The sequence below is a fragment of the Salvelinus fontinalis genome, chromosome 26 (assembly GCF_029448725.1).
Source record: "Salvelinus fontinalis isolate EN_2023a chromosome 26, ASM2944872v1, whole genome shotgun sequence".
In the NCBI taxonomy this organism is placed as follows: Eukaryota; Metazoa; Chordata; class Actinopteri; order Salmoniformes; family Salmonidae; genus Salvelinus; species Salvelinus fontinalis.
In genome coordinates, this window is record NC_074690.1 from 29,223,878 (window position 1) to 29,354,637 (window position 130,760).

A 130,760-nucleotide genomic window follows, 5' to 3' on the forward strand; every position below is an offset into this window, starting at 1 on the left:
ATCCTGATCCTCAAACTATGTTAAGAGTCTTAGGACTCAAATACTCAATCCGTAACATTTTCAAATGAGGACACTCTTTAGTATACTGGTGGTGGTACATAAAAACACATGGGACAAAGGTCAAAGAAAAGAAATGTAAGAATTGAGTGTAAGGATCTCAAGTATTCTAGGTTGGATTGTGCCTATGAAATCAATAGAATGGTTGGAAACCTTTCTCTTATAACATGACACCAGATTTACACAGACATATTTCTTGGTCAATCGAGCTCAAAAACCTACCATGTCTACCTTGAATTAGTCTTTTAGCATGAGGTAAGCCATACTCTTCTCCACTGGCACTCTTAAAAAACAAATGACATCACCCCCAATGTTCAGACAGAATACTACTCTCGATTAAAGACGGATAAATAAATAAAAGGGAGAGGCCAATTTGCAGATTGAATATTTCTTGAGTAAGTGTGTGATTTAAAGGCTGTTTGCTGCAAAACCAGACTTCACCTCAAGTCCCAGGGTGCCTCAGGACACAGTATTCTTTCAACCTACCAATTAAGTTTAGCTTCATATAACAAAACATAATACTACAAACATAAGAAAATACTGTATATAATCCCCATATGTATATTGCTCTAAAGATTGGATTACATTTTCAATGTGACCATGGGCCGGCCTAATGTCTATAGAAAAAAATGTAATATGAAAAACTGATTGGCATACCGTAGGTCTACTACAGTAGGTTTGTCTGTACTGTAGTTGGTTTGTTGGCAGAAGAGACATACAAAGACTCACTTAGATGTGGGCTCTCCATAGCTGGCCTTGTACAAAGCAGCTCCAACTGGGTGAAAATACAATTTAGGAACAGACTACAACCCAAATGGAACTACTATATAATCGTCCAGTCCTGTGAACAGTACACTGCTTGTCCAACAAACCCAGTTGTAGATTTACAAAAGTGACATATCTGTGTATGCAGTGCTCCTTTCCATTGCTGCTGGTCACATGTATCCATCATGGACAAGGATGAAAATGAGCACCTCCAGTTTAACAGAATGAATGCGCACCATGTAGCACCACACACAGAACAATGATGTCCTACAGCCACAACTGTGAAATTCAAAGAATAGGCCTATCCTTGAAATTTCATGGTAATTCATCAGAAATCATCTAATCATGTTTTGAAACTACTTTATGTTTTCTTTTAGTTAATGGTAGAATTCCACAGTGTCCGTAACCCTTATTAGCAGGTCAAAAATGTTAAGCTGTTTCCATGTTGTTTTTTCCTTCACTTACCATAATCCTGTATCCAAATGAAAGTGGAAGTGCTTGAATATCCTCAATAATCTTAATACATTATTCTGCATTAGTAGATTGACACTAGCATCTCCAGCCTCAAACATCTAATCAACCATTTCTCCATAAATAGTTGACTATTGTCTCTAATTTGCACTTAAGTGCTAAATTACCCACAGGGAGACAGAAAGGTTAAGCTGTTGCAAACATGTTGAGTCTTTTTCCTCGGCAATAAAGAGGCTTAGAGTCATTTGTGTCAACTGGAAATCCCATACGTTCTTTTCAATTAGTGGAACATGAGAGAATAGTCTTACGGAGGTCAGTCTACATCTGTTCTGTTCTGGAGGTCCTAAATGGCACCCTATTCCATAGTAGAGCACTATAAAATGAATAAGGTTCAATTTGGGATGCAACCTGGGTCTGATGTGATGTCTGGGGTGGCCCATGGTGTCCATTATTTCACAATCTCATTACTTAGCAGGATAATAATATTGTTCCGAATTAATGGTAACCTCTGAGTGACACACCATTCTGCTTGTTTTTTAGGCATTATTCACTTACAGGTAGGGTCATTTTGGACATTGCTTTGTACGGTGTTATTTGTAAAGAGATCCTTACCACTCATGTCTGAATTTTATTTTATTTAACCTTTATTTAACTAGGCAAGTCAGTAGTCCTTAGGTATTCTGGATGCAGATCAACTGCTTCTATACCCTCTCCAGCTATTCCTTTCTCATTTCATCCTCATATTGTCCTTTTACGAGCAAGTGAATCTTCAGAACCATTTGTCCATTCCAACTGCAGTTAAGAGAAGAGACACAGAGGTACTATTTTCATCAATCAAAACTTGGATCTGTCGTTAGATCGAACAGTCTATTGCTATAGCAACCACTCTTTGCCGGGAAGAAAAGTGGCTGGCAATTCCACAAGGTGAAGGAAAATACCATTGTGAGGTGGACAGGATAGACATAATCAATAAAGCCAAGAATAATGAAGATTAACTGTGAAGATTAACCTTCCTCTGAAAGATGCCTCCCACCTGAACCACAGATACAGCAAAGAGAAAAGTGTATGTTCAGTTGGCCTAAACTAATGTATGAAACGTGTTCAGTGTATGCAAAAACAAATATCAAAAAGTGCATCAGATTTATCACCACTTAGACCTACCTCCACCCCATCCATAAGTATACAAAATCATTGAAAAGGCCCTACTAAGCTTGACAATAACCATAATGATGAGCAACTTATTAACTTATTAAAATGTTGACACAAGTTCCTCAAACTCACACACCCAAAACTCACAACCACAGGATTTTTGCTCAGCTACAGTATATCAAGTATTCCACACCTTATTCCTCTGTTGAGTCTTGTCTCATGTTCTAGAGCAGGAGCCAGAACAGTGTGAAGAAATATAACACTTTCACCAAAGTAAAACAATTTAGACAGAAAAAACCCTTCAGCAAACCATTTCTCCTTTCTGACTGACACCTGTGGTCATGGCCCTTCCATGACGTAATTGTAGATGTATTGTATTAGAAACGTATTGTGCTAGCCGCATGTATGCGGTTCTTTTTAACAAGTGATGTATTATGCTCGGATCCTTGTCTTTTAGGAAGAATAGAAATAGGAGGAAAGTGAAGATTGTTATAATAAATCCTCCACACAAAGCTCATTCATGGGGACATTTTCCTTTCGCTTTACAGTAGATATCTAGTTAAGTCGGACACATTCTCTAGTGCTGAAGGGGAAAAGGTCACCATAGAAAAGGTCACCATAGGTTCCAGATTGTTCTTGACAAGCCTTTTGCAACAGTTACAAGCTAATTAAGGCAATCATTTTGCAACTCCACAACAGGGTTTGTTGGATAAGCAATGTACTTGCATTTGGAAAAATCTTTAACAACTTACTGGTAAATGTGATAACCACATAGCATCTACACTAAATAAGTAATCAATCTAACATTAAGGAAACATCTGAGTTAACTGTTGGAAGTTGGATATCACTAGAAATGTTGTTGAAATTGTGTTTGTGTAGAGTTTTCTAACATGGAGCTAGAGTATAAAATTACTCTAATCCTCTTTCCAATGCAAGCAACTACTAGGCAATGATAAAAAGCCATTTTACAAACATTCAGTGTAACGGTGGTCCTCCTCCTCTTCAACCGAAAAGGAGGAGTAGTGATGGAACCAAGGCGCAGCGGGTTGTGAACACATAATTTATTCCAAGACAAGACGAAAAAACACGAACTTCACTACAGCTAACAAAACAACAAACGGAGTAGACAGACCTGGACGACGAACTTACATTGAACACGAAGAACGCACGAACAGGGAAAATAGACTAAACAAAATGACGATGTACAAAAACAAACCGAACAGTCCCGTATGGTGCGACAAACACTGACACAGGAGACAACCACCCACAACGAACACTGTGAAACAACCTACCTAAATATGACTCTCAATTAGAGGAACGCCAAACACCTGCCTCTAATTAAGAGCCATACCAGGCAACCCTAAACCAACATAGAAACAGAAAACATAGAATGCCCACCCAAACTCACGTCCTGACCAACTAACACATACAACAAACTAACAGAAATAGGTCAGGAACGTGACATTCAGATAAAATATGTTATCCTGTTTCGGTCAAAACCACTTTCTCATCAGTGTGACTTTAGGGCCCTTTAAATGGCCTATTAGAGAGAACAACACGGAGTGTCTGCAACTCTGCACTGAACGACTAACAAAAGAGGATTTTATGGGAAATGTGCACAGGAATTTGTGCTAATTCTTGCCACAAATGAGATTAATTTCTATTTCATAATCTTTTTCCCAGCCACCATTCAATGGATCAGCATATGAACCTCATAATCTTTCACGTTGACATCACCAACCAGTGTTAAAATCGATATGTTCTACCAATAAAGCGTCAGTTGAATCATATTTGTATAGGCAGAGTGTGCAAAGCTGTCATCAAGGCAAAGGGTGGCTACTTTGAAGAATCTCAAATTTAAAACATATTTTGATTTGTTTAACACTTTTTTGTTTGCTACATGATTCCATATGTGTTATGTCAGAGTTTTGATGTCTTCACTATTATTCTACATTGTTGAAAATTGTATTTAAAAAAAAAAAGAAGAAAAACCCTGGAATGAGTAGGTGTGTCCAAACTTTTGACTGGTACTGTATATGTTTTACAAAATGAGCTTTAAAACTGCAAAATGTTCTCTCTGCCGACAAGTGGGGTGTGAACAGTTTGTGTCATGAACAGGACACAAGAAGGATGTTCCCCAATGCTGGAAGGGGGGTCTGAGTGAAACATTTGGGAGCCCCTGTATTACAGTACAGAAAAGTACAGTACAATACAGTAGAGCACAGTATAGTACAGTATAATGTACTGTATTGTACCCTACTTTACTCTAATGTACTCAACTCTACTGAACCAAACTGTACTCTACTGAATTAAACTGTACTGCACTATACTGAATGAAGTTGTACTGTACTTTATTGAATTAAACTCTACTGTACTGTACCCTACTTTGCTGAATAAAACTCTACTGCCCTGTACCATACTGTACTCTACTGAACTGTGCTGTACTGTACTGTGCTCTTCAAGCTTCTGAAACATTGCCTATACGCCTATTATTTGTTCATATTTGGTCAGGTCCGGGAAGACCAAATGTGTACTTGTTTGGGGGTGGAGCTCATTAGAATAATATCCATTTACATTTTGGTCATACAGCAGACGCTCTTGACCAGAGCGACTTACAGTCGGTGCATTCAACTAAGGTAGATGAATAACAACATATCGTCAGTCATAGCAAGGAAAAAATATTTATGTAACCGATACTGAGAATCTGATTGTTGTTGAAGTGCTGTTGGTTTATTCTGCAGGTTGGACTACTTTGAACATCATCACTGACTGTTTTAAAGCTGTAATTTTATTTTATTTATTTTTTGTATTAATAATAACAAAACATAAGTGCATGTGACAGATGGAAGCAATAATACATAATGTTGCAATCTTCGGCTCCTGTCTCCTATATTAAATGGATCGAAAAATAATTTGTTATATGATGTTTACTTGAGAATACACTGAGTGTACAAAACATTCAGAACACCCTCCTTATATTGAGTTGCACCCACCTTTTGCTCACAGAACAGCCTCAATTTGTCGGGATATTGACTCTACAAGGTGTCGCAAGTGTTCCACAGGGATGCTGGCCCATGTTGACTCCAATGCTTCCCACAGTTGTGTCAAGTTGATGTCATTTGGGTGGTGGACCATTCATGATACACACGGGATACTGTTGAGCATAAGCAGAAAATACACAACAGCGTTGCAGTTCTTGACACAAACCATTGCGCCTGTCACCTACTACCATACCCCGTTCAAAGGCACTTAAATATTTTGTCTTGCCCATTCACCATCTGAATGGCACACATACACAATCCATGTCTCAATTGTCTCAAGGTTTAAAAATCCATGCACTGATTAAAGTGGATTTAACAAGTGACATCAAAAATGGATCACATCTTTCACCTGGTCAGTCTGTCATGGAAAGAGCTGGAGTTCATGTTTTCTACATTCAGTGTATACGTTGCATTTGGAAAGTGTTCAGACCCCTTGACATTTTCCCAAATTGTTAGCATTAAAGCCTTACACTAAAATTGATTTAATTTTTTTTTATCTAAACACAATACCCCATAATAACAAAGCAAAAATGTAGTTTTTATTTATTTTATTTTTAAAATGTATTAAGAATAAAAAACATACCTTATTTACATAAGTATTCAGACCCTTTGCTATGTGACTCGAAACTATGCTCAGGTGCATCCTGTTTCAATGATCATCCTTGAGATGTTTCTACAACTTCATTGGAGTCCACCTGTGGTAAATTCAATTGATTGGACATCATTTGGAAAGGCACACACCTGTCTATATAAGGTCCCACAGTTGACAGTGCATGCCAGAGCAAAAATCCAGCCATGAGGTTGATGGAATTGTCCATAGAGCTCCGAAACAGGATTGTGTCGAGGCACAGATCTGGGAAAGGGCACTAAAAAATGTCTCCAGCATTGAAGGTCCCCAAGAACACAGTGGCCTTCATCATTCCTAAATGGAAGAAGTTTGGAACCACCGAAGACTCTTCCTAGAGCTGGCTGCCTGGCCAAACTGAGCAGTTGGGGGAGAAGGAACTTGGTCAGGGAGGTGACCATTAACCCGATGGTCACTCTGAAAGAGCTCCAGAGTTCCTCTGTGGAGATGGGAGAACCTTCCAGAAGGACAACCATCTCTGCAGCACTCCACCAATCAGGACGTTATGGTAGAGTGGCCAGACGAAAGCCACTCCTCAGTAAAAGGTACATGACAGCCTGCTTGGAGTTTGCCAAAAGGCACCCAAAGGACTCTGACCATGAGAAACAAGATTCTCTGGTCTGATGAAACCAAGATTGAACGCTTTGTCCTGAATGCGAAGCATCACGTCTGAAGGAAACCTGGCACCATCCCTACGGTGAAGCACGGTGGTGGCAGCATCATGCTGTTGGGATGTTTTTCAGCGGCAGGGACTGGGATACTAGGCCGGATCGACGGAAAGATGAACGGGGCAAAGTACAGAGAGATCCTTGATGAAAATCTGCTCCAGAACGCTCTCAACCTCAGACTGGGGCGAAGGATAACCTTCCATCAGGACAACAACCCTAAGCACACAGCCAACGCAGGAGTGGCTTTGGGACAAGTCTCAGCCAGAGCCCGGACTGAACCCGACCTGGAAATAGCTGTGCAGCGATGCTCCCCATCCAATCAAACAGAGCTTGAGAGAATATGCAGAGAAGAATGGGAGAAACTCCCGAAATACAGATGTGCCAAGCTTGTTGTGTCATACTCAAGAAGACTTGAGGCTGTAATCGCCAAAGGTGCTTCAACAAAGTACTGAGTAAAGGATCTGAATACTGATGTAAATGTGATTTAATTTTCAATTTTTTTATACATTTGCAAACATTTCAAAAAACCTGTTTTTGCTTTGTCATTATGGGATATTTTGTGTATATTGATGAGGGGAAAAAAGTTAAGGGATCTGAATACTTTCTGAATGCACTGGATATGCAGTTGAAATTTGGCCAAAGAATCAATGACCAAAGATGTATTTTCAACATCTGTAAATTACGTATTTTCAATTTCATTCAGAACCGAAAATGACCCTGATTTCAGCGTCTGTTAAAAAAAAAAAAAAAAAATCAACGTCTGGAAACGTCTTTTCAAAGTCCGGAAAATACATATTTTCTTTCATTCAAAACCAATAATCAATCTAAATACAACGTCTGGAAAATACATATTTTCAACTTACCGAAAATATATATTTTTTATGTCTGGAAAATATGTATTTAAGCATCTGGAAAATACGTATTTTCACCTTTCATTCAGAACCTAAAATTAACCTAACTGGTAGACGTTTTAGATGTATTCCCAGCGTCCTTTTGCCTACTGGGTAGTGAATGAAGTAAAACCAATATATACGTTTTTTTTTAACTAGCCAACCGAGGTGCCTAACTAGCTAGCCCACCAGGCGATATTTAGCTACCTAGCTAGTTAACATTAGCTCATGTAGTCAGACTTTTATAAGTGATGACATGCTAGCTAACCAACTATCCTTGCAATGGTGTTGACCTAACATTAGCTAGCATGTCACCACGTGAAATAGTACGACTACCAAACCGTGCGCTAACGTTAACTAGCTGGCTAATTCAGGTTAACGTTAAAAGTAGACTCAGCAAATGACGTAGATGCAGAAAGTAAACAGCATTGAGTACCACAGTATGAGTCATAATACCCATAAAACCTATTGGTAAAACCCGGAAGTGGTTCCAATCGTTTTTTCCACCATTCTTTGTGTCTGGGATTTTTTAACTACTTCATATAAAGGCTGTGTTTCGTATAGGCTTACCCTGGTGTGACGTTTTGATAGCCTTTACAACTCTCTCTCGGACAAACGTTTATCAGTGTATTCGCCTGTAATCACCCCCCCCCCCCCAAAATAAAATGCAAATTAGCCGCTAATGTGGCTATCATACAAAACTATGCATCCTGTCACAAGCTTTGAGGTTATCCCTCAAGGCACATTTCTCCATGCAGTAACCTAGCAAGTAGATATTGTAGCCTTGTAAGTTTGATATTGTGTGTTTCTCGTGTGTATTCTTGTTTAGCATTTTTAAAATGACCTAGCTAGCTACTTTTGCATTTTTTTATTACTAGAATTACCCTTCGTAGAGAACTAGCTAAACTTAGGTCTGTCCGCCAATCTGAAGCCAGCTGTCAGGATGGTTCTGTGCTATGTACCAGATTATAACCACTACTCTGATAAGCACACGTGCATTTTATCATTTTCCATCCTCTGTAATCGAGAGGTGTCGCTGGAGCCATGTCATAAAGTAATCCCTGTTTGCTAGCTGCTAATAAGCTGTTTTGGTTAGGTCAAAAATCTGTGGTTAGCTAGGTGCTTATGAAAATTTTCTAGATAACCACCGACTGTAGTTAGGTGTACAACACACGATACCTTCCTTACAAGTAAAAAATAAAACAGCATATGCTCGCATAATGACTGTTGTGACCTTTTTATTGACAAGTATTTATTAAGCTAGCCGGCTAGTTAACATTAGCTCACGATTTGTAGGTCATACCTTTTCACGTGGTGACATGCTAGCTAACGTTAGGCCGGCACCATGGCATGGATAGGTGTTTAGCTACCACTTTAAAAAGTCTGACTAGATGAACGGTAAGCTAATGTTAGCTAGCTAGATATCTAAATTTCGCTTGATGGGCTAACTAGTTAGGCTCCTTGGTTGGCTAGTTAATGTTAGCTACATTAGCTAAAGTTGGCTAGCTTGCTCACCAAGGAATTGTGGGCTCAATCCTTTCCCCATACAAAACACAAACTCATCAAACATGATACAATATTGTGAATAACATTGCATTTGTAGATGCAATCGAAATTGACTTCATGTCCCCCTTTCCCCATGATTTAGACATGAGGCGTGACATGCGGAACATCAGGCTCAGCCAACGAGAAGCAGTGCATGATCAATGCCACCCTCAACAAGGAGATTTGCTGAAAGTGATGCACTCTCACTCTTGGGGTAAGACATAATTTAAACATCACTGGGTCTGAACCCCGCCCTGTGCATATGGGTCCTGGACTTCCTGAAGGGCCGCCCCCAGGTGGTGAATACCTCCACTTCACTGATCCTCAATACAGGAGCCCCACAAGGGTACATGCTCAGCCCCCTCCGGTACTTCCTGTTCACTCATGACTGCATAGCCACGCACTCCTCCAACTCAATCATCAAGTTTGCAGACGACACAACAGTAGTTGGCCTGATTACCAACAGTGACGAGACAGCCAAAAGTGAGGAGGTGAGGGCCCTGGGAGAGTGGTGCCAGGAAAACAACCTCTCACTCAACGTCAACAAAACAAAAGAGCTGATCATGGACTTTAGGAAACAGCAGAGGGAGCATGCCCCTATCCACATCGACGGGACCGTAGTGTAGTGAAGAAGGCGCAACAGTGCCTATCCAACCTCAGAAGGCTGAAGAAATTTGTCTTGGCCCCTAAAACCCTCACAAACTTTTACAGATGCTTAATTGAGAGCATCCTGTCGGGCTGTATCACCTCCTGGTACGGCAACTGCACCGCCTGGAACTGCAGGGCTCTCCAGAGCCAACGCATCACAGGGGGAAAAATACCTGCCCTCCAGGACACCTACAGCACCCGATGTCACAGGAAGGCCAAAAAGATCATCAAGGACATCAACCAACCGAGCCATGGCCTGTTCACCCTGCTATCATCCAGAAGGCGAGGTCAGTACAGGTCCATCACAGCTGGGACCGAGAGACTGAAAAACAGCTTCTATCATAATGCCAGGCGACTGTTAAATAGCCATCAATAGCCGGCTTCCACCCAGTTACGCAACCCTCCACCTTAGAAGCTGCTGCCATATATACATAGACTTGGAATCACTGGCCACTTTAATTATGGGACACTAGTCACTTTAATAATGTTTAAATAATGTTTACATACTACTTTACTCATCTCATACAGTGGGGAGAACAAGTATTTGATACACTGCCGATTTTGCAGGTTTTCCTACTTACAAAGCATGTAGAGGTCTAATTTTTTATCATAGGTACACTTCAACTGTGAGAGACGGAATCTAAAACAAAAATCCAGAAAATCACATTATATGATTTTTAAGTAATTAATTAGCATTTTATTGCATGACATAAGTATTTGATACATCAGAAAAGCAGAACTTAATATTTGGTACAGAAACCTTTGTTTGCAATTGCAGAGATCATACGTTTCCTGTAGTTCTTGACCAAGTTTGCACACACTGCAGCAGGGATTTTGGCCCACTCCTCCATACAGACCTTCTCATACAGACTTTCAGCTCCCTCCAAAGATTTTCTATTGGGTTCAGGTCTGGAGACTGGCTAGGCCACTCCAGGACCTTGAGATGCTTCTTACGGAGCCACTCCTTAGTTGCCCTGGCTGTGTGTTTCGGGTCGTTGTCATGCTGGAAGACCCAGCCATGACCCATCTTCAATGCTCTTACTAAGGGAAGGAGGTTGTTGGCCAAGATCTCGCGATACATGGCCCCATCCATCCTCCCCTCAATACGGTGCAGTCGTCCTGTCCCCTTTGCAGAAAAGCATCCCCAAAGAATGATGTTTCCACCTCCATGCTTCACGGTTGGGATGGTGTTCTTGGGGCTGTACTCATCCTTCTTCTTCCTCCAAACACGGCGAGTGGAGTTTAGACCAAAAAGCTCTATTTTTGTCTCATCAGACCACATGACCTTCTCCAATTCCTTCTCTGGATCATCCAGATGGTCATTGGCAAACTTCAGACGGGCCTGGACATGCGCTGGCTTGAGCAGGGGGACCTTGCGTGCGCTGCAGGATTTTAATCCATGACGGCGTAGTGTGTTACTAATGGTTTTCTTTGAGACTGTGGTCCCAGCTCTCTTTAGGTCATTGACCAGGTCCTGCCGTGTAGTTCTGGGCTGATCCCTCGCCTTCCTCATGATCATTGATGCCCCACGAGGTGAGATCTTGCATGGAGCCCCAGACCGAAGGTGATTGACCATCATCTTGAACTTCTTCTATTTTCTAATAATTGTGCCAACAGTTGTTGCCTTCTCACCAAGCTGCTTGCCTATTGTCCTGTAGCCCATCCCAGCCTTGTGCAGGTCTACAATTGTATCCCTGTCCTTACACAGCTCTCTGGTCTTGGCCATTGTGGGGAGGTTGGAGTCTGTTTGATTGAGTGTGTGGACAGGTGTCTTTTATATAGGTAACGAGTTCAAACAGGTGCAGTTAATACAGGTAATGAGAGGAGAACAGGAGGGCTTCTTAAAGAAAAATTAACAGGTCTGTGAGAGCCGGAATTCTTACTGGTTGGTAGGTAGACCTCCCGGGTGGCGCAGTGGTCTAGGGCACTGCATCGCAGTGCTAGCTGCGCCACCAGAGTCTCTGGGTTCGCGCCCAGGCTGGGCTGGGTTCGCGCCCAGGCTCTGTCGCAGCCGGCCGCAACCGGGAGGTCCGTGGGGCGACGCACAATTGGCATAGCGTCGTCCGGGTTAGGGAGGGTTTGGCCGGTAGGGATATCCTTGTCTCAGTATGTAAAATGTATGCACTCTACTGTAAGTCGCTCTGGATAAGAGCGTCTGCTAAATGACTAAAATGTAAATGTAGGTGATCAAATACTTATGTCATGCAATAAAATGCAAATTAATTACTTAAAAATCATACAATGTGATTTTCTGGATTTTTGTTTTAGATTCCGTCTCTCACAGTTGAAGTGTACCTATGATAAAAATTACAGACCTCTACATGCTTTGTAAGTAGTAAAACCTGCAAAATCGGAGGTGTATCAAATACTTGTTCTCCCCACTGTATACTGTATTCTATTCTACTGTATTTTAGTCAATCCTACTCCAACATTGCTCGATCTAATATTTATATATTTCTTAATTCCATTCTTTTACTTTTGTTGTGAATTGTTAGATACTACTGCACTGTTGGAGCTAGGAACGCAAGCATTTCGCTACACCCGCAGTAACATCTGCTAAATATGTGTATGTGACCAATAAGACTTTATTTGAGTAAGGATGGTCTTCATGGAGGTGGTAAGACCCTTCCTCCTCCTGGATATAGAAATCCTTCGACTTCACTGCCTCCTCAATGGTAAGGTCCCTTGCACCATAGAGACACTTGACCTCCACCTATGGTGCCCACCAGACAATCCGGTGAGGCACCCAGGATCCCAGATCCCGTGACCCAAAGCCCAGACTCATGCACATCCATCCCTAAAGCAATTTTGAATGCCTTGATTCCCTCCTCTTTGTTACATGCCCCAATTTACAGAAAACACCACCATCCAACGACTGTGGTCTGAGGTCCTTTTTTAGAGGCATTGGAGTAACGCGATTGGCCCTAACCACTGCTCCAAAATGGCTGGCCGTCAACATCCCTCTCCTCATTGTGTGCCAGTTGGGGTTGGTGTGCTGTCCAACTGTTGCCTGCCATATAGCTTCTGGCTGCTCCACCGACAGCACCATGCCAGCCAATATGCCTGCATGCCCCAGGTTCCCTTGTTTTTTAACCATGTCTGGTTCAGACAGAGATGAAAGTGAGGGTAGTGGTTGTTCTGGCTCAGGTTCAAGGAGCCATGCCATTCCACTGAACCTGCCCCGGAGATGGTTTCTTAGCCACTGAAGAACCTCCTCTGTGGGCTCTAGGAATAGAGGGTTATAGTCTTCGGCCGGGTACAAGTCCTTCACTGACTGCACCTGATTGGGCACAGCTGTCTTCCTCCACTGGCATTCCACATCCGTACAGCGAATATTGTGAACCGCAAAAATAGCCAATGCAGCCGCGTGGCTACACTTATGAACTCCGCGGGAGCAGTTGCATGCGGTAGAGAGAATCCCTTGGTCACCTATAGAGACCTGCCAACAGGAAGGATGTTAAGTGCCACATGCCTTTCAATGCATGACTTTGAACACCTTGAAATGCATTTGTTGTAAGAAATGTGCTATATATATATATATATATATATATATATATATATATATATATATATATATATACAAGTTAGATTTATTTGATTGACATTACAGCTATAGAATATTTAATAAACTAATTTTCACAAGGACAAGTGAAGTTTTTCCATTATCACTTGACATACTGGAGCAGGCTCAAGGGGGTGGGGTTTCCACGTCACCAAGTTCAATAACCAAACACGCACACAAAGCACAACTAGAATACAAATGGGGAATTCATTAGGGAGATTTGCACACTGGGAAAGGGGGGAATTCAGCAACCAGTCCACAATCTGTTCTCGTTGTTTGTTCCGTTCTCCAAGGGTAATCCTAAAACTCAGATCCTAAGCCAAACCGGTTCGGTACACATTGGGGGTAATCAAACAGTCCAGGTCACAATGGGTAATCACACAGATAATTCTCTCTTCTCGCACTCTCCATAACACATGTTTCCCTCTGTCCTCTCCCTATTTGTGCAGCCCGCTTCCTCTTTTATCCCCAAGCACTCAATGGCTTAATGATCCACTGGCTTGCCTCGTTGCGGCAGGAAGTCCATATAAGACTCGGTGGTGGAGCCAGTGGGCTGCAAGATATCTCCCTTGATTCACCACTCCCCTCACCTCTCCCTACCATCTGCCAACCCCTCCTCAGCTCCAACCTGGAGAGAGGGGCGGTCCAGCTCCCTAGGGCATCCCTCCTGGAGAGGGCATCGGTCTTTCCATGGGCTGCACCTGATCTGTGGATCACAGAGAAAGGAAAGGGCTGTAAGGAACCAGCGGGTGACCCAGGCGTTACTGTCCTTATTCCATGACATCCAAACCAGGTGCATGGTGCATGGTCCGTTACAAGGGTGAAGTGCCGTCCCAATAAGTAATATTTCAGCATCTCCAGTGCCCACTTTATCGCTTGACATTCTTTCTCCACAGTGGAATATTTTTGTTCCCGCAGCAACAGCTTCCGGCTAATGTCCACGACTGGGTGTTGCTCACCTTCTTGTAGCTGTGATAGGACGGCAACCACCCCTGTTTCGGATGCATCAGTCTGTACCACCAGTGGTTTGGAGAAGTCCGGGGTCACCAGCACGGGTCCAGTACACAGTGCTCCCTTTAGGTCTTGGAAGGCTTTCTCCGTCTCCTCGGTCCACGTCACCTGGGCGGGCAGATGGCACCTGGTTAGATCTGTCAGTGGGCTGGCTGGGGAGGCAAAGTGGGGAATAAATCTCTGCTAGTAACTAGTCAACCCCACAAAGGTGCGTACCTGCTTTTTGGTGAGGGAGTTGGACCAGTCCCGAATCACCTCCACTTTCTTCATCTGGGGTTTGACACATCCCCTCCTGATCGTGTACCCCAGGTACTCAGCCTCCCGCTGGTCGAGCCGACATTTCCTTGGGTTAACTGTTAGTCGTCCCCCCCCCCCCCCCCCCCCCCCCCCCCGTAAGGCCTGCAATACCGCGTTCACCTGGTTTAGATATGTCTCCCACTCGCTCCCATGGATCACAATATCATCGAGGTAGACCGCCGCGTACTCACGATGGGGACTGAGAATCCGGTCCATCAACCTCTGGAAGGTGGCCGGGGCCTTGTGCAACCCAAAGGGCAGCTTCTTGTAGTGGAACAGCCTGTCAGGGGTGGGAAAAGCAGTTAGTTTTCTCCCGCGCCTCGGGAGCTAAGGGCACCTGCCAATAACCCTTTGTCAGGTCGAGCGTACTGATAAATCGGGCGGTCCCTAACCGTTCGATTAGTTCATAAATTTGGGGCATGGGGTAGGCGTCGAACTGTGAGATTTCATTTACCTTTCTAAAATCATTACAGAAGCGAATGGTGCCGTCTGGTTTCAGCACCACTATGGGGCTGCACCACTCACTATTCGACTCATCGATAATATCAGCTTCCAACATTGTTTTTACCTCGGTCCTGATGGCCTCTCCTTGCTTCCGGTATACGATAGGGTCTCAACTTCACCTTTTTCCTGGGTTCGGTGATGATGCTGTGCTGTACCAGATCGGTGTGTCCTGGTTCACTGGAGAACACATCCTGGTTCTGGCCGACCAACTCCGTCAGCTACTGCTTCTGTGTTTAGCTCAGCTGCTCCCCCAGTGGCTCCTCCGCCGGCTTGATGTTTGTGGTAGCCTTCTTCGTGGAAATAGAGTAGAGTACATCACGTGCATTCCATTTCTTTAACAAATTCACATGGTAAATCTGGGTCAGATGCCTACGTCCCGGCTGTCTGACCCTATAGTTAACTTCACCCACCTTCTCAAGGACTTAGTTTGGCACGTTCCATTGGGCCAAAAACATACATTCTGAGGTAGGGACCAACACCAACACTTTGTCTCCTGGCTGGAAGTCTCTTCGTTGTGCCCCTCTGTTGTACACCCACGCTTTGGTCTCCTGGGCCTCCAGCATGTGTTCCCGTACCAGGGGCCATAGGGTTGCTATCCGGTCTCACATGTCTTCCACGTGTTCCACCATGGTCCAATGGGGCAACGGTTGCTGTTCACAGGCTTCTTTAGCCACGTCCAGCAGTCCTTGGAGTCGTCTTCCGTACAGGAGTTCAAAGGGAGAGAACCCGGTTGAAGCTTGGGGCACTTGTCGGATTGAGAACATCAGATAGGGTAGCAGCTGGTCCCAATTCTTTCTGTCCGCCTTCATCACCTTCTTGAGCATCTGCTTCAGGGTTTGATTTAACCTCTCCACCAACCCATCGGTCTGCGGGTGATACACTGAGGTGCGCAACTGGGTTATTTTCATTAGTTTGCAGAGATCCTTCACGATTCGCGACATGAACGGGGTTCCCTGGTCGGTTAATATCTCATCGGGGATTACTACTTGGGAGAACAGCATGACGTAACTCACGTACGATTCCCTTGGTGGCCATGGTGCGCAGGGGAATGGATTCCGGGTACCTGGTGGCATAATCCATAATCACCAGGATGTATTGGTGCCCTCGGTTGCTCTTGGGTAGAGGTCCAACCAGGTCCATTGCGATCCTGCTGAAAGGGACTGAAATAATAGGTAGGGGAATTTAGAGGCTGCGAAATTGTGGTTTTGGCACCACCTGCTGGGCAACTGCGGCAGTAATCCTCCACTGCTCTCTTCACACCCGGCCAGTAAAATCCTGCCTTGATCCAGTCTAAGGTCTTCTCCACCCCTAGGTGAGCCCCAAGAAGGTGGGAGTGTGCCAACTGCAGGACAGATTGTACAAAGGGACGGGTCACTAACAACAACTCCATACATTCGTAATTCTTCTTCATGACCTGATACAGTAATGTCTTCTTCATAGAAAAATTAGGGTAGGTGATCTGACTTACCCCCTCCATGGGCTTTCCATCCACTACGGTCACCTGCTGGAGCGCACTGGCCAGGTTGGGATTATCCAATTGGGCCGTGCCAAACCGGCCCGCTAGAGAGGCGGGCTCTGGTGCCACGTCATGGTCCATCGGGAACATGTCTTGCAGACTCACCACACCTTCCTCCAGTCTTGCTTCACCCGAGTCACCCACCAAAAGGGGTTCTGTTGATGCCTGGGGGTCCACTTCCTGGAATCCACACATCGACATCCCTCCTTCTGGCGTCCCTCCCACCTATCTGGCTTCCTCCGCCCTTCTGGTTCCTTCAGTTCCCCATGTCTTTGGACATACTGGTCCACAGTTGGCAGAACATCAGGAAATCCCTCCTGATAAGGACCGGCACAGGCAGGGGGATGCTGTAGCATCATACGCCCAATCATGGAATCTTTGTGCCCTGCTATTCAGGGTGTAACCATACCGGCTCAGGATTTACTTTTTCAGCCCCTCATAATGCATCGCCTGGTCAGCCGTCAGATCATGATAGGGCTTCTGTGCCATGCCTGACAGGAAGGTTGCTAGCAGGCTGGCTCATTGCTCATGGCCATTTCTCCCTAACCGCCTTCTTCTCGAAGGCTTGGAGGTAAGCCTCGATGTCGTCAGCCTCTGTCTGCTTCAGTATAAACCTACTGAGTTTGGGACGAGAGACTGCTGCGCCTGCAGCCAAACCGGCCTGGGCGGTTGTTAACTGGCTGAGTTCAGGTCGCAGGAGAGCGGTCTGCTGACGCTGTTCGTCCAGCAGCTCCCGAAGCGTTGCAGGCTATGCAATGTTCGCCTCCACCAACTGTTTCACCAATGCTTAATGGCATAATGATCCACAGGCTTGCCTTGTTGGGGCAGGAAGTCCATTAAAGGCTTGGGGGTGGAGCAAGCGGGCTGCAAGATATCTCCCTTCAATCACCACTCCCCTCACCATCTGCCACAATATCAATCATATAGTGGGAAGGATCATATAAATCAAGACTGTGTGAATGCATGTACCACCCCGAATAAATAAATAAATAAATACTGTTCCTTTGAAGATTTGTCTCTCGTCATGAAACTACAATACAGGTGGGATGTTCTACAAAAGTCAGATTTTTTAGACAACTTACTAGAATTGAGTTATACCACTCATCTAAGTCTGGTATCCGTGCTTGCAGTGCTTGAGGCGTCACTACAGACCCGGGTTCGATCCCAGGCTGTGTCACAGCCGGCCGTGACCGGAAGACCCATGATGTGGCGTACAATTGGCCCAGCGTTGTCCGGGTTAGGGGAGGGTTTGGCCGCATTGCACTCTAGCAACTCCTTGTGGTGGGCCAGGCGCCTGCAAGCTGACTTCGGTCGCCAGCTGGACGGTGTTTCCTCCGACACATTGGTGTGGCTGGCTTCCGGGTTAAGAAAGCAGTGTGTCAAGAAGCAGTGCGGCTTGGCAGGGTGGTGTTTTGGAGGACGCATGGCTCTCAACCTTCGCCTCTCCTGAGTCCGTAGGGGAGTTGCAGCAATGGAACAAGACTAACTACCAATTGGATATCACGAAAAAGGGGTAAAAGTAAGAAAAAACAATTGTATGAAAAAAATAAAGGCAACGGAAAGAGTTAATGGTTTGGACAGGGGTCTCTGATCGTGCTGGTGAACGGTAGCTGGTGCCGCATTCAAAACAACTGGGAACTCGGAACTGGGAACTCTCCGACTTCAGTGCATTCAAAACAACTGGGAACTCTGGAAAAGAGCTCTGACTGGGAAAAAATGTATTTGAACGGTCATCCAACTCAGAATTCCAACTCGGGAACTCGGGCCTCTTTCTAGAGCTCTGACTTTCCGACCTGAAGATCACTGACGTCATGATTTGACCTCGTATATTTCCGAGTTCCCACTTGTTTTGAACACAGCATGACAGTGTCGGCTAGAGATGACGTGCAGGAGCTTCCTGCAGGAATTTGTAGTCTTGCTGAGGACTTCTCTGTTGCTAATTTGCATTTCATATTTTTGAGTAAATTGAGGTGAATATATTGATAAAACTCACCTTGTCCGAGAGAGAATTACATGGCTATCAAAACGTCACACCAGGGTAAGTCTACACGAAACACAGACCTTATATGAAGTAGTTCTAAAATCCCAGATGCAAAAATGAATGGGGGGAAAAAACGATTGGAACGATTACCGGGTTTTACCACTAGGTTTAATGGGTATTATGACACGTCCACTGTGCCGGACTATAGTGGGTCAATTTCCACAACTAAGAGTTGTTGTGTCTTTGGCTATGCCAGATTAATTGCTATGACATGCTATTCTATAAAATAATTTCTCCGTAATTAATATTACCTGATTGAACTAATCATGTAAATGTAATTAACTAGAGAGGGACACCACAAAATAATATTTATAGAGCTGTTATCTTCCGAATAAACTCTTAAAGATTTAGTAATATTTTACATCCATAGCAGTCACATTAATCGTCATTTTATTCAGTCTCATCTGAAAGTTGTAAATCCTTGGTTATCTGCAAGAATCCTGGCTAACAAGTTGAATCAGCAATACAAAATTGGGTTTAATTATTTATTTACTAAATACCTAACTAATCACACAGAATCACACATACACAATTAAATCATAACTTGATTTGAGTTTTCGTAAAGGAAAACGTCCCTAGCGGGCGGAATAGATATGACAGCTTGTTACACAAAGGGAAGGGGCTGAGTTTTAGTGAAAGCGCGGGAGACTGGGACAGAGGCGAAGCTGTACTATCGTAAATACAGTATCTTATGCATTCTAAATTACCGCCCATTTAGAAAAGGAAAATGCAATAAATATTTACTCTGAGCTGCGCTTCAGTAGGTTGGTGGTAGATGCAAGACCGTCTTGCCAAACCGAGTCCTCTGTCCTTTGAAGAATGTCTCTGGTGGTCACTGGATACGTTGGAGTAACGTCGATGTGTAGTAGACGGGATACTCTGACTGTCCTTCCTAACCTGCGTTTGTAGCAGCTGTTGCTAACTCAACAGCTAGGAGGTATCACTTCTGTAGTGAATACGAGTTCAAAGTTCATACCATTTGCAACCAAAGTCCATGCTGATGTTGGCTTAGTTCTGTAGTTATTATCTGAACCATTCTGACATCGGACCGTCATCCTAATGTACCCGGAACAGGAAGTTATATTTTTGTCAATGGCTTTTATAGTGGAGGGAGAGGGGTGTATCTGAAACGTTTATAACCCATGTCTCTTCACAGGGGCTGGCCCCTGGTCGAGCAGAAGCCCAAACTTATGAAAACCCAAATCTCTCATTTGGAAGCTAAAATTACATTTCATCTCTTCACAAATAATTTCATATTCAAACATTTGAATTGAACAACAATTCCATGTGAATCCGATACCTCTGACGTTTAGACTTTCCACAGTAGAGTTTGTCATTCTATCATTGATGAGAATGTGTCAGAGGGAAACCGAACTGACATAATATACCTTAAGTACCACCGCATATGTTCAGTTGGTCGGATTACCAGAATATAGTTCATTTCCCTCCAACTTCTGATGTTCCCCGAATCTCTATGTTAACCAATGGGTTTTCTTATGTCACATCAGTTATAGTAGGGAGAGGGAAAAAGGGGGAAAGAGGTATTTATGACTGTCATAAACCTACCCCCAGGCCAACGTCATGACAGAGTGTTGAAGCGCAAGGCTCAATTTCTCTGCTGTTTTGGTCCCACTGTGAACAGCATAAAGCGAACCCGTGCACATGCACAGATACTGTGTGTGACTGTATGAGACCAGTTTTGCATCTCGCTCATCTCAATATCTACGGTGCTGCTCGTGGCAACGTCATTTCATTGAGTCTAGTTACCTTTAAGATCGATGCCATCATTTTCTATCCATTATAGCAACCAAGACTCCATCAAATGATGTGAGAAACCAACATGTATAGAATATATATTGTTTTTATATGTTCCCTACAGGTTATAGAAAAGAGCAGAACTCTCTCTCTACAGGTTATGGAAAATGTGCTCTTTTAGTATTTCTCAAGTAGGTTTTCTCAAGGAGAAAGTCCCCCACTACTATGTCAAAGATAATCAAATTAAAATACTTTAGTAAATACTACAGTATACAGTATACTATAACCTGTATGGAACACAATATATGGTCTATATCTGGCATGTATGTTTCTCACTTACGGGTCGCACAAATTGGAATTTGGATATGGGGGATGGAAATAGGCAGGGTATATGTAAATGAAATACTGTAGTATTTACTATAGTTAAAAATATATACATCTTAGGAGCCCTTGCTGTCCTTGGCAGACCATAAAGAAGCTACGGCTAGCAATTATTAAAATAAAACTCAGACATCCATCTCTACACAAAACTGGACCAACAAGTCTGCAGGATCTTAGTTTGACCTATACTGTCACAGAAACATAATCCTGTAGCAACAGGATTTGAACGTTTAGTTCATCATGTTGCTTGATTGATGGTTAGGCTATTAGCTGGCCAAAAGTAGGCTACATGAAAAGTGCAATACGGTTAATATAACTTGTGTGTTTTCACTGAATTGATGTAAATCACGAAGCTCATCAGAATTTCCTCCAAATTCTCAGCAACAAAATAATGATCAAATTAGGTTACTACATCTGTACCATGACATTTCTTATTAAAAAGTCAAAACCATTTGGAATCGAGAGCAGCAAGGTCCACCTTAAAGTATGTGTGGGCCTATGTTTGTTCTTGATATTTTTTTATTTTAATTGCAAGAGATAACCATACATAGAACATCTATTTAATCAGTCATAGTACTCTATTACAGACATTGTATTTCCTTTTTAATGGATTGTAATGATTACCCACTGTAAGCAGCTCAGGGACAGCACAACTGATGTGATATATCATTAATTTGAAGTGCCTCATAACGTTGCACATAGTAGACCATCAAACTCACACGCCCGTGTGTCTCTCTGCAATTATCTGGTCTGAGACAGGTGGTCGCTCAAGTCACCTTGCTATAGGACAGGTAACTCAAATGAACTCATAGAAAAAATACCATAGTAGTGTTAAGTGACTATAAATCTGACATGAGCCAGGATGTTCTCAGTGCTGCACACAAGATACTTGTACTAAGTCCACATAAAATGTTAGTGTATTGTGTTGATAGGCTATTTAATTGAGACATGTTGAAAATGCTATAATCCTTCTCTTAGAGCTTTTTTCAGACTGTCAGGTTTTTATGGGTTTCTTGCTTGATTTACTATTGACAAGAAGCTGAGGCGAACTGGCAAACAACAGTGTGTGATGTATGAAAGCATGACAGGGTGGTCGGCACAAAGTCAGAAGAGAATGTAGGCACAAAGTGAGAAGAGAATTAAGGAAGTGTGCAAGTGTGCATATGAAGCCATTGGACTAAATCAAGTAATTGATTCCTATGTACAGAATTAAACAATTGCTTGAGTTTAAATACAGTGATTTTATTCCTTATACTGTACATCAGGAATGAAGTACCTCACATTCTTCAAAGTAAAAAAATTGGTTGCTAATGCAACATTTCGTTAACATGGAGGAAAAAATATGGAAAATCCATTAGAAAATGATACAGTGGCAAAAAAACGTATTTAATTGTAAAATATTGATCTACATTTTATGACAAATTAACCTCCCAGGAATGGGTGTTAATAGATTTTGAAACAACCATTAATAGCACATAAAACATTTATGGTTGTGAGCATATCATGTGCTAAAATAAATAATTGATTTTGTTCATACTGTAGGCTTGGACAAATACAGGAGCTGTTGGCTGCTGTAATGGCAGAAACTATGATTGAATGTTTCAGATACCATGTTCCTAGAAGCTATATTGATTGTTCATTGTCTTGGAGAAGGAACAGGTTCCAGTTTCCATTAGGGAAAGAATTATATAGTGAGAGAAAATGACATTTACATCACTATATTGAGTAAAAACATTGGTAAAACTTCTAGTTGGTATGCCACACGATACACTCTTTTTCATGGTCCTTCAAGCCAGATATGGATAATGATCATGTTAACATGATGCCCCCAGGCAACATCCATGCCTACATTTGATGTAAGATATGTTAGTGTGACTCCGGAGTGGGTTTTGCTATGGTGCTCAAAGGCGGGAAAAGTCTTTGGAAGAGGAAGTGATGTATAACTTTCCCAGCATATTCATGAGCTTGTGAAAGGTTATGGCCAAATGTGAAAAATGTGTTAGTGTAGTTCAGCAGAATGGTTACTCACTTGGACCTCATGCTATTAAAAAAAACAGTCAAGGTCTACAGTAATGGAGTCTTTTGAGAAAGACTCTCATGAAAAGTTTGCATCTATGGGAATTTAGCGCCATTGCATCATTAATTGGCACTGGTTGTTCTCTGAGAGTGAGCCTGCCAGCTACACTGCTGTCTGCCTCCGCTACCAGCCAGTGCCCATGTACACAATGCCAGTTTAATTAATGACATCACTAAAAGGTTTGGCCCACTAAAGTTTGCAACCTGTTTAATATCCTAAGTGCCTCTGCACCTCTCTCAATCTCCCAAAGGTACAATATGAAGAGGGATCAATCAATACTAGCTAGGCCTAAACCTCCATACCACCACCTACAGCATTAGCAGCAGCTCCTCCCCTCTCCCAAATAAGTTGAAAGAAATCACCTGGTTCTTACCCAAAGTCTGAGACATATAGACAATTACAATGACAGCATCAGTGTGAAAGAATGACAATTTGCAACAATTTGGTTCAGGTTACTCATGAAGCCGCTGATACAATGTTGATGCTTAAAGGATCACATGCTTTACAATCCTATATCTGGTATAAAACAACGTACATTGTATGTGCAATGTAATGCAATGCACAGTGCCACAATGTGAAATTCTATTCCTTTAATCTGGAGAGGGTATCGCTTCGACGCCATTTGCTTTCCCCAGTGCAGTCTGTCAGGCTTAATTGGAAGCCCTGTTACAAGACTCTAATCTGACTCTGCTGCTCATTGGAAGTAATTCATTCAAGGCAGTGTCTATAAAAATCCTATAACTCTCACTCCAGTCTTCTCCTTTATGCGCTCTCTCGCTTTCCAAAACACTGAATGAAGAGGGAATTATGAATTGGTTAACACAAACCTTTATTCACAAATTGTTGAATGGGAAAAAAACACTGACAAATCATTTGTATTATAATAAACCCACCATTTTCACTTGGTTTATGTAAGATACAGGCCTAGACAATATTTTAGATGTGTGTTGCTGAGTTATTTACTTATATCTCTTTAAATTCATAGAGGGGTTATTTTCAGTTAAATCTATTTCTAAGGTGTAATCATTGGAAAGGTCATGTAATCAATATACAGTAGGTCTTGGACCCAGTTGCTTGCAGCCCACTATTTTAGCCAACCAAGGTAATCAGGAGTAGTTTTTTTTACAAGAGGTCTAAGCTCTTTTTTTCACACAGCAAATGTAGTCCAATCAGTCCCTCTCCCACTAATGCAGCACCAGGCCTGACTCTATTTATACGACTGTGGGCGACTGAGGATGGCAGAATCGATTATTCAGACTGACTCCGACTCTTCATTCATTCGTATGAGCTGTTATTTAATGACTAGAGATAAAAATAGACATAGAACCTTACTTGAGGAGCTGAGGGAGGGAACGAAGGAGTGGACTTTTTAAGGGTCGGGGGTGATCATCATTTTCTTGGTTCATCTATTATTGATTTTCAAGAAGAAAATGACGCTGAGTGTGAAAAACAAGGAGAGTTACAGTGAGCTACAAAAGTGACACATTTACTGTAAATAATAATGGAATGCTTCTAAACAATTATACATTAATGTGGATGCTATCATGATTACGGAGAGTTCTGAATGAATCGTGTATAATGATGAGTGACAAAATTACATGAGGCATAAATATCATCCCTGCCACAAAATGCTAACTTCCCCTGTTATTGTAATGGTGAGAGGTCAGCATGTCTTGGGTGTATGATATTTGTGCATCTGTAACTTTCTCACTCATCATTATTCACGATTCATTCAGGACTATCTGTAATGGGCACAAAATAATCTGAAACACAACCAGAGCATCCAGTTGGGCTGTATCACCGCCTGGTACGGCAACTGCAGCGCCTGCAACAGCAGGGCTCTCCAGAGGGTGGTGCGGTCTGCCCAACGCATCACCGGGGGCAAACTACCTGCCCTCCAGGACACCTACAGCACCCGATGTCACAGGAAGGCCAAAACGATCAAGGACAACAACTACCTAAGCCACTGCCTGTTCACCCCGCTATCATCCAGAAGGCGAGGCCAGTACAGGTACATCAAAGCTGGTACCGAGAGACTGAAAAACAGCTTCTATCTGAAGGCCATCAGACTGTTAAATAGCCATCACTAGCACCTTAGATGCTGCTACCCTATATACATAGACTTGAAATCACTGGCCACTTTAATAATGGAACACTAGTCACTTTAATAATGTTTACATATTTTGCATTACTAATCTCATATGTAAATACTGTATTCTATTATATTCTATTGTATTTTAGTCTATGCCGCTCCGCATTGCTCGTCCAAATATTTAATTATTCTTTATTCCATTCCTTTACTTTAGATTTGTGTGTATTGTTGTGAGATTGTTAGATATTATTAGGATGTATTTGGGCTAAACAGTGTTTCTAGTGGCAAAATACTCCCCCCCTCCTTTTCACTCTTGTTAATCAAACAAGATAGACAAATAAATGCATGTTTTAAAAAAACAAGGCAAATAAGGTTTCATCCTCTATTATTTCACAGAATTTGCCATGTTTATATCAATGAGGTATAGCTGACAACGTCACGAAAACGATGCATATACTTCAATGGGGCAGAATTCCATGAGTTATTGTGAATTTGGATGGCAATTTGGATGGCCAGATAGCTACCAACAATAACAAAAACTGCCATGTGGGGAATCGTGACTCGTTTCAGCTAGTTTAATCTTGTTCTTGATACCATGTCTTGTTTTGAGCTGTTTTGACTGATTTCATGTCAATTTTAATATGGTTTAAAATTCGCTAGCTAACTAACTAACAACTGTAATGATGTATTTGAGAGACAACAAGTGCTCACTGTTCAAATGTTTTTTATGTCTTCAATAAACATTGGAGACGAAACATAGTTTACATGTTGTCAACAATCTAAGCCAAACCCATCTGTTTTTCCTCCATATTTGTGCACGCGTCGGTTTTGTTAGTAAACAATCAACCCGTCTACAGTATATACTAGTGTACATCGTTGGTTATACCCCTCATATGTGGCGGCGAGGTTGAGCCAACTGATAGTCTGGCGGTCGTCACCAAACACCGAAGAAAGAGCAGTTGTTAACCGGATGTTACGTCAAATCCACAAACAACCCAAGGCTGCTGAAATTTCTCTGGAGCAAAGCAGCATTTTCTGGAATAACCCTAAGTGGAAAACGATTATAAATCAGCACTGGGAATTTATCCGTCTATAAAAGAAAACTGGGACGCTGAAGAGCAAGGTAATTTGACTTCGTCTTTTGTTTTACAAGTGACACATTACTTTGAGTTTGATTGCTGGGTATCACCATCATCACAAACACATTAACGTTAGCTACAGTAGCTTGTTGGCCTGTTAGTTAGCATTACCTATCTAGTCATAATGATCATTTTGACAGCAACGCAAGTTACAGCAACATTTAGATGTTGGCTAGAACACTCCGTATGGTCTTTCGTTTTGGTGTTATTAGTGTTGACTTGCTAGCTAATGTTTCATGCTAGGAGGCACAGTCAGGACGGCGAACAAAACTGGGGGTGTATTCATTACGTCTTGTAACGGAAACCGTTTAAGAACCAAACGGAAACAGAGCAAGCGGAACGAAACGGGATTTGTCCAATAGAAATTCGTCTTCGTTGCAAAATGTTTTCTGTTGTAAAACGTTTTGCAACAGACGAAACGTTTTACAACTATTGGCGTAATGAATATACCCCTGGTTATGCTATCGAGCTAACGTTAGCATAATGAGCAGCACAAATGCATTAGCTAGATATGGTGGAAAGAGAAAAATATGAGACTGTACCAAGTTCTATAACGTTACATTTATTTTTTTGTGAAAAAAATAGCTAACGTTACATAACTAAACAGTAGCTAGCTAGCTGACACATACCTGGCTAGCAGGCGTAGCACAACGCGTCATTTCCCACTAAGTTAGTTACTAGTAAATCTAGTAAATGGTACAGACCTGGAGTTTCATTACACTTACTATTGTAGCTTTTCCCCTGTGGTTGACTCGGGGGGGTTGTCAATCAGGCCTGTTTATTGTGAAGTTGTACCAGGGGTTAAACTCAACACTGCGCCAGAATGTGACCTCTTTGGATGATAAAGCGTTGACCTTATGGCACCGTAACCCTCCAGCTGTCACTCAGACATACGAATTAGTTACTAGACAACTGCCAGTCCAGTCTCAGGAGGATAAAGTAATTGGAGTCTAAGATTAGCCCATATTCAAGGTGCTTCGGTACTTCCATTGTTAGCTTGGATATTTTGTTCCCTGAATCCTGGGGAAATAATTGCCCATTTGCACCGTAGTTTGTATAAGATTAGCCAAGTTTTTCTCAACTCCATGATGTACATCGCATCCAGTAACGGTGCGTGGGTAAATTCACTGAGCAAGCCAAGCCAGTAAAAAGCCATATTACAACCTATGTTTAGATAATTGCATTGTTTGCTTTATAACCCATTAGTTCATACACCACCATGACATACAATAAGGCAGTGACAACAAAAAGACAAGTCACACAGTGGTGGAATAAATTCAACAATTCATACGTTTTTTCATCACAAAACCAGAGAACAACATCTGTCCGGTGAAGTCCACAAAGCAAATATTGCATACAAACAGTTATGTCACCTGCAGCATGGTCAAGCAAGTTAATGTTTTCAACAGTTTACTAAACAACTACTGATTTAGAACCATGGAGTTACTTTAAGTAACTCTTAAGACAACAGGAGCGCTGCCTCTGCTATTCCAGCACCATTTCAACTTAATAATTTAAACATCATCAAATCAACAAGACTATATATGCTTTGTTTTTGGTTTATTAAGCTAACTTAAAGATACCAAAAACAATTGAGTCCAATCAATGATGCTAAATATTGTGTGTGTGCGTGCAATTAAAACAAGAAATGTTGACTCACCCTACTTGTAGACTAGTTGAATGCCAATGCCATCCTTCTCTCTCATGTTGGCAAAATGGTCTATGACTCTGTCATACAGTACACTTGTACTTTTTGTTGTCATAGACTAGCTATCTGAAATGCTAGCCTGACTTCCTTTCATGGGCTAGCTAGTTAGTTAATGTGAGACTGCTAGGCTACATATTGAACTTCAATCGTCTCAGGCCAGTGGCACAGCATACTCATTTATGGATGATTAGAGTACATAGATACATGGGCTACACATACTGAAACAGAGGGGCACTGTTTCCCTAGCTTGGATGATTTCTCCGGTGAGATTCAGCCTCTTGCAAATTGACAGAACATTTTGAAAACAGAGAAATTAAAGATAATTGTGTTATAATTTTAATGTATTTATTGGTGAAATATTTGGGGAAACCTGGCTTTCATTGGCATCCATGAATACACACTGATCACATCAATGGAGTTGAGCGGAGACAACTAGATCGAGTCGCTGTCAGTCATAACTTGTAAAAATAAACATCTTACACCCTTACCGTGTACCTCTGTTTTTCCATCCGAGCTGCGTGCCTTTCTTTGATTTCTGAAATGATTGCTTTTTACTAAAACATTTGTCCCATGCAACCACTGACAGCGACTCAATCTAGTCGGAGGTATGCTCCGCCCACAGTCGTCGCAACCCAACTCCACCGAGATGTATATATCGTGGATTTGAGAAACTCAACTAGTTTAAGATGTGCAGTCCTGCGTCTTATACTTTACTGTTTTCTCTTTACACAGGTTGGAAAAAGTTCTACAAAACCATGGTGGAATATTATCAAATTTTAGGTGTCCAAAGAAATGCATCTCAGGAAGACATTAAAAAAGCGTAAGTATCCTTGTCAAGTGCTGTATACAGTGCCTTCAGACATTTTCACACCCCTTGACTTTTTCCACAGTTTGTTGTGACAGCCTGAATTTAAAATGGATTTAATTGAGATTTTGTATCACTGGTATACACACGTTATCCCATAAAGTCAGTGGAATTATGTGTTTATACATTTGTACAAATTAATTAAATTAAAAGCTAAAATGTCTTGAGTCAATAAGTAGTCAACACCTTTGTTATGGCAAGGCTCAATATGTTCAGGAGTAAAAATGTGCTTAACAAGTCACATAATACGTTGCACGGACTCACTCTGTGTGCAAAACAATGATCTGTAAGGTCCTTCAGTCGAGCAGTGAATTCCAAACACAGATTCAACCACAAAGACCAGGGAGGTTTTCCAATGTCTCGCAAACGGCACCTATTGGTAAAAAAAAGCAGACATTGAATATCCCTTTGAGCATGGTGAAGCTATTAATTACACTTTGGATGGTGTTTCAATACACCCAGTCACTAAAAAGATACAGGTGTCCTTTCTAACTCAGTTGCTGGAGAGGAAGGAAACCGCTCAGGGATTTCACCATGAGGCTAATGGTGACTTCAGAACTAATGGCTGTGATAGGAGAGAACTGAGGATGGATCAACAACATTGAAGTTATTCCACAATACTAACCTAAATGACAGAGTGAAAAGAAGGACACCTGTACAGAATAAAAATATTCCAAAACATGCGTCCTGTTTGCAATAAGGCACCAAAGTAATACTGCAAAGAAATTAACTTTATGTCCTGAATACAAAGCATTGTGTTTGGGGAAAACACAACACAACACATCACTGAGTACCTCTCTTTATATGTTCAAGCATGGTGGTGGCTGCATTGTGTTATGGGTATGCTTGTCATTGGCAATGGCTAGGGAGTATAAAAAAAAAAAAATGGAATAGAGCTAAGCACAGGCGAAATTGTAGAGGAAAACCTGGTTCAGTCTGCTTTCCATCAGACTCTAGGAGACATTCACCTTTCACCAGGACAGTAACCTAAAACACAGGGCCAAATATACACTAGAGTAGCTTACCAAGCAGACGTTAAATGTTCCTGAGTGGCCTAGATTAAATTTGGACTTAAATTGTCTTGGAAATCTATGGCAAGACTTAAATGGATGTCTAGCAATGATCAACTTCAGAGCTTGAAGAATTAAAAAAATATATAATAATGTGCAAATAATGTACAATCCAGGTGTGCAAAGCTCTTAGACTTACCCAGAAAGACTCACAGCAGTAATTGTTGCCAAAGGTGATTCTAACATGTATTCACTTTGGGGTGTGAGCACTTGTATTGAAAATTAGATATTTAATTTTCAATACATTTAGCTAAAATGTCTAAACATGTTTTACCTTTTTCATTATGGGTTATTGTGTGTAGATGGGTGAGAGAATAATTTTTTTTATTCAGGCTGTAACACAGCGAAACGTGGAATACGCCAATGGGTATAAATACTTGCTGAAGGCACTGTATGTATTCCAATAGATCAGGGAGGGTCAATTTTGATCTGAACTCATCATGAGGGGCTGCAGTGGTTTGCGGGTCTGTGTACCCACATCCATACCCACACATGCAGTCAGAGGGGGCCCTAAGGGATATTTTGCCATGACTCATGGTATGTTAATATGATATCTGAGTGCGAGCAACAAAATCAATGGTCCATAATTTGATCATGATTACTACAAGTTTAGATTGATACATTAATCTAAATCATTTTAGCTGACATGGTCTAATTGAGTTGCCTGGCTACGCAAACGCTACGCCAATGTTAGTTTGTTCTCCGCAATGAGTCTGGATCTGAGTGCCTCCCCTACAATTTCTAGAACTCAAACACATTCTAATCATTCTGGTTGGTCCCAGAAACCAATGGGTTGGGCCAGAGCCAGAACACACTTGGGTGAAGGGGCATTTTGAAAATTCATCATTGGTGTTGAGACTGATTGGACAGAGATGATCCAATTGCTGATGACTTTTTTTGTATCACACCCCTCATTTTGACCTCACCACAAACGACTTCAACAATGGCAGTCTGACTGAAGTACAGTTTGTAGTGAACATGGAGCAGTGGAAGAATTCAGTTTGTCGTCAGGTAACTAATTGAGTGACTGACATAAGAGAAACTGTTGATGCACAACCACGTTTGGAAATTGCATTCTGTTATTCTAACTGCTATTCTATTTTTATTTTTCATAAATATTTTGGGAAATTGATCCGCGGGCATACAAAAGGGGGCTGCCAGTTGCCCATCCCTGCAATAGACTGGCACTAGATGTAGATGGCTTTTTCTGATATTTTAAATATGTGATCTATACTGGGATAATGACATTTTGTATGAAACAGGCCCCTTGAGTTGCTGTCTAATGTATTTCTAAACTTTCAGGTACAGAAAATTGGCACTAAAATGGCATCCAGATAAAAACCCAGAAAATAAGGAAGAGGCAGAGAAAAAGTTCAAGGAACTTTCTGAGGCCTATGAAGTTCTGTCAGATGGTAAGTCATCATTTTCCAAGATAATTAATCTACCTGACAGGTGTGGCATATCAAGAAGCTGATTAAACAGCACGATCATTACACAGGTGCACCTTGTGCCGGGGACAATAAAAGGCCACTCTAAAATGTGCAGTTTTGTCATTTAACACAAGGCCACAAATATCTCAAGTTTTAAGGGAGCGTAAAATTGACATTCTGATTGCAGGAATGTTCGCCAGAGCTGTTGCCAGAAAATGTCATGTTAATTTCTCTACCATAATCCGTCTCCAACGGATGTTTTAGAGCATTTGGCAACACATCTAAATCAAATCAAATTGTATTTGTCACATACACATGGTTAGCAGATGTTAATGTGAGTGTAGCGAAATGCTTGTGCTTTTATTTCCGACAATGCAGTAGTAAACAACGAGTAATCTAACCTAACAATTCCACAACTACTACCTTATACACACACGTGTAAAGGGATAAAGAATATGTACATAAAGATATATGAATGAGTGATGGTACAGAACGGCATAGGCAAGATGCAGTAGATGGTATCGAGTACAGTATATACATATGAGATGAGTAATGTAGGGTATGTAAACATAAAAGTGGCATAGTTTAAAGTGGCTAGTGATACATTTTTTTTTTACATCAATTCCCATTATTAAAGTGGCTGGAGTTGTCAGTATGTTGTCAGCAGCCACTCAATGTTAGTGGTGGCTGTTCAACAGTCTGATGGCCTTGAGATAGAAGCTGTTTTTCAGTCTCTCGGTCCCTGCTTTGATGCACCTGTACTGACCTCGCCTTCTGCATGATATCGGGGTGAACAGGCAGTGGCTCGGGTGGTTGTTGTCCTTGATGATCTTTATGGCCTTCCTGTGACATCTGGTGGTGTCGGTGTCCTGGAGGGCAGGTAGTTTGCCCCCGGTGATGCGTTGTGCAGACCTCACTACCCTCTGGAGAGCCTTACGCTTGTGGGCAGAGCAGTTGCCGTACCAGGGTGATACAGCCCGACAGGATGCTCTCGATTGTGCATCTGTAAAAGTTTGTGAGTGCTTTTGGTGACAAGCCAAATTTCTTCAGCCTCCTGAGGTTGAAGAGGCGCTGCTGCGCCTTCTTCACAACGCTGTCTGTGTGGGTGGACCAATTCAGTTTGTCCGTAATGTGTATGCCGAGGAACTTAACTTACTACTACAGCCTTTCAACCGCAGACCACATGTAACCAAGCCAGCATCGTTTGGGCATGCGGTTTGGTGATGTCAATGTTGTAAACAGAGTGCCACATGGTGGCGGTGGGGCTATGCTATGGGCAGGCATAAGCTACGGACAATGAACACTTGCATTTTGTCGATGGCAATTTGAATGCACAGAGATACCGTGACGTGATCCTGAGGCCCATTGTCGTGCCATTCCGCTGTCATCACCTCATGTTTCACCATGATAACGCAGGGCCGCATGTCGCAAGGATCTGTACACAATTCCTGGAAGCTGAAAATGTCCCAGTTCGTCCATGGCCTGCATACTATGTGAAGGAGATGTGTTGCGATGCATGAGGCAGATGGTGGTCACACCAGATAGACTGGTTTTCTGATCACGCTCAAACTTAAATATATATTTTTAAAGGTACGCTGTATATACAAAAGTCTGTGGAGACCCCTTCAAATTAGTGGATTCTGCTATTTCCGCAACACACGTTACTGACAGGTGTATAAAATTGAGGGCAACGCCATGCAATCTCCATAGACAAACATTGGCAGTAGAATAGCCTTACTGAAGAACTCAGTGACTTTCAATGTGGTGCCGTCATATGATGCCATCTTTCCAACAAGTCAGTTTGTCAAATTTCTGCACTGCTAGAGCTGTCCCTGTATACTGTAAGTGCTGTTATTGTGAAGTGGAAACGGCTTGGCGCAACAACAGCTCAGCTGCGAAGTGGTAGGCCACACAAGCTCACATAACAAGACCGCCGAGTGCTGAAGCGCGAAGCGTCTGAAAATTGTCTGTCCTCGGTTGCAACACTCACTACCCAGTTCCAAACTGCTTCTGGAAGCAACGTCAGCACAAGAACTGCTCGTTGGGAGCCTCATGAAATGGGTTTCCATGGCCGAGCAGCCACACACAAACCTAAGATCACCATGCACAATGCCAAGCGTTGGTTGGAGTGGATTAAAGCTCGCCTCCATTGGACTCTGGAGCAGTGGAAATGCGTTCTCTGTAGTGATGAATCACGCTTCTCCATCTGGCAGTCTGATGGACAAATCTGGGTTTGGCGGATGCCAGGAGAACGCTACCTGCCCCAATGCATAATGCCAACTGTAAAGTTTTGTAGAGGAGGAATAATGGTCGGGGGCTGTTTCATGGTTTGGGCTAGGCCTCTTAGTTCCAGTGAAGGGAAATCTTAACGCTACAGTATACAATGACATTCTAGACAATTCTGTGCTTCCAACTTTTTGGCAACCATTTGGGGAAGGCCCTTTCCTTTTTCAGAGAGGTCCATACAGAAATGGTTTGTTGATCGGTGTGGAAGAACTTGACTGGCCTGCACAGGGCTCTGACCTCAACCCCATCAAACACCTTTGGGATGAATTGGAAGGCAGACTGCGAGCCAAGCCTAATCGCCCAATATCAGTGCCCAACATCACTAATGCTCTTGTGGCTGAATGGAAGCAAGTCCCCACAGCAATGTTCCAACATATAGCGGAAGGCCTTCCCAGAAGAGTGGAGGCTGTTATAGCAGCAAAAGGGGGACCAACTCCATATTAATACCCATGATTTTGGAATGAGATGTTGAACGAACAGGTGTCCACATACTTTTGGTAATGTAGTCTATCTGTGACCAACAGATGCATATCTGTATTCCCATTAATGTGAAATCCATAGATTAGGGCCTAATGAACTTATTTCAATTGACTGATTTCCTTATGAACTGTAACTCGGTAAAATCTTTGAAATGTAGCATTTTTTTTAACTTTTGTTCAGTATTTATGAATAATGCACCAGCTAAGCAGGGTTGGTCCTGGTCAGGCCCTGGATGGGAGACCAGATGCTGCTGGAAGTGGTGTTGGAGGGCCAGTAGGAGGCACTCTTTCCTCTGGTCTAAAAAATATCCCAATGCCCCAGGGCAGTGATTGGGGACACTGCCCTGTGTAGGGTGCCGTCTTTCGGATGGGACGTTAAACGGGTGTCCTGACTCTCTGAGGTCATTAAAGATCCCATGGCACTTATCGTAAGAGTAGGGGTGTTAACCCCGGTGTCCTGGCTAAAATTCCCAATCTGGCCCTCAAACCATCATGGTCACCTAATAATCCCCAGTTTACAATTGGCTCATTCATCCCCCTCCTCTCCCCTGTAACTATTCCCCAGGTCGTTGCTGCAAATGAGAACGTGTTCTCAGTCAACTTACCTGGTAAAATAACGGTAAAATAAAAAAATAAATATCGGCATCCGTGACATGTAATGTCCATCTAACCAAAATATATATTTTTTTCTTGCCAAGGAAACGGTTTGTTCACATACCATAGCAGCGCCCACAACAGTTATGCTATTGTTGAACTATGTGTTAATGCAATGTGAGTAGTTGAGGTTGAAAAAGATTGCATTTGATTCCTTTTGAAATTCCTCTTAATAATCCCGTAAGAGATGTACGCTTATCTGCAGGTACTGACCCAGAATGATTTCCACCTGAACGCTTGGCAAGCATAGTGTTTTTCACGTGTTATCTTGCTGTTTGAGTAATTTCACTTTGTTTTGATGGGAGTTTACTTTTTTTTCATATTCTGTTGTAGCCAACAAGAGGAACATGTATGATCGCTATGGTAAAGAAGGTCTAACAACAAACAACAGAGGAGGTGGTGAGTCCTTTCTTTATTAGGCTCTTGGCAGATATCTCAAATGTATGCATTTATTTTGTGGAAGTGTTAATTTTGTAAATCTGTAATAATAAACAATCATAACACTTATTATTATTTCCACTAACCATATTTATCCTTTGTTTTCATTTAGGTGGACATTACCACAATGGTGATCACTTCAACGAAGGGTTCACGTTCCGCAATCCAGAAGACGTCTTCAGGGAGTTCTTTGGGGGTCGAGATCCTTTTGCTGATTTCTTTGGTGAGCATTTCTGAGTATTGTTTTTTGAGTATTGGTAAGACATTGTAAAAATATATATATATTGTCAGAGCCAGCTGCAGACGGAAGTGAGGGACAATCAGTAGGAAATAGGCAAGCAAAGAGAATGAAGGACAGAGATGAAAGAGGCAGCCAGAGAAGGAATGACGGAGAGGAAAAAGGGAGCCAGTCGTCCTTTATGAGGACCATGTTGGGTTGGTTACTATAGACTTAGAAGACTTATTCTATCAACTGATAATATTAATAATTTAGTTCAGAGCATCTACTAAATTTGAGTTTTACGGTTAGTAAATTGCATTACATTCACTTTCAATTATTAGATCTATTTATATAATACAAATAATTTGGTGGGTACTTATTTATGTCCTGCTTACAGTGCCTTCGGAAATTATTCACACCCTTTGACTGTTTCCACCACATTTTGTTGTGTTACAGCCTCAATTTAAAATTGATTAAATTGGGATTTTGTGTCACTGGCCTACACACAATACCCCATAATGTCAAAGTGGAAATATGTTTTTAGAATTTTTTACAAATTAATGAAAAATCAAAAGCTGAAATGTCTGGGGTCAATATGTATTCAACCCCTTTTGTTATGGCAAGTCTAAATAAGTTCAGCAGTATACATGTGCTTAACAAGTTGCGTGGACTCAAACTGTGCAATACTAATGTTTAACATGATGTTTGAACGACTACCATCAAAATTCAAAAGGCACTCGCACATCTGACCTATCTTTTTTACAGGTGCATGGTAACAGTTGAATAAAATGAGAAACAATAAGAAACCCGCACACTGCTCTTGATAGGGGCATAATTCATGTTCACATTTACAACACAACATACATAGGCATTTCATCATTAAGACCTTTAGGAAATAATGTCTGGAGGGTGAAAATCCCAAAACATTCTTTTGCTTAGAGTATTATTTATATCACCTCCCCTGTCTCATATCTTAACTTTCTCTGTCACAAAATCTAAAGGTAGAAATGTCATGTTTTGGGTCATTAAAATGTACTGCGACTGGATAATCCCTGTCGTTTCTCCTAATTTAACTTTTATGTTCACAGATTTTCTGTGAGAACGAGAAGTTTTACCTACATAGCACAGCCCACATGGACATTTAATAATGTAGTTAACATTGGTGGTGGAGCACGTAATAATGCCATTTATTTGGCACTGTTTTCCTGTATGTGGGTGGCAGAAATATTCACACTTCATCATATTGTTGAACTATGCACAACCTCTGCATTTATAGCTACTGTTCGGGAAGAGGGCATAAAAGAGACTGGCTGATTTTTTTTGTTTGTTGTGGCTGGCAGTTGGCATGGACCAATTTATTGCGTAAATTGCGACCTCTCCTATATACAGTAAGTGGTGGATTCTTAAATTCAGCCGACAAAGCTGGGTCCAATGATAAAACATGACAGTGACTACCTTCGAATGCCTCGCAAAGAAGGGCCCCTATTTGTGGATGGGTAAAAAAATAAAAGCAGACATTGAATATCCCTTTGAGTGAAGTTATTAATTACACTTTGGATGGTGTATCAATACACCCAGTCACTGCATAGATACAGGCGTCCTTCCTAACTCAGTTGCTGGAGAGAAGTCCAATAGTGACTTTAAAACAGAGTTTAACCTGTTGGGGATGGGGGCGCTGTTTAGACTATTTATGCTAATGTGGCTAATTTTTTAAACGGCTTCCCACAAAATCCTTGATCGTACAATATGCATATTATTATTATTATTGGATAGAAAACAGTCTATAGTTTCTATAGGAGTTGAAATTTTGTCTCTAAGTGGAACAGAGCCCATTCTACAGCAATTTCCCTGACATGGAGTCAGATTTGAGAAACGTTGGCCACTTTTCTGAAGTCATTTAAACGGGCACTGTCGTTGCTATGACTATACGGACACTTCTTACGTCTTCCCCTGGATGCCTTTACGTGATGACGATTCCAACGGGCTCGATTGCTCGTTCACAGGCCCTACAAATGAAAAAAACCTTTAGCTAGCAAGTCTTTTCTTGCTGCGTAACGCGCGTGGAAGACACCGACCCTCTCCTGTTCCAAGCGTTAGTTTAGCCTGTTATATTTCTCCGGTCATCTTTTCACTCGTTATAGGAGTTACAAACATCACAAAGTAGTTAATTTAAAGCGTTTTATAGCAATTTATATCCGTTTAGTGCGATTTTGGGACATTTATTTTTGCAACGATGTGAAAAGTTGGTCACGCTTTTCAGTTCATCCCGAACGTAGTTGACATTTCCACATGGCAAGAGGACAGCTTTCCACCAAAAGACGATTTCTCCCAAGAAAGGATCCTTTGCCCAAGATACTGATGGAAGAACAGCTCAAGGTAGGACATTTTTATTATGATAAATCGTGTTTCTGTCGAAACATTTTAGTGGCTTAGGACGCCATGTTTTTTGACGTAGCTTCGCTTGGCGCAAACTGTATTGAAAAGTAAGGATAAATTAAAAAATGTAATAACGCAATTGTATTAAGAATTAAATTGTCTATCAATCCCTGTCCACCCTATATTTTTTAGTCACGTTTATGAGTATTTATGTATAAGAGTAGATCACTGTCTAAGTGGCGCAAGGACGTTTTCTTTACCAGCTTGTCTACATTTCACATTGTCTAACCATGATTTTGGTGGCTAAATATAAACATTTTCGATCAAACTGTATATGCATGTTGTAATGTGATGTTACAGGAGTGTCATCGGAAGAATTCTGAGAAGGTTAGTGAAAAAATTAATATCTTTTGGCGATGTTGACTTTTATCGCTCACTTTGGCTAGAATCAATGCTGGGCTGCTAATTGCTATGTGCTAAGCTAATATAACGATTTATTGTGTTTTCGCTGTAAGACACTTAGAAAATCTGAAATATTGTCTGTATTCACAGGATCTGTGTCTTTCGATTCGTGTATGCTGTGTATTTTTACGAAATGTTTGATGATTAGTAGTTAGGTAAACACGTTGCTCATTGTAATTATTCTAGTCCATTTGTGATGGTGGGTGCAATTGTAAACTATGCCATCTACCTGAAATATGCACTTTTTTCTAACAAAACCTATCCCATACCATAAATATGTTATCAGACTGTCATCTAATGAGTTTTTTTGTTGGTTAGAGGCTATAAATATCTTAGTTTAGCCGAATTGGTGATGGCTACTGGTGTTGGTGGACAAATAAAAGATGGTGGAATATGCTAATGTGTTTTTAGGTAATAGATGTACATCTTTACATATTGTGTCTTCCCTGTAAAACATTTTAAAAATCGGAAATGTTGACTGGATTCATAAGATCTGTGTCTTTCATTAGCTGTATTGGACTTTAATGTGTGAAAGTTAAATATTTTAAAAAAATATTTTTTTTGAATTTCGCGGCACTGGTTTTTCAGTGGGGGGGGGGGGGGGAGTGCCGCTAGCGGCACGCTGATCCTAGACAGGTTAATGGCTGTGATAGGAAAAAACTGAGGATGGATCAACAACATTGTAGTTACTTCACAATTCTAACCTAAATGACAGAGTGAAAATAAGGAAGCCTGTACACAATACATATATTCATCAACAGGCATCCTGTTTGCAATAAGGCACTAAACTAAACATGTAAAAAAATGTGGCGAAGAAATTAACTTATGTTTGGGGTGAATACAACACATCACTAAATACCATTCTTCATATTTTCAAGCATGGGGGTGGTTACATCATGTTATGGGTGTGCTTGTCATCGGCAAGGACTAGGGAGTTTTTTGGGATAAAAATAAACAGAATAGAGCTAAGCACGTGTAAAGTCCTAGAGGAAAACCTGGTTCAGTCTGCCTACCAACCGACACTGGGACACAAATTCACCTTTCAGCAGGACAATAACCTTAAACACAAAGCAAAATATACACTGGAGTTGCTTACCAAGAAGACAGTGAATGTTCCCAAGTGGCCGAGTTAAAAATATTGTGCAATTCAGGTGTGCAAAGCTCTTAGAGATTTCTCCAGAAAGACTTGCTGCCAAAGGTGATTCTAACATGTATTGACTAAGTGGTGTGTATACTTGTATAAATCAGATATTTCTATATTTCATTTTCAATACATTTGTAACAAATTCTAAAAAAATGTTTTAATTTTGTCATTATCGGGTATTGTGTATAAAATATAATTTTAATCCATTTTGAGTTCCGGCTGTAACACAACAAAATGTGTAATAAGTCAAGGGGTATGAATACATTCTGAAGGCACTGTATATTTGTCCTGAAATGGAAATGTGTTTTTTGCATATCCCAACTCCCCCTTGGACACCCCCAGAAATTAGGTTCAGGGTCCACCATTAGCAACGTCAACCCTGGCGCAATTAGGGTTAAGTGCCTTGGGCACATCTGCAGTTTTTCACCTTGGCTCAATTATTCGAACTAGCGACCTACCTGCTGACCTATAGCTGAAAGCTTGCAGTCTATTTCTCATTGTTTATAGCTTGAGTTGTCATCTGGAAACTGAAGTCTTTCTTTTCTCTGTTTTTATTTTCTTCTCATGCAGGAGGGGATCCGTTTGGGGATGAGTTTTTTGGTGGAGGGCGGAGGCACCACAGGGGGGTGAGCAGGAGTCGGACGGGGGGTCCCTTCTTCGGGGGATTCGGAGGCTTCCCACCCTTCGGTGCAGGTTTTACAGCATTTGAACCAGGTCAGGAAACACTGGTCCCTCTTTAAAAAATGTATTCCAAAGAAACAAACCTTTTAATTGTTATGTTATTACATGTAACTAATTACCAGTTTACACTGTATTTTCTTGGGAAATACCAGGACATGTCTGTACTGTCAAACTGTGTAGGGGTGAGTCGGGTATGTTAAGCCATTTTCTTTTTTTTTTATTCGGTATCACTACATCAAGAGAAATATTGTATTATTTCTAACAAAGATATCTAGATATATTTCAAGAGTTTTTTTATTTAACTAGGCAAGTCAGTTAAGACAAACCCAACCGAGGAAGGCATTTATATATATTTTCTCCCCAATTTCACCCACTAATCACACGAATGTGACGTGTCTTCAAAATACTGTGCATATTATGCATAAAACTGACCAATCATAATTTTGTATGGAGTATATCGATTAGCCATTGGCTCAACTTGGCCCTGGCCAAATGGAACAATTTACCCCAAAGTAACTATTTTGACTATATTAGCCCACACAGCTACAAGGATGCACTTCATGCTGAGTGTAAAACTGTCTTAAAATGATCTACTTTGGTTTAGATAAAAACATAATGAAACCTATAACACACTACATTTATTTGACTTTTGAAAATCTACTTTTGGACCTAACTTGCTTACCACTTTTCATGTGGTTTCTTCCTTCAGACTGACTCCATGATGACCTTTTCCTAAATATTTGGTCACATGATTCATTTTTCTGTATGATTTCCTAGAAACAAGGGGTGGCTCTACTAATTCTTTGGCACAACTTACCCCTCTCTCCCCTACAGCTATCAATCCATAGCATTTTTTGATTTGTTTGTTATGGATCCATGACTGAATGCCATCTCTGTTCTCCGACAGGCTTTACCTCTTTTGGACACATGGGTCACATGGGTCACATGGGTCAGATGGGTCAGATGGGTCAGATGAGCCACATGGGTCATCTGGGAGGAGGAGGCGGCGGCCACGGCGGCTTCACCGCCTTCTCCACCTCTTTTGGGGGTGGGGGTGGGGGTGGAGGTGGTGGGATGGGCAACTTCCGCTCTGTGTCAACCTCCACCAAATTCATCAACGGCAGGAAAATCACAACAAAAAGGTACTTTAGATTAGTAGTAGCTCTCTAACCACACAGTGAAGTTGATCATTTTTTTTGTCTTTAATTGTGATGGTTTCAAGGGGGAAAAGAACAGTAGATAGCTAGTTGCAATTAGGCTAGATAGCATCTGATGATAAAGTGTATCCTTTATCATTGATTCTTTTAGAAGTGCATTGTTTTAGAAAAGGAACACTAAAATGTATCTTAAATTCCCCCATACTTTAGAATTGTGGAGAATGGACAGGAACGAGTAGAGGTGGAAGAAGACGGACAGTTAAGATCACTAACCATCAATGGTAAGGAACAACTACTGCGACTGGATAACAAGTAATCTCCTGGAACATTACCAGCACAAACTTGAGCTTATAAAACAATGTTATACCATTGTTTGGATGTATGTACTTTTTGTTTTTCCCTTGTTAGCATTTGTCGGTCAAGGTGTCCGTTAGGAAAATAAAATGTTCTATGCATTTTGTTAATGTATTTATGAATTGGAGTTGTCAACAATTTGGCTTAGGATGGTGTGTTTTTACTTGCGTTTGGGTAAGTTAGGACCAGACAACTTTTGTTTGTACTGTCTTTCTGTATGCACTTCTTCGCTCTATTGCAGTCTCCATGGGCTTATTGCCTTTGATAGTGTTTTGGACAAGCAACGCATTGTGCATTTAGATAAAGCATGACTTTGCTTTTTCGTCTGGACATTAATATGAGTGTTGAACTGGAAAACTTAACCCTTGCTTTAAAAACCTGTTTACGACCTGATTGCTTGTCTAACCTTTGTTAGTAACATTTATTTTGTAAAATGCGTGTAGAAAGTGTTAATATGCTATTTTATTTGTTCTAATACGAGTGTATTTAGTTTTTTTTGTTCATTTCAGCATGTATGCCAATAAATGTTTCTCAGTCTTAATGTTATTATTGCATTACCATGCACAAATTAATGATTCATTATATAAATTATAGATGAATATACAACAAATTTTGTGTACTTTGTAAAACAATTTAAAATCAATAAATATGAATTTCATCCTTTTTGGGGATGGGACAAACAGTCTTGGGTGGCGTGGTGTGCGGTTTCTTTTAACAGAACAAGCAATTCATCGTCATGAGTTGCTAAATGCTGCTTTAATTACAGAGGATAGGTCTCTCTGTGTGAGTGCATGCTCCTGTACTAACTGCATGGATGTGCTTTCTATCTTTTAGATATCTTTCTACATGTGTTCTCTCTATAGTCTTTTGCTTGAAATGGCTTAGTCTTGTCATTTACTTATCTTTGTGGTGTGAAGGCCTAATCAGTGGTGGATATTATTGCCATGTGCATGATATCAATGGGTCAGCTGAGTCCATAATAAAGTGGCTTGAGAGCTACTAGGACCATAATCAATTTATTGTAGTTTGGGTAAACTTGACAAAGTTCCATGCATTTATTGTTTAGCCTCATTCTCTGTGAGATGATCAACTCCCCATTTTTACATTTCAGGCCAGGGCCAGCCCTAGGTTTTTGGGGGCCAAAACGAGATTTGGTTTAGGTACCCCCTCCCCACCTTGCGGCTAAAAACATTTTCTTGGTCCCCCTGTTGACGGCGGAGAGAATTATTATTAGTTATTTTTCTAAGTACATTTACTGCAATTCTACATATTTTGCTACGGGGTACAGAGACACTGTTGCAGTTTTAAAGATAATTTTCCCCAAAAAAGATAATTTCTTGAAATTCTACACATTTTGCCATGATTTATGCCATGTTCATATGATATCTTGAGTGAGACTAACAAAATCAATTGGGGCTGCCTGGAGGTCAGGGCCCCTGGGCACATGTCCTGGGTGTGCCTGGTCAGTAATTCGACCATGATTACTACAAGGTGTAGATAGCTGGCTAGACTAATTCACGCAATTTGTTTTCTTTTTTTAAACTGACATCTTAATTGAGTGACTGCCATTACAATACAAGAGAAAAACTGCTGATGCACTACCACATTTAGAAATTACACCTTGTATTCTAACTCTTAGCAGTAAGTTCCTAAAAACCAACGCTTATGCCCAGTGCCTGCACTGAGAAATATTTAGCGTTGTTTCAGATAAAAAAAGATGCAATATAGAACAACAGACTGATCTCTTTCTCTTACACACACGATACAGCATGTTTCTGTCTCCTGTGGTTCCATGCCCCAAAATAATGCAGCTTATTGAATAAGCCACCACTTTCACTACAATACGGCCTGTTCAAGATTTTGCAGCATTTTACAACGTCTCCACCACTGTCCGTTTTTATGCATTTTTCAATTAACTGTCCAGTTCAACATTATCCATCGATTGTTGCACCTGTTTAGGTTCATTTATTTCCATGTCTTTCCTGATCCATGCATGGAAATCCATTGAAGGGTTTCCTATTGAAGACTGTATGTACTGTAGGAGGTAACTGGTACTTACAACACCCCCATTCCTCTCTCCAGGGACAAAGCCTAATGCCGCAGTCCTACAGGAGGAGTGCAGGCAAACTGTTACTGCACACTCCTCTAGTGCACACGCCTCCCGGGCCCCTGTTTCCCGTCCTCCTCATCATCATGTAAAGACTTCCTCCCACAGTCCCAATCCAGACAGAGAGGAGGGAAGGAGCCCTGCTTCAGGTTAGAACCCATTTTAATACATGACCCCCAAACATTACCGTAATAGTACAGTGGGCTATTGTTTTACTTACAAGATTCATTGATTGGAGAACGTGTGTAGGCATTTAATTCTCAAACAAAGTGTAATAATGTGTTATCAATAGTTTTCATACTGTCGTTCTGGGCCTGTGTTCACAAAGCCTTTTGCCTTTTAAATCATGATGAATAAGACAAGGAAAGACCTGATCCTAGATCAGCACATCTACTCTGAGATGCTTTGTGAATACGGGTCCTGGACTCATTGGATTGACACTCAAATAAGCTGTCCTTTTTTAAAATGTATTTCTCTCCAGGACACAGTGAAAACAAGAGGAAGAAACCCATGCCCGAGCCCACAGAGGATGCCAAAAAGAGAAAAACATAATGGATTCAGTATACACATCAGATCCTCTACATAAACAGCTACATCAGCTACATAAACAACATGTCATTAATAATTAATACACCATAACAAGTAATATTGTTTAAAGAACACTTAAATATGGGGTGCTCAAAGCTCTTTATCAAGCATGCACACATACTATAAATGTATAATCCTGACTACTTTTCTAGTATATGTCCTATCTTATGACCATTTGAAAATACCAAGAGCAAACATCCCCATGTGGTTATATTTGACCAAATGATTCAGAAAACCATGCAAATTACAATTGAAATGATTTTAAATTGTGACACTTGTGTTTCCTTACATACTGTAATGTGCATTACTAAAGGAACACTATGTCAATTAGTTTAACTGCATTATTGGATGGGTGATGTGCAGGGGTGAATTTATGATACGTTTTAAGGGTGGTGGTAGTTGCAAGGGGGGTGGTTATGTGTATTAATAATAGTCAAAATCAAGGAGGATGCACCAAGTCTTCTTTTGTTAACAATGGTGATACCATACCCCAACATTCCTTCTTAATCGTACCCCTGGTTTGGTGTACAGTACCTTTAGTAGGATGCTGATGATAATATATGTGTTGTTGTTACTTCCTGGCTGCCAGTGCCCTCAGTAGAGGGTTCCATTTGCTCTGACAGGGGAGGGGCTTGTCCCTGTAGCCCTGGAACAGCTGAGGACCGTCGTGCTCTTCTGCCTCTGAACTGATCTCCATCTTCTGAACGATCAGCTTCAGAAGGTTGTGCTGCTTCTCAATAATATTAGACAGTTCCTTCAACCTGGAGAATGAATAGATGATCTATTTGAATAGTCTCAAAAAGAGTGTAGAATGGAAGCACTTAATAAAACATTTACAGAATGCACTAAATATTCATACATGTTTTAATACTGATAAACTAAATGCAGATAAACATTTGAATGTTAATACTTGTAGTGTAATGCTCTGCTGTTGTTTTTAAATAAGGTCAAACAAACAACTGGTGTGAACTAAGTACTTACCTGTACTTCTGTTTACTGATTTCCTGTTCCATAAGTGTAGGTGGATGGGAGGTGAGGTTGAGAGTGGTTCTCTCATACCCCATACCCAGCATTGAAAATAACATTTCTCTCTGTTAAAGGAGATTCAAACTATTCATGACTATGTCGTTTACCAAGCGCCTCCCATACCAAATACTAACAGTGTCCTATGATGGGCTTGGGAAATCTCCATGTCTCTCCATTAATATTTCCATGTGGAATATTAGTTGATTAAACAATCCTTTAAACTAAGTGATTCAAAAATGTTGTAGATCATCAATATATAAACTAAGGAAAGTCCTTTGAGAAGATCTCAAAATATTTGTTCTGTTCTTTAGTTTGAAAGCCCTTCAATTTTATACAAACATTCAAATGACAGTTAGCAACATATTCTTGAAAAAAATGACCACTTGTAGAAGGGACATACCTTTCCGTCACAGGCTCTGTTAGGGTACTCAGTGAGCGAGATCTGATCAACCCTCTTCATTAACCAGTATGGCATTTTCTCTTCCAGACTAGTGTGAAGCTCAATCTGTTGAATAATGATTTATAATATACAGTCCCGTGAAAAACTATTTGGCCCCTTTCTGGTTCTCTCTATTTTTGTGGCAGGACTAGAAACAAGCAGTTCATGCTTGAAAACCCACAAATGTCACTGAATTAAAGCAGTTCTGCATGCAAGAGTGGGTCAAGATTCCTCTACAGCGATGTGAGAGACTGATCAAAAACTACAGGAAGAATTTGGTTGGAGTCATTGCAGGTGAAGGTGGCACAGCCAGTTATTGAGTGTAAGGGGGCAATTACTTTTTCACACAGGGGAATTTGGTGTTGCATAACTTTGTTAATTAAATACATAAAATAAGTATACTTTTTTGTTGTTATTTGTAAACTCAGCTTCCCTTTGTCTAATATTAGGTTTTGGTTGAAGATAGGATAATATTCAGTATAAAAAAATATTCAAAAATAGAGAAAATCAGAAAGGTGGCAAATATTTTTTTTTGCGCACTGTATGTCTTATTTTAAGATCCTGCCAGTCAATCACTAGTAAAGATTTTGAAAATGCTTTATGATTTTGAAAAAGCACAACAAAGAAGTCAAAACACACCTGCATTCCAATTTGCTTCAGCTCAGCATTCGCCTGTACCTCTGCTATGTCACCAACAGCCAAGCCAATCTGTCACACAATATGTAGTCATGTAGTTGTAATGAAGCATCAGTAGTTTATAAAGGGAGTATAGATAAATGGCTTCATGTAGGATTTTGGGACTTACCATTAGGTTAATGAGGAGAATGGGCACAGCAAAGGTGAACATAACAAAAATGCAGTAGGTCAAATATGGGAAAGGCAGAATCCCTCCCAGAAATGGCTTCAGGACATTTTCTTGGTAGTTGAGTTCTCCAGCCATCATGACAAATGTTTGCATGATTACTAGCGGTATGCTAGCTCTATTTTCAAAAAGTTTCTGGGAACAACAATGTAGGAACAAGTAATTGTAGGAATGCATTATACAAATATAGGTACAAGTCATATCTGCCATTTTAAACAGATTTTCACAGACATTGTTTTTCACAGACACAATACAATGTTCAATCATCATATTTGTATATCTATATGGTCCTGTAAACATACATGATCTAGCATCAGGGCATAGAAGGCCAAGGCAAATGCCAGCAGCAGGAAGAAGAAGAGTACAATGATGCTTATAAGAGTTTTTGCAATCTCTAAAAACATCACCACGTAGATCCCAACGCGTTCAAACCTGTGGACCAAGAGTAAATGTATTTGTTAAAATTGCTTTTGTTGATCAAAACATTTATTTAATACATTTATATGAATGTTACTTCAAAGATGGGTCTCAGTAAACCTACACTATTTTATGGCAAAAATAACTTTCAGTCTCCATACCGTTGGAAATAGAGGAGAAAGTTGATCCAGGATAGAAGAACTGCCACCACACCAGCCTCCCAATGCCATGTGTCCTTCAGGTCCATCAGTAAAGGGATCACAAACAACAGCGTACTGATGGCAGCACCCCAGTCCAATGCATTAGTCACATCAAAGAAGTACTTTGAACCCTTGAATAGAAACAAATTACATTAACTTATTTTTCAATATTGTAGCAAATTCCAGGGGGTAGCACTGACTGGGACTTGAACCCCGGTCCAGCAACTGTCAACCCAACACCTTAGCCGTTAAACAAAGTGATCCAAACCCCTTGACAAGGTTGCCAGGTGTTGGGTTAACGTTACAATATATTTGACATCATGTTGAATCGCACTACCAGATAAATCACATATCATGGCTTAGGGCTACAGTATTTAGAACAGCTTGAGATGTCTATGATTACCTGCTGAACTATCTGCACAAGCTCCTTGCCAACTGCGTACAGACTCATGGCAAGAATCAGGAACATGCATGTGGTGATTATGTAGCATTGCTGTCAAGATGAAGAAGTTATTATTGAACTGGCGTGTGAGACACATACACTTAAAAATAAGTCTAATGTCTTGTTGTGGATGTAATCAGATCTTAAACTGCACCTCGTCAAAGGATGTGGTCACCATGCTGACGGATGATGATGATGGTGACGTGGTATTGGTGACATTGGTGTTGAGGATAGGCTTCAGAGTATGAATGATGTGTGTCAGAGGCCCCAGACCAAGTGAGTAGATGGCCAGATTTAGCAGGTGCACTTTCATACCATAGGCATTCCTAAACAGATCAAATAAACTATATGGTGAGTATTCGCAGGTGACTATGCATTAACATATCTTTTGTATATGACCTGCTATATTCGGTAGCATGGCATACACAACTTTTCATTTGATGGTGCCAATATTTACAGTGTTGGAGACAGTAGTATGATGCTAACGTTCATATATTATATACAGGTATATGCAGTCTAGAATTGTCACTCACCACTTCATTTCCAGATACTTCTTGCAGACAGGATGGGTCAAAAGCTCTATGCGGTTAAATTTCACCATGTACTAGTAAAAAAAACAATACACAGACTTTGACAACACATCAGATAATTATGTTTTCCTTTCATTTATCCAGCAATGTTGTGTTGTGGGAATGACAAATACACCTATGACCTGTTCCTGATACTCTACTCTACTGTTTTGTTTTAAAATGTTAGTTGGGGTAACTTCATTGAAGTTCAGTCTACAGTATTACAGTGGATACTCACATTCAGAGCAGTGAGAGGCTGGAGGTCGAGGCTTTTGTCTGCTTTTGCAAGCTTAATGACATGCATGGGAGCTTGTAGCCATCTGAAAGTGTACTCGATCTGATGTATAAAAAATGATATTACATTACAACACATGTGGTGTTGGAACGTTTTTTAGAATTTGATTAAGCAATAATGAATCTGAGTTTTAAATAAGTAATATCAGATATAGAATAGAGAGAACAGACTTACAGAGTAGTTGATACTATTTATGTCATCATCTGACTCCTTTACACAAGTGTCCAAAAGATGCTGTGGAGAAACACTGCACCATTGCAACATTGACTGGGAAATGGCAGAGATTTGTATCCAATCTCCTTTATGATAGTTTCCTTCATGCATAGTTTGTTGGGTACAACTAACCTTGAATGACTCTGGCAGGAACTCTATCATGTCCATGACAACGCATCGCTTAGTTGACTTCACTTTGAACAATAGCATAGCCTCAGCACATCTGAAACAAGCAGGTTATATTGTACATGTCAATATGTCACTGTCATGCAATTCAACTCAATACCAATCGTCAAACACATCACTGTACTGTCAGAGCATCATAACAGCACATACTGTAAGTAGTTAGGAGAATAAGTATCCACTGTATTTTATAACATTGGACCAACCTCTCATTGTGGATGACAGCGATGGCTGCGTCCTTCCTGCCGCTGAGAACAGCTTCGTGGAGGAAGGAGGCATCACTCTTGTTGAGCGTTATCTGCGCCCCTCTGTCCAGGAGCAGTGTCACTGCAGCCGCATGGCCCTCTCTGGCAGCCAGATGTAACGCTGTGTTCTGCACCAACAGTAAAACATAGCACTTTGAAATTAGAACAGAGGATTGTATGCACCTGCAACTATAACATTTAGATTAACTTTTTTAGAAAGAAGAATGATATCTATATAAGTGGAATACTTCCTCTGTATTTCAACACAGACATCTTACAACCCTTAAGCAAAATAAAAAGGAAAAAGACAAGTATGAGCACACCTCGGGGTAAGGGAATGTAGAAAATGAGAGAAACCAAACCTTGTCTTCATCTGTTTTGTCCAGCAGTTTGATATTTGATGCCAGGAGTATGATAATGGTCTGGGTATATCCCTCTGCTGCAGCGTGATGTAGACATGTCCAACCTTTATAATCACTGCAATGGCATACAGTAAACATTAATTACTACTGCAGCTGATTCAAAATGGGAAAAGTAGTAAAAAGATAAAGACCCTGGTTTTCACTCAACAGACTTTGGTTGGGGACCTCTCCAGGTGCTGATGAGGGTAATAATGGTGTGGGTGTGTGTGTAGCAGGTCTGAAGTACTGTACCTGTGGAACAGCGCTCCTTTCCGCAGCAGCAGGTCCACCACTATAACATGGCCGCCACGGGAAGCCAGGTGGAGGGGAGTCATTCCCCTCTCATCTCCCTCATTCAGCAGTCTGGTGTTGGTCATGCTCTCCAGGAGTCTGTGGCAGGTGTTTATCCTCCCATACCTGGAATAGAAAAGATTGCTCATGAAAATGTTAGCAAAGACAAATATTCTATAATATATATACATCCATTCTTGGACTTACACATTCATGATATGTACCCACTGATTCTTGAAGAATGTAACTTATAAATGCTTCCTTGTAACGGGTGACGCTCTCCTCATCCTCAGAAGAGGTGAGGAGAGAAGGATCCTCAGACCAAAACGCAGGCTTTGGGAAATAAGCCATCTTTATTAACACAACGATAAAGATGGCAACACGAAACTAAACAAACACTTGCAAAACTACAAAATAACAAAACGACGTTGACGAGACCTGAACATAAACTTACATAACTAAACATAAACTTACGTACAGGTAACAGACGACATCGAAACGAAAACGAAACAAACAAACGCTACAGTCCTATGTGGTACGAACATAACATACGGACACAGGAGACAATCACCCACAAACAAACAGTGAGAATGCCCTACCTAAATATGACTCTTAATTAGAGGCAAACGCAAACCACCTGCCTCTAATCAAGAGCCATACCAGGCAAACCAAAACCAACATAGAAACAGATAACATAGAATGCCCACCCAACCTCACGTCCTGACCAATTAACACACAAAAACTAACATAAATAGGTCAGGAACGTGACAGTACCCCCCCCACAAGGTGCGAACTCCGGACGCACCAGCACAAAGTCTAGGGGAGGGTCTGGGTGGGCATCTAACCACGGTGGTGGTTCAGGCTCGGGGCGCGGTTCCCACCCCACCATAATCCATCCTAACTTCCTCCCTCCAAGAATGTCCACCCTCTTTTGACCCCCACAAAATTCCCTTAACAACATATCTAATAGGGAAAACACCGGGACAGAGAGATAAATCAAGAAAGAGGGATAGATAAGAATATAGAGATAGATGAAGATAGAGAGGGAGATTAGGATAGAGAGGCAACTCCGGACTGAAAGGCAGCTCCGGACAGAGAGACAGCTCTGGACTGATGGGCAGTTCTGGGTATCCAGCCTTTTCAGGCTGAAGGGCAGCTCATGGCTGACTGACGAATCTCGATGCTCATGGCTGGCTGACGGCTCTCGACGCTCATGGCAGGCTGACGGCTCTCGACGCTCATGGCAGGCTGACGGCTCTCGACGCTCATGGCAGGCTGACGGCTCTCGACGCTCATGGCAGGCTGACGGCTCTCGACGCTCATGGCGCTCTGACGGCTCTCGACGCTCATGGCGCTCTGACGGCTCTGGCTGCTCATGGCTCTCTGACGGCTCTGGCTGCTCATGGCTCTGACGGCTCTGGCTGCTCATGGCTCTCTGACGGCTCTGGCTGCTCATGGCTCTCTGACGGCTCTGGCTGCTCATGGCTCTCTGACGGCTCTGGCTGCTCATGGCTCTCTGACGGCTCTGGCTGCTCATGGCTCTCTGACGGCTCTGGCAGATCCTGTCTGGTTGGCGGCTCTGGCAGATCCTGTCTGGTTGGCGGCTCTGGCAGATCCTGTCTGGTTGGCGGCTCTGGCAGATCCTGTCTGGTTGGCGGCTCTGGCAGATCCTGTCTGGTTGGCGGCTCTGGCAGATCCTGTCTGGTTGGCGGCTCTGGCAGATCCTGTCTGGTTGGCGGCTCTGGCGGATCCTGTCTGGCTGACGGCTCTAGCGGCTCCTGTCTGGCTGATGGCTCTAGCGGCTCCTGTCTGGCTGACGGCTTTGCAGGCTCATGGCAGACGGGCGGCTTTGCAGGCTCATGGCAGACGGATGGCTCAGACGGCGCTGGGGAGACGGATGGCTCAGATGGCGCTGGGGAGACGGATGGCTCAGATGGCGCTGGGGAGACGGATGGCTCAGATGGCGCTGGGGAGACGGATGGCTCAGATGGCGCTGGTGAGACGGATGGCTCTGGCCGGATACGGCGCACTGTAGACCTGGTGCGTGGTGCCGGAACTGGAGGCACCGTGCTAATGATAAGCACCTTCCTACTAGTGCGGGGAGCAGGGACAGGGCACACTGTATTCTCAAAGCCTACTCTATCCCTGATGCGTGGTACCGGCACTGGTGACACCGGGCTGAGGACAAGCACATCAGGATTAGTAGGGGGAGAAGATACAGTGGGTTCAGGGCTCTGGAGACGCACAGGTAGCTTAGTGCGTGGACCCGGAACTGGAGGCACCGGGCTAGATACACGCACTACAGGGAGAGTGCGTGGAGGAGGAACAGGGCTCAGGATACGCACTGGTAGCCTAGTGCGTAGTGTATACACTGTAGGTACTAGGCTGGGGCGGGGAGGTGGTGCCGGAAATACCGGACCGTGGAGGCGTACTGGCACTCTTGAGCATTGAGCTTGCCCAACCTTACCTGGTTGAATGCTCCCGGTTGCCCGACCAGTGCGGGGAGGTGGAATAACCCGCACCGGCCTATGTAGGCGAACCGGGGAAACCATGCGTAAGGCAGGTGCCATGTATGCCGGCCCGAGGAGACGCACTGGAGACCAGACGCGTTGAGCCGGCCTCATGACACCTGGCTCAATACCCAATCTAGCCCTCCCAGTGCGGGGAGGTGGAATAACCCGCACTGGGCTATGCACTCGTACAGGAGACACCGTGCGCTCTACTGCGTAACACGGCGCCTGCCCGTACTCCCGCTCTCCACGGTAAGCCTGGGAAGTGGGCGCAGGTCTCCTACCTGCCCTTGGCCCACTATCTCCTAGCCCCCCCCCAAGAAATTTTTGGGAATTACTTACGGGCTTTTTCGGCTTCCGTGCCAGACGCGTTCCCTCATAGCTCCGGTTCCTCTCCCAGGTAGCCTCTGCTCTCCTCAATGCCTCCACCTGTTCCCATGGGAGGCGATCCCTCCCAGCCAGGATCTCCTCCCAAGTGTAGCAACCCTTTCCATCCAAAACATCGTCCCATGTCCATTGCTCCTTTCTCTCCTGTCCCTTACTCCGTTTCGTTTTCCTTTGCCGCTTGGTCTTAGCTTGGTGGGTGATTCTGTAACGGGTGACGCTCTCCTCATCCTCAGAAGAGGTGAGGAGAGAAGGATCCTCAGACCAAAACGCAGGCTTTGGGAAATAAGCCATCTTTATTAACACAATGATAAAGATGGCAACACGAAACTAAACAAACACTTGCAAAACTACAAAATAACAAAACGACGTTGACGAGACCTGAACATAAACTTACATAACTAAACATAAACTTACGTACAGGTAACAGACGACATCGAAACGAAAACGAAACATACAAACGCTACAGTCCTATGTGGTACGAACATAACATACGGACACAGGAGACAATCACCCACAAACAAACAGTGAGAATGCCCTACCTAAATATGACTCTTAATTAGAGGCAAACGCAAACCACCTGCCTCTAATCAAGAGCCATACCAGGCAAACCAAAACCAACATAGAAACAGATAACATAGAATGCCCACCCAACCTCACGTCCTGACCAATTAACACACAAAAACTAACATAAATAGGTCAGGAACGTGACATTCCTGACCTTAGCTCAACTGTCGTACCCCATCAGAATGCAAAATATAAGCTTGTTTTACTCCAATGTTTGTAAACAAAGAAAATGTAAACAAACACTATATAGCCCCAAAACATGGTTAAAACTATAATGTTGATATCATAGATGGTCAATCCTTGCATCCATTCCTCTCTCTATGAATTTGAGAGCGATTACATTTCTCCAGCCCTATCCCTCAGCTTTTTACCAAACCAGGGATGGGGAGGCTGCTTTGTTATTGTTTCTACTGCTGATTGCTGCTTTAAAGGTAAGTCAACTGGTCAGTCATGTATTAAAAGTTTAGAGTATTGAATTTATTCAGAAGTAACTCACTCGGCTGCGAAATGCAGTGCAGATTTCTTCTGCTTCGACTTCTGGTCCAGTGAGACGTTCAGTCTGAGCATGTTCTTCACTGACTCTGGAATGCCCAGTCTGCAGGCATAGTGCATGGGAGTACAACCCTCATTGTCCTCTGCATCCAGGAGCTCTCTCACACTGCTGCACTGTGTAGGAACAGATGATATGAGAACTTTGTCACCTCAGGAGTTTAACAAACCAAGTGTAAACTGTCCTCTAGATCGAACAATGATTTGTAAATAGTGACTGTTTGATTCTACATGTTACTAGAAAATACATGGTCTCAATATTTTACCTTCAATACAAAGCCTAACAGTGTTGCGTTTGTTTCAACTTCTCTACAATAGGTGGCAGTGATGCCCTACATCTTCCTACAAGATCCCCACAAGAATCGAAAAATATGAGCTCATCTTTGCAATATTGAGAACTTATGACTATGCCTTAAAAATGAATATGGACCATGTGGTCATTTTGGAGGCTTCATCATTGTTATTAAAAGTTCTGTCAGGTAGATGAATGATAGAATATTACCTTTAAGAATTCCGGAGGAAGGTTTGTCAGACCTTTCGGCTGCAAGATGGCAAGGTGAAGGAAATTGCAGCCATGTTTGTCTTTTATTTTCAAATTAGCCCCTAAAATATAATGAACATGAGTATAACAAACCATACAATAGTGTAAACTTAATGTGGGAGACATACTGTATGCCTTTCTTTGAGAAACTTACCATGTGTAAGAAGAAGGCTCACTGTTTTCCAGGCGCCACAACTTGTGGCCAAAAGCAGTGGGGTATGACCCTTACAGTCAATGGCATTAATGTCTCCGCTCTGTCAAAGAAGAAGATTATGAAACACCGTAAATATTCATTCTGTTCTCTTTCAGGTGGTTCTTTTCATGTTCTGTTTACCTTTGAAATTAGGTATTCAGCCAATTCAACATGGTCAAATATTGTTGTCCTGTTGGTGAAAAACATGATAAAAAAGTAAGAAAGCGGGATATCATTTTTACCCTAAAACATTGTCCAATGAAAATACATACGGTGTACACTACAGTATTTTACTTATGCAGTGGGGTTTGGCAAGCGCCATCTGTGAGATTGATGACATCACCGACTCTATCATGTGCTGATAGCATGAGTTTGACGGCCTCGGTTGCTCCCTGGGTGCAGGCAAAGTGGAGGGCTGTGGATTTGTCACACTGTAAAGAGAAGTACAAAGACATGACAGAGAAGTTGTTCTTAATTGACTCGCCTAGTTAAATAAAGGTTAAATAAAAAATAAATAGATTACAATCAATCAGACCAATTTGAAATGATGTCAGGATATTACAGATTACAGATTAGATTTAGTGGTCATCTTCCAATGTCTCGTGGGAGTAACATGAACTGATAATGTACTAATTATGGGTGGAGGATTATGGATGCATAATAACCTATTGTTACTTACCGTACCACATTGTATGAATCTCAGTTCTAAGAACCTTTCAAATGAATGCTTGTGATATTTACATTGCTTTCTATTGGAAGAAAATGATCATTAAGGTTTCTAATTGGTATTTTTTATTACTCAGAAGCCTTCTAAATATATGTGCTTTTGTCTATGGTTCTGAGGAAGAACCAAAGTTATTTTTGTGTTCGATTTTGAAATCCAGACACAGTATATGATATTTGTAGGTGCAGTTTGAATGATTATTTACATATCAAAAGCTTCTTAACTTCATCATCACCAGTTGAAATACCTGTTGTTGGTCCATTTTAGCTCCGTGTTCTATGCAGAGTTTGATCACCTCCAGGTTGCCTCCACGGACGGCCAGATGAAGAGGAGTACTGAATGATTTGTCCACATAGTTGATGTGCGTTTCAATTGAGAAACCTATTTCCTCACCTTCAGCAGAGAAAATGAGTGAGTAAGAATTATCTGATGAATATTGTTTGATTACCAAAATATAAAACAATATGTACAGTAGGAGGGACATTGGGGCTCGGAGACATATGTTTCTTATTTACCTTTCTGAAGAACCACCTGCATTGATTTTTTGGCCCCTGCAAAGGCTGCTGCGTGAATGGGATAATGCCCCAGCTTGTTCTGTTGACATAGTCTGGCTCCATATTTCAACTGAGAACAGCAGGGGAAATTAGTGCAGTTAGTAGCAGTTGCATTGCAAAAAAACGAATGTAGGACACCAATAATGAACAATTAATCACACACGTCTCCTTGTTCAAACATGCAACAACAAACAATTAGAAAATGATACAGTGGCCATATATTCAATATTCACACACAAGTAGATGGAGAGCTTCATGGTTATCAACACAGCAGGCCAACATTACAGGTGTGTTCCCCAATTCCCCCTCCAAGTTGGCATCCGTGTTGCTGTGAGACAGTAATAGCTGTGGAAAAACACAATTACATATAATATAGTATCATATACATTAGACTTTTCTTCTTACATTTTAGTCATTTAGCAGACACTCTTATCCAGAGTGACTTACAGGAGCAATTAGGGTTAAGTGCCTTGCTCAAGGGTACAATGACCGATTTTTCACCTTGTCGGCCTTGGGATTCGAACCAGCGACCTTTCTGTTACTGGCACAATGCTCTAAAAACTAGGGTAACTGCCACCCCTAATGTCATATAATATATGTTATTAGACTGAATAAATAATAGCATCCTCCATAGAGGTGAGCTAGCTAGAAGTGTAGAAGGTGTAGGTGTATTAAAGAATAGAGGGGTGTTAGAATTGCAGAGTACTAGAGTAGAGGTGAATGGGGGGTCAGGTAGGGGACGGACCTCGATGAGAGTGTTGTGTCCGAGGCTGACAGCCATGTGTAGGGGAGACATGAGGCGGCGGTTGAGGATGTTCGGGTTGGCTCCCAGGTCCAGAAGGCAAGCACAGCTCTCTCTCTGGGTCTTCTGCACAGCCCAGTGTAATGACGTGTTGCCCTCCTCATCACTGGCACTCAGTTCTTCATCAAGGTCACAGATAGAGATTTATTTTCTTCAATACATTAATAATATATGATTGATAAAACTAAAAAAAGAAAGATTTTGGGGATAATGTGGGGACAATAAGGAAGATATTCCCTATGACCCGTGGTACCACTGCATAAATAAAAAATATAAAAAATAGTTTCAAGTTTTATTTATATAATAATTATATTAACATAAATACATAAGTAAATATGTAAGTCTTACCATCTGGACCAGTCAACTGCACAATGAGCTGTATGGTGCTAATGTGCCCGTGTGAGGTGGCATAGTGCAGAGGGCTGGCATTGGCATGGTCACGGACACCCAGGTGGGCTGAGTGCTTTTCCAACGCTGCCGAGTCACCTTGTAGAGCCCACTGTGGCAACATCAGTACAGAACAGTAATCTATTACGATATGGTCTACACTACCACATCTACAAACTGAATTCTTAGTCAGATTATTCATTATTCATAACTTTGAATCTGCTCTAAACCCAGAATAAAATATATGTTTAATCAAAAATGTACAGTACAATACATATTTCTATTTTTTAAATGATAGCCTTCATATTCTATTAAATAAATGATGGTATAAAATGTACATTACCTATAACAGTTTTTTACTTACCTCAAATATTTTGTCAGAAATCTGTGTAGCATCATCTTCGTACATCACAGACTGATAGGTCTTGTCCTGCATCAGGCCTGTCTTTAATGGGCTCGTCAAGCTTTTCTATTCATGTCCACATTTCCACAAGGACTTGAACATTTCATGTGGTTTGGCTTGTGACAGAATTCATAGATTAATAGTATGTTCTACAATGGGTAAGAGCAGAGGATTTAAATTTCAACATACATATTAATATCTACAGTAAATATCTGTCAATGCATAAGCACGGAGTATACATAAAAAACATACAGTATTGCAAAAAAACACATCCAGCAGGCTGCATAACCTGCTGTAAAATATTATAGTATATTTATTAAATGTTATTATACCAATGAGACCAACCAATAAGATATAATACATTATGTTCTTACCTTTATGTTCTCTGGGTGTGAGATGAGCTTTCTAGTGTCTGCTGTTATTAGAGAGGGGGTTTATATAGAGACATTTGGCAAACAGATCGAATGACATTGCCTCTTGGTTGGTCAGACTTTGGACTGACACTGGAGAGGGTTATTATCCTAATGTAAATGCATCTGGTCCATTGCGAGTTAATTGGAAAAACAGTCCTTCCTGAAAAACAACATTAGTTGAAAATGAGGAGTAACTTTGTTATTTAGTGTAAACCTATGACAATCACAGGCTCATTACAGCACTATGGTCCTATGATTTCTCCAGTAGTAAACTCAAATAAATTAAATTATTCTTTCTTTGTTCCTAATTGTGTAATGATCACAATGGAATGGTCCTATTCACTTATGTTTTCACATAATCTTATAATTTCATACCATTACCATAAAGAATGATTAAAACCAAGAAATTGCATCATTTTCTATCAAAGCTGATATTCAATCTACATGGATTTTAGAAATGTGCTAATTTAGCTCTGTGATCCTAGATGTTTCAAAACTTAACATACAGCGTAAAAAAACGTTTTTTTCACAATGCTTGCTGTTACACAAAGTCTGCTGTAACAAAAAATACGACTAATGTATTCACAACTCTTTTGTAATTTACTGACTTTAGCTTTTATGAACTATTTTATTTTATTATATTATAGTTGTGCTGGTTGGTGCGACTATAGTATGCATTGGTTGAAGCTAAGTGTTAAGTTGAAATCTAGCTAGTAGAAGGCTAGCAGCTGTAGCTAGCTAGAAATCACCAGTTGGGTGAGAAGCAAAAGGAAGATAGCTACCTAGCTAACTAGCTAGCTAGGTAAGTATATTTTGCTATGGAAGGTTTTTCATATGGCTGAAGTAATCTGTGTAAACATGGGGTGGCAGGTAGCCTAGGGGTTAAGCGTGTTGGGCCTGTAACCGAAAGGTTGCTGGATCGAATCCCCAAGCTGACAAGGTACAAATCTGTTGTTCTGAGCAAGGCAGTTAACCAGTGGTTTCCCTGGACGCCAAAAATGTGGATGTTATTAAGGCAGCACCTCTCATTCAGAGGGGTCGGTTTAACTGCGGAAGACACATTTCAGTTGTACAACTGACTATGTATCCCCCTTTCCCCCCTGAACTGCAGACCTGGACACTTCTGTGTAATCAGAGCACAAACAAATATGCTAGCGAATGTTCTTGGCTGCTATTATAATCAGTTAGATGCACCAAACTTTGGGAAACCTGCAACACTGCTAATTTATAATGCATGCACAGGGGCTCGCAAGTGGCACAGTGGTCTAAGGTGGTGCTTGAGGCATCACTACAGACAGGTTTGAATCCAGGCTGTATCATAACCAGCTGTGATTGGGAGTCCCATAGCGACACAGTTGGCCCAGCGTCATCTGGGTTTGGCCGGTGTAGGTGGTCATTGTAAATAAGAATTTTTTCTTAACTGACTTGCCTAGTTAAATAAAGCTAAAAAAAAAAGAAAAAGATTATGCGCAGAACAGATGTGTGGCTGTTAGAGATCAGAAGAAAATCCTATCAGTGGCAGTCGGTGCTGTTCAAGATGAGGGTGTAACGGCAGATTTCCTCTTCTCCGTCTGAAGAGGAGGTGTAGGGATCAGACCAAGACGCAGAGTGGAAAGTGTCCATGATTTATTAACAATAAACTGAACACTACACGAAACAAAATCGTATCAAACCGAAAGACAGTCCCGTGTGGCACGAACACTGACACGAAATACAAACACCCACATGAACCCCGGCTGCCTAAGTATGATTCTCAATCAGGGACAACGATTGACAGCTGCCTCTGATTGAGAATCATACCAGGCCGAACGCACAAAACCCCAACATAGAAAACAACACATAGACAACCCACCCAACTCACGCCCTGACCATACTAAATAAATACAAAACAAGAGAAAACAGGTCAGGAACGTGACAGAGGGAGGACTTTTTTTAATGGGCATGGCCTTATTTATATTACAACATATTGGATAACTGTCATTCATATTCCATTCACCCAGCTCAATGTTACATTGGTAGGTTTAAGCTACTACATGATACTTACATTTTCCCTATACCCATCATGAGGTTGCTACAACCTAGCCGACGAATGAAAGTTAGCAACTTAGATGCATAAGTTGAAATTTGAGTAGTCAAGGTGACAGACAGTGACACATTCAATAACACCTTGCACACTTTTGCATGCATCTAGCTGACCTAAGTTGTCATCATTAGTCCAACAGTTGCAAACGAGAGTTTCAAGTGGACAAATTCAGGTATATTTTTCCCTGTTTCATTCCGTTTGCTTCTGTTGAAGAAGTGTTTTTCTACAGAATTGGCTGGAATGAATGTACCGCTGATCACAAGCAAACACAGAACAAGCAGCCATATACAGTATAAACCACATGATCACTTTGCTTGTTGTATATATAAATCCTTCTCGCTTCTACACTCTCTCCTCCTCTCACCTTTTTTCCTTTGCTTGTGGACTTCAGTGCACAATACAACAGCTGCAGGTGACCAGGTGAAAAAAACTTTCCAATCCAGACTTTCATACCATAACAGCTAACCGTTACACACAGCCTACATCGTTGTCAACATATTAACGTCATAGTCAACATAACAACTAGAACTAATGCGGTAGTAAACCTGCTACAATCATGCATTGCAGTGTACAGCAAGCAGTTTAGCAGTTATACCGGCGGACCCTAGTGGCAATAAATGAATGAAACCAAAAGCGTACCTTGACTTGGAAGAGTTTCAGTGTTGGATAGCCATAGCCAGCTAGCTAACATAGCATTTGATCTGTTTGAATTGGGTGTTTGAATAGACTAAACTAGTTAGCTGCATTTGCTAGCTAAGTAAGTGAAAGTAAAAATATGTATACAGTACCAGTCAAATGTTTGGACACACCTACTCATTCCAGGGTTTTTCTGTATTTGTACTATTTTCTACATTGTAGAATAATAGTGAAGACATGAAAACTATGAAATATCACAAATGGAATCATGTAGTAACCACAAAAGTATTAAACAAATCAAAATATATTTTAGATTTGAGATTCTTCAAAGTAGCCACCCTTTGCCTTGATGACGGCTTTGCACACTCTTGGCATTCTCTCAACCAGCTTCACCTGGAATGCTTTTCTAACAGCCTTGAAGGAGTTCCCACATATGTTGAGCACTTGTTGGCTGATTTTCCTTCACTCTGCGGTCCAACTCATCCCAAACCATCTCAATTGGGTTGAGGTCGGGTGATTGTGGAGGCCAGGTCATCTGATGCAGCACTCCATCACTCTCCTTCTTGGTCACTATTTTTATTTTTATGAAATTCACTGAGAAGGATGGTCCTCCCCTTCCTCCTCTGAGGACTCTCCACAGAATTCTATCCCTTGCCTTATGCATTAATTCAGTATGCTCCCTCCTCTGTCAATACAATTTTCGTCTTGTCATTATAATTCAAATTTGCAGTGACTGATCAACACAGAGTCAAGCTCCCAAAAACCGGAAATCAACATCCACAACTAAAAAGTAGCAGGAGTGCGAGTTGCACACAAAGCATCCAGTTAAAACAACAACATCATAATGATCATTGTTTGCTAGCTTGCGCAACCTGTGAGCAGTCAATAGAAAACGCCATGCTTGCTAACTTGATTGGCTATGTGATCAAATTAAACTGTTTTCAACACATCAACTGTTTTAGACCCAAAAGAATGCTTTACAAAGCAAGATAAATAAGCGTTCAATCAGTACTGAGTGAATGAACAAAAACATTTTGGAATTAACGCATGCTATAGTGTCAAGTTGACATACAGTTGAAGTCGGAAGTTTACATACACCTTAGCCAAATACATTTAAACTCAGTTTTTCACAATTCCTGACATTTAATCCTTGTAAAATGTCCCTGTCTTAGGTCAGTTAGGATCACCACTTTATTTAAAGAATGTGAAATGTCAGAATAATAGTAGAGAGAATTATTTCTTTCAGCTTTAATTTCTTTCATCACATTCCCAGTGGGTCAGAAGTTTACTTACACTCAATTCGTATTTGGTAGCATTGCCTTTAAATTGTTTAAGTTGGGTCAAACATTTCGGATAGCCTTCCACAAGCTTCCCACAATAAGTTGGGTGAATTTTGTCCCATTCCTCCTGACAGAGTTGGTGTAACCGAGTCAGGTTTTTAGGCCTGCTTGCTTGCACATGCTTTTTCAGTTCTGCCCACAAATTGTATATATGATTGAGGTCAGGGCTTTGCGATGGCCACTCCAAAACCTTGACTTTGTTGTCCTTAAGCTATTAAGCAACAACTTTGGAAGTATGCTTGGGGTCATTGTCCATTTGGAAGACCCATTTGCGACCAAGCTTTAACTTTCTGACTGATGTCTTGAGATGTTGCTTCAATATATCCACATAATTTTCCATCCTCATTATGCCATCTATTTTGTGAAGTGCACCAGTCTCTTCTGCAGCAAAGCACCCCCACAACATGATGCTGCCACCCCCGTGCTTCACGATTGGGATGGTGTTCTCTGGCTTGCAAGCCTCTCCCTTTTTCCTCCAAACATAACGATGGTCATTATGGTCAAACAGTTCTATTTTTGTTTCATCAGACAAGAGGACATTTCTCCAAAAAGTATGATCTTTGTTCCCATGTGCAGTTGCAAACCGTAGTCTGACTTTTTTATGGCGGTTTTGGAGCAGTGGCTTCTTGTTGAACGGCCTTTCAGGTTATGTCGATATAGGACTCGTTTTTGCTGTGTATAAAGATACTTTTGTACCTGTTTCCTCCAGCATCTTCACAAGGTCCTTTGTGGTTGTTCTGGGATTGATTTGCACCTTTTGCACCAAAGTACGTTCATCTCTAGGAGACAGAACACGTCTCCTTCCTGAGCGGTATGACGGTTGTGTGGTCCCATGGTGTTTATACTTGCATACTATTGTTTGTACAGATGAACATGGTACCTTTGGAAATTGCTCCCAAGGATGAACCAGACTTGTGGAGGTCTACCATTTTTTTCTGATGTCTTGGCAGATTTCTTTTGATTTTCCCATGATGTCAAGCAAAGAGGCACTGAGTTTGAAGGTAGGCCTTGAAATACATCCACAGGTACACCTCCTATTGACTCAAATTATGTCAATTAGCCTATCAGAAGCTTCTAAAGCCATGGCATAATTTTCTGGAATTTTCCAAGCTGTTTAAAAGGCACAGTCAAATTAGTGTATTAAACTTCTGACCCACTGGAATTGTGATACAGTGAATTATATCTGAAATAATCTGTTTGTAAACAATTGTTGGAAAACTTACTTGTGTCATGCACAAAGTAGATGTCCTAACCGACTTGCCAAAACTATAGTTACTTAACAAGACATTTGTGGAGTGGTTCAAAAACAAGTTTTAATGACTCCAACCTAAGTGTATGTAAATTTCCGACTTTAACTGTCAAGACAGGTGCGTGCCTTTCTAAATCATGTCCAAACAACTGAATTGACCACAGGTGGACAACCAATAGTTAGAAACATCTCAAGGATTGTCAATGGAAACAGGATTCATCTGAGCTCAATTTCGAGTCTCATATCAAACGGTCTGAATACTTATATAAATAAGGTATTTCTGTCTTTTTATTTTTTATACATTTGCAAAAATTAAAAAAAAACTGTTTTTGCTATGTCATTATGGCGTATTTCTTTGCAGATTGATGAGGACATTTTTTTAATTAATCAATTTTAGAATAAGGCTGTAATGTAACAAAATGTGGAAAAAGGCAAGGGGTCTGAATACTTTCCAAATGCAATGTATCTGATCCAAAATCTTGTTTAGGAGTCACACCTGTCCCAACCAGAAACTTAACGGGCTGGAGTGCTCCCACAAGAAGAAATGGCTTTTTCGCTCTCAAATTTTTCTGTTTCAACTTAGGACACTGAGTGACAATGCGTCCTTTTTCACGGCAGTAATGACAAACTGGCGGATACTAAAAACCTGCTTTCTGCTTTTCTTTATCTTTGGGCACTTTAGAAATGGACTGAAACCTTGCAGTAAGAGGTGACTTCTCTGTATTGCTTTTCGGGTATAGATAACGACTGAGTGCTTTGTCTGTGAAGGTAGTTTTATGTGTCAACACAAACGGATCTGCAAGAACTGCACCTTTCTCAAGAGTGAGATCCTTGTGCTCATAAATGTAGGTAGCAACCCTTTCGTGAAGGCAATTCTTGAACTGCTCGAGAAGTATGAAAGTCTTTAAATCCTCAATCCTCAAGGTCCTTGACCTTTTGAGAGCCACACCACCGACCAAAAAGACATGCTTGTTCCATTGTGAACTCAACATGACTTTGTGATTCTGTCTTTCGTAATTCACAGAACTGTTGTCTGTATGCTTCTGTGACCAATTCGTATGCCCAAAGGATAGAAGCTTTAACAGTGGCATTGTCACCCCTCGTCGAAATGATCGGACCAAGGTGCAGCGTAGTAAGCGTACATTTTTCTTTATTAGAAATGTCGCCAACAAAACAAGAAACAACAAAAACGAACGTGAAGCTTACTAGGGCTATACAGGCCACTAACAAAGACAACTACCCACAACTAAGGTGGCAAAACAGGCTGCCTAAGTATGATTCCCAATCAGAGACAACGATCGACAGCTGCCTCTGATTGGGAACCACATTCGGCCAAACACAAAGAAATACAACACATAGAATGCCCACCCCACATCACACCCTGACCTAACCAAATGGAGAAATAAAACGTCTCTCTCAGGTCAGGGCGTGACAGTACCCCCCCCCCCCAAAACTGAACCGACAGGGGAGGGTCCGGGTGGGCATCTACCCTTGGCGGCGGCTCCAGTTCGGGGCGTAACCCCCGCTCCACCTCTGGCTCACCCCACTTTGGTGGCGCCTCTGGTGCGGGGACCCTCGTTGCCGACCCCGGACTCACAGTCCAGAGCTTCCGGAGACGTTTCACAGTCCGGAACCTCCAGCGACGGTCCACAGTCCGGGACCTCCAACGACGGTCCACAGTCCGGAACCTCCAATGACGGTCCACAGTCCGGAACCTCCAACGACGGTCCACAGTCCGGAACCTCCTTAAACGACGGTCCACAGTCCGGAACCTCCTGAGACGGTCCACAGTCCGGAACCTCCTGAAACGATCCACAGTCCGGAACCTCCTGAGACGGTCCACAGTCCGGAACCCCCTTGAGACGATCTACAGTCCAGAGTCTCCAGCGACGGTCTGCAGTCCAGAGCCTCCAGCGACGGTCGGCAGTCCAGAGCCTCCAGCGATGGTCTGCAGTCCAGAGCTTCCAGTGACGGTCGGCAGTCCAGAGCCTCCAGCGACAGTCTGCAGTCCAGAGCCTCCTGCGAGGGTCTGCAGTCCTCCTGCGAGGGTCCGGAGTCCCCGGCAACGATCTGCGGTCCGGAGTCCCTGGCGACGATCCGCGGTCCAGAGTTCCCGGCGACGATCCACGGTCCGGAGTCCCCGGCGACGATCCACGGTCCGGAGTCCCCGGCGACGATCCACGGTCCGGAGCATCCGGGGACGATTCACGGTCCGGTTCCTCCGGCGACGAGCCACGGTCCGGTTCCTCCGGCGACGATCCACGGTCCGTATTTTCTACTCCTCAATTGTCCAGTGTTGGTGATCGCGTGCCCACTGGAGCAACTTCTTATTGTTTTTAGCTGATAGGAGTGGAACCCGGTGTGGTCGTCTGCTATAATAGCCCATCTGTGACAAGGATCGACAAGTTGTGCATTCCGAGATGCTGTTCTGCACACCACTGTTACAATGCCCTGTTATTTGCCTGTTTCTGGCCTGCCTGTTAGTTTGCACGATTCTTGCTATTCTTCTTCGACTTCTCATCAACGTGCTGTTTTCGCCCACAGGTCTGCCGCTGATGTTTTTTGTTTTGTTTGTGAATGTGTATTATTGTAGTGTCATCTTTATTGCAAAACTAAATACAATACACAACTTTAAGCTACATAGTCATTTTACAGAGGTAATGAATTGCCCATTTGATAAAACAGGACCATGTTTGAAAAACAAGTGGTTACGGTATGTCAATATTACATAGGTAAGCTACCTGTTACAGAAATCAGGAATGCAGACAGACCCTATAGACCTCTATATCTATATGAGTGACTGTGTCAAACACAGACACGCCTGTTATGTTGGGTACCTGCTGACGAAAAAAGATGTTATGAAAAATGTTTAGCTTTCAATTACATGTATTGTTAAAATAAAGGTTTAAGGAGTTACAGGCAGGGACCACATTACTACAAGACAAAACAGCTCACTCAATCAAGCCTGATGGCGTTGGAAGTATAAAAACAAAGCTTGCTTTCATATAATAATAAGAAAAGCTTGAAAATGGGGTAATGTCTTAGTGTGGGATGGAAAGAATTCAATACATTACCTTGTATGCGGTACAAATCATATTATTGTGGGAGCATATGAATTAGGCTGTTTGAGAAGGTTTGAATCCTAAGGAACCTGCCTACACATGGTTGGAAATACAAATAGACTGACATAGCTACTGTAGTAGGTCAAAGCTGTGTGCTGGAAAACCTTGGTAGGCATGGTTGAAGTACACATTTTGGTTCTCGTGAATGTCCTTTATATTTCGGGCTTCACGGTTGTTTTTTTATTATTTTATATGATGGCTTTCATAAGACGTCCATGTTTTCTCTTGAAACAATTCTATGTGGGAACCTGGGAAATGAAACATTTATATGTTCAAGAATATGTTCAATAAAGATAGGGACCTCTATTATTGAGTCCAATCATAGTCAATATTTGTTTGGTTAGCATGGTCCCTGGCCATCATCTAGTTTATTGTGTTTTTAATTGGAAATGTGTTACTATGTTTGATTGATTGCCAGTATAGTTGAGCTATAAATGTCCCAACACATACACATGTAGGATCTTAATGTGTTTTCTACAGCAGGAAAATAATCCTGCAGCAACAGGGAATGAGAATTATTATGTGGATTATAATTAATGGACATTTCTATGGGTTGATACATTTTTCGTAATGGAAAATAAAGTCTGAAATTTCTAAGTGGAAATTACAAACTTCAGAAGGCTTTTAAACCTCAAATACACTACATGTTCTCCTGCAACAGGGTGATCAAATTAAGAACCTACATCTGTACAGAGTTCTTAGTCATAAATGTCATAAAGCATTGCTTTAAAATGTATGATACTATGAGGTATTTAATGAAATAATAATGTAAGGTATTTAATTTAGTGGAATTTTCTACTATCATTTCATATTAATTTTACTGGGGTAAGACAAGAGTCAATGGAAAATCAGACAGATTTGTTTAGTGGTAATGTAAGTACGCCACGGATTTGAATGTCAAACTTTGTCAATGCGAAATAATGTTCTTACAGAGAGCAGTAGTAGTTATATGCTTATACTCTGTGGAACATATTTTGTTCTCTGAATAAGCAAACTACCCCCTCTTGTGGTCACCTTTGAAACAGCTATTTCTCTTCTCCGTTATGAAGTCATCAATGTCCCTATGGGGGAACAGGATCTTCTTGGCTCCATGAAAATGTTAACTACTTATGTACCTCAATTATACTGAATGGAACATCTTTATGCAAAATTCAACCAAGTAAGGCTCGTTATAAAATAATGGGATCAAAGAATCCGTGCTTGAAAATAACCACAACAGAAGGATTTTTACAGTTTGCACATGACGAATTCCAATGCCCTCAGTTTGTTCCTTAAAACAGTACTTTATGACTTGTTGTCACCTGGGATGAATGATATGATAATGTGTATTTTGGAGTTGCCTGTCCAGGCTCACCAGACCAGTTACATTACCAGGCTGCGGCAGGGACATCCCACATCCTCAACACAATAATAGATTGGGACTCCTAGTCCTTCCTTTGTACCTTGAAATATGTAGTGAATAATACTACAGAAGAAGAAAAAATAAATCATGCCATGGATGACCATTATCAGCCAGGGAACCTAAATATCTCACGTTAGAGGTTTATTCTAGAAGGCTATTTCTGGTGAGCAGACAGATGCAATCTGCCGCTGCCACCTCCATCCAAGGGGAGGGTACCCTTTAGTGATGGGTCGTACGCGCACGAACGGCTCTTTTTGAACCGCTCTTTTTGGTGAAAGTTGGGAACCGAATTACATATGTGAAAGAGCCATTCATTTGGCTCCCTGATTTGCATACTGTACTGTTATTATTTATTTTTGAGATACAGACATGGATAATCTGCAGATAAATGACAAAAACATGATCTGAAGATGGTAATTCCTCATTGCAGAAACAAAATAGTGAGGAGAGAGCCACATTCTGGTCCACACCAAATTAGATTTAGGCATCCAATGTTGGCCTACGCGGCCTCTGTAGCAGGTTGCTGGCAAGATAATAGGGACAGGTCATGCTTCCCTAAGCCAAAGGACAAGTCACGACAGTTTGGACAAGTCACGACAGTTTTTCCAGCACAGGCTACAGTAAGTAGTCTACTGCTAGTATGAAAACAGCATTGTTCCGCACACAATGTTTAAGATCTGCGTTGGTTTGGTTCTTCTCTGGTCTTCTTGCTCCCAGAACGACTTATATATATATATAAAAATGTACTTTACTGATTTATTTGTAATACGTGATGCTTTATTTTTGGCTGGGCAATACTAGCCTATTTCTGACTAATGTAACACTACATAACTATATAGGGAAAGGGAAGTTGTTCTAGTCTATTCCAAAAGTCGAAATGTATAGCCTAACATTTTCATTCAACCGCAACAGTGTTTTTTGTATTTTTTTCTTATCAAAGTCTTCAGAAAAACTTTGAATGCTTGACTAGACACTAGAACATTACAACATGCAACCTCCCTAGTTGACACAGGTCTCGCGCTGAGTATAGTTCGTAGATCTACCCGAGCTCGCTCTCGTTGATCTGGAGCTGTCCTTGGTGATGTACATCTCAATCCAATTAGCTTTCACCTCCGGGCTGTGTTGCAGCCAGCGGGTGGAAAAAAGCTCCCCCCTATTACTCGATCCTGTGCGTCTTGCTATACAGATAGCCCCATGGTGCGCTCATCCGTTTATTTTTACATGTTCGATATCCGAGGACAACCTCTTTTATCATATCCCCATGGAGTGTGCCATTTGCAGTTTTACTACTGGTAGTAGTATTTTCTCACTACAAGGACGATATTTCTCTGTTTATTTCTAAATGTGACAAAGATAAAATGTGGAAGACATCCTCTACTCCAGTTACAGACGGTTTGCGGTACTAGCCGGATGGGAGGGTAGCCTAATCACGGATAACCTGCCTGTTCAATTCTCTTCGAGGGAGAGGAGTTTGGTTTGAAAGATAAGAGTGATACAAAAAGGTAGGCCATCGATTGTTATTAGGCTATATTAGACTCGTTTTTTTTCTGAAATGTTCACTTTTTACTTCTTTTCTGAAATGTTGTTTAAAAATAATATCTTATCTTTTAGCCTATCTACTGCTCTATTATTTAGGTTGTGTAAAACGCAAAGACGTTCATAATATACTAAATGTGAAATAAATTATGTTTGATTACAGAGAAATACAGGATCAGTAAGGATCTGATTACCAGATAAGATGTTCGAAAAGTTCAGGTTACTGAATTGATATGGTATATTGGGTAGGATACCAAATCATATATTGGTTCCATTTGATCTTGAATGAGGTTTTCTGTGTATTACATAAGTAACCTTGGGGTGATAAAGTACAACTATGTGACCTCTATTAGAATTTACCCTAGGCTATACTAAAGTGCCTTATTATCAAGACCTATCAAGACAGGGTTGGGTAAAATTTACCCTCCAAGTGACACCCTCCAAATCTAGTGTAAGTTGGTTAAAACGAGAGCCCTAGAGTTTCCTGTATAAATAGCCTGGAGGCTATTATGAAGTCATGAACAGTAGCCTACACTCTGTGGAAACGGTTCTACATGGAACCCAAAATTGTTATACTTGGAACCAAAAGGTTCTACCTTGAACCAACAAGGGTTTTTCAAAGGGTTCTCCTATGTGGACTGACGAAGAACCCTTTTAAATTCTAGATAGCACATTTTTCTAAGCGTGTAGCTAAGTGTAATAGGCTACTTGCGGTGAGATTTATGGTTAACTTAAGCCAACACAATTAAATCTTAGGCCTATTGCCTTCAATGCATAGAGCACTCTTTATTTTATTTGATGAAGAATAACTTTTCAGTGTGGTTCTGCAATACCGTGAGCTCACATAACATTTATTTAATGGATTGGCTATATTGTTCTTCAATCCTGGTCTTGGGGAACCACAGGGTGTGTAGGATTTTGTTCCAACCATGTAATAACACTAGCCTGGAAATCTAGACTGAGTCACGCTAAGGATAATAATTCAGTCTGGATTTTCATGCTGTTCTAGCAGACCTGATTTAACTAGTCAAGGGCGTGTTGATTAGCTGATTAGTTGAGGCCTACTGGGCCTCGTTGTGCCCAGTAGGCCTCAAATAATCAGCTAATCAACACCCTCTGGGTCCCCATGACCAGGCTTGATGAGTTAGTAAATTATGTCACTGCTTACATGTAGTCATTATAAACTGATGTGGATATTTTAAAATCAGGTATTCAAAAATGATCATGCATTCAGATGCACATTTGTCCTCAACTAATGGTAAAATTAGTGTCCCTGTTATTTCATTTTTTTCTTTCAGTTGAAGCCATGGGGAAACCGGTTTGAAGTTCATCTCACATTCAAAGTTGTTGGGCCCAATCCTAATTGAGGGGTCAGTGGATTTGACCTGACCTAGCATAACACCTGAACTGTGACCATTATGGCGGAGAGAGCTAGCTTTGGTATCCCCAAAAGCAACTCACGTCCTGTAGGCTCACTCCCACCAGAGCCGATCGACATCATCCGTACTAAGGCTCGATCCAGAAGAGTCCGCATCAATGTTGGGGGGCTGGTCCACGAGGTCCTATGGAGGACCCTGGACCGTCTCCCCAGGACCAGGCTGGGTAAACTCAGAGACTGCAATACCCACGAAACCTTAATGGAGATCTGTGACGATTACAGCTTGACTGATAATGAATACTTCTTCGATAGGCACCCAGGAGCGTTCTCCTCCATTCTGAACTTTTACAGAACAGGGAAGCTGCACATGATGGAGGAGATGTGCGCGCTGTCCTTCGGCCAGGAGCTTGACTACTGGGGTATCGACGAGATCTACCTGGAGTCCTGCTGCCAGGCCCGGTACCACCAGAAGAAGGAGCAGATGAACGAAGAGTTGAGGAGGGAGGCCGAGTCTCTCAGAGAAAAGGACGGCGAGGAGCCGGAAGAAGGCTGCTGTCCAGACAAGAGACAGAAGCTGTGGGACCTCCTTGAGAAGCCTAGCTCTTCTCTTGCTGCTAAGGTAAGACCAAAGCGTTGACCTGGGTTGAGTTTAGGCATACTGACTATGGGTCAGTCCAAATCCATCCCATCCCATGTTGTCATAGCTGCTGCAGGAATCTCTCTAATTTCATAATATAGTCTCATAATGTATGATCTTGGTTGCAGTAAAGTAGGGGAGTACTGTAGGGGCTAGACCTGCTCAACCCGTTTTCAACTTCAGCTCAGCTGCTGGCAAAACTCTGTACGAGGTGGATCTCAATATATCAGATATATGGAATTTGATCAATTAGTTTATTAACAGATCTTGTGTCCCACATTGAATTTGTCTTTAGATATCTCTTTACTTCCAACTCAATCAAAACAGTAGAGGAGAATATTGTGCCACCAGCAGCTTAATCCTCTTTTAACCTATGAAGTAATCAGATAAGAAAGAACCCGGAAGATTATGGTTAATGTGTGCTTAGTGCATAGTGCTCTGTGTGTTGTACATTTGAGACGATACATTAAACAAATACAGTATATGAATAATATCACACATACTGTATTTTGATGCACAGTATTTTGCACTCTTAACCAATACATTTATACTAAACAAAAATATAAACGCAACATGCAATAATTTCAAATATTTTACTGAGTTACAGTTCATATAAGGAAATCAGACAATTGAAATGAATTCATTAGGCTCTAATCTATGGATTTCATATGACTGGGAGTAGAGATATGCATCTTTAAAAAAAAAAAGGTAGTGGCATGGATAAAAAAAACTGTCAGTTTCTGGTGTGACAACCGTTTGCTTCATGCAGCGCGACACATCTCCTTCGCATAGGGTTGATCAGGCTGTTGATTGTGGCCTGTGGAATGTTGTCCCACTCCACTTCAATGGCTGTGAGAAGTTTCTGGATATTGGCGGGAACTGGTTGACGCTATCGTACACGTCGACCCAGACCATCCCAAACATGCTCCATGGGTGACATGTCTGGTGAGTATGCTGGGAACTAGGCTATTTTCAGCTTCCAGGAATTGTGTACAGATCCTTCTGACATGAGGCAGTGAATTATCATACGACAATGGATCTCAGGATCTCGTCATGGTATCGCTGTGCATTCAAATGGACATTGATAAAATGCAATTGTGTTTGTTGTCTGTAGCTTATGCGTGCCCATGCCATAACCCCACCGCCACCATGGGGGCACTCTGTTCACAACGTTGTCATAAGGAAACCACTTGGCCACACAACGCCATACACGTGGTCTCCAGTTGTGAGTCCGGTTGGATGTACTGCCAAATTCTCTAAAACAATGTTGGGGGAGGCTTATGGTAGAGAAATTAATATTCAATTATCTGGCAACAGCTCTGGTTTTCATTTCTGCAGTCAGCATGCCAATTGCCCGCTCCCTCTGTGGCATTGTGTTGTGTGTCAAAACTGCACATTTTAGAGTGGCCTTTTATTATCCCCAGCACAAGGTGTACCTGTGTAATGATCATGATGTTTAATCCGCTTCTTGATATGCCACAGCTATCAGGTGGATGGATTGTCTTGGCAAAGGAGAAATGCTAATTAACAGGGATGTAAACAAATGTGTGCACAACATTTGAGAGAAATTAGCTTTTTGTGCATATGGGAAAATTCTGGGATGTTTTATTTCATCTCATGAAACATGGGACCAACACTTTACATGTTGCGTTTATATTTTTGTTTAGTGTAGTTAATTTTAGTATATGCTGATCAGTTGATCATATGAACTCCAGCACCAAATGTCTGTAGTGTAAGGTTAGGTATTATGGTTTGGTATTCATGTTCAAGTTAGTTCTTGGATCTATGTCTCCAGGACTAAGGTCTTATATGAATCTTTCTAATGTGATAAAGTGTTAAATAATATTTTACAGACAGCAGTTTTATTTATTGTCTTGCATTCGCACTCCCAATGGTATACCGTGTGTACTGTGCTTCCCAGAATTCAGTCCAAGAAAAGCAGTCAATTGACCCATTAGTAACGGTTTAATGTGCATGCTTTTATCTCTTTTTTTTACTAGAGTGGGGAAGTGTAATGCATTGTATTCCCACAATTGCACATTTGTCCTCTCTATGGGCAAAATCTAAAGCATCTAATGGTTCAGTCCACTGCCAACCTCAAATGGTATAAACAGGAGGTTTTCTGAAGAACCATGGTGGAGTTTTAGGGAGACTAGATTTAGTTCTGCTAATAAACACAAGTGATACAAGTAAGCGCAGTGTACAAGTTTTTCTTTTCTTTTAATAACATTTAGTCACCTAATTCAAGAGGAGGTGCTTAGTGTCTGTTATGAGTTTTAGCAGTAGGCCTGATAGAAAAAGGTTTTAGGAGGAGGTGCTGGAGGTGACAGATGGTCAGGGGAACCCACTGTTGGCTCACACACGGGTCAGTCCCCATTATCCTGCTTCAGTAAACTGGCAGGACACTCAACAGACTGCAGTGTGTTCTATGAACATTGGTTACACGTGTTATGTAGTGGTTGTCTACGTTCTGCTCATAGGGTTGGCGTCAGTTCCTGATCGCATTCATCAGCGTGACATCACAGGTCGCTCCTTGATTAGGCAAGGCAGTAATTGTACCAGTGGTCACATCATGTGACTTTAATATAGGCCTGCGTGGAGAAACATGGAGGAATGGAGACAAATGCTGAGTTGATTTTGTCAATCAGATGGGCAACTGCCAACTGGGCAATCCTTTTAATTGAATTTTGTCCTTGTGCAATATTTGAGTCACTATGGACATCATGTAATTCAAGCTGACGGGCTCCAAAACCGGAAACATGTTCCACTTCACATACATGCACTGTATTTATTTCAACTGTAACATTGAAACCTGACTACCCAGAGATTGGTGCAGTGCCATCAGACCAAAGGTCTTTGTGAAATGAGCTTGGTGATTTGTAACGATTAAGTGAACAGTGAAGTAAGATAGGGCATTCCTTACCCCCCAAATGACAGACACTAAGCTCCTGTTGGCTTGTGGAAGGAAGCATGGGGGTAGCACTAACTAGCACATGGAGCTTAGGGAGTGCTTAAAGCACAGGGGTAATGCCAGGGTGTGTTGCCTCCTTTGGCCTGAGAAAGGACATGGAAAAGCATAAGGCACAGGGAAGGACACTGGCTGTGTGTGTCGCTAACTCGAGATACCGGAGGAGTGGCCATGGGGTATACCCAGCCTGTCACAACAGAGCAGTATGTTATGGTTGGCTCCCAGTCAGTTATATTTTGTGAGTCAGCACAATGACACAGCATCCACTCAGGGCTCTTGTCATTACACACACAACTGCTGACAGGAACGGAAAGGGCCCTTGCTAGACCAAATCAAATTACTACTCCAGAAGAAGTGTCATTCACAATTTTGTGAGGCTACTGTTCAATACTGTAAAATATTATTTCCAGTTTATTACCTGTAGTACAGTATTTGATTTGGTATACCTATAGAATCGGAATGTTTTATTTTGAAATTATTAGAAACAACTTTCCAACGGGTCTCAAGATAATTTTGTGTGATTTTCCAATGATACAAACAAATGTTGGAAACTTTAGCAAATGTGAATAACTCCTTGACACAGAGCATGTGTAACTTCCATGTGAGTGTCAGCTGCTTATAGCCTGCTGTGTCCTGCCCATACTGTTCACCACCTCCTTAATTCTACACATCAGTCAGTTTTAACATACTTTTATATGCTATGAAAGCCATCAGGTTCTCATACAGGTAGGCCTACTACGTAATAGGGTGTGTCCCTAGTTTTGCTGAGGCCTGGTTGTGCGGCTCAGTACTGTAGGGAGTGATGGAAGTGAGACTTAATCTTCTTTGGGGGTTTGACCCAGGCTGCGTCTGCAAATAGACTGTTGTGAAGGCTGCACACCGTCTGGCTCACAGCGAGCTGGGTTTGCAATATGCCGACCAGCCCGGGCGGGGGTCACGTGTGCGGTAGAGCTGTTAAGCAATTACTGCAGTTGGGTTGGCTGCTGCTATAAGATTAACAAATGACGTAAAAGCAGTCTCCTCTCTTCATGATTAGTTCCTGTTCAGTACTTGTTGAATAGATACAGGTTGAGTGCCCACTGGTTAATTTGAGTTAATGACTGTGAGATAGTGCAGACGGCAGGAGCATGTCTCCTTATCACGCTCAATTTAATCTTGACGAATGATTAAAAAGCTTGAGTGAGATTAATTTGTCCCTTTGGCAGGTTAGACAGAATGCTTGGATAGCATAATCGTTTTTCCCAAATGTGTTGTCTTTTAAATTCGATTCTTTCACCCATTTATGTCAATTGACCTTCAATTGGAGCTGAATATGTCATAGGGTCATAGGGCATTGTTCTCAAATAGAGGTACAGGTTTTTCACCTGTAACTCATGTGGCTCAGTTGTTGCAATCTGGACATGCACTATAGCATTACAGGGTTATTTTAGCCTTGACTAGATAGGAATTTTGTACATGGTGAAACTGTACTCCAAAGTTTTTGCTTGCACATGATTGTTTTGAACAGAAATCTCTCTCCCATTGAGTGCTGTCTACCTCTCAATCTAACATGAGAGGCATCTTTCAATCCACCTCAATTAACACACTGGATAAAAAAGGTCAACAAAATGTACATAGGTACCTGGTCAACTCAGAGCAATACTTCATTATCCATTTTCAAATGGAAATGGATTGATTTGCTGTCACATTACCCAATTTAAGTGCTCTTGATATTTTGGGCATTTACTGTATATATGAGTATATTCACATCAAGGATGTTATCCTGCTATTGATATATTGGATGAGGGATTTTGAGTCTTGGCAAGGAAACTGCACCTCTCAGCATAATCCATTTTGCCTTCAGATCGTGTACCCAAGCATGGCAGTGTGAGGCGCAGGAAAATGCCACAGGCATCTGTGTGGTAATTTGTCACCATTTATATAACTATTTCTCATCCCTCTTCCCCTCTCCTCAATCTGCAACTACCTTGATATTAAAAGCCACAATTAGCTGATTTTCTATCTCCAGGGAAGCAATAGTCCCATCACTTCCTGTACTATGTGTCACTTCATATACAATATACATTGTGGTGTTAAGTCATTTAATTTCAAATGCCCTTCACATTCCACTATAGTAGCCAGTTGTTCAAATTCTAAGCATGAGCCATCCCCTTTCTTTTTAGAAACTGCTGGTTAAACTTTTCAAATAACGACTCACCTTTTTATCCCAGATTTATACCAACTTTGAGAGAAATTCATTCCATTATGGCAGAGGATTCATTCCATCTGGACCTTTTTGGAGCTAATGTTAATCATCAGTTACACTCCTCGGTGAGGTTGTTCAATATTACTCAGATGCCAAACAAAGGCGACTTGATTTGTTGTACAGTAGTTTAATCTACTGTAATGTGATTTTCCTACTTTTTGGAGGGGTGCAGATTGAATGAGTCAGAGATGATCCTCTTTAATAAACACTGGAAAGTCAAGATAATGCGATCGATAAATGTGCTTTAAATGTACAAATGTAGGATCTTAATTTGAAAATGCAAACTTCCCACTGGGCACAAACTGGTTGAATCAACGTTATTTGTCAACGTATTGTGACATGGAATCTACACGGAAAAGACATTGGATTTGAAAAAAAGTTAACCGTTATTTTAAAGGTGAATTTAAACTACAGGATTCTGTCAACATGTCACAAATAAATACAATTGAAGTCGGAGGTTTACATACAACTTAGCCAAATACATTTAAACTCAGTTTTTCACAATTCCTGACATTCAATCCGAGTAAAAATTCCCTGTCTTAGGTCAGTTAGGATCACCACTTTATTTAAAGAATGTGAAATGTCAGAATAATAGTAGAGAGAGGGATTTATTTCAGCTTTAAATTCTTTCATCATATTCCCAGTGGGTCAGAAGTTTACATACACTCAATTAGTATTTGGTAGCATTGCCTTTAAATTGTTTAACTTGGTTCAAACGTTTTGGGTTACTTTCCACAAGCTTCCCACAATAAGTTGGATGAATTTTGACCCATTCCTCCTGACAAAGTTGGTGTAACTGAGTCAGGTTTGTAGGCCTCCTTCCTCGCACACACTTTTTCAGTTCTGCCCACACATTTGCTATAGGATTGAGGTCAGGGCTTTGTGATGGCCACTCCAAAACCTTGACTTTGTTGTCCTTAAGCCATTTTGCCACAACTTTGGAAGTATGCTTGGGGTCATTGTCCATTTGGAAGACAAATTTGCGACCAAGCTTTAACTTCCTGACTGATGTCTTGAGATGTTGCTTCAATATACCCACATAATTTCCCTTCCTCATGATGTCATCTATTTTGTGAAGTGCACCAGTCCCTCCTGCAGCAAAGCACCCCCACAACATGATGCTGCCACCCCCGTGCTTCACGGTTGGGATGGTGTTCTTCGGCTTGCAAGCCTCCCCCTTTTCCTCCAAACATAACGATGGTCATTATGGCCAAAAAGTTCTATTTTTGTTTCATCAGACCAGAGGACATTTTTCCAAAAACTACGATCTTTGTCCCCATGTGCAGTTGAAAACCATAGTCTGGCTTTTTTGTAGCGGTTTTGGAGCAGTGGCTTCTTCCTTGCTGAGCGGCCTTTCAGGTTATGTCGATATAGGACTCATTTTACTGTGGATATAGATACTTTTTTACCTGTTTCCTCCAGCATCTTTACAAGGTCCTTTGCGGTTGTTCTGGGATTGATTTTCACTTTTCGCACCAAAGTACGTTCATCTCTAGGAGACAGAACGCGCCTCCTTACTGAGCGGTATGGCGGCTACGTGGTCCCATGGTGTTTATACTTGCATACTGTTGTTTGTACAGATGAACATGATACCTTCAGGCATTTGGAAATTGCTCCCAGGGATGAACCAAACTTGTGGAGGTCTACAATTTACTTTCTGAGGTCTTGGCTGATTTCTTTTGATTTTCCCATGATGTCAAGCAAAGAGGCACAGAATTTGAAGGTAGGACTTAAAATACATCCACAGATACACCTCCAATTGACTCAAATTATGTAAATTAGCCTATCAGAAGCTTCTAAAGCCATGACATAATTTTCTGGAATTTTCCAAGCTGTTTAAAAGCACAGTATACTTAGTGTGTGTAAACTTCTGACCCACTGGAATTGTGATACAGTGAATTATAAGTTAAATAATCTGTCTGTTAACAATTGTTGGAAAAATGACTTGTGTCATGCACAAAGTAGATGTCCTAACCGACTTGCCAAAACTATAGTTTGTTAACAAGAAATTTGTGGAGTGGTTCAAAAAACGAGTATTAATGACTCCAACCTAAGTGTATGTAAACCTCCGATTTCAACTGTACACTGGAGTTGCTTACCAAGACAACATTGAATGTTCCCGAGTGGCCTAGTTACAGTTAGGGCTGTTGTAAATGGGTTGAAAATCTATGGCAAGACTTGTAATTGGCTGTCTAACAATGATCAACAACCAACTTGACAGAGCTTGGATATTTTTTTTCATAATAACGGTCAAATATTGTACAATCCAGGTCTGCAAAGCTCTTAGAGGCTTACCCAGAGAGACTCACTGCTGTAATCGCTGCCAAAGATGATTCTAACATGTATTCACTCAGAGGTGTGCATACTTATGTAAATGACATATTTCTGCATTTCATTTTCAGTACATTTCCTCAAATTTCTACAAACATGTTTCAAATCAAATGTATTTATATAGCCCTTCTTACATCAGCTGATATATCAAAGTGCTGTACAGAAACCCAGCCTAAAACCCCAAACAGCAAGCAATGCAGGTGTTTCATTATGGGGTATTGTGTGTAGATGGGTGAGAAACAACAATTTTAATCAATTTTGAATTCAGGCTGTAACACAACAACATGTGGAATAAGTCAAGGGGCGTGAATACTTTCTGAAGGCACTGTATAGAGTCGTGGCCAAAAGTTTGGAGAATCACACAAATGTAAATTTTCACAAAGTCTGCTGCCTCAGTTTGTATGATGGCAATGTGTATATACTCCAGAATGTTTTGAAGAGCGATCAGATGAATTGCAAGTCCCTCTTTGCCATGCAAATTAACTTAATCCCCAAAAAACATTTCCACTGCATTTCAGCCCTGCCACAAAAGGACCAGCTGACATCATGTCAGTGATTCTCTCGTTAAAACAGGTGTGAGTGTTGACGAGGACAAGGCTGAAGATCACTCTGTCATGCTGATTGAGTTTGAATAACAGACTGGAAGCTTCAAAAGGAGGGTGGTGCTTGGAATCATTGTTCTTCCTCTGTCAACGATGGTTACCTGCAAGGAAACACATGCCGTCATCATTGCTTTGCACAAAAAGGGGTTCACAGGCAAGGATATTGCAGCCATTAAGATTGCACCGAAATCAACCATTTATCGGATCATCAAGAACTTCAAGGAGAGCGGTTCAATTGTTGTGAAGGGCATCAGGGCGCCCAAGAAAGTCCAGCAAGCGACAGGACCGTCTCCTAAAGTTGATTCAGCTGCGGGCACCACCAGTACAGAGCTTGCTCAGGAATGGCAGCAGGCAGGTGTGAGTGCATCTGCACGCACAGTGAGGCGAAGACTTTTGGATGATGGCCTGGTGTCAAGAAGGGCAGCAAAGAAGCCACTTCTCTCCAGGAAAAACATCAGGGACAGACTGATATTCTGCAAAAGGTACAGGGATTGGACTGCTGAGGACTGGGGTGAAGTCATTTTCCCTGATGAATCCCCTTTCCGATTGTTTGGGGCATCCGGAAAAAAGCTTGTCCGGAGAAGACAAGGTGAGCGCTACCATCTGTCCTGTGTCATGCTAACAGTTAAGCATCCTGAGACCATTCATGTGTGGGGTTGCTTCTCAGCCAAGGGAGTGGGCTCACTCACAATTTTGCCTAAGAACACAGCCATGAATAAAGAATGGTACCAACACATCCTCCGAGAGCAACTTCTCCCAACCATCCAGGAACAGTGTGGTGACGAACAACGCCTTTTCCAGCATGATGGAGCACCTTAATCCCATTCAGAACTTGTGGTCAATCCTCAAGAGGCGGGTGGACAAACAAAAACCCACAAATTCTGACAAACTCCAAGCATTGATTATGCAAGAATGGACTGCCATCAGTCAGGATGTGGCGCAGAAGTTAATTGACAGCATGCCAGGACGGATTGCAGAGGTCTTGAAAAAGAAGGGTCAACACTGCAAATATTGACTCTTTGCATCAACTTCATGTAATTGTCAATAAAAGCCTTTGACACTTATGAAATGCTTATAATTATACTTCAGTATTCCATAGTAACATCTGACAAAAACATCTAAAGACACTGAAGCAGCAAACCTTGTGGAAATTCATATTTGTGTCATTCTCAAAACTTTTGGCCACGACTGTATGGTTGAAAGCATAGTGATAACACACTGAGAATTCAACAAATTTCTGGCTGTCTTTTTGAGTGGATAAATAAAGGTTGAAAGCTCATTGATCAACGTCTCAACCAAAATTTACCCAAATTTCCATGTTGAAATGACTTGGTGTGCCCAGCGGGTTGTAATGTATTTAAGGTTTAAAAAGGCATCTAAAGTTTGTAATATCCACTTAACAATTTTAACCTTGATTTGTCTTAACAAAAATGTTTCAATTTCTACAAAAATGTCCATTAATTATAATCCATACAATTATAATCCATACAATTTTAATCCATTGCTGCAGGATTATTTTCTTGCTGTGAGAATTTGGTCAAACTAACATCCTTTTTCTGTACTTTTTATTTTATTTTAATTGTGTTTATTTGAAAAATCATAGACTCTTTCTTAGGGAAATAAAGGTGCTATCTAGAACCTTAAAGGGTTCTTCGGCTGTCCTCATAGGAGAACCCTTTAAATAACCATTTTTGGCTCGAGGTAGAACCCTTTCGTTTGCTGGTAGAACCCTTTTAATTCCAGGTAGAACCCTTTTCGGTTCCATGTAGAACCCTTCCAAAAGGTTTCTACCTGGAACCATAAAAGGTTCTCCTATGGGGAGAGCTGAACAACCCCTTTTTCTAACAGTGTACAATTGATTGCATGGCTTGAGGGTGGTGAGTGTAATATGATTTATTTCACGGCAGTCGGCAGGCTGTAGGCCTACAGCACATGAGACGAACAGGGTAATCTGTTCCAGACATGCCACCAGGGGTCTTTTCACAGTCCCCAAATCCAGAACAAATTCAAGAAAGCTCACTGTATTATATAGGGCCGTTATTGCATGGAACTCCCTTCCATCTCATATTGGTCAAATGAACAGCAAACCTGGTTTCAATAAACAGATAAAGCAACACCTTACGGCACAACGCCTCTCCCCTATTTGACCTGGATATTGTGTGTATGTCTTGATATGTAGCCTATGTGTGCCATTTTTAAATGTATGTGGTCCTGTTCTTGTCTATTAGTGTTATATATTATGTCATGTTTTGTCTGGACCCCAGGAAGAGTAGCTGCTGCTTTCGCAACAGCTAATGGGGATCCTAATAAAATACCAAAATATTATAGTTGCAAATCTTTGCCCTGAGTTGAGTAGGCCTAGTCTATTTGTGGAGTGGGTAGTAATCAACGAAGTAGTCGTATGCAAATTAGCTCTGCATTAGCAGATGACACAAACATCACATTAAAAAAACATGTGTAAGTATGCTGTGGCAGTCTGTTCTTCTCCATGCAATAGTGTGTGGTGTGCATGTAGCCATTGCAAGATCGAATGTTTGTCCCTAGAACAGAATACCTTGGACATTGGGTTTTGTTTTTTTGGTTAAATATCAGTTCAGTTTACACACTGTGTTTAATTACAGGTTGCCCAATCATCACGTCGTCTGAATCTGTCACATGGTCATGTCACCTTAATTACCAAGCTTGTGGTTGGCCTGTACGTTGTGATGACCAATCAGGCGCATCTATTTGACTAATTACTATAATCATGGCCTTCTCCCTTTTCCCCTCACACAAAGAGAAACCATCCCACCATCAGCAACTCACTGAACACAATCCAGTGGGCTCTGGTCTACATGGATCGCAGTCAGAAACAGTAGCCTGAGCCAACATGGTCTAAATAAAGCCTCTTTTGGGAGGTAATAGCATGGTGTCTGTCACCATAGTAATGAACAGTGAAATCTATGCAAATTGTCTTGATACTGCAAAGTTATATTGATTAAAAAAATGTGTGTCTATATGCAGTTTCACTGTCTATTGATAATTGAAAATTGTGTCATTACGTTTCTAAGGAAGCGTCATATTTTAGGTTTAAATTACAATCCAGTGGTACATCCCTAATTAATAGTGAAAATATACACATACATACACGCAAACACACATAAGGCTTGATATTGGTTTAGTAATGGTGTTTAGAAGGCTATACAACCATTTTCTAGTTGGTATTGCTGTACAATGGCCTGTAAAATTAAATGGCACTCCTCCACTGTGTCCCTTACTCAGCAGAAGCTCCTTGAAAAATGTGGTGGGTTGGTTCCAGCTACATCTCCCATATAAAAACACAGCCAATCCAATATATCCCATGTCACTTTTCCATAAATACCTCCTGATATTGATCAAGACGTTCTTGGGTTTCCCCTCCGAGGACGGCCTGCAGCAGTGATAATGTTTGCCAGAAATAATCTAACCTTCAAGCCTTACATCCTTTGCGTTGAGGTGGTATTTCCTTTTTTTTTCTTGAAAATTTTACAGTGTGTTGTTTGTCTTGTTGCTTTTTTGTCTCGTTGTCTATCAGATCTATAAACTGTGGGCTCTTTGCTGTATGGCCTGTGTACCTCAGAGAAAGTAGGTTCTGTATGTCAGCCATTTTGCTATTGGCTCAGAATAAATCTTTTATATAGGATTCATTTTATTGGCTGTGTACTGGCATACATTTTACAGGCATACTTTCATCTCAATGAATTTGTTTAGTTGATTACATTTAGCCTTTGGCAGTCAGATCACGATATTGCTACTGGACTTGAGGTGAGGTCGGTTTGAGGCGAGTGTGGAACCGTAACACTGTTTGACTGTGGTGTTTCTCTTTTATGTCATAACCATAACATTTGTGATGTTAAGCCACAGTTCTCTGCCTTCCACACGTGTTCATTTCCTCTCAGATGTTGCTGTAAATCCAAACTCCTGTCACAGATTATAGCTGGAACAAATCCCTGTGTTTTGCCTGATTGAACCTACAAACAATCTTCCCTGGATTTTTTTCTGTCCGTTTCCTGGGAGCCTTTGTTTGAAGTTTAGCAGCAAACCAAGAGCTAAACGTAACTGAGTGGGAGGACGGACCTGGCCAGGGCTTAATGAGGGAAATCCAGATCTTTCAATTAATCTGCTTACCTCTCAGTAGCCAGATGTTCCCAAGGACTGCACCATGCTGGTCCAGGTCACACATGCATGGAGCCTGGTTGGGACAGAGAGACACACAGCAGAGGCAGCTCAGCCTGTGTACTAGCCCCATTGTCCCGCAGTCCCACATCTCACCTAATGTATTGGACACCTCCGCCACTCATAAACATAGAGAATCATGCTCAGATTGAGTCATGATCAATCATCATACTCTTGGTTTTGTTTTGAGGGATTTCTGTGTATGAATGAAGGGCTTTAGTGTTGCAGCATATTTTAATGAAAATGTGGATTAGCAGTGTATAATACTCAAAGGTCTTAGACTGGGTCTCCGGAATGGATTCCTTTGTTGGATCTTAAAATATCCAAAGGGTCGTTTCTAAATACAGAACATGGCTACATCTATTTGACCTCAAATGCAAATTACTTTATTGTCCCCTGAGGGAACAACAAAAAAATGTCATCTGTAGTGTTATATGAAAATATATGTTATCTATATGGAACATTGTAAATTGTTATTGCTGTGAAAAAGGTATTTCATGTACAAGACTACGGATGGATATGGTAATACTGTACAATAACTGTTTTAGATACTCATAACCATATCGGATTTGAGAAAGTAATGAAGTACTGTAACATATTCTGTACATGTACTTAATGTATATTGTCTATAATTCACCTTATTATTTCCTTTTTGGAAATTCAATAAAAACACAGCAAATGTGTCTCAATGGTAATTGTTCAACTCCACTGAGAGCTCCAGGGGCAAAGAGGAGACTGTCATTTGCAGTGCTTAATGAGAGATTTGGCAGCAACAGACAGTGCTCTTTTAGTGGGTAAAGATTGTCTGTCAGGACTGTTGGAGGATAAAACCATCCAGGATGTAATGCAGGAGAAGAACAATACAGGTGTTTTATGACTTTTTCACAGCGTATCAACGAACAACCTTACACTCGAGTCACAAAGGTGTCTTGTGGCAGAGTATCTGCTGATCCTTTGGCGTTCGCTCCCTTTTTGCACACGCATGCCCTGCCCTGGAATCTTCTCAAGATGTGGGCTAGCGATTTCTCTGTATCCAGATCACTGTTCACGTAATTACGTTTCTGCAGATCTACAGATCAGGTCAGGAGGAAGCTAATCCTGCTCCTTCCACCCCCACAACCTCACCACTGATGTCTGTCGACCTAGACTATATCTAAATGCACCACACGCACGCAAGGCCCATGAGTGAATTACTCTGTATTAAGTGCTTTGGTAGTATATCACATTGCAATCAATCAATCAAATGTATTTATAAAGCCCTTTTTACATCAGAAAATGTCACACATCACCAACGATCTATCATGGTCCAAACGCCCCAAGACAGTCGTGAAGAGGGCACGACAAAAACTTCCCCCCCTCAGGAGACTGAAAAGATTTTGCATGGATCCCCAGATCCTCAAAAAGTTCTACAGCTGCACCATTGAGAGCATCTTGACCGGTTGCATCACCTCCTGGTATGGCAACTGCTCGGCATCTGACCGTAAGGCGCTACAGAGGGTAGTGCGTACGGCCCAGTACATCACTGGTGCCAAGCATCCTGCAATCCAGGACCTATATAATAGGCGGTGTCAAAGGAAAGCCCATAAAATTGTCAGAACCCCCCCCTTCATTTGTTTTGTATACTGCTGCTACTCACTGTTTATTATCTATGCAAAGTCACTTCATCCCTACCTACATATACAGATGACCTCTAACCTGTACCCCCGCACACTGACTCGGTACCGGTACCCCCTGTATATAGCCTCGTTATTAATATGTTATTGTGTTACTTTTTATTATTTTTTACATTCGTTTATTTGGTAAACATTTTCTTAACTCTTCTTGAACTGCACTGTTGGTTAAGGGCTTGTAAGTAAGGTCTACACTTGTTGTATTCGGCGCATGTGACAAATAAAGTTTGATTTGATTTGAAGCACAGTGGCTAGGAAAAACTCCCTAGAAAGGCAGGAACCCAGTAAGAAACCTAGAGAGGAACCAGGCTCTGAGGGGTGTAACAGTACATGGCCAAGATGTTCAAACTTTCATAGATGACCAGCAGGGTCAAATAATAATAATCACAGTGGTTGTAGAGGGTGCAACAGGTCATCACATCAGGAGTAAATGTCTGTTAGCAAATTTTTTTAAATTTTTTAAATTTTATTTGTGAGGGTATAATTTATAGAGTGTTTGCTGAAGAAGGCAGAGTGTTCTCAATTACATAAATGGCATGTTTTTTCATAGAGAAGACAAAGACACATGGTAGTGGCCCATTAGTGTGGTTTTCACAGAAAAGTCATGTAAGCGTATAATGATGAACGTTGACCTCAGTGTCCTGCCTGTGAAATAGTCAAACTTTTCAGCATAGTCTTTTCCTTTGTGTTGTTTCTTTATGTACAAAGCAACAAGTCACTCAAGGTTATTACTAATTTCTATGTGAAGCAGTATGGATTTAGATTAGGCCAAGGTGCAAAGGTCCTACCATTTGGCAGCTATTATGCCACATTATTTAGTGTTGACAAAATGGACTTTCATATAACTCGATCCCAATTGCTCTTTGACCCACCTGGGTGGGTGATAGTTCAGGTCACAGTTGACCAATGAGACCTCCAGCAGCTCTGCCATCACAGCCAATAGGCATAATGCTGCATGACCATTGACTTGACCTCAGCAGCCATGACTGTGGCCAGACTGGGTGTTCATCCTGACATGCCCGAGACAATCTCTGCATCACGCGATGGCTACAGCCAAGGCTTTTCAGAGGCTTTGTCTTATCCATCCTTCTGCATCACACAATGACAGACTTCCTCTCTAGGTCTCTGTAGTGTAATGTAAGACACCTTTCTTTGAAGCGGTTTCAGTTAAAAGTGTTTAAAATGTTATTACATCTGGTATCTTTCAAATTATTTGGGTTGTTTGGTATTTACTTAGAACTGTAGTAAAATAGTTGTTACATAAATATTTACTTTCCCCCCTTAGGATTCATCAAACCAAGCACAAGTATGATGGATACTATTATTATGATGGATAATATTATTATTATTATTATTATTATATTTATTAAACTTTTATTGCACTTTTCATTACTCACAAAATCTCAAAGCGCTTGTTAAGCAAAATAAACAATAGCAAGTATTTAGACAGAAATATAGGCTACAACAGTAGCTAGATCAGATCGATCAAATCTGTTTGAGTGCTTCTTGAAGCCTCCAGCGGATGGGCAGCTGCGGTCATGAGAGGATCTAAAAGCTCATAGCTAGATGGTCAGCGGAGATGGTGGTCCGGTCAGCATGTCCAAGGGCAGGCAGACAGGCAGGCAGCTCAATGTTATCAGTGCATCTCCGCCGTCTGCAGCTTCTCTGTAGTGGGATTCTGTGATGAAGTCTGAGCTCCCCACAGAGTACAGCCCACTCCTTACTTCAGAAGCATGGCCGTAACTATGAGGACACCGAGGTCCGGACTTCTGTAATTTTTTCAAATAAAAAAAGTATACATATTTTGTACACAATAAAGAAAATGAATTATAGGTCAATATCTAAATGTTGGTCACAGCTTTGATCAAAGCTCAGAACGCTAATCACGCATGTCTCTTTGCGAAATAGTGGAATCATGAACAGTGGATTGTTTGTTATATTCGCCTGCGTCCCCTGGATTTGTCTCCCGGACTTGCCTTTTTAGCAGCACATTCACCACTCTCTCAAACGGCTCACGGCACAGCCCGAGGGCCTGAGACGTGAAACAAACTACCCCAGCCCGGAGACGGCTCACTGGAGAAGTAGGCAACACTAGAGGTGCTGCTGACAGTGTGTTTGTGAGATGCCGGACAAAAGGCAATCTTAAAACTATCCCGTATCTCCTGCCGTGTCTACAGACATCACCCAAACAAACAAAAACCGACTCTCGGAGAATGAGTGCACAACTGGTAGTCGCTTATAGATACAGTACCTTCAGAAAGTATTCACACCCCTTTACTTTTTCCACATTTAGTTGTGTTACAGCCTGAATTTAAAATGGCTTAAATTTACATTTGTTTTGTTACTGGTCTACACACAACACCCCATAATGTCAAAGTGAAATTATGTTTTTCGAAAAAATTATCAAATTAATTACAAATTAAAAGCTTTGTTACAGCAAGCCTTAATAAGTTCAGGAGTAAAAATTTGATTAACAAGTCACATAATAAGTTAAATGGACTCACTCTGTGAGCAATAATAGTGTTTAACATGATTGTTTTATGACTACCCCACACATACAATTTATCTGTAAGGTCCCTCAGTCGAACATTGAATTTCAAACACAAACCACAAAGACCAGGGAGGTTTTCCAATGCCTCGCAAAGAAAAGCACCTATTGAATATCCTTTTGAGCATGGTGAAGTTATTAATTACACTTTGGATGGTGTATCAAAACACAGACAGTGATGTGGTGCTCAGTGGTGAGGCTGAGGCAGGCTACAATGCATGCAGGTGTCACGGCTGTCGTAGGGAGGAGACCAAGGCACAGCGTGGTATGCGTACATTCTCTTTATTATAAGAATGAACACTGAACAAAACTAACAAAACGAACCGTAAAGCTATACAAAGAGTGCTGAACAGGCAACTACACATAGACAAGAACCCACAAAACCAAAAGGGAAAATGGCAACCTAAATATGATCCCCAATCAGAGACAACGATAAACAGCTGCCTCTGATTGGGAACCAATTCAGGCCACCATAGACATACATATGCCTAGACTTACAAACACCCCTAGACATACAAAAACCCTAGACAATACAAAACAAGCATACCCACCCTCTTCACACCCTGACCTAACCGAAATAATAAAGAAAACATAGATAACTAAGGTCAGGGCGTGACAGCCGGAAGCATAGGAGACAGAAAATGAGGAAGCAAGCAGAGAGAGAGGTTAGTACAATGGTTCACAAATTTGGGGACAGGGCCCCATGTGGGGTCCCCTGTTAGGAACTCAAAAAATAAGATATGTTTCAATATGAACATTTCAATATGAACGTTTACACATGGCCTATCTTCCCTATAATCAAAATGCAAACAATAAAGTATGTCAGTGGGAATCATTTATCATATTTCCCCCCCTTTCAGGGGTTTAACATTACAATTGTATAAATAATAGGCTTTTGTAGATTGACTGAGATGAAAGAACCCACAGCAGCCAAGGTGATAATGGCTGGGGTCATTTTTCCTTGTTTTTGCTGTTCTCCAAATAGCATTTTTAAAGTGTTTTAATTGTGTAGAATGCAGTAAATTATCTTCAATTTTAAAAACACCACCCCCTTCTGGACCTCACCAAAACTCAAACCCTGGTTACAGCCCTGTTCAGAAGTATCCTCCTGTGCAATGAAAAACTGTCCCAATGCCAACTCTGCATGCATTAAATATGATTATATATGTACAGAATGTACATTAGCCCTCTGCCTAGGCTGCCACTAGGCGTCATGACAACTATATAACTATCAAAATACCAGGAAGTAGGCCTAACCATTGCTACTAACCACATAATTGCTCAGAAAAATCCGCATTACCAATACTTGTATGGATCACTGTACTTTTATTACTGGAACCAACAGATATGTTTTCCCACCAGTTGTGGCTCATTTTAAGCAACATTTTGATTTTATATTTACAAGCCAAACTACTCTACAGTATATCATGATTATAGAGTGTCCATTTGCCTGATGGATCAGTGCTCAGGTGTGATAGAGTAGATTCTTAGCTAGCCCTTGGCTCGGTCTTGGCAGGAGGCTTTCTCAGAAGTAGCTGGCAACGGATGCAGGCGGTTGTCAGTGACTCACGTGGCATCGACAGGCTGTCACAGCTATGGCCACTCTCCACCGTAAATCACCTTAGGTGCTCTTCTGTACATCTTTCATTCTTTAACATATCTGTGATTTATTCACTTAATATATAGATGCGGGTATAATAAGTCTGTATAAACCCTCCCCTTCTCCAGAGGGCCATAAGTATAGGAGCTTCAGCATGTGCTTGTCTCTGTGAGGAGGACATTTCAGGATAATTGTAATAGGATTTGGTGGCTATCTATAGTAAGGATAGAGAGAGGTTAGAAGTGGTTACTCATTCTTTCCTCAACAGGAAGAATCAACCAATAATCTGATACTTCTCATTCAGTCAACATTGTCATTCTAAACACACCCACTAAAAATGCAAGCCGCAGACAGGATATTGTGCATAGAAAGCTGATTGTGCATAATCATTGATTTAATGCAACGCATTGTGATCCATACAATGTGTATGTATGGCTATAGGCTATGTACAGGAACTTAAAGCTAGCATGTATTAGCCTACAAATATTATATTTATGTTTGAAATTATAAGAGAATCCATGATAGGTTATAAACTCTATATTTGCATTTGCTTCATGGGATGAGGGGAAACCCCTCCAGAAAGGGATTGTTCTGTGTAGCCATCTCTCACAAGGCCAAGAGTCTCATCAATAGCTCTCTAAGCCAGTCATTTGAGCTCCCCCACTTGTCCCTGGCAAGACTGCCCTTCACTTTCATTGCACTCATATTTTAAAGGACTAATGACACTGAAACACTACAGATGCTTGCCAATACAGCCACTATGCCAATATTGAGACTTAAGCTCATACTCTCACATCTTTGTTGCACACATACAGTATTGCTCATTTCACAACATGCAAATTGGGCTTGTTTGCATAAAGCACTTGGAGATGTGGAGAGTGGTCACAGTTATGTCAGTTAGTCGTGTTACGTCCTGCAGCACTGCAGCAAGGTTGTCATGTGAAAATCAACTGTGCTAAATACTACAGTATGGCCCAACCTGTTTGGATATACCTTGTGTAGGCAAAGTAATGATCACATCTTGAAAGTTACCGCTAACTCCTAACTCTATTACCTGCAATGAGGGATCTGTCATTTTATTGAATTAGTTATCTCATTCAAACACCTGTGAATCCTTTAAGACGAGTTGAAATTAAACCGGCAACTTTTTCTTTATCTTTCACTGTCTGTGATTGAATCTCCCACAGATACTGTATTCTCATGTCATAGTTTTTGAGCTCTGTCTGATAATCACAACTGATTGTATTTCTACACAGGAGTTGGAGATGCAGATCTATTATGGTGTCTGAGTCTTTTGTAACCTGGGATTAATTCTCCTCTATAGCCGTGATTAAGAGAGTATTGCAGGGAGGTCAGGCCCGTGCGATGACAGCGTCACAGCCTTGGGGACCCAGGAAGGGAAGGAGGGCGGCTGGACCGACCAGGGATAGCTAAGAGAGATATAATAAGAATTTGATTATTTCCACACCCTTGTCTTGATGAAGAAGTGAACATACACACGCAATCACACACACACACCTCACAGGTTTGACCTACAACAACCTTTAGTATTTGCGCATGTAAGTGCTAATTTAACCTGAGCATAATGGCCGTTGACAAAGACTTCTTACAACCATGACATAGAGGAAATAGCAGACAGAAATCTATATGCTGTTAATTAACTGATGTGATAAGTGGTGATTTGTTTGTTTCCTGTATCAGATATCTCTGATTTGAGTGTTTCTTCGGTTAAGGAAGGAGTGGCCAATGTGCTGCAGAGTTGAGAGGATATCTTCTTTTAACATTGATTATCAATCCATAATAGAGCCTCTGCTGCCGCCCACATTTAGATGGATGTAAGGAAATATTGCCCTCTGCTCTGTCATCTGTGCCTTACACAACCATTTCTGGTATTGCTCACATCATCTTATCAATTGGCTTATACAGCACAGTATATAAACATGTAATGTTGTAGAAACATCTAATCAAAGGATGTTGTGTAATAAATAAGACACATTTGGTGTAAGTGGTGTTGAGTGAATACTGTAACTAAGTATTCTAAGTAAATAAGTATTCTAAGTAACTAAGTAACTTGCCAGCAATATCAAAATTACTTTATGGTTGGATGCGCTAAGAAATCTCTCTTGTGAGGTCAGGGCACCTTATGAGGCTATGATGCCTCTGTCAGACCACCCCACCAGGACGCTTTCAGTTAAGGGGTTGCATGGGGAGAACAACCCTTGGCCTAGGCAATATAGAAAATTAATACAAAAATTACAGTTGAGGTGTAGTACAATTGATTTACTTAAACAACATCACTAGACCTTAAGCACAGTACGCAGTGGACTTACTGCTTGATGATGTTTAGCTGCAAATACAGCACCTGCTCTTAATGATCCTCCTGGCAACGTTAAATGTGAGCCAATATCAATCTCACTTACTATCTGTTCACTTGAAGGCATAATTCATGTTTTCCATGCATCTTAGTAAGGAAGGCTTAGTCCTGAGAAACCAGGTTAACTAGAATAAGTAACCAGTATGCACACACACACACACATACACACACTGATGTTTGTGTGTAATAAGAGTTGTCTCAGCTATCTGATCATGACTCATTTTCAATTTCTTTGTTTCTTTGTCTTTCAGTTCCTGGCCTTTGTCTCCGTCTTCTTCATCGTTCTATCAACAATCTCGTTATCACTCAATACCTTGCCAGAGCTACAAGTCGTTGATGAGTTTGGACAGGTCAATGACAATCCCAGCCTAGCGCATGTTGAAGCTGTGTGCATCGCCTGGTTCACGATGGAGTACCTCCTCCGCTTCCTCTCTTCTCCTGACAAGTGGCAGTTCAGCAAAGGCCCACTGAACGTCATTGATTTACTCGCTATCCTGCCCTACTATGTAACTCTCTTCCTGACCGAATCCAACAAGAGTGTTCTACAGTTCCAGAATGTCAGACGAGTGGTCCAGATATTCCGTATCATGAGAATCTTAAGAATTCTAAAACTGGCCAGACATTCCACTGGACTGCAGTCCCTTGGGTTCACCCTTCGGCGCAGTTACAATGAATTGGGTCTGTTGATATTGTTCTTGGCTATGGGCATCATGATCTTCTCCAGCCTGGTATTCTTTGCTGAAAAAGACGAAGATGCCACCAAATTCACTAGTATTCCTGCTTCATTCTGGTGGGCTACCATTACCATGACAACTGTAGGTTATGGGGACATTTATCCACAAACTCTTCTTGGTAAAATAGTCGGTGGACTCTGCTGTATTGCAGGTGTGTTGGTCATTGCATTGCCCATCCCCATCATTGTGAACAACTTCTCAGAGTTCTACAGGGAGCAGAAGAGACAGGAGAAAGCCATCAAGAGGAGAGAGGCCTTGGAGCGGGCGAAGAGGAATGGCAGTATTGTGTCTATGAATCTGAAGGATGCGTTCGCTCGCAGTATGGAGCTTACGGACGTTATGGTGGAGAAAGGTGATGAGAAACGGCCAATGGATAACCATCTCTCACCTAGTAGGTGGAGCAGTAGGCAAGGCAACTCTGAGGTTAGTCCAAAATCCCAGGCGAGGTATAAAGAGGTTGCTCAACTGGGATCTCCAGAAAGGGTCAATCCTCTAAGAACCAGCCCACAGCACCTGAATGCCAAGATATTGGAGGAGATGTACAACAAGATGACGACCACTGCCAATGTTGGCTCGGGAGCTCCACATGAACAGAAGCTTAAGGAGGAAATGGAAATGAGGGTGGTGTCTTCTGGACTAAAGCCCCCCCTAATTAGGGAACGAGCCAGCGGTGACCTCAGGAGCCCATCCAGCGTGGACAGCTTCGCCAGCTGCACTACAGAGTTCAGTGTGGCAGAAAGCAGTGCCCTCCTCCCTAACGTAGCAGGACGGAAGGCACCTCCTCCCCTCGACCTCAGCCAGATCAGCTCTATGGAACCAAAAACCCAAGAGAATGTTCCGCCGGCTACCATCATCAAGGAGGGTCTTTATGAGTATGTCTCAAGCAATCCAGAAGGGGCGTCACAGGGGGAGGATAATCAAAGCTTTGACATGAGCGTCGAAAACATCCGCAGTTCTCTCAGAGGCAACCCACAGAAGATGAAAGCTCTAAAAGTGAATTTCATTGAATCTCAGGCAGAGATGCCATCAACGCCTCCCTGTGCTACTCTGTCTCCACCAGGATACCAGCCCTCCCCACCCCCAGGCCAGGCCCCGGTGACCAGCCCACGGGCTCCAGGAGAGTCAGGCCAAGGAGAGGATGCAGCCAAGGGCTTAGAGGGCGAAGGTCAGCCTTCCAGCTTAAGCCACAGGGGAAATCACATGGACAGGGCCGCTGTCTTCAGCCCTTTGTCACCTAAATCAACCAACTGCACTACTCAGGAAGTGGTTGTTGCTGGCAACGGTGAAGGAGAGGCAGGCAACAGCCAAAAGGAAAACCACATAGTTCTGGATGGAAGTCTATCTCCATCTTGTGAAACAAGCATGTGACTAGTATAGGTGGAAGGTCAAGGAAAGATTAAACAGACTCTCTGTTGTCTATGAAGAACAAAAAGATGAAGCACACTAATGTATTAAAAAATAAGTTGTCTGCATGGCTTGACAATTATTTTTTCTGATAACATCACTGTTTCTGAAGACCTATGAGAACTGCTGCTTGCTGCAGACATTGAACTTTTAACAGTGAATTTTACTATAAGGCTCCAATGTGAGCAAAAAAACAACCTAGTATGAATGAGGACATTTATGAACAAATTGTACTTTATGGTCCTGGACTTTTTACGCAGCTAGCTGTACATTGCAAGTTTCTTTTTTTAGCTTGCTGAATATTTTTTTCTGAAGTGTGGTGGGACAAGGACATCGACTGAAGAGGGGAATGTGGAAAGACTTTGGGATTTTTATATAAGGCCTCATCATTGGTCGAGCAGTATCAATGTCATATCATATTCTGTTACTTGATATGGCTTGCATTAATTAGCAAAGTTTCGATTCCATCTCATGTTATTGTATCTGTTTAGATTTTGCACCGTTCTCAATCAAGTCAACCGAGAGATATACTGTATATGGAACAAGCAAGGGCCTCCTAGTTCAGGGAAATGAGAAATGAATCTAAGCAAAAATAAAACGAATGTCCAGCATATTATATAACAATTCTTAAACATCTGCCAATATGGAAATAGACCAATAAGAAAAAAACAGTTTTAATAATAGCCTATACATGACTATCTATGATTGCTTTTAAATACTTTATATTCTACTATGTTATATTCTGTTCATGTGAATGAGCTTATGTCCCTCATTTCTATGTTTAGCATTGCTGTGGTGCAACCCTGCATTGATGGAATGGGAAATGGACAAGCCATATAAGTATTGCACGCCACCTCATGTACTGGTATTTACACTATGACAAAATTGATTAGATAATGGCATTATACTTTAAAAAAATATTATCATACAGCAGCACTTCCTTCACTTAGATACGGATCATATCAACTGAATGGTTATTCAGGTTCTTCACTAAAATGGACATGTATTATTGCTGAGTTCCAGATCCATCATGATCAAAGGAGATCTGTGTTGTTACACTCCTCACTCTATTTATGTTGTTGTAATGCTGCCTTTTGCTTAGAGAAGTGCAGAAAAATGTATTGGATATGTACATGTATGTATGCTAGTTGGAACAAATAATGTGTATGTTTGATGTGTCAAGTTTAATTTATATTGTATGGGGATGATTGTGGTCACAGTAGGTCTAATACTGCATGGTTTCCCAAAATCAGTCCAAAGGCTGCCCCTGGGTGCACATTTTAGTTTACGCCCTAGCATTACACAGCTGATTCAAGTAATCAAAGCTTGATGACAAGTTGATTATTTGAATCAGCTGTGTAGTGCTAGAGCAAAAACCAGGGGGGGGCTAGGACTGATTTTGGGAAACCCTGCAATACAGTACAGCACTCAGGGAGAAAGTGTAACACTGCCCTCTAAAGACAGAGGATTTTAAGGCATTTTAATTAATCCAACAATTCATGCATATCTCTAATTGGAATTCCTATTAATATTGAGGAAAGTAACATCTTTATTCAATTCATTGAGCATTTTCAAGTTTTGCATGGCACATCTCAACTGTTGCATCTTTAAAAAACTATACTTATACATCTGAACTGAATCAGGAGGGCCATCTGCAGACAATCCGAATACTACAGTGTATTCACTATATCAATTACTGTGCTTATATTCTATTTAAAGTAGATCATGTTACCATATTATGTTTTGTTTGTTTGCTTGTATGATTGATTCCATTTTTCTAAGATGAAATGGATCAGGACTGTAATATTTCCTGGTAAATTTATGAATTGTGTGCCTTTTCATAAATAGACATTTATGAGAAGGCGAAAACCTACATAATTTGGCTGGTTCATAGAGATCTATAAAGAATGTATTTCTAGTAGGGAGATATATGAGATAATGATATGCAAATAGCTATTGTTCTGAGTTATCAAGTTTTGTATAACTTGAAAGCTTTGTCATATCATGGATTACACCCTACTTTCAAAGTACCATTTGTTTTCAGTAATGTACAGTACAGTAGGCTTATGTTAGTTCATGATTGAGATGTCAGGGCAACTGGAAAAGTTACTGCACTGACACTCCTTGAAATAACACCAGCTCATTCAAGTCACCAAGTCATCTGTAAAACCTCAATGTCCATTTGTATTTTTGTTGTAATTATCTTACATTATTTTGTACAGTTAGCTCTATCCTACTCATATCCTCAAATCAATACTGACAACCACAGCGTAATGTAGGTAACTCTAGGGTCAATTCCTCATCTGCCTGCTTTGTGTGATGTTCCCTCCATACCCAATTTTCTTTGGTTATTTTAAAGGTATGTGACCATAGTCATCTTAATTGTAAGTCAACATAACTTGATAGTGAATGAGTAGTAACTTATTGTTTCCAATAAGTTGATTACCATATGCAAGACAAATAAAATGTGCTCATGTGACCCTGCCTTTGTAATTGTGTGTTTACAGAGTGGTCATCAAGATTCTTATTTTACATGTCATGGACATTTTCAATAATAAGGTGAATAGACCAAACGTACACAGTATGAGAGCAGAGAACAAAAACATGTTTTCTGGGGCAAATGTGCTAAATTCCCTTCTATGGAATGGCACTGTAGTAGCCCTATCTAGGAACCATCCAACCAAGTCCATCGGGGAGCTCTCAATTCAGTGATAATCAGTCAATCCCTGGCTGTTGTCAAATGAACACAACATAATACAAAGCATTAACCCAGGGATGTGTTTAGGGGAAGTACTTTAGTGATCATTGAATGATAATGCAACAGCAATAGATGTACCTTACACTTGGACCTAAGGTTCAGAATTCTCTGTTTACTTCCTGCATGCAGGATTTTAGGAAGAAGGAGGGGCTGATTTGCACACGCTAGTCTTCTAACAATAAGGAAAGGTTTAATCATTACACTTGGATGTCAGAGGAGTGAGGTTGAAGAAAAGTGGAATATGTTTTGAGTGAGGTGGGTTTCTTAGCATTCATAGCCATGGTTGTCAACTGTACTGCAGACATTGAATGTAAGTCACAGAAAATAGAGGTTGTGGTGGCAACTGCAGAGAAGTACATGGGATTACGAGGTTTTACTGTTGAAGATTTGCAGAGGGTGTTGACTGGTAGTGTTCTATCCTCTCAGACCGTTGGCCTGGAGTAAGCTTAGATAGGGTTAAATAGTGAAATGGGCTGGTGTTTAATTTTTTAAAAAATTATAATTATTTTTTGTGAGGGTTATGAGATGGAGTTATGTTGGGATGCCACTGCGCTGCAAGCAAAGTTGGGAGAAGAGGAATATTGGGACAGGGTCACTAAAAGGTGGATTTTTGAGGAGGAATCAAGGGGGAAAAAAGAGGTCAAAGAGAATGAGGAAAGCAGAGGTTGGATTTGAGGAATATGGCAATTAAAAAGGGAGATGGGGTGTTGTAGAAGATTGGTGTCAAGTGCAAACAGAGTGAGCTGTGTTCCAGACCAAGCTCTGGAGGTGAAATGGAAGTGAATGAGCGTGAGTTAAGTAAGGTGGAAGGTGTGGTAAAGCTCTGGCATCAGTGGACATGTTAAAAATCTGGTCTAGTAGGAGTAACATTTTTGGAGAAAGTGGATCCTTGGCTTTTGGCAGAATCATTTGTGGTTTCAGGGTGGGTGAGAAAGGAGTTGGGTGCAGATGAGTCAGTGAAGGTAACCTGTAGTGCACTTGTGATAGTTGTGTGTGGTTACCACAGAAATGGAACGTAAATCACAGAAAATAGATGTTGTGGTGACAGCTGCAGAGAAGTATTTGGGTATACAAGATTTGACTTCAGAAGAGTTATAGTGTGTGTTGAGTGGTGGTATCCCGTCCTCCCAGGCCGTTGGCATGGTGCAGGAGTTGATGGGGCAAAGTGGTGGAATGGGATAGAGTGTTTTTAATGAGTGTAGGGTTTGTTTGTGGTTTATTTTTATTTAAATTGTTATTTTTATTTATTATATATTTATTAATATATATTTATATGTATGTGTGTGTATATATATATATATATATATATATATATATATATATATATATATATATATATATATATACATGTGTGTGTGTGTGTTTGTATGCCAACCGCCGTTAAACTCCAAGAAGAAGAAAATAAGAATCATGCGCAGTGCCTTGTGCAAGTTGACCCTCGTGAACAAGCATTAGTACTCACAACAAAGTAGCAACTAGCAATAATTAGCACAACAGCAGCACAATAGGCTATCAAAGTCAAGTTTGTTGTCTCATCTTTCATCGAAATTGTCACGGTCAGGAAATCTTTCTGAAGGCATATTTATTTTGTTGCTTACGATGAATATCTTTGTTGAATTCTGCTTGGTGTCGTGCAAAGTTCTCTGGACTTTTGTGTTGGCTGGAACGAGATGGCTCGTGCGTCCAAAAGAGAAGAATGTAATGGGTCAGGTTTGTGTGATCACTGGGGCAGGAAGCGGTCTTGGAAGACACTTTGCCAAGGAGTTTGCCCGAAGAGGTGCTACGGTCATCCTTTGGGACATAAATTGGGAAAGTAACGAGGAGACTGCTGAGATGGTGCGACAAATCTACAGCGACATTACCCACAGGAATCCCGAAGGTTGGCAAACTGCTGCTTTATTAAATTATACTACTTTATTGTTAAAGGGGAAATCATGAGTTGCTACATCAATGTTTGGACTTATAAATTAATATGTACACATTGAATAATATAATTTATACATTACATGCTTCATGGGCTTAGTTTAACTGTTGTCATAATCCCAAATGTAAAGTAATACTGTATAGAATCAAAACATGGTTAAAACTATAATGTTGATATCATGGATGGTCCTTGCATTCCTAGCTCAATGAATTTGAGTGATTACATTTATCCAGCCCCATCCCTCAGCTTTTTACTGAAACTGCTAAATTACCCTTTTAAAAGTGCAATCCAGTATTTACAGCGTTGGTCTTTTCAATGTAGACCTCTTGATCAAAAAAGATAAAAGCCTGTGATTCATATTATGATTTACATTACAACCCCAAAACGAGGACATAATCCATTCATGTTATTGTGTTGTCATAGGACACTTAGGTAGGCCTGCACTATTTAGTTTCAAATTATATGATGGTCAAATATGTATCTATTCTAATTCCTTTAACCCTAAAGATTTTTTTATTTTATTTCACCTTTATTTAACCAGGTAGGCTAGTTGAGAACAAGTTCTCATTTGCAACTGCGACCTGGCCAAGATAAACCATAGCAGTGTGAACAGACAACAACACAGAGTTACACATGGAGTAAACAATAAACAAGTCAATAACATGGTAGAAAAAGAGAATCTATATACAATGTGTGCAAAAGGCATGAGGTAGGCAATAAATCGAGTAATTACAATTTAGCAGATTAACACTGGAGTGATAAATCATCATCATCAGAACCCTAAAGATTGAGGGATATCACAAAATAAAGTACTGTTTGTGTTTGCAAATGTTACGGAATGCACCTTGAAATATTGTTCCACTAAACCAGACAGGGACCATCTCCCCTGCTCTACAGGTTCAGTGGATGGTGAGGAGGGAGATGTATCTCAGATTCAGCCCAAGGTCTACACTTATCTGTGTGATGTAAGCAAGAGAGAGGAGGTGTACTTGACTGCAGATAAGGTGCAACGTGAAGTGGGCAACATTGATATCCTGATCAACAATGCTGGGGTGGTCTCAGGACGTCACCTGCTGGAGTGTCCAGATGAACTCCTAGAGCGCACCATGATGGTCAACTGCCATGCTCACTTTTGGGTCAGTTGCACTGTACTCAATCTGATCACTTAGTTTCACACGGACTAGTCCAGTGACAATGAAGTGTATTTCCAAAGGAGATGGGATAGACCTATATGAAAATCTGCTTAGGACACATTTTTACACCATAATATCAATTGTCACTTGCCATGCAATGTTTGTATTCTTACCGTAAGAATTCTTTTGGCATGTTTTTTAATTTCAGACTACCAAGGCTTTTGTTCCCAAGATGCTTGAGCTGAACCATGGGCACATCGTGACGGTAGCCAGCTCCCTGGGTCTGTTCACCACTGCTGGTGTTGAGGTTAGCAGCATATTCTCCACTGATAAAGCTACAGTATACCTTCCTACAGTATACCAGAGTCTTTTATCTGAAAACTCAGGTCAAACCATTATCTATCGCAAATTCTGTCTTTTACCAGGACTACTGTGCCAGCAAGTTTGGTGCTATAGGTTTTCATGAGTCCCTCAGCCACGAGCTGAAAGCAGCTGAGAAAGACGGGATAAAAATGACGCTGGTCTGTCCTTTCTTAGTTGATACTGACATGTTCAAAGGGTGTAAAATCAGGTTGGTAAAGTGTTACATTTAACAAGTGTATTCAAATCTGAACACAATGCAAATTTATTCTTGGCATCATCAAATATGTAATCATGCAAAGACACTACAAACTAATTGATGACTACTTCTGTCCCATCAGGAAAGAGATTGCCCCACTCTTCCCTCCGTTGAAGCCAGAGCAGTGTGTGCAACAGGCAATGAGGGCTATCCTAACAGACCAGCCCATGATCTGTACACCTCGGATTATGTACATGGTTAGTTTCATGAAGACGTAAGTAGTACACGACATGAATATTGAGATACCCAGGTTTTGTCAAACAACTCTATAGGTGAACTTAATGACATCCTTGTATATTCTCTGATTTTCCCCCCTCTTGCAGGGATTGTGTCACCATCAAATGTATATCATGGGAGCTTACGCTTACTGATCATTTATTAATTTCTGTATCCCTGGCTATTTCAGTGTCTTGCCCTTTGACGCCATCGTTTGCATGTACCAGTTTCTTGGAGCAGACAAATGCATGTACCCATTCCTGGCTCACCGGAAGGAGGCTATGAACAACAATGAATCTAAGCTGCCTTCCACCCAGCAGCTGCCACTGGAGAAAACATAATGTTACATATACCCTTTGAAACTCAGATTTATCAGGTGGAGATGTTTACCACATTGTCCCTCTGGAACAAACTACATATGCTGTGTACTTTATTAAGGGTTCACATTGGTTCTTTTGGTTTCTTGAGACCAGTTTTTGTATTTGTTTTAAACATAATAATTGACAGTAAATGTGTAAATGTCATTGTTTTGTAGACACTCACTGTGTATCCCTATCCCGCGCTTTGTTCCATGGTGGCCGGCTTGATCATTCCTCATGCAGTGCCTTATTCTGGTTGCCTTTGAGTCATTAAATAGCTTTTTGTATTTTGCATTGTATAAATGAGTTTTGTGTAGAATGTCTTCATTTAGAAAACAGATTTTTGGGAAAGAGTCCTTTCACTCAGAAGTGCCACATGTTTTTGAATGTGAACACTTCCTAGAATGCTGCCTCTGTGTGCATAACTTGTGTGTTCATTTCTGGGGATTCTTCCAGGCTACGACATAGCTGAAAGCAATTTATCTGTTTGGGATACAAAAGCTAAGCAATTAACAGTGAGATACTCATCTGCAGACATGTGCAGTATGTGACAGCACTGTCACTAACCTAAACAGAATAACTATTTCTATTATTACCTTTTCAAGACTTCATCAGTCCTTGACATAAAACTATAGACAGAGGACTGTGGTTTACAGAGACTAATCTACCATGGCAGTCATTCACCTATTTTTCCAAGTATTTTTATTTTTTCAGAACTGTATTATGTCCTAACTACATGCAAAGTATCATATGCAACAGCTTCTGCACTTGGAACTCCAGTGAGATGAACCACTGCAGTTTTCTTACATCATTTGATTGTCCTAATTAGTCAACAAAAACACAACTTTGACTGAGGTTGTATTCATCAGAAAAAGCCTAAGGACATTTTGCAGCTCTGATTATCAGTAGGGAGATTAAGTAACTGGGAACCAATTTTATGAGTGAGCTGTGCTATTGAATCATAACTTTTCAATATTAAACAATATAGGTAATAAAATATTGCAACTTATAAATAGCTTGCATATTTAATGCTGACGATTGAGGATCAATTATCAAATTTTATTTTTGACATTTGTGAACTTGTACATATATCTAACAAGGAATTTTATTGTGATATTACTGCCTCATGCAGGAAATCCTGTGTGTACCTTGGCACAGAAGGAAGAAGCTATAGAGAGAAATAGTAATGTCATCTTTTTCTAGGCACTAACTTCGCCATGGTTTGTTGGATAAAGCCTATTGAGGAAAATTAATGGTGTTTTTGGATAAATGCTGAAAATAAGGTCTGTGGTAAACACAGAGATAATCTTCATCAGCTAACTTAACTTTTGTGAATTCTAAAGAATTTATGTATTAATAAAAAACAAATCACAGGGCTTCACAATTCATAAAGGTCATGTTTACTGACTGCAATTATCTCATAGAACAAAACGTATAAGATCTCCTAAACCTGTGTTCATCTCAGACCTTATTTTCTGCATTTATTCCAAAACCCTATTTGTTGTCCCTTCCCAGCTACTGTAGCTAGTTTCTGCTTGTGGCTGTAAACTTCAGCAAGAATTTGAAACTTGTTTGCCAAAGTTGGGACTTTTTTTAAATGCAGACGTTAATGTCGTAGTTGTACATTTTCAGTGAAAATCACTAGCCAACAATACATGTGCTGCCGAGGCAGACGCAATGTTGCAGGACTCTTTTGAGAATACTGATTGGAATATGTTAAAAGATTCATCCACCCAATACTCATTCATCAACATTGAGGAATATGCATCGTCAGTCACAGGCTTCATTAGGAAACGTGTTGATTATGTTGTACCCACAATGTTAATCTGGACATACCCCAACCAAAAACCCTGGATGAACAGCGATATCCGTACTATGCTGAGAGCCCATACTGCAGCATTCAATGTTAGCAGAACAAACCCCAATGACTCGGTGGCACGCTGCGTGTTCAAGGCAAGCAGGTACGAGCTCCATTGGGGATGTAAAAAGACAATACAAAATCAAACTTGAATTGATGTTCAACAACTCAGACACGAAATGGATGTGGCACGGACTACAAACTATCACGGACTACAAAGGCAAATCCAGCTGTGTGGTGCCCACTGAAGCCTTCCTCCCAGACGAGCTTAACACATTCTGTGCTCGCTTCGAGGCAGACAATACCGAGCCATCCAGGAAGACGTTCGCTGCTCCGAACGACCAGGTACTTTCGCTCTCCGAGGATGGTGTGAGGAAAACTCTCAAAAGAGTGAATACTCACAAAGATGATGGCCCAAATCAAATTTATTTATATAGCCCTTCTTACATCAGCTGATATCTCAAAGTGCTGTACAGAAACCCAGCCTAAAACCCCAAACAGCAAGCAATGCAGGTGTAGAAGCACGGTGGCTAGGAAAAACTCCCTAGAAAGGCCGAAACCTAGAGAGGAACCAGGCTATGAGGGGTGGCCAGTCCTCTTCTGGCTGTGCCGGGTGGAGATTATAACAGAACATGGCCAAAATGTTCAAATGTTCATAAATGACCAGCATGGTCAAATAATAATAATCACAGTAGTTGTCGAGGGTGCAGCAAGTCAGCACCTCAGGAGTAAATGTCAGTTGGCTTTTCATAGCCGATCATTAAGAGTATCTCTACCGCTCCTGCTGTCTCTAGAGAGTTGAAAACAGCAGGTCTGAGACAGGTGGCACGTCCAGTGAACAGGTCAGGGTTCCATAGCCGCAGGCAGAACAGTTGAAACTGGAGCAGCAGCACGGCCAGGTGGACTGGGGACAGCAAGGCATCCCTGGCCATATCCTCAGTGTGCCCTGACCAGCTGGCTGGTGTCAGCTTTGACATCTTCAACCTGTCCCAGGCTATAGTCAAGGAAACCACCATTGTCCTAGTGTCCAAGAAAAACAAGGTGACTTCCCAAATGACTCACCCGTCATTATGAAAGGTTGGCCATCAAGACCAGCATGCCAGGCACACTGGACCCACTTCAATTTGCCTACTGCTCCAAAAGATCCAAGGAAGATGACATTTACATCGCTATTCACACGGCCGTAACACGTTTGGCCAAGAGGAACACCAATGTGAGAATTCTGTTCATTGACTATAGTTCAGCATTCAGTTCGCACTCTCCCTCTCAAACTGAACAAGACATCAATAGGCCTAGTCCGCATACATAGATATTGCCTTTTTATTTTACAAATAAACTATTATTTTCAGAAGAAACCTTTGACTCTCCTTCTGAAGTGCCACCGTACACAGCACAGCCATTGGTTAGGAAGTACAAAAGGCTTTAGGCCTACATCAGCAAGGGCAGGGCAGGGCAGGGCTCATGATTGGGATTGCCTATCCATTGCAGTGTGTAATACAGTATAGCCTAGTTTTACACCATCCCAGCAGCGCAACAACTCGGGAAGGAAGTACATTTTTTTCTTCTAAATATAACTTTGCCCTGTGCTTATCTGAGCATGGTCTTCGTATAGCCTCTGCCAATTTTTTGTTATTTCTTTTTGTTGTTGCATTGTCGAGAAGGAACCTGTAAGTAAGCATTTTGTTGGACGGTGTATACCATGTGTGTGACTAATAAAACTTAACTTGAAACTTGGCCACATTAGCTACCGCCTGCGACATGTGATAGTCTACAGCTTACCGTATACTTCCCAGTCAAAACATTTTGGGCATATATTATGACTCAACATTCAAAAGGCACTCGCACATCTGAGCTATCTTTGTTGCAGGTGCAAAAAAAAAGCTTTGACGAAGGCCTTGAGGCCGATACGTAAACCTTAATAAAGAGCAGTGATACTACCAAGAGCAGTGTGCGGGTTTCTACTTTTTCCACATATATAATGTCACAATGGCGTGTATAAGTGGCAGAGGAAGTCAGGCGCAGGAGAGTCAAATAGAGTGTAGAATGGAGTACTTTAATTAAAGTCCCAGTAATCTGCTCCATAACACTCACGGAAAAAATTTAAAAACAAATCTGGGTACGAAGACCCGTCGCACACCTATACACAATTAACACAACACTTGACAACGAACAATCTCTGACAAACACATGAAGGGAAACAGAGGGTTAAATACACAACAGGTAATGAATGGGATTGACAACAGGTGTGTGGGAAGACAAGACAAAACCAATGGAAAATGAAAAATGGATCGATGATGGCTAGAAGACCGGTGAAGTCGACCGCCGAACACCGCCCGGACAAGGAGAGGCAACGACTTCGGCAGAAGTCGTGACATATAATGACAACATTTTGTGATGATTTGGTCTTCGGCAGGTTTTTTTTGGGCTGTTTGTGCACACAACATTTCTTTTTGAGGTAAGTCGAAGTTCGGTAGCCAAAGTCTATGCCCCTTCATCTATGATTGGTCTACAGTACTACTCCTAGTAGGAGTGGGAACATGAAGTGTTTGTTATTATTCAAAGAGTGACGACTAGTTTTCATGCGTTTTTTTAAACTTGAGAAATACTGCACCAACATCTTAGTTAGGCGTAAAATTGTGCGACTAAGACCTCTGCAAAAAAATGTCAAAATGAATGACAGATATCTTGATTTATCTTAGAAGTGTTTCTGGCTATGCTGTTGCTAAGGTAGCTCAAGAGGGACAAACAACAGTAATATTGCCTGGGGTTTTTTCTTCATTTTTTAATCAAAGGTCTTTAGGGAGTATGCGAGCAAAGACAATCACTTCGCCTAGCCGCATTCTGCTAGGAGCAAACCGAACCTATGTATGTGGATACCATACAGCTGCCCGGTGAGACGCAACTGCTGCCCAGTGGGATGCAACTCACATCGGCAAAGATACTCGATACAACACTGTTGCTATGGTCGTTCATGCCGGCTTGTTACGTTAGCTAATTGGCCTGTCACGGGGACATCCAGATGGTGACCAATACTACAGGTTAATTCTCCCTCGCCCATCAAAATAAACATGACTTTCATGCTGCAGTGCTGTTGTTTCCAGCTAGCCAGCCCAGCATATAAACTAGCTAGCTAGGAACGGCTGCTCAGGACGACTGCTTGAACTGAATTCATTTGTCTCCACACTCGACTCTCAGCTGCACAACATACAACATCAATTTGGTCACCAGGCGTGTCTGTGGGTTTATAATATATAGTTTACAATTGCACTTTCATATTAGTACATCATTTTTCTTTATTTGAACTAATGATAGCTAGCTACCAAGTGGCTGGACCAGTTTTCACAAAAGTGAATGATGTTTAAAGTCAAGTTCCCTTTCAGTCAGTCAACTTCTGTACAACATACTATCGGAACTTAGGCTGAAAAATCTAAATGCACGCCTGACAAGGCCAATGAAATCCGTGCCTCGCTGGAAGACCCACATTCCACAGGTGATAAGCGTGAGGCTCGGATTCATTGCTTCAATTATTCCGCTCTTCACCTCAGTGTTAACAGGAACAATTCACATTATGAAAACAAACAATTGGAACACGAGACTGTCTTACATTGCGCCAACTCGTTCGGTCTGCCAGCTATGGTTGGAAACCGTGTATTAAAAAACTACATTTCCAAGAATCAAGTTACAGAGTTTGTCTAACTACTTAAGGTTTGGAGATTAGCTGTTTTGGCCCTTCCTGTTGAACACAGAACGAGGAAGAGCTCGGTTTGTTGTTTTTAAAAGTCTTTAAAAAAGGTTTGGTTACTAGCTAGCTACCTTTTTGAGTTTGGATCCTGCAACACGGTTGGCATCAATTGCTGAGGAGCTGTTTGGCGTAGCAGCTAGCCTAGCAGCTAGCAGGGTTTTCTTGAGGGCTTGAACGCAGCCCGTAAAACGGTTAGCCTTTGTGTCTGGGACGCGGATTGTCCCGGGCTTGTGGCTGCTAGACCCCTGCTGTTTGTTGTTGTTGTTTTTAATCTTCCCTGTGACCTGCCCTGTCTGGAACTGCGAGGAGTAACAGTGTAACCTATAGTTATTACCATGACAAAGACCAAAGCCGGCTGGAGTACCGTTGAGGACAGTGTTGTTTCGCTATCACAGGTGAAGGATCTTTTAAACAAACAAAAAGAGTTCTACAAGCAGTTGTTACAACAACAATAAAATAGCTTCAAGTGTTTTGTCCAAATACTGATGGAGTCAACAAAAAAATGGACGACCTAATGTAACAGTATAACTTCATGGCGTCCCCTCGCCCCGACTCGGGCGCGAACCAGGGACCGTCTGCACACATCAACAACGGTCGCCCACGAAGCATCGTTACCCATCGCTCCACAAAGGCCGCGGCCCTTGCAGAGCAAGGGGAACCACTACTTTAAGTCTCAGAGCAAGTGACGTCACTGACTGAAAGGCTGCTAGCGCGCACCACCGCTACCTAGCTAGCCATTTCACATCGGTTACACTAACCAGTGGTCCAGGACCTGAAGAACAATTTGCAGTTCTCCCAGGGTCAGCTCGATGAGTTTAAACAGGAGAACGGCAAGATGACAGAAATCAGTAAGTCATTAAGGGAGGACATCAGTTCTGTATGTGAATCCATGATAACAATGACGGAGAAATTAGATTATATTGAGGGACAATCAAGGCGGAACAACATGGTTATGGACGGAATTGCAGAATTTCCACATGAGACCTGGACAGTCTGAGGACAAAGTGAAGGAAATTATCTTGGAGAAACTGAAAATGGACCACAGGAAGATTGAGGTGGAGCATGCCAACAGGACTGGGAAACCCACCTCCGGCCCAGGTGACAGGCCCATGCCGATAGTTGTCAAGTTCCTGAGGTTCAAAGACAAGGTAGCTGGAAAGAGACAGAAACATATATCTTCCTCAACAAGGACTATCCTGAAGCTGTGCACCAGAAGAGGAAAGAACTGATCCCAGCCATGAAAGCTGCCAGAATGCGCAGGGACATTCCTTACATCCACTATGACAGGCTCATTGTCCACCCTCCTTCCCAAAAGTCTGGAAGGGATGAGAGAGCCAAGCCTAGGGGTTAGTAGCTTCAACCCTACAGCACACGCACACACATACCAGCTGATTAATGGACTGCTGAATGTAAATTTGTTTCTCTTGCTTTGTTTGCTCTTTTCCATGTTATGTCTATCTCTGATAAGCTACCCAGGAAAGGGATGAAAATAGCCCTTATTAAGATATGTAGCCATAGAAATAAGGTTCATGAAATCAAGAACTTGCTAACATCAAATAACATTCATATACAGTGCCCTGCAAAAATATTCATCCCCCTTGGCATTTTTCCTATTTTGTTGCATTACAACCTGTAATTTAAATAGATTTTTATTTGGATTTCATGTAATGGACATATACAAAATATTCCAAATTGGTGAAGTGAAATGAAAAAATAACTTGCTTCAAAAAATATATATATATATAAAAAAACGGAAAGGCGCATATGTATTCACCCCCTTTGCTATGAAGCCCCTAAATAAGATCTGGTACAACCAATTACCTTCAGAAGTCACATAATTAGTTAAATAAAGTCCACCTGTGTGCAATCTAAGTCTCACATGATCTCAGTATATAAATACACTTGTTTTGAAAGGCCCCAGAGTCTGCAACACCACTAAGCAAGGGGCACCACCAAGCAAGCGGCACCATGAAGACCAAGGAGCGCTCCAAATCAGGTCAGGAACAAAATTGTGGAGAAGTACAGATCAGGGTTGGGTTATAAAAAATATCCGAAACTTTGAACATCCCACGGAGCACCGTTAAATCCATTATAAAAAATGTAAAGAACATGGCACCACAACAAACTTGCCAAGAGAGGGCCGCCTACCAAAACTCACGGACCAGGCAAGGAGGGCATTAAATCAGAGAGGCAATAAAGAGACCAAGATAACCCTGAAGGACGTGCAATGCTCCACAACGGAGATTGGAGTATCTGTCCATAGGACCACTTTCAGCCATACACTCCATAGAGCTGGGCTTTATGGAAGAGTGGCCAGAAAAAAAGCCATTGCTTAAAGAAAAAAATAAGCAAACACGTTTGGTGTTCGCCAAAAGGCATGTGGCAGACTACCCGAACATATGGAAGAAGGTATGATGAGACTAAAATTGAGCTTTTTGGCCTTCAAGGAAAAAGCTATGCCTGGCAGAAACTCAACACCTTTCATCACCCCAAGAACATCGTCCCCACAGTGAAGGATGGTGGTGGCAGCATCATGCTGTCCCTGCCGGGGATGTTTTTCCATCGGCAGGGACTGAGAAACTGGTCAGAATTGAAGGAATGATGGATGAAACCTGTTTCAGTCTTCCAGAGATTTTAGACTGGGATGGAGGTTCACTTTCCAGCAGGATAATGACCCTAAGCATTTGACCCTGCTAAAGCAACACTTGAGTGGTTTAAAGGGAAACATTTAAATGTCTTGGAATGGCCTAGTCAAAGCCCAGACCTCAATCCAATTGAGAATCTGTGGTATGATTTAAAGATTGCTGTACACCAGCGGAACCCATCTAACTTGAAGGAGCTGGAGCAGTTTTGCCTTGAAGAATGGGCTAGATGTGCCAAGCTGATAGAGACATACCCCCAGAGACTTGCAGCTGTAATTGCTGCAAAAGGTGGCTCTACAAAGTATTGACTTTGGGGGGGTGAATAGTTATGCACGCTCAAGTTCTGTTTATTTGTCTTATTTCTTGTTTGTTTCACAATAAAAAATATTTTGTATCTTCAACGTGGTAGGCATGTTGTGTAAATCAAATGATATAAACCCCCAAAAAATCTATTTTAATTCCAGGTTGTAAGGCAACAAAATAGGAAAAATGCCACGGGGGTGAATACTTTCGCAAGCCACTGTATTAGCCATTTCTGAGACTCACTTAGATAATTAATTTCATGATACATTAGTAGCAATACAAGGATATAACATCTATAGAAGAGAAAGGAATGCTTATGGGGGAGGTGTTGCTGTACAGCCAGAAGAGGACTGGCCCCCCCTCAGAGCCTGGTTCCTCTCTAGGTTTCTTCCTAGGTTCCTGTCTTTCTAGGGAGTTTTTCCTAGCCACCGTGCTTCTACATTTGCATTGCTTGCTGTTTGGGGTTTTAGGCTGGGTTTCTGTATGCACTTTGTGACATTGGCTGATGTAAAAGGGGCTATATAAATTGATTTGATTTGATTCAGAGCCATATCCCTGTAATGCTTAGAGAAGAACTTATGTCAATTGTTATTGTAGTGTTGTGGTTGTCGGTTCACCTGGCACATCTAAAGCCTTTTCTACTTTCTAGGGGAAGTGAATATTGACTGGTTTTCATCAAGCTGTCCGCTCAAGAGGAAGTGTCTCACTGTAACCAGTGCCTGTAATCTGGTTCAGGTTATTAATCAACCTACCAGGGTGTTTAAAAACACTACAGGAACAAGATCATCCACATTTTTACTAATACTGTAGAACTTTGTTTTTAAAGCTGTATCCGTACCCATTGGATGCAGTGATTGCAATATAGTGGCTATATCTAGGACAGACAAAGTTCCAAAAGCTGGGCCTAAAATAGTGTATAACAGATCATACAAATGATTTTGTATGATGTTAAAAATATTTGTTGGTCTGATGTGATTAATAAGGAGCATCCAGATGCTGCACTTGTGGAATGTATTAAATTGCTTCTTCCAATTATTGATAAACATGTACCAGGTAATACACTGACTGTTAGAACTGTTAAGGCCCCAGCGATTGATGAGGAATTTGAATAACTGTATGGCTGAAAGAGATGGAGCAAAAGGAGTGGCTAATAAGTCTGGCTGCACAACTGACTGGCTGACTTACTGCAACTTGAGAAATTATGTGACTAAACTCAACAACAACAAGAAGAAACTGTATTATGAAGCCAAGATTAATGATATAAAGAATGATGGAAAAAATATTTGGAGTACTTTAAATTTAATTACGGGCAGAAAGACAAATTCAATTCCATCTTTCATCGAATCAGATGGCTTATTCATCACAAAACCAGTTGATGTTGCCAAATATTTTAATGATCACTTCATTGGCAAAGTGGGCAAACTCAGGCAGGAAATACCAACAACGAAAAGTGAGCCATCGTACTCATGCATTAAAAAAAATAATAATGAACGAAAACATTGCACGTTTGAATTTTGTAAAGTTAGTGTGGGAGAGGTGGGAAAATTATTGTTATCGATCAATAATAACGAACCTCCTGACATTGACAACTTAGATGGAAAGCTACAGAGGATGGTAGCTGACTATAGCCATCTGTCAAATCTTTAATCTGAGCCTAGAGGAAAGTCTTTTTCGTCAGGCCTGGAGGGAAGCCAAAGTCATTCCGCTACCCAAGAGTGGTAAAGCGGGCTTTACTGGTTCGAAACGCAGACCTATCAGCTTGCTTCCAGCTCTTAGCAAACTGTTGGAAAAATTGTGTTTGACCAAATACAATGCTACTTCTCGGTAAACAAATTAACAACAGGCTTTCAGCATGCTTATAGAGAAGGGCACTCAACATATACTGCAATGACACAAATGACTGATGATTGGTTGTAAGAAATGTATAATTTGATAATAAATAGATTGTGGCAGCTGTACTGTTAGATTCAGTGCAGCCTTTGATATTGTTGACCATAACCTGTTGTTGAGAAAACATGTTGTGGCGTTTCAACCTCTGCCATATCATGGATTCAGAGATATCTATCTAATAGGTCTCAGAGGGTTTTCTTTAATGGAAGCTTCTCTAATGTCAAACATGTAAAGTGTGGTGTACCACAGGACAGCTCTCTAGGCCTTCTACTCTTTTCTATTTTTATCAATGACCTGCCACTGGCATTTAACGAAGTATGTGTGTCCATGTATGCTGATGATCGAACCATATACAGTGCATTCGGAAAGTATTCAGACACCTTGACTTTTTCTACATTTTGTTATGTTACAACCTTATTCTGAAATTGATAAAATTGTATTTTCCCCCCTCAATCTACACACAATATCCCATAATTACCAAGCAAAAACTGGTTCTTGGATATTTTTCTAATGTATAAAAAATAAATATCATATTTACATAAGTATTCAGACCCTTTACTCAGTACTTTGTTGAAGCATCTTTGGCAACGATTAGTCTCAGGTTTTCTTGGGTATGACACTACATGCTTGGCACACTTGTATTTGGATAGTTTCTCCTATTCTTCTCTGCAGATCCTCTCAAGCTCAGGTTGGATGGGGAGTGTCGTTGCACAGCTATTTTCAGGTCTCTCCAGAGATGTTCAATCGATTTCAAGTCCGGGCTCTGGCTGGGCCACTCAAGGACGTTCAGAGACTTCTCTGTACTTTGCTCCTTTCATCTTTCCCTCGATCCTGACTAGTCTCCCAGTCCCTGCCGCTGAAAAACATCCCCACAGCATGATGTTGCCACCACCATGCTTCACCGTAGGGATGATGCCAGGTTTCGTCCAGAAGTGACGCTTGGTATTCAGGCCAAAGAGTTCAATCTTGGTTTCATCAGACCAGAGAATCTTGTTTCTCATGGTCTGGGAGTCATTTAGGTGCCTTTGGGCAAACTCCAAGCCGGCTGTCATGTGCCTTTTACTGAGGAGTGGCTTCTTCTGGCACTCTAGCATAAAGGCCTGATTGGAGGATTGCTGCAGAGATGGTTGTCCTTCTGGAAGGTTCTGCCATCTCCACAGAGGAACTCTGGAGTCCTATCAGAGTGACCATCGGGTTCTTGGTCACCTCCCCGACCAAGGCCCTGCCCCGATTGCTTAGTTTGGCCGGGCGGCCAGCTCTAGGAAGAGTCTTGGTGGTTCCAAACTTCTTCCACTTAAGAATGATGGAGACCACTGTATTTTTGGGGACCTTCAATGCTTCAGAAATGTTTTGGTACTGTTCTCCATGTCTCTGCCTCAACGCAATCCTGTCTCGGAACTCTACGGACAATTCCTTTGACCTCATATCTTGCTTTTTGCTCTGACATGCACTGTCAACTGTGGGACCTTATATAGAATATTGTCAAATCAATTGACTTTATCATAGGTGGACTCCAATCAAGTTGTAGAAACATCTCAAGGATGATCAATGGAAACAGGATGCACCTGAGCTCAATTTCAAGTCTCATAGCAAAAGGCCTGAATACTTATGTAAATATGGTATTTCTGTCTTTTTTTTTTTTTATAAATTAGCAAAAATGTCATAACTGTTTTCGCTTCGTCCTTATGGGGTATTGAGTGTAGATTGATGAGGGAAAATGTCACGTGTACTCCTGCTCCCCCTGTCCGGCGCTCAACATCGCCAGATTATTAGGCACACCTGCCACCATCGTTACGTGCACCTGCACCTCATGAGATTCACCTGGACTCCATAACCTTCCTGATTACCTCCCCTATATCTGTCACTAACCTTGGTTCTTCCCTCAGGCGTTATTGTTTCTGTGTCATGTCTGTACGCTATTCGTGTTTCTTGTTTGTTCCATGTTTTATTTATTATAACATTTTCACTCCCTGTACTTGCTTCCCGACTCCCAGCCTACACATCACAGAAAACAAGAAATCAATCCATTTTAGAATAAGGCTAAAGTCAAGGGGTCTGAATACTTCCCGAATGCACTGTATTAGCGATCGCACAATTTAATGTGCATCCCGCCACCTACTGTGCGGGATGGAAACACGATTCCCAAAAAATGGAACAAACTACCATACTACCCCCCCAAAAAGAAATAAAATAAAATAAACCACAACTTTTCTTGTTTGGTTTAGTTTAATAAAACAGGGCCAGTCGCCTGCAAGCTGACTTCGTTTGTCAGTTGGACTGTGTTTCCTCTGACACATTGCTGCGGCTGGCTTCCGGGTTAAGCGAGCGGTGTGTCAAGACACAGTGCAGCTTGGTAGGTTATGTTTTGGAGGACGCATGGCTCTCGACCTTCGCCTCTCCCGAGTCCGCTGGAGAGTTGAAAGATGAGACAAGATCGTAACTACCAATTGGATATCACGAAAATGGGGGGAAAAGGGGGTAAAATATATTTCTTAAATATATAAGAATTCATAATAATAATAATAAAAATAAAACAGATCTGATCCCTACAGGCTCAAGGGGAATCTGGGAGGGCGGGTCTTCCGGCAGCAGTACCCCTTGCAAGTCTTCAGATGTAAAATCCTTAAGTCCAAAAAACTTTTCTGCCGCAGCCACAATAATGTCCAGTTTCTTAGACTTCTTTGAGACTTGTGCCGTTCAGTTCATAACTGTGACAATGAAATCCACCTTTTTAACACACAGGGTATCTTTTGACTGGCAGTAAACATTTACTATAGGCTGTGGTGCGTCCACTACCATATCTTCAATAGCATCACTTGTTTTCTCAATTATTTTAATCAGCTCCACATACGAGATTCGATTGACCGCTCTAACTTTTGCCACCTCAATCTCCTTCACCGTTACAGGGCACTCTACACACCGTTCTTCAGTAGACACTCTACACACCGTTCTTCAGTAGACTCTGTCCATCTGCACACACTTGAAACATGGCCAAATCATTTACAATTCTTACCTGCAATGGTTTGGGGACAAAAGCTCTTACAGTATATATTACATAACCAAGCTTCAAATGTGTAGGTATCTTCTCTTTAACAAAAAACAACAGGACCGACCGACTTTTTTCTTTATTTAAAAAGCGAGTCAGATGCCGGATATCAACCACACCAGGAATTCTCTTCGTGTATTCAACCTGAACATCTGTCGTCACGCCCGAGATTGAGATGACTTCGTTGACGGGTGCTCTATTCCGAAGTTCAAAACACAAAACTTCTGTTGTCCAGATTCTTTTGAGGATCACTGCAATCTTTCTATGTTCTTCAGAAATACAATTAATCAAAATAAGACCACTCCTAGTCACTCTGACAGACTCCACTTTTCCCAGCGCATACTTCACCATTTGACACCTCAAACGGGCCTCTCAAATATGCATTCTTACCGAACAAAGGCATCCAACAAGAAGCGATTCATTATCATTTCACACACTTATCAATTTCCTTTTTGTTCCAGTTTTCGATACTACTGTTGTCCATTCAGAACATTCGTCTTCACCAACTTTGTTCAACGCGCTGCTTGATTCGAACTCAGCATCCACTTCTGCCATCTTCCTTCATCCCGGATAGCGCCATTGATCTATCTCTATTTTTAAGTAGTCAATTTTCTTAATCACGATCGCCTGATCTCTTCTGATGACCCGGTTGGACATGAGGGTCACCAGGAGGGATAGCCAATGAAGTTGGAAGTCCCACCCAGTTGACTACATTAAAATGGTGCGGCCTTCTGGCCACTAGGGGTTTCTATGGTCCCGTGTCGGTATAGCCTTTCCCACAGAATAAGAAAGTGGGTTGGGTTTGTAGGCTTCTGTTGTGTATGCTAGTTTCAGTTAGCTAGCTAGCTAGATAGTTAGCAAAGAAGCTAGCCAAGGCGGCTTAACTTTATTATTTTAGAATGTTTCAGCTTTACTTTGCACGTGGATTACGTACTGGTATTTCGCAAACGTTTAGAATCCAATTTGCTGCCCTCCGATATGGGAGGCCTGCTTCTCACGCGTGCAGAAGGCTGCCATTGAAGACCCGAGAGCAATTGTATCACACTGTCAAAAGGTCGTTTCTCAATGATGCGTCTAACAAGGTATGTGGCTTTATTCCTTTCTCTCTCAAATGTATCAGCTACTTCCATTCAATGCATATATGTCCTATTAGACATAATTTCATATGGAAAAAGTGTCATGTTCGCTAGCTGACTACCTAGTTATTGGCTCTGCGTTCGATAATTTATCAATTACTGCTGGTTGAACAGGCCAGTGCGTTAACTTTTAAAGTGCATTAGGTATTCAATTAATATCGACAACTCCTGTGCATGATTGAATGATGCAATATTATAACCATTTCTTCAAGACCTCATTCTAAAAGGTAATTCTTAAATGGAGGTTATTTAAAGGGATACATTCTTTGTTATAAATTGTAGCAGACATTGAATGGAAATAAATAGTTTCCCATTTGTGTCCATCTCTGCCCAGGTACAGTTAGCATCTATACAGCGGATGGTCCGCAACTTGTCTACATCCTCCACCTGCCACTCTGAAGAGGGGAAGCTGATCTATTCAGGGAGCCTCGGCAACGCTGTTCGAGGTATTACTTTATTATCATCTCATTATTACCATCATCAACATCGGTGATATCACTGCATAACTAAACATAAATTGCACCTTTTTAATAATACTGTATTTTCTGTCTTTGTTGCAGGTGTGAAGATGTTCTCCTACACCAGTAGCGGGGCCAGCCTATGCGTGATGCCATACATCCTTCTGCAGACGGGCATCGGTGTTCAGAGTCTGGTGCTGAAAGGTGCCTTCTGCGGTGTCATCGGTTTCTTTACATTCCTGACTCCCATCCTCCTCCACATCATCACCAAAGGCTATGTGGTCCGCCTGTACCACAACCAGGACACTGACACTTACACAGCTGTCACTTACAATGTCCTCCTGATGGAGAAAAAGACTGTGTTCCGTCAGAGTGAGGTCAAGATACCAAGTGTCAGCAAAATGTTAACCACATTCTATGCCGACAAGAAGTCGATGCTTGTGAACCCAATGCTGTTCCCACTTCCTCATGACTATAATCACCTCATGGGTTACGATAAGCCCTTTTCATTTGATACGGAAGACTTGGATGATAATCCAAATAAAAGTTAATCGATTTCTATAGATAATGCCAATAGCAGTCTAAACTGCTGAATGGTGTGTGTGTACGACTAACTTAAAGTGTAGTCGCAATAGCATATTAAAGAGAACCATTGAAATGTTGGTGACTAGGAAGAGGTGATGTAGTATTATGGTTAAAAAAAAAATGAACAAATCTATGTCATTGCTGGAAAAGTACATTTCACCTGATATGACTGGTTTTTTTTTTTTTTTTTTTTCCCTGCTTCAAACAATGCCTCTCTTCAGAAAAACACTGCCAATTTTCTGATGGAAAAATTACAAGTTCCTACTTATGGTTTGGGCACTGTCTAGCAGTTTGTATATTGCAGGAGACTAGCAGTCAATCAAGCCATTGAGTATCTTTCAATTTCAGTTGCAATAATTACCATGCTGTTTCAAATCCTGGTTATTGTTTTAAGTGTTTTGGCTGCTTATGGACAGAGATAGTTTCTGAAAAGCAAAGCGATCAAAGCCTGGTATACTTGGCATGGTAGGATGGACAGTACTTTCCATGTACTTATCTAGTGTGACCAAATAGAGAAGAATATACAACTTTTTATAACATTTAGATACATCTAGTAAGGTAATACCAGAAATACTAGGTGTCTGGAAGTTGTGTTTGCTATATTTAATCTGACACTTTTACCAGGGGCAATGTATAAATTTTCTGACAATGTCACCCTGCAACAATGGAATGACAGTATTTGCAGTTACCTACTCAGTGATTTCATGTGAGAATTTAAGTTGATTTATTTTTCAATATACATTGTAAACACTTTCTAGTCTTGTTGCATTCTTGACAGTTCAAACAGCCTTGGACCTAACCCGTAGCTAACACACTATCCTTTAGTTTAACTTCCAGTCGAGCCACATTGGTTTCCAGGTATGTGTCTGGTATAAGAATTGGAAGTACATCGAATTTTCCGAGACAGATTACTTTTGCCGGAATCTGAAAATATTTAACATTCTCAAAGGAGGTATGTGTCAGAAAACTAAGATTGATATCGATCATCTAGTCCAGCTTTTAGAAATTGTATGCTGTTTAATTTAACTTCTGGTGGTTGCGTGTGAGTGACAGAGACTCTATACCTCTTTGCAGAATCCCTACATGATACCTTTCCCTTTTATCTCAGGGCATATGGTGGGTTATCAAAAGTGAGGACAGTTCTTACTGTGGAAAACTACATTTTATGTATTGTAAAAATATTGTCGGGTCCAAAATGATTGGCACCCTTGATAACTCAAAGGCGGCATGTAGCCTAGTGGTTAGAGCGTTGGACTAGTAACCGGAAGGTTGCAAAATCGAATCCCCGAGCTGACTAGGTAAAAATCTGTCAATCTGCCCCTGAACAAGGCAGTTAACCCACTGTTCCTAGGCCGTCATTGAAAATAATAATTTGTTCTTAACTAACATGCCTAGTTAAATAAATACATTTTTTAAATTAAATAAAGATGAGAAAAAAAGACTGTATAAAATATAACAAATACTGAGCTATATTTTATGCAACAAACAAAAAAAGTACAATTATATTATTTTATCCTAATACAATTGCACAGAGAAAGAGATTTTGTTAAACAAGAAATATTTGTTTTTTCCCAAAAATATAGGGGTCAAAATGATTGACACCTCTGTTTTCAATTCCTTTCAATACCTCATCTTCTGAGGATAACCGCACTGAGCCATTTTCTAAAATGTTTTATGAGATTGGAGAACACATTGGGAGTGATCTTAGATCATTCCTCCATACATAATCTTTCCAGATCCTTGATATCCCTCGTCTGCGATTATGGACTGCCCTGTTCAATTCAAACTACAGGTTTTCAATGGGGTTCAAGTCCCGAGACTGAGATGGCCATTGCAAAATGTTGATTTGTGGTCAATTAACCATTTCTTTGTGAATGTTGATGTGTGCTTGTGGTTATTGTCTTGCTGGAAGATCCACTTGTGGCCAAGTTTCAGACTCCTAGCAGAGGCAACCAGGTTTTTGGTAAAAATATTCTGGTACTGGGTAAAGTTCGTGACGCTGTTGACTTGTGATGCATCGATATTACATTTTTGGCAGATACCGATAGCCAATATTTTCCTTGCCAAAAAAAACAATACCAATATTTAAAATGTTAGCTGCCTTTTAAGCATTCTACTACAGTTAAATCGTTAACACACACATGGACAAGGCGGTCTAAAGCACTGCATCTCAGTGCAAGAAGCATCACTACAGTCCCTGGTTCGAATCCAGGATGTATCACATCCGGCCGTGATTGGGAGTCCCATAGGGAGGCGCACAATTGGCCCAGCTAAGTCCGGGTTTGGCCAGGATAGGCAGCCATTTTAATTAAGAATTAGTTCTTAACTGACTTGCCTAGTTAAATATAGGTTACGCACACACACACGCCACACTGACCAAAAAGTTATTTTGTTGTCATTTACGTATGTCCCCATTACCAGTAAAACATAATCAAAACCAATTTCTTTCACTTACTTGCTTTGCGGTTTCGTTGTTCATTTGTTCAGTTGTTTCATTCTCAACCAGGATTTCATCATACATGTAAAGCAGTGAAGTTTCAGCTCTCTGTCCATGGCCTCTCATCCTCAGTGCGCACTGTCACTGTGTCTGTTTCCATATTGTCCAGCTGTGTATGTAACATTTCATGTAAACCCTGTTTCTTGTCTGCATCGACGTAGCGGTCCTTGTACATAGCATCGAGCATGGCGGTGACACAGTAAAGAGAGAATGCCACCGAATCGCTTGTTCACAGACTGTCGGTAGTTTAGTTGAGCAGGTGTTTCAGTGTCATGACAGAGGGTATCACGTCTGCTGCAGGCACAGTTGATGAGCTTATTTCTCGAGTCAGTTGTTCGAATGGAACTAGCTAGTGTGTTCATGTTTCCAAGTTTCAAACATGTTCTCAAATGGCATTGAAATGGCAGCAGCGGTATGACAACCAGCGCATTCATGAGCATACAATACGACTTTCCCCAGTACGAAATCTTCGACGACCCACTGCTGTCAGACTCGGCATGCTCATGGGGCTGATATCGCTGGTCCAAATGTCAGTCATGAAGCTAATAGTGGTGACGAAATTACTGTGTAACTCCGGTAGGGCAACATCTGAAAAATAGCGCACTTGGTAGGGTGTACAGGTGCTTGACCAGTCGGCGAAAGCCAACATCACCCACGACAGAGAACGGTTGATTGTCAAGGGCAATGAATGCCATTATCTTGGCGTTAATGGATTTCGCCATTGAGTTGTCTCGCTGAAACGTTCTTACTCTTTCAAATGACTGCTCAACTTGTTGTCTGCTCGATCCACACAGCAGACATTGTGGGCTAGGCTAGGAATGCTGTGTTACGTGTGTAGCGCAAAATTGTACGTGCCGTCATTATGTCATGTACCTACGTTATAAAGGTATGCACGTCAGCTTTGACATCAAATCAAATCAAAGTTTATTTGACACGTGCGCCGAATACAACAGGTGTAGACAGTGAAATGCTTACTTATAGGCCCTAACCAACAGTGCAATTTTTAAGTAAAAAATAGGTATTAGGTGAACAATAGATAAGTAAGGAAATAATAAACAACAGTAAAAAGACAGTGAATAATAACAGTAGCGAGGCTATATACAGTAGCGAGGCTATAACAGTACCGAGGCTATATACAGACACCGATTAGTCGGGCTAATTGAGGTAGTATATACATGTAGGTATGGTTAAAGTGACTATGCATATATGGTAAACAGAGAGTAGCAGCAGGGTAAAGAGTTGGACACAATGCAAATAGTCCGGGTAGCCATTTGATTACCTGTTCAGGAGTCTTATGGCTTGGGTGTAAAAGCTGTTGAGAAGCCTTTTGGTCCTAGACTTGGCCCTCCGGTACCGCTTGCCATGCGGTAGTAGAGAGAATAGTCTATGACTGGGGTGGGTGGGGTCTTTGAAAATTTGTAGGGCCTTCCTCTGACACCGTCTGGTGTAGAGGTCCTGGATGGCAGGCTGCTTAGCCCCAGTGATGTACTGGGCCGTACGCACTACCCTCTGTAGTGCCTTGCGTTCGGAGACTGAGCAGTTGCTGTACAAGGCAGTGATGCAACCAGTCAGGATGCTCTCGATGTTGCAGCTGTAGAACATTTTGAGGATCTGAGGACCCATGCCAAATCTTTTTAGTTTCCTGAGAAGGAATAGGCTTTGTCGTGCCCTCTTTACAATTGTCTTGGGGTGTTTGGACCATTCTAGTTTGTTGGTGATGTGGACACCAAGGAACTTGAAGCTCTTAACCTGCTCCACTACAGCCTCGACGATGAGAATGGGAGCGTGCTCGGTCCTCCTTTTCCTGTAGTCTACCATCATCTCCTTAGTCTTGGTTACGTTGACGGATAGGTTGTTATTCTGGCACCACCCGGCCAGGTCTCTGACCTCCTCCCTATAGGCTGTCTTGTTGTTGTCGGTGATCAGGTCTACCACTGTTGTGTCGTCTGCAAACTTAATGATGGTGTTGGCCACGCAGTCGTGGGTGAACAGAGAGTACAGGAGGGGACTGAGAACGCACCCCTGAGGGGCTCCAGTGTTGAGGATCAGCGTGGCAGATGTGTTGCTACCTACCCTCACCACCTGGGGACGGCCCATCAGGAAGTCCAGGATGCAGTTGCAGAGGGAGGTGTTAAGTCCCAGGATCCTTAGCTTAGTGATGAGCTTTGAGGGCACTATGATGTTGAACGCTGAGCTTAGTGAATGAATAGCATTCTCACGTAGGTGTTCCTTTTGTCCAGTTTGGAAAGGGCTGTGTGGAGTGCAATAGAGATTGCATCATCTGTCAATCTGTTTGGGCGGTATGCAAATTGGAGTGGGTCTAGGGTTTCTGGGATAATGGTGTTGATGTGAGCCATTACCAGCCTTTCAAAGCACTTCATGGCTACAGCCGTGAGTGCTACGGGTCTGCAGTCATTTAGGCAGGTTGCCTTCGTGTTCTTGGGCACAGGGACTATGGTGGTCTGCTTGAAACATGTTGAAAATGTCAGTGAAGATACTTGCCAGTTGGTCAGCACATGCCCGGAGCACATGTCCTGGTAATCCGTCTGGCCCCGCGGCCTTGTGAATGTTGACCTGTTTAAAGGCCTTACTCACGTCGGCTACGGAGAGCGTGATCACACAGTCGTCCGGAACAGCTGATGCCCTCATGCATGCCTCAGTGTTGCTTGCCTCGAAGCGAGCATAGAAGTGATTTAGCTCGTCTGGTAGGCTTGTGTCACTGGGCAGCTCGCGGCTGTGCTTCCCTTTGTAGTCTGTAATAGTTTGCAAGCCCTGCCACATAAGACGAGCGTCGGAGCCGGTATGATTCAATCTTAGCCCTGTATTGGCGCTTTGCCTGTTTGATGATTCGTCGGCGGGCATAACAGGATTTCTTATAAGCTTCCGGGTTAGAGTCTCGCACCTTGAAAGCGGCAGCTCTACCCTTTATCTCAGTGCGAATGTTGCCTGTAATCCATGGCTTCTGGTTGGGGTATGTACGTACAGTCACTGTGGGGACGTCCCCGATGCACTTATTGATAAAGCCAGTGACTGATCTGCTGTACTACTCAATGCAATCGGAAGAATCCCAGAACATGTTCCAGTTTGTGACAGCAAAACAGTCCTGTAGTTAAGCATCTGCTTCATCTGACCACTTTTTATAGAACAAGTCACTGGTGCTTCTTGATTTAATTTTTGCTTGTAAGCAGGAATCAGGAGGATAGAATTGTGGTAAGATTTGCCATATGGAGGGAGAGGGAGAGCTTTGTACGCCTCTCTGTGTCACGATCGTTATATGGTGGAAGAGAGGAGGACCAAGGCGCACCGTGATAACAATACATTCTACGTTTAATGAAACGAAACGAAGAACACTTGACAAACTAACAAAACAACAAACGAACGAACGTGACGCTATAAACAAATAGTGCTGAACCAAACACTACACATAGACATAGACAATAACCCACGAACTACCCAATGAATATGGCTGCCTAAATATGGTTCCCAATCAGAGACAACGATAGACAGCTGTTTCTAATTGAGAACCAATCTAGGCAACCATAGACATACATACACCTAGACTAGACACTGCCCCATAAACATACAAAACCCCTAGACAACACAAAACACATACATCCCCCATGTCACACCCTGACCTAACTAAAATAATAAAGAAAACAAAGATAACTAAGGCCAGGGTGTGACACTCTGTGTGTGGAGTACAGGTGATCTAGAATTTTTTCCCTCTGGTTGCACATTTAACATGCTGATATAAATTAGGTAAAACTGATTTAAGTTTCCCTGCATTAAAGTCCTCGGCCACTAGGAAAGCCACCTCTGGGTGAGGGGTTTCCTGCTTGCTTATTTCCGGTCTTAGTGCCAGCGTCCGTCTGTGGTGGTAAATAAACAGCCACGAAAAGTATAGATGAAAACTCTCTTGGCAAATAGTGTGGTCTACAGTTTATTATAAGATACTCTACTTCAGGCGAGCAAAATCTAGAGACTTCCTTAGAATTCGTGCACCAGCTGTTGTGTACAAATATGCACAGACCCCCCCCCCCCCCCGTGCTGTTCTATTTAGCCGGTGCAGCGTAAATCCTGCTGGCTGAATGTCATCATTCCGTGAAACATAACATAAGATATTCGTGAACGTACCTCGTCTAATTTATTGTCCAATGATTGTACGTTGGCGAGTAATATTCACGGTAACTGCAGCTTTCCCACTCGCCTTCTCCGGATCCTTACGTGGCACCCCGCTCTGTGTCCTCTGTACCTGTGTCTCTTTCTCTTGTCAATAACGGGGATGTCGGGTGTTCACAGTATATCCTGTGCTTCCTGCTTGTTGGAGAAACAAATCTTAGTCTAATCCGAGGTGAGTGATCGCTGTCCTTATATCCAGAAGCTCTTTTTTGCCGTAAGATATGGTGGCAGAAACATTATTTACAAAATAAGTTACGGTTTTGAACATCAGCGTTAAACTAGACATAGGGTTGATGTCGATGTTGCCATTTTTAGCTAATATCGTCCGATTCCGATATATTCACCAATATAGCCCTATAACATTAAAGATCCATCACCATGTTTTACAGTAGGTATTGGGTTATTTTCTGCGTATGCATCTTTCTTTCGACGCAAAACCCACCACTGTGTTTTCAAGTCATCTGAGGATAGCTCTGGTTTTAATCCAAGTGCAAATACCATTTAGCATACTACTCTTTGGCCATGCACACCAGTGGTGGGTTTTGGCTCAAAACATAGATGCATATGCAGAAAATAACCCCATAAAATATCATAACTAAATAAAAATTTGCGTACAATATAGCTCAGTATTTGTGTTATTTATTTTATACAGTATTTGTTTCTCATCTTTGTCAAGGGTGCCAATCATTTTTGACCTGATTGTTCATATTTTCTAAGACACAAATAGCTTTGCCTCCATGGTTAGTCACCCTCCCACGGTACACCTCCCTGTGAAGGGTTTTGAGACATGTTATTAATAAGAATCTGAGTTATTAATGTGTTGTCCCATTATCATGCCTCATTACAGGGGAATTGTGAGGTCTTCTTCAAACTGTGGAATTTAGACAACACCCAATCTGTGAAAAACTTGAAAGTCAACATCATAGCTGAAGTGAAATAGGGGGGGGGGGGGGTGCATGTTAGTCGACATTCTCATCATTTTGTTAGAGTAGTGTAAAATAGGTATAGTTAAGTTTGCATCCAGCTAAGCTTTTTAAATATTACTTCATTACAATGTATGCTATTCCTGATCAGACATAACTAAGACAAAGTAACTCAAGCTTTCAAAGTTTCTAATTTGGCAAATCCAACCTAACATGCCAGCAAACATCATATACTTGTGTCAGGATATTAAGTCACAAATGTTTGTGATGACTAAATCCACTAGGGTGCACTGTAAGTCCAGTAAAATGAGTGAAAATAGAAACAAGCCAGTGTGGTATCCCATAGTCATGAAACAAATAACAAAATATCTTATAGGACTATGTAGCTATGGAATTAGTCATTCAGGAAATGTCATCTTGTTAATAAAAAAATGCCTTTTACTGTTTGGACAAATTGTGGACATACAGTGCCTTCAGAAAGTATTCATACCCCTTTTTTTCTCACCCATCTACACACAATACCCCATAATGACAAAGTGAAAACATGTTTTTAGACATTTTTGCAAATTTATTGAAAATTAAATACAGAAAGTATTCACAATCCTGAGTCAATACATGTTAGAATCACCTTTGGCAGCAATTACAGCTTTCTGGGTAAGTCTCTAAGCTTTGCATACCTGGATTGTACAATATTTGCACATTATTCTTAAAAAATTTATTCGAGCTCTGTCAAGTTGGTTGTTGATTTGCTAAATAGACATTTTCAAGTCTTGCCATAGATTTTCAAACTGATTTTAGTCAAAATTGTAACTAAGCCACTCAGGAACATTCAATGTTGTCTTAGTAAGCAACTCCAGTATATAGTTGGACTTGTGTTTTAGGTTATTGTCATGCTGAAAGGTGAATTCATCTCCCAGTGTCTGGTGGAAAGCAGACTGAACCAGGTTTCCCTCTAGGATTTTGCCTGTACTTTGCGCCATTCCGTTTCTTTTTTATCCTGAAAAACTCCCCAGTCCTTAAAGATTACAAGCTTACCCATAACATGATGCAGCCACCACTATGCTTGAACATATGGAGTGTGGTGTTCAGTAATGTGTTGTATTAGATTTGCCCCAAACATAACACTTTATAAAAGTGAATTGCTTTGCCACATTTTTTGCAGTATTACTTTACTGCCTTGTTGCAAACAGGATGCATGTGTTGGAATATTTGTATTCTGTACAGGCGTCCTTCTTTTCACTCAGGTTAGTATTGTGGAGTAACTACAAAGTTGTTGATCCATCCTCAGTCTTCTCCTATCACAGCCATTCAACTCTGTAACTGTTTGAAAGTCACCATTGGCCTCATGTTGAAATCCCTGAGCGGTTTCCTTCCTCTCTGAAAACTGAGATAGGAAGGACACATGTATCTTTGTAGTGGCTGGGTGTCTTGATTCACCATCCAAAGTGTAATTAATAACTTCACCATGCTTAAAGTAATATTATATGTCTGCTTTTTGTTATTTCACCCATCTACCAATATGTGCCCTTTGGAAAACCTCCCTGGTCTTTGTGGTTTAATCTGTGTTTGAAATTCACTGCTCGACTGAGGGACCTTACAGATAATTGTATGTGTGGGGTACAGAGATGAGGTAGCCATTATAAAATATGTGGAAAAAGTCAAGGGATGTGAATACTTTCTGAAGGCACTGTATTTTCAGCCTGTGAGGATCAGCCAGAAAGGAAAGCCCTGAGACACTACCTCCTCCCTAACTACTCACCCAAGCCTACCAGCCGAACATTTTGGTCCTCCGCTGTGACTCATGGGGATGCACATTATCAGCTGCTGAGTATTGTCATTCATTGAGGAACTGACCTGATACAGATCTGATTTCTGTATGCACTGCTCTAACCAAACATGAAAGGATGGAGCAATATTCAGATATAAAAAACTCCAGGACACACTACTGTCTGGGACCTTTTTTATATAATTGTAATGATCAGTTAAATTGGCTGTGTATATGTTACTGCAAATGTTTGATATGTTGTGTGTGATTGCTAGGGAACATTGCCACAAATGTTTGGGTCATTGATTTAATTCAACAATGTTTTTGAGATCTAATTTAAGGGCTAACATATCTCTGCTCTTGTCGTATGACATGATTTGAATTAAGCAGTAGCTGCAGCTCCTTCCTCTTGTTAGTAACAATGATAATGATATTCAGCCTGTGTTTATTTAATTGCAATGCTAGAGCCCTTGCCTGCCAGGTGAAACCATATGTAACTGAATGACGTACTTGGTTGTGGCAATCCAACAAGGTGGTCTATATATAAGTGGGCCTTGGCTGTGAGGAACTTGACAGTCTAGCTGGGTTTGAAGTGGCAGCAAACAGTACGCAGGCAGCCGTTGGGTGGGTGCAATGTTGCGCTGCTGACGGGGAAGAGCAGGTGCCACTGGGCGGACGGGACGACCTCAGAGCGCTGACCCCCTCAATTTAGCTCTATTACACCTGTAATACATGTATTACAGGTGTAACGGCTGCCCTTTTGACCAGGGCATAGTAGATGCAACTTTTTCCGAGCATGGAACACATTCAACTAATGAATACATGTGAAATGTGTGTGTTGATATTCATTTATTTACTTTTAATATGATTTTAAGGTATATATTAACTTGAAATATGAGTGTGTGTATAGTTGGAGATGATTGGGATTTGACACTGTCTCCCATTCACATGCCAGCAACTCTAACCAACACTGTTTATCCTTGTCTATTCCCACAAAAATATATCTGAAATTGCGCACTGACTATACATTTACAACTATACATTACGAGACCTCAGTCGAGACCAAATATCTAATGAGCGCAGTACTATCAAGTAGATTCATTAAGAGATTGTTGGTTGGAAGTGCATTTGGGAAAAATATAACACCTGCATAGGATTTATTGTCTGAAACAGGTCTCCTTCCAACAAAGTGTAAGTGCAATATGCAATTCTGTTCTGGCATAAGTTAATTGATGCAATGCCAGAATCAGCTAGAATCCTACTTGTTTTTTTCCAGTTTCCATGTGTATTTTCACATTCTAATGTGTTCCTTGTGGTTAGTGTATGCACAAATGTATTTTTAATAATACTCCTGTTGTCATATCTGTATGGTCTACCAGTCCAGGCTTATGCTTGGAGTAATGGCGTAATAACTGTTGAGAAAATTGTAGACATAATTGAAAAAAATTGAAAATTAGAATACTATTCTTAAGTGGGAAACGTTGCAGTGCTTCAAAAGCTAATGGACTCTCAGTAGGCTCTCTCCCCTAGAGGAACAGTATGAGTTGCCATGGCTGCAATACATTCATTATTTGGGGCCATTTCCTCTGAACCACTGTCCCTTACAGAGGTTGTCTGGAAACACAAATAGAATGGAACGAAAACAATTTGTCAGTGACGTTCCTTCTATTCACTCATACACACTGCGATGTGAGCAGAGTACATACAGAAAGAAATCCACAACCTCTTCTAGGGCTTTCAAATGTGACACTCTACCAGCAGCAGCTGTTGTACACTATTTTAGTCTCAGGATAACTGCAGAAATCCCTCAGACAAGGGACAATTTTTACACTTAGGGAGGTTAGACTGCTCTTAATTTAAATAGTATGCCTGCTGCTATGGCAAATCAATGTAAGCAAATGGGAATTCCCCCTTTCCTCTGACCACCAGTGTCAAAAAGAAGTTTAATCATTTGAAGTATTACATCAGTATGCTTGAGTGAAAACAAGAGACAATTCAAAGTGTTATGTCAGGGTGTTGGAGTGAGAACTCTAAAACATACAACGTCAACAACTGACTGGAATATCATTGTCGTTTGAGTATTAACACCTTTAGATCTATGGTCAAATCTGATGTGTCTCTTTTCAGATAACCTCCTTACCTTCACTGATCCAACTTCTGATAAAGGACAGAAAAAACCTGGCCACCACTCACACAAGATCACACAGAAAATCGGACAGAGACAACTGCCCCAAAATTCATTAAAGTCATTGTGGTCAGAAGATCATAAATATCAAAACAAATTGTCCAATATAGCTTAATGTTGTTTATTTTGTATTCAGTTACATTCTTTGTAAGCCTGGCAGCAGTTCACAAATATTGAATTGATATTAAAATCACAAATTAAAAATATCTATCAAATTGTAAGTTACATTTTCCAAAAGTGTACAGGCTGGTTTTCCAATATATAGTTTAGAACATTTTAGAAAAATACAATCATACATAAATAGACTGTTACTTTGCCTTTAAACAGTAATAACAGCTCAGAATTTTGGGCAAAAAATGTATGTAGCATCAGGTACAATTAGTAGAAAATAGCCTTATACATAGCTGTGTGCAAATACAGTTTAGACAAGAAAAATAAATGATTAATCATTCATCGTGGTTATTTCAACTTTGAACTTTGCCTGTGCTCTTTAAAGAGCAACTCCACCCACTTTTCAAGCTCATTTTCATTATCTCCAGCACAATACCAGTGTCTACAGATGTGGAAATGGCAGATTTCTATATTTAGTAGAAAAAAATATGAAGTAAAAAGTTCCACCTGATGACATCAAAAGTTAAGACATTTTAAAAACAGTGATTTTCAAACACTATGAGATTTGTTTTGACGTTGGGAGCAAGAAAATACTCTGGCTACAAACTCATTACAAGTTTTGAAAATCACAGTTTTTCTTACTTTTAGTCCTACCCTGTGATGTCACAGAGAAGCATTTTTTAGGTATTTCCTCTTTTTAAACACGGATCATAGAAATGCACCGTTTTCATATATGTAGACACTGCCCACTGGGCACACAGTGGTTGAATAAACGTTGTTTCCATGTCATTTCAATGAAATTGCGTTGAACCAATGTGGAAAACCAACGTTGACTTGACATCTGTGCCCAGTGGGTGGTATGGTGCAAGTGATCATGACCATGAGGTGGAAAAGTGACCTGAATTGCCCTTTAACTCTGTGCTCTAAATGTTCTTTATTACTTTACATTCAGAAAAGTAGTAATAAACATATCTGGAGCCATTTCCCCTTCTGATGCTTTCTTCTTCCAATCTCACATACTCTCTGTGGCAGTCTGTCTGACCAAACCTCTGTAAAACATCTCAATGTTACTGCCCTGAAATCCAACTGATGCATCCTTCACATCCTCCTCATACCATACTCTCAGCATTGTTGCAATGGAAATGTTACCATAACCAGTGAAAATGCATCTCCTACACCTATCAAACAGTTTACCAAAATGTACAGTTTTATAAATATAATACATTTCATTCTATTTTAACTGAGCAAACAGAACATATTTATTATTCAAAAAATAAAACTGAATATGCATGCTTAGCTAACTAGTCACAACAAAAATAAAATAATATATTGATGACATTGAATACAGTAATTAGACTTTCACATATTTAAGACAATGACTCTCTCTACTGTCTTATCCAAAGTAAACTGGAACGTCATGCTAATGTTATGACATTTAGACAACCATTTACTCTACCTGAATGTATTCAACACACATAACAAGGTGTTATTGCGGAGTAGGTTTCGAGCATTGGGCTGCTTTCACAACCGTGCAAGTTAGTAAGTATGAGGTCCAGTGTTGGTAGGCTAGCTGTGGTGTTGGCTTGGCCAAATTAAAGACGCCAAACTATTAAGGAAACAATTTGACATGCATCAACCAACCAACCCGTGCACACAGTTTTTAAAAAATCTAACAATTCCTCAACATTATTCTACCAGATGCAATTGCATATTTTCTAATTAAATTCAAACCAAACAAATCACTTTATTCTTATGTATTCTCTTCATGTGCCAATCTACTGTGTATGTTATATTCATGTGGCAATAAATCAATGTTGGACGCCATATTTCCTACAAAATAGGAAAAAAATAAGAAATTGGAAAGTCATATGCTTCCATTTGAAAATGAACCATTATGCCTTTATTTCACAAAACACTTTAGACTAAAAAATGTTTGCCCATTGATCATTGATTGCACAAGAAAAACTGGCAAAATCTATCTGCAAGTGCAAACCACTCCCAAAACTACAGTCCTTTGCCTTAAAATCAATCAAATTACAAGCAACCAATTTGGTGCAATATACTGTAGGGTCAGTGTGCATAAAGTACACTGTGTGAATGACTAGCCATGTTAACTAACTTTATCACTGGTTGTATAGATAGATAGATAGATAGATAGATAGATAGATAGAAAAATGTGTTTTATTGAATCAGTCGGAAAGTGATTCAATATCCCAAATTTAGCTCTAAATTACTAAAATCTTCAAATTAAGTCTACTTTTTTTTATCACAGTGTTGGTTAACTATGTCATCTCATAAGTTTGTGTTATATGTAGCCAGCCTCCAGCCAATAGCTGGTTAGTCAAAAACATCTGTGCCTGTATATTGCTAAGATACTTCAATTGCATATAAATTACTCTCAAATTTGACTATTTAGAAATATGTCCTCACAATAACTGGAATTAAATGTTGTAATTTCTTTCAAATGAACTGCTTTGTGTAACATAGGCTTTATGGAAATTCCTTTGAATTTGAA

The 130,760-nt window shown here is 41.3% G+C and overlaps 5 protein-coding genes and 1 non-coding gene across 7 annotated transcripts; 5 read left to right on the forward strand and 1 right to left on the reverse strand.

Moving 5' to 3' along the window:
- The first annotated feature begins 20,710 nt into the window (after positions 1-20,710).
- LOC129824633 (U7 small nuclear RNA) lies at positions 20,711-20,763 on the forward strand. The gene has a single exon (XR_008754785.1). It is a non-coding gene; the product is annotated as a U7 small nuclear RNA (small nuclear RNA).
- Positions 20,764-26,040: 5,277 nt separating this feature from the next.
- On the forward strand, positions 26,041-46,115 carry LOC129824064 (dnaJ homolog subfamily B member 6-like). 2 transcript variants are annotated; one of them, XM_055883360.1, is made up of 10 exons: positions 26,046-26,218; positions 28,675-28,762; positions 31,180-31,289; positions 35,060-35,125; positions 35,277-35,387; positions 39,937-40,080; positions 40,955-41,189; positions 41,415-41,485; positions 43,641-43,814; positions 44,147-46,115. In XM_055883360.1, exons 2-10 carry the CDS (start codon positions 28,698-28,700, stop codon positions 44,215-44,217), a joined length of 1,047 nt encoding a protein of 348 aa, XP_055739335.1. In that variant the 5' UTR covers positions 26,046-26,218; positions 28,675-28,697; the 3' UTR covers positions 44,218-46,115. The 2 variants fall into 2 exon arrangements, with proteins under 2 accessions (XP_055739336.1, XP_055739335.1); XM_055883361.1 differs by lacking the exon at positions 31,180-31,289 and having other exon boundaries at positions 26,041-26,218.
- LOC129824606 (transient receptor potential cation channel subfamily A member 1-like) lies at positions 43,810-57,483 on the reverse strand. Its single transcript, XM_055884289.1, has 27 exons — positions 57,412-57,483; positions 57,009-57,159; positions 56,604-56,779; positions 56,096-56,203; positions 55,820-55,928; positions 55,552-55,697; positions 54,875-55,011; positions 54,722-54,770; positions 54,542-54,641; positions 54,349-54,449; positions 53,794-53,963; positions 49,798-49,962; positions 49,507-49,621; positions 49,106-49,272; positions 48,849-48,939; positions 48,678-48,737; positions 48,447-48,545; positions 48,173-48,243; positions 47,794-47,965; positions 47,601-47,690; positions 47,159-47,328; positions 46,879-47,012; positions 46,524-46,696; positions 46,358-46,426; positions 45,640-45,784; positions 45,091-45,098; positions 43,810-45,034 (listed from the first exon to the last, which is right to left on the reverse strand). The coding sequence occupies exons 1-27, from the start codon at positions 57,481-57,483 to the stop codon at positions 44,825-44,827; spliced, it is 3,258 nt and encodes a 1,085-aa protein (XP_055740264.1). The 3' UTR covers positions 43,810-44,824.
- Positions 57,484-68,688: 11,205 nt separating this feature from the next.
- LOC129824065 (potassium voltage-gated channel subfamily B member 2-like) lies at positions 68,689-96,395 on the forward strand. The gene is made up of 3 exons (XM_055883362.1): positions 68,689-69,197; positions 70,530-71,228; positions 92,030-96,395. Exons 2-3 carry the CDS (start codon positions 70,650-70,652, stop codon positions 93,878-93,880), a joined length of 2,430 nt encoding a protein of 809 aa, XP_055739337.1. The 5' UTR covers positions 68,689-69,197; positions 70,530-70,649; the 3' UTR covers positions 93,881-96,395.
- A 1,687-nt stretch (positions 96,396-98,082) lies between these two features.
- On the forward strand, positions 98,083-101,217 carry LOC129824066 (retinol dehydrogenase 10-B-like). The gene is made up of 6 exons (XM_055883363.1): positions 98,083-98,553; positions 99,496-99,734; positions 99,940-100,038; positions 100,157-100,302; positions 100,433-100,564; positions 100,757-101,217. Exons 1-6 carry the CDS (start codon positions 98,274-98,276, stop codon positions 100,905-100,907), a joined length of 1,047 nt encoding a protein of 348 aa, XP_055739338.1. The 5' UTR covers positions 98,083-98,273; the 3' UTR covers positions 100,908-101,217.
- Positions 101,218-115,156: 13,939 nt separating this feature from the next.
- On the forward strand, positions 115,157-117,338 carry tmem70 (transmembrane protein 70). The gene is made up of 3 exons (XM_055883365.1): positions 115,157-115,488; positions 115,877-115,988; positions 116,103-117,338. The coding sequence occupies exons 1-3, from the start codon at positions 115,306-115,308 to the stop codon at positions 116,549-116,551; spliced, it is 744 nt and encodes a 247-aa protein (XP_055739340.1). The 5' UTR covers positions 115,157-115,305; the 3' UTR covers positions 116,552-117,338.
- The last annotated feature ends 13,422 nt before the right edge of the window (positions 117,339-130,760 follow it).

Coding starts and splice junctions, on each gene's coding strand:
- LOC129824064 (XM_055883360.1), top strand. CDS start 28,698: ATGGTGGAATATTATCAAATTTTAGGTGTCCAAAGAAATGCATCTCAG. Junction 40,081..40,954: donor TTTTACAGCATTTGAACCAG/GTCAGGAAACAC, acceptor GTTCTCCGACAG/GCTTTACCTCTTTTGGACAC. Junction 41,486..43,640: donor AAGATCACTAACCATCAATG/GTAAGGAACAAC, acceptor TCCTCTCTCCAG/GGACAAAGCCTAATGCCGCA.
- LOC129824606 (XM_055884289.1), bottom strand. CDS start 57,483: ATGCAGGACAAGACCTATCAGTCTGTGATGTACGAAGATGATGCTACA. Junction 55,698..55,819: donor GCAGGTGGTTCTTCAGAAAG/GTAAATAAGAAA, acceptor TCTCTGCTGAAG/GTGAGGAAATAGGTTTCTCA. Junction 47,691..47,793: donor TGACCACATCCTTTGACGAG/GTGCAGTTTAAG, acceptor TCATCTTGACAG/CAATGCTACATAATCACCAC.
- LOC129824065 (XM_055883362.1), top strand. CDS start 70,650: ATGGCGGAGAGAGCTAGCTTTGGTATCCCCAAAAGCAACTCACGTCCT. Junction 71,229..92,029: donor GCTCTTCTCTTGCTGCTAAG/GTAAGACCAAAG, acceptor TTTGTCTTTCAG/TTCCTGGCCTTTGTCTCCGT.
- LOC129824066 (XM_055883363.1), top strand. CDS start 98,274: ATGAATATCTTTGTTGAATTCTGCTTGGTGTCGTGCAAAGTTCTCTGG. Junction 99,735..99,939: donor ACTGCCATGCTCACTTTTGG/GTCAGTTGCACT, acceptor TTTTAATTTCAG/ACTACCAAGGCTTTTGTTCC. Junction 100,565..100,756: donor ATGGTTAGTTTCATGAAGAC/GTAAGTAGTACA, acceptor TGGCTATTTCAG/TGTCTTGCCCTTTGACGCCA.
- tmem70 (XM_055883365.1), top strand. CDS start 115,306: ATGTTTCAGCTTTACTTTGCACGTGGATTACGTACTGGTATTTCGCAA. Junction 115,489..115,876: donor TCAATGATGCGTCTAACAAG/GTATGTGGCTTT, acceptor ATCTCTGCCCAG/GTACAGTTAGCATCTATACA. Junction 115,989..116,102: donor CCTCGGCAACGCTGTTCGAG/GTATTACTTTAT, acceptor TCTTTGTTGCAG/GTGTGAAGATGTTCTCCTAC.